This window comes from Polyodon spathula, chromosome 2 (genome assembly GCF_017654505.1).
Source record: "Polyodon spathula isolate WHYD16114869_AA chromosome 2, ASM1765450v1, whole genome shotgun sequence".
In the NCBI taxonomy this organism is placed as follows: Eukaryota; Metazoa; Chordata; class Actinopteri; order Acipenseriformes; family Polyodontidae; genus Polyodon; species Polyodon spathula.
Genome location: NC_054535.1, coordinates 86724126 through 86846021, shown reverse-complemented (window position 1 = coordinate 86846021; position 121896 = coordinate 86724126). Strand labels below are relative to the sequence as shown.

The window sequence follows — 121896 nt, the reverse complement described above, 5'->3', positions numbered from 1 at the left end:
TATATATATATATATATAAAATGTGTGTGTGTGTGTGTACAGTGCCTATAGAAAGTCTACACCCCCTTGAACTTTTCACATTTTCTTATGTCAGTGCCTCAGTTTCATGCATTTAAATGAGGATTTTTTTTTCAACTTCTCTACACACCATACTCAGTACTGTTAAGGGGGAAAAAAAGTTTTTATTGAGAAAAATTATATAAAATACAAAACTGAAAGATCATAATTGAATAAGTTTCCAGCCCCCTGAGTTAATATTTGGTGGAAGCACCTTTGGCAGCGATTACAGCTGTGAGTCTGTTGGGATAGGTCTCTACCAACACTGCACACCTAGATTTGGCAGTAGTTGACCATTCTTATTTACAAAACTGTTCAAGCTCTATCAAGTTCCTTGGGGAGCGTTGATGGACAGCAATCTTCAAGTCATGCTACAAATTTTCGATTGGATTTAGGTCGGGGCTGTGACTGGGCCACTCAAGGACATTTACCTTTTTGTTCCTTTGCCACTCCAGTGTAGCTTTGGCTGTGTGCTTTGGGTCGTTGTCATGCTGAAAGGTGGACTTCCGTCACAGATTCAGCTTTTAATAAACTTGAGTGTTAATAAACTTTATAAAGAGGAGGGATCTTGTGGAGCTATGTTTGCACTACAACACAAAAAAAAAGATTCTTGAAATAGTCTCCTGGTTTTAACTTTATATGTTTGGTAAACTGGTCTGTGGATTGGTTCCCATGAGCTAAACTAATTAGTTTGATCTTCGGATTAGTACTCTGCATTTGGGACTACATTTGTTCATTTCATTGAGGTTTTCTAGACCTGAAGTGGACTAAACCAATGGTACTGTACACTGCAATTGACCCTGTAAGTCTAGGAACTACTAGCCACAGGGTAGCTACTTTTACATTGCATATAATGGGTAAAGCAAGGTACCATGGTGTAGGACTCCGCACAGTAGCAGATAGCACAGAAGGCCAGAGTTTGGCTGACTTGTCTGCAGTTTTTTTTTTCATTGTATTTTCTGATTTTGTTTTTGTTATCACCTGTTTATGCCTGCACTAGACTGGTTCGCTCCACTAAGGTTTGATGTAACTTCTTGCTGGGAAGGGGGGTGCTAGCACTATAAACAATTAAAACCTGTGTTGATTATAAATGACGTCTCTTCCCCATTAAAGGAACGTTGTGCTATAAAATAAATTTGTGCCACAAAATAAATATGCGCTACATCTACGTGTCCATTGAGTTGCTTTCCACACCACCCAAAAGCTATCCCTATTACAGCACAGGTGTTTGTTAAAGACAGGAGGAGCCTAACGCAGAGGGTAGGTTAAACATGCAAATCATTGCTTTAGAGAAACCTTAAATACCTTTTTTATAGCTCCTTGAAACAGAAGTGTAAGCAAAACATATTTAACATTTTATTTCTGCTGAGGGAGAACAATGAAAGAAGGTGTAGTCAATTCAGCCTTTGTCAGCAATGAAGACCTCCAACAAAAGAGAGGCGATGAACAGAAACCCCATGAAAAAGCACATGAGGAGTCGTTTTCTGAAGGACCATGTGGCTGGAGTAGTTTCACTCCAAGCTGTTTACAATGCTGCAACAACGCCAAAGGATTTGTTTTCTTCTTTGGCTTGCTTGCAATTGTTCAAAGTAAGTATCTACCCACCTTATGTATTCCTTCATTTAAAATATAGTTAATGGATCAGCAAGCTGCAGAAAGTATTGTACATATCTTTTACTTTGTTGGGTTCTAGTCTATTTAAAGGCGATGCCAGCTGACTAGGAAGCAATACTTTGTATAGATGCAGTAAAAGACACATAAATGCAAGCTAACTGGCTTTTTATACTATTGTATCAAATAACATTGATTGAGCTGATGATGATAGCAGTGCTGGAACAGGAGATAAGACGGGCCAAAATCCCCAGTTTAATGGAGATATAATTATATGGCATTCAGACAGCATTAAGAATTCTTTTCTTTATTGAAGACCTGTATTTTGCACTTTTTTTGAACAATCATTGATTTCAGACATTTATAAAATACAAATACATGTATCAGAATTTATAAATTGTAAAAGAAACAATAAATTAAAGGACAAATGTTTCGACTACAAATCTTTTTCCATGTTTTCATTTTGAAACGTTGAAACGTTTGTCGTTGCATTTCTTACAGTAATATAAAACCCAACAAGCTACTAAAATGCTCCCTGTGTATAATTGTACATATCAGTCCTGTTAGCAAGTTACAGCCTGTAATAAGATACTGTTTTTCATAACCTTAGTATACAAGTGCCTCTATTTTAATAATAGTTTTTTGCCCAATTAGAAGCTGGCAGGTGAGTTTTAGAGTTTATTTGTTCGCGTTGCATGCTTCTTAGGTAAATAATTATGGATATAAAGCAACAGGGAGGTACAACAGTTTTAACAAATATATGTACAATTGTGGCCAAATGTTTTGCATCCCCTGGACTTTTAAAAAACGACATTAACATAATTTAGATCTTTTATTTAACATTATGTAATCAAAGACAAAATGGTATCGCAGTAGTCTACCGGTATGTAAGTAATTCAGTATGCTTATGTAACATTCTTCTGCATGTTCCTGAGTTAAATTTCATCTTTTGGTTTTCTGTTTCACAGATGCAGTTGTGAATGGCTTTTTTAGTGCCATAATTTCCACAATAGAAAAGTGCTACAAGTTAAGCAGTTTCCAGTCTGGAATTATAGGCTCAAGTTATGACATTGCCTGCTGTGCGTTATCCCTAGTTATACCATTCTGTGGTGAAAGAGGTCACAAACCACGATGGTTGGCTTTCTCAGCTTTTATGCTTGGACTTGGATCATTTATATTTTCTTTGCCTCATTACACCAGTGGCCTGTATGAGCATGGTGCAAAAGGTGATACTTTTATAATTAAAATTTAACAACAAACGTACATTTCATATATTATTACATAAAGGGCCCTTATTTACTAAAGGGCACAAAACTTTATGGTGCGCCATAATTGAAATTAGTGTGCACGTTAACGATTGCTGTATTTACTATTGCAATTTTAATCATTATCGTGTGGAATACTTGGCGTATTATGGCACGCACTAATGCTTCACACTATGGTAATCACAATGAATGTGTGTTTTCTTTTTTTTTTTTTATGGTAATGCATGCTGAAGTATTTAAATGAGAATCCAGCTCAGAGATGATCTGTATTCACATGGTATTTACTAAAGGGCGTTAATTTTAGTACACACATTAAAGTGGTCATTAATTAGTGCATTTGGAAACCAGGCTTTAACCACTATTTAAACCTCTTTCTAGGCTGAAAAGTAGTGGTGTGCAGTTAGATTCCTTTTACTGACTCAATTCTTTTGAGTCATTCAGTTTAGTGAATCAATTCAACAGATTTGTTCGTTTGATTCATTGATTCACTAGTGCAAAAAAAAATACATCTTGCTGAATTGGTTAAATTTGTTTGAACAGAAAAAGTCCACAAATGCTAATTGTCCGTGTAGTCGTGCTTACATATGCAATGGTATACAGTTAAAAGGAGAAAACTTCAGAGTATTTATTTTAAACTATATCATTCAGCTTTAACTGCAGCCTATTCAATAACTTCAAATTTACAAAAAAAAAAAAAAAAAAAAAGGAACAGCTATTGCGTATGCATTTAAGAAGTAATAGTCAAATTCTTACTTTCCTTTTTATACAGACTCATACAGAAAGGATTGCACACATAGCAATAATACATTATTTATTTTGCCAGTTGCAATTAAGTATGTAAATATCTTTTTGTATGTGTCTGTCGCGGGAGCAAGCTAGACTTCTAGGGTTCTGATACCTTGTATTCATATCTTTGTGTGTTTTTGCATATCATTAATTATATTAAAATTAAATGATATTATATTATATTAAATTTCCCACACAGAGGACAGGTTTAAAGTATGTAAAAGTCAGCTTCTACCAGGTTGCTGGCTTCCCCAATGTGATGGGTGCTATTGATTGTACTCGCATAGCACTGTCACCCCGATCCATGGAGCCTTGCACAACCAGACTTTTATTGTGTATGCATTAAAGGAGAAAGGAAAAAGGTGCTTTTTTATTTTTTTTTAACATCAGACAAAGAATACATGTTCAAATTAAAAGGTAAGCAGTGCAGTTTCATTCTATGTGCCTGTCCCCTGCTGTGCAATGTCTGTTGATCGCTCATTTTCGATCAATGTAAGCCACCTCCAACTTTCAGAAGAAGCTACTGACCAAAAGATACGCATGAACTGCTGGGGCTTTTTATATGAAGGTCGTCAAGTGTAGTCTTGGACATTATTGTGCACATTAAATTATTGCTTGCACTGAATATAGTGCATGCTATGGCATGTAAATGAGCCAATAGTGTGCACATAAATGAATGCATTCTCTGTTAGTAAATGGGGAAGTAAATTTAGATTTATCGCTCACGTTAAGCTCACTATTTTACGTGCATACTAACTCTAAATTTAATGCCCTTTAGTAAATGAGGCCCAGAGTATAGTTGAGGAATTATTACATTTCTAGGTTCTACAATGAAAGTAATATTGGATTGCATTATGGATACTGCTTTTCATTGATTACGTTGAAAACGGTTTCTATTTCTATGCCCATGTCACTAGGAATTCAAATATAAAAACAGTTTACACTTACGTTTGCAAGTAGATTACAATACCAATAATATAACCATGGTGGAAGCAAGAGTAAGCAATTAGTTAGAGTGACACTGTGTTTCACTTGCTAGGAAAGGCTTTAATTAACATTTTACATTTGTTTTAATATATTTTAAGAAAACTACGCTCTTCCTGCCACTAACAGAAGTGAAGACAGCTGCAGCACCTCCAGCCTGTCAGCACCCTCTAACCACTTCTATGTTTTTATACTGGGGCAACTGATTACGTGAGTTGGAGCGAACGCGATCTACACTCTGGGAATTGCTCATATAGATGTCAGTGTGCCTTCTGAGAAATCTTCACTGTATACAGGTAATGACCTTCACATGTTTGAATTGAGGGAGAAAGCCTGCTGTATAGACAGCATACTTAAAATAAGACATTTTACGAAATAACTTAAATGAATGCAAGAGTAAAAACAATAACAGTACAGTAACTAGTTTGTACATACCTGTAGAAAACTCATTCAAAGTGTCCTGAAGTTAAACCTTTTTACAGGTCACTGGCTTCAAAGATAAAATGATCTACCTCTATTTTAATAATATAAACTGTTGCAGACATTTATTTCTTTATTTGCACTTTTATAGCACTTTTTATACACTAGTATCCTGGCCTGTGATTGGTTAAAACCTCATCATAAGAGGAAAAACAAACATCCTTACACCACCGGTCAATAGTCTCTCTCTGTCGTGATTGATTCACATCACTGTCAGCCCCGCCGCTTTTCAAGGGAACGCCTTTCTGCCCTACACTTTTCACAAGAGAAAATGGCTGAACACCGATTCTGTGAGTTGACAGAAATACATACTACAAAAATCAAGATGCTCCAAACACTAAAATTGTGATTAAAATGTCACAGTTACTGTTTTCTGACTTTCTGAAATTCAAACCAATTCAACTCGACAATGTAAACAAATATGACTGGCGAGATATAAACTGGATTATGCAGCAGCCAGCAAACCTTATACAGACGGAGATAAACTTTGCTAACTATACAATATGAACTTCAAAAACATTTTCTGTTATTTATGTATGTTATTAATTTATTCACTTATGCTGTATCAGCTATATTTAAACAAAATATATCAGTACAAATGAGAGGTTGGAACGGAGTGAATAAAAGACCTGGCTAATTCAATTATTTATACATGACGTCTGAGACTCACCTTTTAATTTACCGGGAGCTTCTTCCTGATAACGATGGAGTGTCACGTTTGTAGTATCAGAAGGAAGCCCAGTCATTTAAAGGGGATATCCCTCCTCTCCAGTTCATTTATATATATATATATATTGCAAAAGTATTCAGACCCCTGACCAATTCTCTCATATTACCGAATTACAAATGATACATTGAAATTTCGTTCTGTTTGATATTTTATTTTTAAACACTGAAACTCAGAATCAATTATTGTGAGGTGACATTGGTTTTATGTTGGGCAATATTTTTAAGAAAAATAAAAAACTGAAATATCTTGCTTGCATAAGTACTCAACTCCTGTGCTGTGGAAGCTCCCAGTTTGCACCGATGAAAGAAATTGCCCTAACGAGGACACAATTACCTTACCATTGGCCTCCACCTGTGAACCATTACAGTTGCTGTCACATTTTCTGGATAAAAACCCCACTATTGAAGGATCATTGGTAAGGCTGTGAATCTGGAGGAAAATGAAGACCAAAGAGCATTCTACAGAAGTTAGAGATAAAGTAATACAAATGCATAGATTAGGGAAAGGGTACAAAATAATATCAATGTGTTTGGATATCCCAGTGAGCACAGTTGGATCAATAATTAGGAAGTGGAAGCTGCATCACACCACCCAGGCACTGCCAAGAAAAGGCTGTCCCTCAAAACTCAGCACTCAAACAAGAAAGAGGCTTGTGAGAGAATCCACAGAGAGGCCAACAATCACTTTGAAGGAGCTACAGAGTTCAGTGGCTGGGAGTGGAGTAATGGTGCACCAGTCAACCATATCAAGAGCTCTGCATAACACTGGCCTGTATGGGAGGGTGGCAAGAAAGAAGCTGTTACTCAAAAAGTACCATCTGAAAGCACGTCTGGAGTTTGCCAGAAAGCATGAGAGTGACCCAGCTGTGATGTGGGAAAAGGTTTTATGGTCAGCTGAGACCAAGATAGAGCTTTTTGGCCAAAACTCAAAGCGCTAAGTGTGGCGTAAACCTAACACTGCCCATGCCTCAAGACACACCATCCCTACAGTGAAGTATGGTGGTGGCAGCATCATGCTGTGGGGATGCTTCTCATCAGCAGGGACTGGGCATCTTGTTACAATTCAGGGAAGAATGGATGGAGCAAAATATAGGAAAATACTGCAAGAGAATCTGCTTCAGTCTGCTAAAAAAACTGAAGCTTGGGAGGAAATTCACTTTTCAGCAGGACAATGATCCCAAGCACAAGGCCAAAGCAAGATTAGAGTAGCTCAAGAACAAAAAGATGAATGTCCTACAGTGGCCCATTCAAATTCCTGATCTCAATCCCATTGAGAATCTGTGGCACTATTTGAAAATTGTGGTCCATGAGCGCCGTCCAACCAATCTGAACAACCTGGAGCAAATCTGCCAAGAAGAATAGGCCAAAATCACTCCGACACTGTGTGCAAAGCTGGTACATACTTACCCCAAAAGACTTAAAGCTGTTATTGCAGCGAAAGGTGGCTCTACCAAATATTAATGTGTGGGGGTTGAATACTTATGCAAGCAAGATATTTCAGTTCTTTATTTATCTTAAAAATATTTCCCAACATAAAACCAATGTCAGCTTACAATAATTGATTTTGAGTTTGTGTTTAAAAATAAAATATCGAACAGAATGAAATTCCAATGTACCATTTGTAATTCAGTAATATAAGAAAATTGGTCAAGGGTCTGAATACTTTTGCAAGGCACTATATATATATATATATATATATATATATATATATATATATATATATATATATAGTATATATATATATGAGTACACACACACATAGGTAGATAGATAGATATTCTTAGATTTATAGATAGGTTTAGAGAGCCTTAGGATGCAAAGGGCCCTGTGCCCGGTAAGTGTTCCTGCAGCTGCCAGGGGCAGTGTAGGGACTACAAAGTATTGTAGTCAATTGATGCTTAATTGGGTAATTGGCTACCCTTTAAAAAGGACAGGTGCAGTTAGTCAGGGAGAGAGTGAGAAAGAAGGTGTGTGAGAATTGGAGCAGAGAGAGAAAATCCGCAAAAAATAAATCCTGTAAATTTATGTGACCATTTCTGTTGTGTGTGAACAAAGAACTGTTTCTTTTTTTTTTTTTTGTCTCACTTCAACTCTGGCTCAACTCAACTGTTTTTCTTGCAGATAAACAGCTTTGCCATCTCATGGCTAGTTATGTCTTATGAAGTAAAAGTCTAGTTACATCTTCAAAATATGTTTTTTTTTTTTTTTTTTTTTGCTTTTTGTTTGTTTATTTTTATTGCATATTAAAAGAAAAAAGAAAAAAAAAAACCCACAAGGGTTAATTGTACCAAACGAAGTCCAACTTAGGTTGAACTTTTTGAGGGTGTGGGTCCCACACCCAGCAGAGGTCCACTCCACAATATATATACACACACACACACACACACATATATAATATATATATATATATATATATATATATATATATATATATATATATAAAAATGTAGTAAAATATACTGACATACACAAATCCATACATAATAATAATAATAATGCACCAATATGAAAGTTACACTAATACCTGCTAAGACAAGAAAGCAATTTAATAACTGCACCTTTAATGCTATAGTTGAATTATTCTGTTTTTTAACTATACTAATGTTACCATTGTTTTAATTACAATATGTAACACAATTTTTGTTCCTGGGTAGTAAGTGTTATTTCCTAATTGCTTATGCCTCAAAAGTATAGAAAATGGCTATTATTCCCCACAAACTTTGCTTTTGTGACCAGGACAGTGATATTTCAAAATATCACTATTTCTAATGGGAAAACGGACAAATTTGTGTCTTCGTTCACATAAAGTCAGAAAAAAAACACATGTTAATTTGGATTCATATATTTATACTAAAGTAATACAAAAATGACTACAAAAGATTTAGAAGTGAGTAGTTTTTCGAGATTTACGATTTTACTGTAAATTTACAGTATAATCATAAATCTCAAAAAACTAATCACTTCTAAATCTTTTGTAGTCATTTTTGTATTACTTTAGTATAAATACATGTTAATTAGGATTCATATGTTGTTTTTTTCTGACTTTATGTGAACGAAAAGACACATTGTCCCGTTTTCCCATTGGAAATAGTGATATACAATTAAATCTTCAGAGAAATCGCATGGGTGACACTACATTTTTGGCCCCTGAGCCTGAAGACAATATCAATGTATGTTTAATATCAAATATTCTTTCTCACCTAGGTATTGGTAATATGATGGCAATATTGGGTGTTGCATTTGGATACATTGTGAGTGGGCAGCTACTGAATATCTATGTTGATGTGGATCAACTACAAGAGTAAGTCCTAATGTGAATCACTGTAACGTGAGAAAGATTAATAAAATTTGACATGCTACAGAAAAAGGCCTCATGTATGTAATAGCAATTCAGCTGTAGATACATGTTATTTGACCATATAACATGCTAAAACCAGGTTAATGGGTATTAGGTATTTTGTATAACTGATCAAAGTGTTCTTTTACCAGTGTTGCTCTAAGTCCAGAAGATCCTCGCTGGGTTGGCGCATGGTGGATTGGATATCTAATAGGTTTGCCTGCAGCGTGGCTCCTTATTGTGCCTTTCTTGGGTTTCCCAAAACATCTACCAGGTTTGATTTGTAAACTAGCAACTCCGGTGTGCAGAGCATGAAAATTTGTCAGTACAGTGTTTGGTCACTGTGACAGAGAGAGAATGAATGCTAGTCAATAATCTCCCTCTTGACCTGTGAGGGCACTGTGTAACAGGAACAGTCTGCCCCGGACTGGATGATTTGGCAGTTCATTCCAGGGTCAGTTGGAAGCCAACCATCCAAGAAGGGGGCGGAATCACAATACCAGAAGTCATCGCCTTGCGGTAAGCGATGCGTCAATCATGGATTGCACTCACCACTGAAGGGGGCGGGACTGAAGGTATTTCGGGATGTGGCCAAGCAATCTGTTCCTTGTGTTATGGTTACACAAAAACCAAGGAGGAAAACCTTGTGTACTAATCGTGAGCTTTGTTTGTTTTGTCCTGTCTAGTAATTGTTGTATTTGTCATTGTTAGACGGGTAAACATTCTGGAAGATGTCGCTAAGGGGCCAGTTTCCAACCCAGACTACACATCCCTCCCTGGACTTGTGACCGTGTTGTGTTTGTGTGTGTAATTTACATAGTGTCGTATTTTGGGACTGAACCAACCCAGCCAAATAAAGAGCTGTTTTACCGTGAACTGTCTTGTGTGTATTGTTCTTGAGCACCGCATCACCTCTACACCAGCGTGTAGTGCTTGCACAATAGGACAGGGTAGCAATGCAAGGTAATATGCAACTGTGGTGAAAGACTTACTATTGGAGAGGCAAGTTGTAAGACCTCTTTTCAAATGGAATGCAGCTTTTTAGTAACAATTGATAAAATACAAGTGGTGGTGTGGTCCGGTTGTCTAAAGAAAAGAGCTTGTAACCAGGAGGTCCTCGGTTCAAACCCCAGCTCACTGATTGTGTGACCTTGAGTAAATCACTTAACCTCCTTGTGCTTCATCTTTCAGAGATGTTGTTGTAAGTAACTCTACAGCTGATGTATAGTTCTCACACCCTTGTCTCTGTAAGTTGCCTTGGATAAAGGTGTCTGCAAAATAAACTAATAATAAAAGTGGCCTAAATAGGAAAGGGGGTGTGTGACGGGGTGTAACCTCACCCAGGGTTATTTGTTATTGTTTCCAGGTGTTTTGTTGTGAGTTTTAAATATATTTTGATTGTGCTGTTGTTTTGGGCAGGTAGGGAAGAGTTAATTGCCTCCCCTGCCAAATAAATACACGTGTAGAATGTGCCTGAGCTAGATTGAATGATTGACAAGCAATACAGCTCAGACACAGCTGTAAAAGAGGCAGCAACCTCTCAGGGGAAGGAGTGGTGGTGAGAATTCATGTTGGTGAGGGTGAGTGTTTTGTGTGCTGTGGTATAAATATATTAAGAAATTATTATTGGTGTTTAGGGGAGTTGTGAAGCCTTGTGTATGTTGTGTAAGCAGCAGCACAGTCTAAAACCGTGGAGTTTAAAATTATATATTGTCTTTTTGTTAACCTGTTTGTTGTTTTGTTATTTGTATTCTAACAGTGTGCAAAAGCGTGTTTAAACCTGCAGCTTGTGTCTGAGTGCCAGTAACGTCATCCTTTCCACAGGGTGACAGGCTGTTTTGTATGATATTAAATTCAAATATTATTCAAATTGCTTTCTCAGTACTCCAGCAGCAGTAGTGGAATGATAGAATTCACTGTACTCAGACCCTCACTAAGGATCAGAATTGTATCAAGGTGTAATTTGCACCCTTTTTGTTAAAGGAGACTGTTGATAATATAAAACTTGTAACAAACACTTAAAGTAAAATGTTAGTGTGTGGCTTAGAAGTGTGTCAATAGTTTTGTAACATACACTATACCATATATTGTTTGATTTTCCTTTAGACAAAAAGATGTAAAACCTAAGGTGTATTTGTTGTTATATTGCACTGCCTACGTGATTTATATATCTTGTTATCTAACTCCCCCTTTCTTCCTTGACATTTGATCTACCTTCTACCTGCACACAAGCTACAGTATATGTATTGTTTGTGTTTAATGTACAGTAGATTGGGGTTTATGGACACTAAATCTCCCATCCTTAGTTGTTCTGTCTTTCCAGGAAATGGATAACATTTTAGGGAATGACTGCACTGGTGTGATGACCTAATTTATAATATTTTGTTTATATTCAAAGAGATGATTTTCAAGGTATTTAATACACTAAGTTAGGGGTCCATATTATGTTTTTAATAATGCAATTTGTTAGGAGAGTTGACAACTAACAATTTTAAGTAGACAGAAATTTGAGTTGTGTACTAAATAATGAGCAGAGAATTAAACTGGAGCAGCCTTACCCTTTTCCCTATAACATTGTTTTTGAATAATAAGGAACTATAGAGGAGACCTTTCCAAAATTAGCCAGCTTCTTTTTTTATGTCTGATACAGTAATTGTGTTTAAATAGGAACTGCAAAGATCCATGCAGAAAAGGTGTCGCAGGTGCATCATGATGGGAGTGAAGATATCATGAAACAGAAAGATGTAGGCAAAAGTTTTCAGGATCTTCCTTTGTCTTTAAAGGTACAGTAATGGTATTTTGAATGTGGTGCCATTGTGATGATGTTAAAGCAATACAAATCCAATTTTGCACCATAGCTGTATGCGTGGATCCTAAACTATAAAATAACTCCTCCTTTCATTTTCTTCGCAGCTCCTACTGAAGAATCCAGTGTTCATGTGTTTATCCTTAACTGCTTCCTCAGAAGGAATTGCTTCCTTTGGCACATCAGTATTTTTCATCAAATTTATTGAAAATCAATATGGAAAGACAGCAAGCATTTCATCTTTGATTGCAGGTAATCGCTCATAGTATGTACTGTACTCAATACTATAAAATGGCCTATGTCTTTGTAGAAACTTGAAAATCATCACAGTTGTCAGCAGCAAGTTCAGAATTATTGTAGTTTAAGGTAAACCAACTCAAGCCTTGTGGCAAAGTGGTTTGCAGTGCAGAAGTGATGTGGTGATCAGTGAGAGACAATGATATTCCAGGTGCAATGCTGTTTATTAATAATCCCAAAGTCACTTGACAACTGTAAATAATAATGCATGGTAGTACACACTACAGAGTATAACTCAGGGGGTTTAGTCCCGAAATAATAAACACAGTAGACACACACACACACACACACAAAACACAACACAGTCACAAATCCAAAGTGAGTGCTAACCTGCAAGTGGTGAAATGCAATTTATTTTGTGACCAGTAGTGCAGTGGTGTCTAGGTTCGTGCTTTTAAGCGATAGCTCCTGGTACGTATTTAGCCGTCTAATAATAACAAACAAGCACAGAATTAGACATGACAAAAACAAACAAACAACCACTCACGGTACTTTCTCACTGTCTTTTTGGTACGTCCGTAACCATAACAAAGGAACAGGACACTCAGCCAGGTCTCCTTATGTACCGGCAGTCACGCCCCCCTTGGTTAACGAGTGCAATCGCTTTTTCCAATCCAAAATGTATGTACAAAAAATTGAAAATAACTGAATTGAAATGTCTTTAAACTTCCATTAAACGACACGTGCAGTGAAATGGTTTGCATAGCCGTTATACATGCTGCTGTCAGACTTTGCCAGCAGCTCCCAAAGGGCTTGCTGTAAATAAGGCTGAAGTTCGGTTGTTTCTTTGCAGTCCAGATCAAATGTGGAGTATGTGTTTGACAGCAGTTTTAGTCTCATTCTAACTGTCATCTTTAAGAAGTTACATCTGAGTGAACACTATCTACTTTTAACTCACCATCCGACTTCCGCTGTTACTGTTAGAAATGTTTAGCAGCAGTGATGTAAACGCTAAGGGTTGTGTATCATATGCTTTGTATTATGTTTAAAAAAAAATAGTTAAGACTTTAAAACCACGCACAATATATCCAAATGGAATACCCGCATAAATACCCAAAACTAGCTCATAAATTAGGCACCCAACCAAAGCCATTTTTTCATACACAATAAAAAATACAAGCTCAACTGGGAGTGAACCCGTCCAATCTGGCAACCCTATTTAGTGATCAGGCACCGCCTTGCAGTTGAAGGGTTCCGCAGTAGTTCCTACAGAGCGGACGCTCCCCTCCTTGATGTACACAAACACCCGCTCCCGCTCAGCGTTCATCTGTGTAGAAGGGCAGGGGTGGGCAATTCCGGTCCTGGAGGGCCGGTGTCCCTCTTGGTGTTTGTTCCAACTTTACACAAATACTAGAAGTTTTAGTGAGCAAGTTGTACCCCGAGCAGCAGCACCCCAAAGTGTAGCCCTTTATAACTAATACAGAATGCATGGGACACGTTTATTGATGCCCCATGTACCCCCTTACTTATAACACATTTCTAATTTCGTGAACTGAGAAGACATGTTTATTATTATTATTCATTTAGCTGACACATTTATCCAAGGTGACTTAGTATTGATGTATTAAAAAATATTATTATAATACTATTATTAAAATTATTATAATAGTATTACTAGAAGACTGTGTGGTCAAGCGGTTAAAGAAACGGGCTTGTAACCACAGATCCCCGGTTCAAATCCAATGAGCAAGTCACTTAAACTCCTTGTGCTCCGTCTTTCGGGTGAGACGTTGTTGTAAGTGACTCTGCAGCATGAGAGTAATGCACGTATCTTGTAATGCGCTTTGTGATGGTGGTCCACTATGAAAGGCGCTATATAAAGATTATTAGTAGTAATGCTACTGTACCATCCCGAGGTCTGCCCTCTTTAGGTAGCGTGAACCGACACATTTAGTCGTCTTATTTTTGTTCAAATTATTATTAGGTATAATGAATGGTTTTAGTTGATTAATCTTGACTGTGGATGTTGGTCGAGTAAAAAAAAATATAAAAATGGATTAATCTTGTCTACCCACGTGCTATAGCAAAAAGCAGTGCGCAAGAAAGAAATCTAGGAAGATTGCTGGGAGTACTTCAAAAGACGGTGGCAAACAGGTTACAGGAAGATGTACACAACATTTTCCCATAACTCAAATGTTCTTCTGGGTTTTGTGGGAAAATATTTTGTTATTTTTATTTTTATTTTTTTTGCTTCCTGCCGATTGTAAAAGCTCCACGGTTAATGGCATGTTCTCCAGGATGATTGAGGGTAACTGGGGCATTCAAAGACATGCCCCCATGCGTTCTATATTGGTGATAAAGGTGTATATTTTAGGGTGCTGCTGCTCTTGGGGCACGGCCTGTTCATTTAAATCTTTAGTGTTTTTGCAAAGAGGGGGTGATAACCTATCTAGGGATACCTAGATATCTAGTGAGTTAGGGAGGTAACTGGGGCAAAACAAGCTGGTAATATATGGGGTACCGATATGCTGCTGAAACAGATTTTTTTTGTATTAATATTTTTGTTCTTCTTGAAGGAGGAGGTGATTATGTTTTAAATGGCAGCAATATATTACCTGAGCAATATGTGCAAGTGAGTTAAAACACAAAAAAGGGCACGCTACTTTCTCAACTATACCGCGAATAAGGAACCAGAAATAAGTAAGCAGATTCCAAGTGGTTATTTTTATAAACCAGACATTTTTAAAATTGCTTTTTACAATAGACATGCTTAAAATGTAATTCGTCCTGCAAAGCAAAATATTTATTTTCAACGCTCTATCACCCCTGCCTACCAGCGTTCCAGCACTTTTAGATTTAGTGCTACACTGCTGTACTGCTGACATACAGACGGAGGGACAGTCAAACAAACGGGGGCTTCCGAACCACCAGATTCTGATAATCTTAATAACGTGCTAAATAATGTTCTTTTCAAGCAGTTTCATGATGATTAGCACTTCTCTAAATATATTTAAAATGTAACTGTAACATACAGGTCGACGGCTTCCTTTGTTTACCTCCATCATTTGTGTTTCAATAGTCCTTTTGGAAGTTTAATTAAATATAAGCAAAACAGTGTGACGTATGTATCCCTGTCGCCACTATATCCCCCGCGGGGAATAAAAACACCATCACTTACTTAACAGGGAGACAACTTTCTTTATAAGTGTTCTCACTGTTCCAAACTCACAATTTTTATTTCTTTTTCACAAGAAAAGGCAGGAGAAGCTGAAGACTTCACTCTTACAGCGCCATTACCTTATTATTGCTTTTGTATTTCCGAGTGGTCTGTAGAAACGCTGTGATCTCATCCTGCTTGTGCAGCACACCAGGAGGCACACACGGATTTCCATAATATCATAATACACTTCTCCCTGTTGTGTAATCACTTATGTTAGCGCCCGAGTGCCAGTCCTGTCATCCTGATACAGCACAGAGAGCTGGTAGAAGGTCTTTGTGTTCTTGCTAGCCAAATAGCAGTTAAGAGAAATTTGTCATCCACATTTGCATTTTCACCAAAAAAATGCACTGTTGATTAGAAATAAAATGACATAGAAGAAATCCCAGATTTATAAAATTGGTTATTTGGTAACCCATTTAAGTTGAGGTTACTTCCCAAAATGAGACTACATCCTAAAACTCTTTACATTGACTCAAAACAGCCCATGCATTAAAGAAGTATGCATTCTGCAAATGTATTTAGAGGTTTCTTAATGTGTCTGTCAATATTAAAAACACTTATATTTTTGCTTGGATAGGATGTGTGTTAATTCCTGGAGCAGCAATTGGACAAGTACTTGGAGGGCTGGTGGTTTCTAAATTCAAAATGAAATGCAAGCAGACCATTAGGCTGGCTGTAGCCACATCGTCTGCTTCACTGATGTTTTCTGCTTGTTATATCTTCACTAAATGTGACTATCCTGAATTGGCTGGTATTTCAGTTGAGTAAGTAAACAGTTCAAAATACTAAATAAATGTGCATTTAAGTTTTGTAACTTTATTATAGTTATTAAATAAGTTCTGGTTTATAAATACAGAACATAACTTTACAGTAGTACTTAGTTGGATTGTTACTTTTGTTGGCCAGCATATATTTTCATGTTTTTATTTTTTATTTTTTATTTTTTGCATATTAAATTGTACTGTGGGACCATACTCTTCAGATTAGTGATTTGTTACTTGTACTAATAGTAACCAGTACCACATTTTTTTTTTGCATTTTAAATTCTCTTTCAGAAATGGAGCAATAGGAAATCTGACTGCCCCTTGTAATGCCAACTATAACTGTGACCGCTCCCACTACAACTCTGTCTGCGGAGTGAATAATGTTCTTTACTATTCACCCTGTCATGCAGGGTGTAAAGATCATGTTCTGCAGAGTAAAACTGAGGTACATTTAAGGTTATCTTCTGCATACTGCCCCCAAGGTATGCAAGCAAAGTTTGTGTATTAAATAGGTTTCTTTATGAACTTTTTAATTGAAATGTCTTCTGTTTAAACCAAGCAAACAAGTGAGCCTCTGGGCAGTTTCGTTTTTAGACAGCAGCCTTGTTGTGCCCCCTAGTGGTTTTTACTGAGCTACCTGTCTAGTGGATTATTTGGATTATTTTGTAGAACAGAATTCTGTGTCTCTCATTCTATATATTGTGACAAGGTGATAACCCTAACTGAATAGTGTGTGTGTGTGTGTGTGTGTGTTTGACTATAGGGTTGGCAGGGATGGGTTAAGACACTCCCTGACAGAATACACAGGTGGAATGTGGCAATTCCCTAATTAAGTAACTTAGTTCTAATTGGAGAATGGCCACATGTATAAAAAGGAACAGAAAACCATTTGTTTGATGTGTGATGCAAGGGGAGAAGCCAGTGAAGGTGTTGCCCAGCCTGGCCTGTGTAGGTTTTTGTATTGAGTAGGTACCGTATATTCCTTGCTATGTGCTTGTTTAGCCCTTAATTTTGGCCCTCGTGCCCTATTTGTTTTTTTGTAAATGTGTGCAATCAGCACTTTTACTGCAGATTTCCTTTTTAAAAATAAATCCTGCACTGTTGTCAGCATTTCCGCTGTCACCGTTGCCATTACTGGCTACACTCCTGGAGGACCCAGCATTTCCACTGCCAGTGCCCTTCACAGCTGTCAGGATTGAAGCACAGCTGGAGCCACAGGTGTATAGATTAGGTGTTCACAAGTGTTAGTTAGAATTAGTAGAGTTAATGTTGGTGTGGAGGGCCGTGGTGCATGTTTTGTGTTCCGTGCTGTGCTGTCCCGTTCTGTGTTTATGTTTCGTGAATTTTGTAGAAGCTTTTGTTTTGGCCCTTGTGCTGTAGTGTATTTTGTCCTTGCTATTTTTGTTTTATATTTGTTTATTAAAAGTGCATTAACCTTGCAGCTTTCTGTATCTGAGTCTCTGTCCCCGCCAGTACCATTGAAGTATTTAAAAAAACTAAGGGCAATTGTGATATTAATTCATATCAACAAGAAACAATTGGTCTTTTAAAGTGCAGGTACTGTATTAGTAATATTTTTGTACTGAGTAAAATAATGAACAGTAAAAGTCAAAATTAGGAACGACTCCGTGAATACGAATCAATATGCATCTAAATTCCTTTCTGCCTCAGGTTTATTACAACTGTTCCTGCATTGAAGATACCCATAACACTTCTGAATCAAAGGCTTATTCAGGGAAGTGTGCAACAATGTGCGATAGATTGCCTATATTCATGGTGTTAATGCTAATTGCTAGTATTTTTACCTGCATGACATCAACACCTGTCATTACTGCTGTTCTCTGGTATGAAATGGCTATCTTTTTCTAAAACTATTTTGTTTACTCTGAATTTCCAAAATGATTTAAATACACAAACCTAACTGTATATTTGTTGTTGAATGTTTGCTCTCATTTACAAGTCTCATTTTCAAATGTAAAACAAGTGACTAGTTAAAATCATCATCATCACATACATTAATGGTAGGCTTCACAGACCTCTGTTAGCATTACTCCTGGATTACCTAATGTTAAATTTAACAGGTAGAATACTTCCAAATGAATTACATATACCTGTTTTGCATTTAAATGTTGTTCAGAGACAACAGGAGCAGTTCATACAGTACACCCTGGTTCACAGGAAGTCGCCACTAGAAGAATATATGCAGTTCTATTTCCCCAAACTTGCCTTCAAGTATAAAGCTCAGAAACCAGTGAAGAAAGACCTCTTGTTGGACCTCTTTGTAAAATTCTTCAAGTTTTCACTAAGCTGTCTTATAACAGGTCAACTTTATTAGTCATTTGAGGGGTTGCGGGTAGAATATTAATCATAAATGCTTCTGTTGAATAAAATATAGTATAACAAAAAAACTTTTTTTTTTTTTTTTTTTTTTTTTTTTTTAAACAAATATCTAGGAGTGTGGCTGAGAAACAGCGTTCCTTTGCTCTCGGAGTCCAGTGGGCTTTCATAAGGTTGTTGGGTATGTAACATTAGGACAGATTTCCAAAGCGTTTACTCCAGTCTGCAATTTACTGAAGGTTTCTTTTTTTGTTTGTTTGTTTTTGAGGTTATATTAATTTAAAAAAAAATTCTATACCAAGGTAAAAGCTACCAAAATGCCACATCCTATTCTGGGTCACTGAAATCATTGTAAGAGTGACCATTGTCACATTTAAGTCTTGTTGATTTGGTCTCTGACTCAACATTCAAAGATGTTGAAAGATCCTAGAAATAATGAAATATTTACAACAGTGTGATGTGTCTTATTGCTATTGGTCCTGATTAAATCCAGCATTGTGTTTTATTTTTATTTATTTATTTTACTCCATAGGTACTATACCTGGACCTATCTTATTGGGTAGTGCAATAGACCATTCTTGCATCCTGTGGGATATTAGCACACCTGGAAGCAAAAGCACATGTGTGATGTATGACAATCTCAAATTGGCCTCCACTTTTTCATTGTTCAGTGAGTTAACACTAAATTACTATCAGGTCAGGGTGCATGGCATAGTATCTTACAACAGGGCTTGAAACATTCATGAGCTTTGCATCCTTTTCTAGGTTTCAGAACTTCAGGAGTTTAGCAAGCTATAAGGAGGAAACAATTTAACATTAAAAAAAAATGAGTATTGATCATTAAAACACAAACTTAACTGAGGGTAGTTCTGAAACACAGGACTGTGTGCACGCTAGTGTTAGTTTCTTGTTATAGTATGTGTAATATTGTGCTTTAACAATTTACTGTAACAGGATTGAGGGTGTGGGCACCCATACAAAAGTTTGCTATGGTAAACGATGCATTTACTTCCAGTTGTTTAACATATTTATCTGTAATTGGTCATGCTTGCCTAGTATGGACTTATGATTTTACCATGATATACATTACTGAAGAAAACACAACCTATTGGCATCCATAATCAGTAACTTTTAAAACTTTTAAGCAACTTTAAATTGAGAAGTTAATCAAGTCATGTTCCATAGTATTGATTTCTGTTTTTAGTACAATTTTTTATTTAAAAAAATAAATAATAAATAAATAAATAAATAAATAGATATTACACCACATAGGGCTTGTATACGCCGTGGCATATCTACCAGCCTCTGGAATTCTGCAGGGGGGATGTGGCGCCATTCTTCCACGAGAAAGTCAATCAACTCATGCCTGGTTGATGGAGGTGGAAAACTCAGGCAATACAGAATATCCCATAAATGCTCGACTGTGTTCAGATCTGGTGACTGAGAAGGCTATGACATATGGATAACATCAGTTATGCTCATCAAACCATTGGGCGACCATACATGCTGTGTGGATGGGGGCATTGTCATCCTGGAATGCACCCCCCACCCCCTCCCGGAAGGAAAGAAATGCTGCAACATGGGGTGAAGATGATTAGTCAATACCATTAAGTAACGATTAGCATTGACCTTGCCTTCTAAGGTAATGAGTGCACCCAAACCCAAACCCAAACCGTGTCAGTAAAATGTGCCCCACAACATTACAGAACCACCAGAACCCTTCGCTATTGAAACCAAGCATTCAGGGCTGTAGAGTTCTTTAGGTTGGTGCTACACGTTCACTCTTCCATTTGTCAAGAACATGGTGAAGGATGATTCATCTGACCATATCACATTTCTCCATTGCTCGATAGTCCATTGCCTGTGCTCTTTGCACCACTGGACTCGCAAACGTGCACTGCCAGGTGTGATGAGTGGTTTGTGCACTGCAACCCGACTATGGTATCTCGCTCTGGAGTTCATGGCGGACTGTTTTTGATGAATTTGGCTGCTCACTCCCCAGGTTGAAATTTGCAGTCAATTGATTTGCAGTTGCTCAACTGTTTTGCCTTGCACTTCGAATTAATACACGGATATCACGATCCTGGAGTATGCGCTTCCACCCACTATTGCCCTTTGCTGATGATGTCTTTCCCTCGGAGTTCCATGCCGACATCACCTTAGACACCGTTGCTCGTGAAACATCAGCAAGTTGAGCTGTCTTGGTCACTGAAGCTACTGCCAAATGCGCCCCAACAATCACCCCGCTTTCAAATTCACTGAGGTCACCTCTTACAGCCATGCTAACCATAATTATAGGCAGCCAGGCCTGTCCAGCATTTTTATACATGACTCTAAGCATGCTTGGATGTTATTGGATTAATTAATGCATGAGCCACACCTGTATGGCAGCCCTTGCTTTCATTATTCTTGGTGTCCCTCATTTACCCAGGTGTTTCCTTTTTTTTTTTGTCCACTACTTGTATATATATAAAAAAAAACAAACTACCATATTTTCACCGTATTTAAACATAACTGAAAAAAAGAAAGTTGTATCAATTCTATATGCTGCTATCTTTTTTCTGAATTACATTAAACTAAATGCACTATTATCTCATCTCTCTTAATGTTTTTCTCATTTAGATGCAGCCTTCAAACTGATCTCTACTATTTTTACTGCGGTAGCATACTTTCTGTATAAACCGCCACCAGGAAAAGATGAGTCTGATGGGAAATCTTTATCTACAACTTTATCTAATTGATACATTTAGCCATTGCCTGGTTGTTACATGTATTGTACCAGGTTGTTAGTGGTATTTTATTTTAGGTTTTTAAAAAAGTTGTGATGTTTTGATGGTTTTGTATTAATGAATATAATTGTTATTTGGGCTTGCAGATTGTGTTAAATTCACGATGGAAACTTGTGTGTCCACTGCAAGAATATATGTAAACAGTATGGCAGAGCTGAGGCCCTGCACATAAGATAATGTATATATTGTTTGTAGGGTCTATTTTTGTAAATTGAAGTTGAATGTATTTTGAATGTACGTTTGGCAGGGATGGGGTTAAAATCCCACCCCTGCCAAATCCATGTGTAGAATGTGGCTGGGTCCAAATTGATTAATTAATGGTCAATTGGACCCAGCCCCAGAGTCAGTTATTAGTTGTCAAGAGAAAGGATTGGGAGCAGCAGTTTAGGCTCGCTGTTGTTGCACCGAGCTACCCTTTGTGTGGGTGCTGTTTTGATTTATTTTGTAATTTAGTTTAACTGCAGTTTTTATTTCTTTGTTGAATAAAAGTGTGCAAGAAGCACTTTAAACTGCAGTCTCTTGTTTTCTGCATTTGCTATCCCCAGCTACCCTTCCAATGACAGTAATACAGTGTGTATTTGCTGCAGTTATCATTGATACTGAAGTGAATGCAGCTGTGAGCACTGTTTCACACATTGCATAAGATTAAATGTTTTTTGTCCCTGAAAGGCATACCAAAATCTAGGGTGCAAAGCCAGAGGATCCAAGGGATGGTGGCAACCAGTATAGTAGCTTAGAGGCCATGTTCAGCACCCCTTAGGGTTAAAGCTACGGAAATCGGAATATTTTCTGTGAATCAGATCCATGGTATAGCATGTGGATGTACCCCAGGCTTTGAACTTCCTGGACGAAGATAAAACAGATTTTATAGTCAAGACCTAAGAGTGGGAAGCCGGCCGGGAAATTCATCTCTGTCATCTGTATGCAATAAACATGCATTTTCATGCTTTGTTTTCCCGCATGACACATGCCTGCCTTTGTATGAGGGATAAACGAGTATCACACTTCTGAGAGTCGAAAACTCACACAGCTACATAAATGCTGTGCCAGGTGCAACTGGAGATAGGCCTCGATGCTTTTGACAGGGCAACTGTCAGAAATGCAACCTTTCCCTTTAGGGCCCTGTTGGCAGGCCCCACTATGCTGGTGACCAAATTGATGAAAGGCACTGATGTAAGTTCATTCTGTGGTATAACTATATGAAACAAATTCAAATTGATACATGTTGATAAAAATTGTTCCTTATTATTCAGCATGAAAAAAGAAAACTCATGTGATAATTATTTTTTAAACATTTCTAAGATATGCATCAAAAGTTATACTTATCAAAGTAAAGCAATTAATGGTTACAATACAATCAATATATTATGTTTTCAATCATATATTATCATGGTTTAATAAACAGTATCAGTAAAGACAGCTGGCAGTATACATTACTTTGCCATGTCTATATATGCAATGAAAACAATTACGCACTATGACAATGTGTTAATCAGGCACAGTGGGATTAATGCACCAGCCTAAACCCCTGGTGTTCCGGTTTGGAATTCATTTTAGAGCTTCCCAATAGCTCACATCACAATGCCATACACAAGTTGATACAGTTGGCTTGGGCACAGTCTAAAGAGAGGGAATAGGATCGGCTTGGCATGGAGACCAAACTAGCGTTTGTGTTATCAGTGATCTGTATACATTAGTTCAGCACCCAATCGGCAAACACATATTCCGTTTTTATTTAAATTATTTTCGAAGACTTTTGTTGATAGACTTTATAACTGTACAGTAAAGTAGACTGCAGGGCTCTTACACCAGCACGACCAGTTCAAAATAAGAGATTGCCAACCAGTTCTCACCAGTGATGATCATTGCTGAAACTTCCATTTCTGAATTTTTTTTTTCCTGTTAAAATAATATTTTTTACATGTACAGTATACACATTTTAGTAAAAGACCAGAGTTCCAATTGTCAATTCTCTCTTGAACCAGGGTCGTATTGCTCCATTATAAATTATTAACATAGACCCAGTGGATAGGGTTACAAGGTTTATGTTTCCACAACATAGTTTAGAGTATGTATTGCAATATATATGGCCATGTCTTCAATGTTGAATTTCAGTATTTTCTGTAGCCACAAGATGGCGTATCACCTCGATATGAAACATACTATAGGCTACTATAGTTTACCCCTTTTACAACAGACCACTGCCACTTTGTTGGCAGCGTGTTGAGACATATGCACGCCTCACGTTGGTTGCAATTTCAGGAACAGCGGGTGACAGTTTGTTTTTCATCATGGCATTCTGTAGGGATTCTGGAAGTAGACTATATATGTGTCTGTATAGTGAATGAGATTGTAAAGAACTGGACTACGTAAATAAAATTAAAAAAAAAAAAAAAAAAAAACACGAGCAAATACGAAATTATTTGCAACTAGAGAAATACACACTTGGCGAAGTCTCCATCAGAAAAACACAAGGTTGGTACGTCGTTTTTTTTGTTGTTTTTTTTCCTCTTAACTTTACCAACACCATGTCATGCAGTATGTTTTATTACTGAAAATTAAGTTATTTGTAGCATGTGTTATTCAAACTGCGTCTGGATTGAATTTCTCTTAGCCAAAATAATGTAACCAGTACATATTTATTGCCACATCGTATAACAATTTAATCAATTATTGAAAACAACATACCATTTATTTTGCACCCTGCGGTACTCTATTTTAAATCTGCATTCTAGGTTCTGCATATCGTAAACGTATGAAGCGTTTCTAAAGTTTTCTTTTGGCCTCTCTCCATCTTTTGTTTCTACCTTTCAGTCAGGTGCGAGATATACACCCCGAGGTTCGGTTCTGTGGTGATATTACAATGAAAGGCTGGACTCCTTTGCTATAGGAGCAGTGTCAGATATCATCCTCCAGGTTGCAAGGTTTCAGATATGGCTAACAATCCACAAGATACTCAGACAAAGAAGACAAGCAGATCATGCTTTGGGGATATCAGAGCATTTGTTGCAACTCTTTGCTTGATTCTTAGTGCTAACAGCATTGGCAATGCTTACCTGGTAAGTGAAACCATGCTCCTTATTATCGATACAAAGCCACAGTTATACTACAAATACATATCAGGGATATAAGCAGGGGATGCATAGTTTTACATTTTGATTGTATGAACACAAACATATTTTCAAGTGAAATATTGTTCTAGGATTAATGTGGGGGAATTAATACTTTATTTCAGTTTATGATGTTATAAGTTTGGGCCATGGTGTGTGGATAGATATACTGTACATTTACCAGTCTTTTATTGCAATTTAAAATATGTTTGCAATTTAATATAACATTTTACAATTTAATATATACTCATTTATAAATGTAACATGAAGTGTATTTGGTTTGATCACCTTTGTAAGCCATTAATGCTATAGATATATGTTCCAGAAATGTGCCTAAGAACACACAGATCTTTTAAACTGCTGATTGTATCAGATTCAGCAGTTTCAGTATTCGGGTCAGCTCCATGTAGGTGAAGTAATATATTCATAAAAAAAAACGTTCAGTAACCACTCCATGCTTTTCGATCAGCTAGTAACAACACTATAATGTTATTTCATTATCAAACTATGCTGGTCAGGTCACAATTAAGTTAGACATGACTATCAGTCATTAGTGTAGGATAAATAATGTTTATCTCCATTAATTAATTGATTATCTCGTGATAGCATCTGTCACTTCCTTCATATATAAAGAAGAGTCACGAGGGACCATTGTTAAGTTATGTGGTCCTATGTGAACACCATGGAGATCCCTCTGCTAAGTTATTTATTGCTGACTACACTGCTGCATTGTCACACTTCATTTTAATGCATTGCCGTGATTCAGAAAGACTTTGAGCGACTTGCGTCCTTCAGTCTACTTGTGGGCAAACGTATCAGGTAGAGCCTTCATGAGTGTGACAGAAGAATATCTTTGCATTACTGATTTTATTACTTTTATACTATAGGCTATATAAAAAGTGTGCACTCTAGGCAACTGTAAGGGTGTTAATCTGGGCTTTACTTGGGTAATGTCTCCTAGTGTATACATTCTTCCAGTGCTTTTCTTTTTACTTGTTTAATGGGTATATCTATACATTACACAACCCTCTAACAGTGGGAAAGTGCTCTGGCACAGTGTGCGTGTCAGACTTGTTTATGGCAGTATTGGGACAGTATTTTGCTTATATTTGCTAGCACTTAGTGTCATGTCTACTTGTACCCATTACACATTTAAAACAGAAGAACAAATGCAGATGAAGATGCAGAAGAGCCGAGTGTGTCACAGTGTTTGCCAGTAGTTTGCAGTTGACACAGAACTGTCTTCTTTTATTTTGGTGCAAACCCATGAAGACATTGTCATTGTGCAGCCGTGTTCTTTCTTCATCAGAATTCTTGTTCAGTTTTTTTTTATGTCTTTTGACAGATCAGCATGCTAAGTACCCTTGAAAAGAGATTTAGTCTGAGGACGACAGAACTTGGTTTAATTGCGAGTGGATTTGAAATTGGCAACCTTTTGGTGATCCTTTTAGTAAGCTATTTTGGAGGGAAAGGTCACAGACCCAGGCTTATTGGCTGTGGTGGAATTATAATGGCATTGGGTTCACTTCTTTGTGCATTACCTGAATTTGTGAGTCATCAGTACGACTATCAGAAAGTGAAAATATCAGCCTCAAGGGACACTTGTTCTACTGGCAAGCCATCGATGGAGAAAGAAGATGAAATGGAGAGTTGTATGGAAACACAGTCTACAAACATGATGTACGTGCTGCTTGTAATAGCTCAGGTTTTAATAGGAGTTGGAGCAGCATCAGTGCAACCATTGGGTGTCTCCTACATGGATGATCATGTGAAGAAAAAGGATTCTTCTCTTTACTTGGGTAGGTAGTGCTGAAGTTTGCTTCACTTATAACTCATGGGGTGTCAGTCAGTCTTAAAGCAATCCTACACCCAATCCTGGGTTTCAGAACCAAATTTAAGTGTTATTTAAATGATCAGAAGCCAGACATTTGATCAGTCAGACCCCAGCTAAATAAAACATTCCTCTCCTGCATGAAGCAGATGTTTCTTCATGTAAAACTGTAATTGTAGCATGCAGCTTGGCAGACATGTTCTGCCATATCTACCCAGATTCTAATAAAGTCTATTACTTGCACTAAAGTATGTCCTAACCCAGGTTTCATCACAATTTTAAAGATGGTTAACAGTGTGTGTAAAACTCTAAAGTGTGGCATCTGCTCATGCATAAGAACTGTACCCCCACAATAACCCTGTTCTCAGCTGGGTGTAAAAAGTCAAGTAAGTAAATGTTTCAACTATTACTTTCATTAGTGTTTTAAATGTCTTATGTTTCGAACTCTAAATGCTCATTGGTTTAATTGTTTGCTGTGCTAAATATATATTGGTCTACCTCAGCCAATTTGAATTTCAGGGTCTGAACATGAATTGTTAGGGCTGCAGAATTACTGCTGATCTAAAAGAGCAAGGTTTAGTTAGTGGAGCAATGGGACACCGTTCTACACCATGTCACTCAGAGTGCATATATACATGCAAGCGGCACCATTACACTGCCCTGGGGTGACCGTTGTCTTCCCCTTAGGGGTGAGGGAGCACATGTTGTGGCAGTAAATCTACAAAGCTTCTGCCTCTGCACTGTCAAAAACTTACATATCAATGTACTGACTTCATATTTGCTTTTTACAGTAGCCTACGTAGACACTGCATGCAAAATTTGATAGTCGGCACCTCTTTATCCTGAATAAGCGGCTGTCCCAATTAAACAAGTGGCAGTTGAGACAACCTTAGTCACACTTTTGTGTTTCTTAATGAAAAGAAAAATCATGAAATCACATCACATTATGATTAAATGTTAAATGCATAATTTAACATGATTCAGTGTGTTTTTATTCCTAAACAAAATTAATTGCCGTTTTTTTAATTCTACGTGAAATGAAAAATAATGAAATCACATCTTCTCACAAGGCAAGGCACCTGCAATGTTGACACGACAACTTTATTTGCAACATCAGCCTGAGAAACCACAGGAGACTCCAGCTCCTTCAGGAGTTCAACATGGTTTACACAGTTTACACAAGTCACAGTGTAATCACGTACTCGCTACACTGTGCTAGGCGACCTGTCTTGCTCAGAAAATCGATCTCTGTTCATCATTTGAAACTACTGTATCCCAATTAAACAAAGTGACGTCCCAAATAAACAACATAAATAGCACTGGGAAGAACCACCTCCCAGCATTGTATCCCACTTAAGCAGACATCTAGACCTCTAACATAACATGTTTTCTCTGTTTAACATTGTATTTATATTTGGTACACAGCTGTAGTCTCTCAATCATGTTCCCTTTTAGGTGTTGTCCACTAAAAATGATCTGTTGTTTTAATCTCTATTGGGGAAGGTTTGTTTTTGTTCACAAAGAAACACATTTCTAATTTTTTTTCTTTTTTAATAGAAAAATGCTGCTAGTGATTAATTGTGACTTACTGTTAGCAATGTTCTTCCACATGGCTGGTTAATAACACTATAAAACATATTTTAAATTATTCAGCAGCGTAAAAATAAATAAAACATTTCTGTTGTAGCGTACTGAATGTTTATTACCAATGAAAATAGTAGGTGCTGTCTCAGTAGGGAATACTACATGATTTAAGTCATCACATATTTAGTAATTTATGCCTTTGTCGACTAGTAATGAAAAACTGGGACACTCCACTTCTTTACATATTATTGGTTACATTACAACACAGTAACCAAGTGAACATATATTACATTGATGCTATTAAAGGGTTAGTCACTTTCAGATGTCAACATTGTACAGAAGGATACCTTGAGATTACTAATTAAATAATATGTTGAGAATTTTTTTTTTGACTTAATCACAATATTTTAGCAGTGTTGAACTACTACTGTCAGCATTTCATCTTTTTACCATAAACCTTGCAATGTCTGTTTTTGAATTAGTATTTAAAAAGATAATTAACTTCTTATCGTTTGCCATGGTAAAAGCATTACAAAGGGTAGTAAAGCTTCCTGAAAGCATGGCAAAGTACAGATCAGTATGATCAAGTGCTGCGAAGTATGAGCATGAGAAAATTGTGATGTTAACCTGCAAACTTCTTTATAAAAGCTTTATATTTTTGTATTTTTATATTTTTCAGTACAAGTTATAAAGGCATCAGGCATCTTTTTTGTGGGTAAAGCTTGCATTTTAACATGTGCATACATGGATGTTAATCACGGGTCTTTTTTTTTTTTTTTCATGGTTCTGATAGCATTCATATCGTGGCAGGGATAAACACAGACATGGCTCCATCCTGAAGTGCATTTAGGGTTGTGGAATGAGTTTCTGTTATGTTTTGATATCTTTAGCTGTTATGCCATAGATAAAATACAAGTTAATGACAACTTCATTTCTGCTACATTCAAGTTCCCCAGAAGCTTCACACAATACACAGTAGGATGTGTGCACAGAACTTTACATTGTACATAAGCAAAAACATTACTATACATATTCTACATGTGCACCATACATGTTAAAAAAAAAAAAAATCACCACTAGAGAACCAATCAAATTTGTAATGCAATACAATCACAATAATTACTGCCATACATCAACCCGTCATAGCTTATAAAATCAGTAGCATGATGACCATGACCTACATCCACTCTATGCACACATGTAAAATAAAGGTCTGACATACGGTACAGACAGATATCTGGTGAACCTCTTGTCAAATACATTCCTGGTTAATTCTGCAATACTTGACAATACAGTTGGCGTGCCTTTACAGCAGTGCACATGTTAAAATATGAGTTTGACTTTCTGACAGACAAACTGTTGCCTTCATCTTCATAGTCTCAGTAACATCTGCTAAAGAAGGTCTTTATCAGGTTTTCATCATAATTGGATCAAGCGGTTCTCCAGCTTTCTGTCTGTACTGGAGTTTGCAAGCTGTAAAAAAAAAAAAAATAAATAAAAAAGCTTACTGAAGCATAATATTTCAATTATTTTACTTGTCAAATGTCTTATGGACTTTTGCTGGCCTTATACCTGCTACCTTCAGCAGAGGGTGGAAGCTAATCCCAAAGTAAAAAAATGCTAGCGACAAAATTGTTTATGGCTATAAGGAATGCTGTAGCTCTTGTGCTAAGACAGCGCAAATAATGAGAACTGCATTTTGCAAGGGAAGATTATCTGATCAGATTAAACAAAATAGGACTAAATATCCATTTTTTACATAGGCCTGGCACTTACTTGCCCCATTGACATTGGTTCTAGGAGAAGGATATGTTTCTCACAAGTGGTCATAGCAATTTACTATTTTGACAACTGTAATTTTGCAATTCTTACTACAGAATACAGCAGATATAGGTCTTTGTTTTTTATGTTACTGATATGATTGGTATAATTTTGTAATTCGAGCTATGACGGGTTGGTGTATGGCACTGACAAACCTGTTTATATCATCATTAATTGGTACATGTAAATGCAGTAGATGGTAAACAAATTGATTACACTGCTGTCAAAAGCAGTGCATTTGTATAGGTATCATGAGTGGGACAGGACGCATTGTAAGGAGCAGGCCGTTAACAAAGGCTATGAGCCTCCCAGCTAAAGGATGGTATTCAAAGTTAATTAGGCTTGAAAGAGTTCGGCTGTGAGCTGTTGGTGTTTTCATGCTTAAAACCTATGGATAAGTCTTATCACAGTTAACATTGTAACAGATGGCACATAAGCAATATGGGAAGAAAGAGACAGGTGGTATTGGAGATGGAAGAGAAATGCCACCGGGTGGAGAGAGATAAATGCATACCATTAAGGTTGCCTAAAGCTGTTTTTGATAAATGGCTGTAATCTCTATAGAGTATTGACATATCTTCAGTAAACTTTAATGCGATAAACCATTGTTTTCTTCTATTAACATTAGTAGAAGAAAATGCTTTATAATTCATTTAAAAATAAGTAATTCTAACCCTTTTTCATGGTTGCTATGAGAATGCTCATTCTTGCAAGAAGAGTATGCATTTACTCTGAGATATTTCAGTGGATAGCTAAGCGCACAGAACTCTGGCTATTGCAATATCTTCAATGAAATTGTAATCATTTAAAAACCAATTTCTTTCTGTGATCCTACCTGCAATGGGTATTACAGCAAATGTATTCTTATTAAATGTTTTTGTTCTTTTAATACATATAGAAGGTTAAATTATTATATATATATATATATATATATATATATATATATATATATATATATATATATATATACAGTGCCTTGTAAAAGTATTCAGACCTCTGACCAATTCTCTCATATTACTGAATTACAAATGGTACATTGGAATTTCGTTTTGTTCGATATTTTATTTTAAAACACTTAAACTCAAAATCAATTATTGTAAGGTGACATTGGTTTTATGTTGGGAAATATTTTTAAGATAAATAAAGAACTGAAATATCTTGCTTGCATAAGTATTCAACCCCCACACATTAATATTTGGTAGAGCCACCTTTCTCTGCAATAACAGCTTTAAGTCTTTTTGGATAAGTATGTACCAGCTTTGCACACAGTGTCGGAGTGATTTTGGCCCATTCTTCTTGGCAGATTTGCTCCAGGTTGTTCAGGTTGGTTGGACGATGCTTGTGGACCGCAATTTTCAAATAGTGCCACAGATTCTCAATAGGATTGAGATCAGGACTTTGACTGGGCCACTGACATAAATTCTTAAAATAACATTTTAGAAACAATTAAGTTAGTTTGCAATCTTTAAAACAAAAAACAGTGTTTCTGTGCCCTTCTAACTAAAACAGTGACACACTTTTTCACATTAATTTAATGCAAAGCATATGAAATGAGTTGATGCTTTGTAGCGCTCCCTTTGGGGATTGACGGGTTCAAGGATACGTCTCATTTATTAAGCTCCGTTATTATAAAATGTAAAATAAAGAGCAAGGTATAGAGCACAGTGGTTAAAAGGGCTTTCATTACCATAGGAATAAACACATACATAGCTGATTTAGTGCGCCAAAGTAAAACCAGGCCAGGATCAATTGAAAATAGTTTGCAAACGAGGAGCATATTAGCATGCAAAAAAAAAAAAAAAAAAGGAGCAGAGCAAAATATCTGAAAGTGGGCTTGTGAATGTGATTTGTATATCAGTTAAATACTTATTTATGGATCACAGAATAAAGAGTTTCAGTTTTTGCATAAGAAAAAGCCAAAAAATGCTGCCTGCCCCATTATGAGTTCCAGACAGTGATTCAAAAATGTGTTACATGCTTCTTAGAGCACTGATTCAAACCACCCTAGTTGCAGAGATTCATAGTTTAAGACTAGGCCTCACAATAAATAGAAATCATTTGTTTTTTTTGGTTTTTTTGAAGATAAAGGAAGAACTCTTTGCAGGCTGTAACTCTATCTCTAGCACAGGCGAGACACAACCAGCCGACGGTGTCTGTCGCACTTGGGGTGCAGCCGAAGGCACTGAGCCACAGTTGGACCAGGCACTTCTGCATCATCAGGGAATCCAGCTGGAGACTCAAGTAGACCATATTAATTGGCTCTGGCATCATTGAGGGTGAGACCCAGCCTCAAAAAGATGATTCATCACAATAGCTGTGTGGGCCACTGCTCCTTCCTGCAACTGGGCAAATCAACCAGTCGCCAGGCAATTCATCGCCCTGATCACTTGCAGCCGCAAGGGAACTAGGATGGCATCCATGCATTTCGAAAACATGTGGGGGACTAAGAGGCCGCATCATAGCACAGAAAACTCAGGACGCTCCCCTATAAGGTGGAGTGTAGAAACTTCCTGTGCACTGGACCCATAGGAACGTGGAATCCTCGTTCCTTTGGTCCAGTGTGATAAACCATTCAACCGGCCAGACAGCCTGGCGAGTAGAGCGGACGCCAGCATCTTGTTCTCTACCTGCCGAGGCGCCTTGCGTTCCCGGTGGGAGCGCTGCAGCAATTCCTCAACCGCTGGTCCAAAGTAATGGTCAGGGGAGGTAGGGGCTGCTTTAGAAGCAAGGAGCCACTTTCCCATGAGACCGCGACATAATCGCATCATGGTCGTCCTCAGCAAGCTGAAATCTGGTTCTGTAACATCCGGGTCCGATTAGGTGGGCTAAAATAAGCCTGCTGATTCAACTCAACAGCGGGACACTGGAGAGCTGGGTCTCAGTGGAGGAATTACGCTGCTATTACATTTTCTTTTTAAACTGCAAGGCAGTAAAGAAAAACACATATCCACAGACAACAGCAAGTTTTGAGGGTAAATTAGTAGTCACCACAGCAGCTTGTGCGACTGTTTTACTTTTGTAAACAGCGCTCCGAATAGACGGGCTGAGGCAGATTCAACTCAACAGCAGGACACAGCAGAGCTGGTTTCCCGTGGAAGAATTGCGCTTATTATTTAATTATTTCTAACTGCAAGGCAGTAAAGAAACTGGGAGTTTTTGTAGCGACACAGCTTGCAGTGGCATTCATTTTACATGAACTGTTGACACTCTTAATTTTTTTGTCAGTGATTGTCCAAAGCCTCAATTAAAGTTAATCATACATTTTAATAAAGCCATTTTAAAATGATAAAAAAGACAAATCCAGCCAAGACTCATTTACTTCGGCTCTTTAAACAAATCTATCTCAGCATCTGCAAGTCTACGTATCGATGTACACAAGCATATCATAGTATCCATGTTCATATTCCCTTGATTTCATCCAGTGTCCAAAGGATCATCTCTCAGGCATTACATAAAACGTGTTTTTCCTTTCAAGTTATTAGGACCTCTTCAATTAACATTGTACACGTGCCTGGCCAAAAGAATGGAGAATGTCCTTGTCACAAGGCTGGCTGAGTGGTGAGGTCAGAACCAGGAAATGAAACCAAAACAGACAGTACTGGTGATGTGGTGAATTGAATGTGCTGCTGCACGGTTTATTAGCAAACAGACAGAAAATAAAAGGTTTGAAACATAAAACACAAAAACAAAATGGCGCAGTGGCCAAACAAATAGACAGACAGAGTGGACGAACACTAAACATGTGTCGTGCGAGCCTTCTCACGCGAGTAGCATTTGTTATTATATTATATTATATTATATTTTAAATTACCTCGCCTCTCTCTCACCCGTTCTCCACTCAACGAACACACAACCCGAGTGAGTGCTTTGTCCATCTATATATACGATTGTGCTGGGATTCAATTAATTAATTATTCACTTGAATCCTAGCACGTGAACTAATCTGTGCTCACATATCAATACATTTTTAATTTGCACGTAAAGTGATTTGTGCCACCCTCGTGTCCAAATAAAATTATACATTTTTAAAACACTTGTGCTCAGAACCCTCATTATATCCCTCGCACCAACTATAGTACCCCAACATTAACACAAACATGCAACATACAACACACAAATACACACAGGGGTTGGGTACATTGCCACAGACCTTAATAGCCCCCAGGTCATACTGTAGGTCCTGGTGCGCTGTTCATGTGACCACATAAATGTATATTAGGGCATATTTTATTTGTGCTTACATTCTCAAATTTGTTGGCAGTCAGTAGTCCTCAGCTTAGATCAGCGTAGAAGTTTCCTCCAAAACTATTTTAGACTGAAAGCATACACTGCTCTGTGCATTTATTAAAACATACACAGACTATGTGATAGGCCTGTCTGTACTGTACAGTGTGGAAACATAGTTTGTGGGGTTTTTTTTTTTTTTTCGCCTTGTAAAGATGATCCTATCTTCCTCAGACATGCTTTCTGCCAAAAGCTTTTTCCCATGAGAGAGTATATTTGGTTTTCTGTTCTGGCGCAAAGGTTTTGAAGTTTCTCTGATTTGTTTGTAATCCAAGGGCTCTCCCAAATGAGTTTATATATGTGCTTTTCCCTATAGTGATCCAACCTTGATGTCAGCCTTTCATGCAGATCATACACTGTACAGACCTTTCATCAAGTTATGTGCTTTACCAGTCTAACTCATATTATAACAGAAATTACATGTTTTACCTGACATTTCTGTGTTTATGCTTGTTTTCCTTTAGTAATTTAATATTTGTTGTCTGCAAGTCAACAACAATCTAGAATGTAGAATCCTTCATCTCTGTAGGCCTGACTCGAAATCCTTCTCACATCACAAGTGAAATTTGTTTGGTCTGTTCTGTGGACAGAAGCACCATGTAATTTGGAGAATTTTGCATTAAGAATTAGAGGGGCATGGCAACTGAACTGCTGTACCCTCTAACAGGGCAGGGTTTAGCATTGTCACAGACCAAACTTGACCTGGTCTTTGGATAAAAAGAAGATATGTTTTTCCAATTCTAACAGTTAGCACCTTGCATGAGAACTAAACTTTGATTAATACAGCATAAAAGAGGGCTTTTGCTTGCAGTGTCTGGAACAAGTGCACGGTTATTATGGTTTCAATGTGTGAAAGAGGGTCAATTTCCATTAAATGAATGTTCTTGATCTCATAGATGAGCAATATACTTTGCAAGGTACAAACTGCTATATATTCAACACTAAACTGAAGCATCTCTGCTTTAAATTGAATAGTAGTCACCCGTGCAGTATGATTTCATGGAGCAAAATAGGATACTGGATTTGTATTAAACCTAAAGATGTGCACAGACAGACAGATTCAATGTCATTTCCTTTGTCCTTGAGGAGAATCAGGTGTCTAATGCAGCCCCTTTATAGTGGTGCCAGTTCATATGTCACATTCACAATTTTTATCACAACATTCTTTACCAAGTACCAAAATGTGTAAATACGTGGAAGAACCTGTCTGTCCATCTGTACACACAGTATAGTATATGGTTGATGGTCAGGCCATGGTGGCTAAGGTTTACGTGTTGTATAAAATTCCATGTTCCTGCATTTTCAAGTTTGCCCATGCCAGTTGTTTTTTAAAGCTGGTGCTGCCACAGTGTCACACCCTCATATGTCAGAAACCACGACATACTACCACCTCTGGTCTAATGTAGCTGCCATATTGAGATCATGTAACTATTTAAGTTTTCTGCAGGTCTATAGGAAATGTGTGCATTTGTTTTATGCTTTAAAAGGACAGATTTGGTCCTTGCAGTTTATTAGTAACGGTTTGTTTAGTAAGGCAACAATCATGTTGTCATTACACTGAAGCAGCTCAGCGGGGCTCATTCCACAACATGACAACATTGTAAATATTCATAAACCTGTTTCTTTTTAGCAGGGTATGACATGCTTTTCATGACAAGTCCTTGAACTGATTTAAATACAGCATTCCAGTATACTTTACACATTTCACACATACTGTATCAGTGAAATACTACTTTGCTTCACAACACAACACAATAATAATTCAAAAAGATAATGGTTGTCGCTTATTATCTTACAGCACTTTGTCAAATGACAGAATAGCAGACACATCAAAGGCAAAAGCATAGAATAGGAGGCTTTGGCTGAAAGAATGCTTGGGTGATCAGTGCAGTGTATCAAATATAATTTTGAAGGTTACTATGTGCCTCCAGAACAGATTCAGTCAATTGCATTTTTAAAACTGTTGATTAAGACAGCTGTGTATCCAAGGTCAGAAACTCTGCAGCAGCAGAAGCTGTAGAGCCGTTTGTTAATGATCTGCATGCACTGGTAACAAAAAGCAATTTAACAAGAGACCACATTCATAATTGTGACGAAACTGGCCTTTTTTTTTTAAATGTCTTCGGAGGCGAACACTGAGTGCTGGAACTGAAAAATCAGCACCAGGATTCAAAGTTGCTAAAGATCTTGTAGCTCTACTGCTATGCACCAATGCATCAGGTTCACACAAACTTCCTTTAATGATTGTGGGAAAGTCAGCCAAGCCTCGGTCTTTAAAAATATAAACATCACAGCACTTCCCGTGATCTACGGCTCAAGTAAAAATGCATAGATGGAGGGGGGCTTATTTAAAGACTGGTTTCACAATAATTTTGTGCCAGACATGAAGCGCAAGCTGCGTGAATTAAACCTACCAGAGAGAGTTATCCTGTTGCTAGATAATGCGCCAGCTCACCCTTCGGAAGATACGCTATCAGCTGAAGAGATAAAGTGCATGCTTCTTCCCAAGAACACCACCTCTTTGATCCAGCAAATGCACCAGGGTGTAATCGAAGCTACAAAACAGCATTACAGATGAAAAATGCTTGAGTCATCTCTCGGGATAAAAGAAGTAGCCTTTGTTATTCTGGATAGAGCCCTCTCATCTATAGGATATAATATATTATATATATATATAATATATATATATTATAGATATATAGTAGTCATATATATATATACATACACCAACACACACATACACACAATATATATATATTTTAATTTTTATGTTTAAAATACAAATTGCATGTACACAGGTTTAAATGATGAATAAATAATTTATTTCAGTATATATATGTGTGTGTGTGTGTGTGTGTGTGTGTGTGTGTGTGTGTGTATATATATATATATATATATATATATATATATATATATATATATATATATATATATATATATATATATAATTTGCATTATGTGTGTTCTTAATCCTAATGTATTGCTGTTTCTGCACTATTGGGATATTTGGCATGTGCAGCATATTTTACATTACTTTTGGGGCAGCCTGTTTGCAAACCTGTTTTTGAAGTTTAAGTTTAGCAAACTCAGTGGCGGCTCATGCATATGGGCACAAAGGACGACGCCTCACCAGTTTAAATTAATAAGTAATAATAATGATCTAAATTAAACGGTAGCTACTATTATCAACATTACGATAATTGTTACCTGCATTACAACGCATTATTTCTCACCCCTGCCACACACAGTAATGGGGTGGGAGGAACAGATCAGAAGCCTGCGTTTCCAATTGGTTCTGGGGTGCTGAAGCCTTTTGCCCGTGGAGCACATGCGCAGTAGTGATTTCTAAGCTCTTCGTGTGTGGAAGCAATGTGAGTTCTCAATGAGCTCTGGGGCGCTGAACCCAGCGCACGTGACAGTTATGAAAGTGTATAGCTGTCATGACTACAGTATGATATTCTAAACAATCAAGCCACTTTTAAAATAGGTGAAACATGTTTTAATGTCATAACTACAGTATGCTACTGCAGAAAAGAAAGTAAAATAAAATAAATCGCAAAGATTCGTCATCTACTGTCTGATTAAACCAGGTACCCTACATTTGTTTTGCTTCGACACTAAAAGTAATACTTAAGCATAGGGCGATATGGTTATTCATGCTGTATTTATATCAAATGCTAGTTATTTGCATGGCCTACTACTTCTGTAGGCCTATTTCTTTGAATATACAGAAATCAGTAGCCTAGTATATGGTTGTTTATGTCCAGGCTTTCGTTTCAGTAATGTAATGCACAGTAGCAATTACGGGAGGATAACTGAAGAACAGTTAAATACAGTCCATCGAGTGTAAGTAGTATGCATTGTTTTTATGTTATATGTGTATTTGGGAGAGGTGAAATACGGGGGTTATGGTTGTGGGATAAAATAAGAGTTAGTTCCCCGACGCCCCACCCCTCTCAAAGTTCACCAGACGCCACTGAAACTGGTTTACAGCTAATTTCGTAATTGCTATTATATAAAGCTCAAAAGGGATACTCTAGGCACTTATTGCCTTGTTGCCATGGTGATATTTGAGCCATGTATATTTTGTTAAACTTGTTAAGTAGACTACCATATTGAAAACCCTTCAATGCTGTTGAAGCTGCACTGCTAATTTCTGACCTTAATATAATCTCACTTTTTTGGGATTATTAGCATGTCTGTTCCTGTTTCACATGTACTAGCCTCCAATGAAAAATAAATCATATTATGCTCTTAATTAATTGGTATCTTAGTTCAGTTATGAGAAAGAATAACTGTAAAAAGCTTCACAATATTGAATGATCGTGCTACATATTTAGAAAATGCAGTGTTCTGAAATTTTTATATCTGGCAATTGCAAGCAGTGTACATTAATAGGTTGTTACTAAACCAGGCTACTCATATCAGGCCTGGCCATTAATTGTTCTGATTGGAACTCACATACCCATATACTCATGGCTCCCACATATAATGTGCTTTATCCCCACCATTTGAAATAAGAAATACAGTGCATGCAGCATCGTAACCAGAGCTAATAGTCTGTCGCCGTCACACTCAGGTTTGAAGCTATAGCTGGCAGTATGACTGCTTGGTATTTATTTATTACTGTAGATCAACTAGTAATTCTGTAAACACTACTGTAGATCAACTGGTAATTCTGTAAACGCTGCATACTGTACTGCAGATCAACTAGTAATTTTGTAAAGACTATACTGTAGATCAACTAGTAATTCTGTAAACACTGTATACTTAGGGTTCTGCATTTCTGGTTTATTCTGAATTTTACCAAAAAATTACAGGATTTTTTTTTTTTTTAATTGAACGTCTTTTTTTTTACTGATTTATACCCGATTTTGTCTACTATTCAGTATTTGCCCTGTACTATTTTCTAGGAAATACAGTACAGTACACAATATTTTGATTAAAATGCTGTTTTATCTGGACTCCGACATTGTAATAAACAGCCTTACATTGCATCCTAACATACAGCAGGCACGTTTAGACCTCAGAGGATCAAATTGCACTCAAATGTCGCACATTGGTTCTCTCTTCACAAACACATCATCACCTGATTCTGTTGGCCATTCAAAGTCTGATTATTGTGGCAAGTGCTGGGCGTAGTAACAACTACAAAAACTAAACTGAAATACACAAAAATATAATATTTTTATTGGATGACGAATAGTGAGAAAACATAACCCAGTTCATGAATATTCAAAAGAAAACAAATGTTTCAAAGTATACAAAAAGCAAAAATAGCAGAAGTGGGTCATATGAGGCAGAGGACGAGTAGCGTTGCAAATACGGCTGCATTGAGGTACATGTTTGCGCTGACAGAATAAAAGAACATACTGAAAAATAAGTGACACATTGAACTAAAACAAGAAAGTGAACTGAAAGACGAGCAATTAATGTACGCGGCTTTTACACAAGCTTTAATAAAAGAGCGCAGAATGACTGTGTTAATGAGTTTGTCCGATTTCTGTGCTGTGCTGGACAGCCACTGTTTATTGCAGAGGTGTGTATTGGTGACTTAATTACATATTAATCTACGTTTGAACCGCAAACAGAAACTACTACCGCAAAGCATTCCCTAAAAAATCGCAAATAGCATTGCGCCTGTTTAGTACATTTCACCCTAGACTTCCGACTCGTTTGTGACTATTGTGACAGACCCAACACTTTTCAGTACACCTACCTCTAAAATGTTAAACCATCAGCCTGCTCTTGCTATGTGAATAGATTATTTGAGGACTGGGTGGGTCCAAAATAATTACCTCTCACATATTACCCCCACCACCAAAGAGTAAACTAGTTTTAATGTCATTTCAGTGTTACCTCTAGCAATTATTACTAAGGCATTCAAAACAACCAGAAATGAGTGCAGGAAAAAGAAGCATTGATTGTATTCCTGTTCAACTCTGTAGTTTAAAAAAAATGCAAGTTGTTTTAAGTTAATGTCATGTTGTTTAAAATGAATACCTGTCAAGGAGTTGGAGGGCATGACTTCAATTAGCGTGCAGAATTACAATGATTTTTACAAAGGTTTTTCAGATGCATGGCTCTGGGGAGAAAGGTTATTTGGCTATAAGCCAATATATTTAGGCAAATATTTTAATCAGTACGTGCAGTCCTTCACATTCTTACCTTTGGAATTATGAGGACCCTGCACTGGTTACAAGAAACAATGGCTATAAGTAGCTTTATTCATTGAGGACAGCAGCTGGACATGTTAATTTACAGGGTAACTTACTCAGACTATAATATTGAAAGCAAAAGAGTACCTTTGCAGTGCAGTTAGTTTACAGCAATGTCTGCCAGGTGTCTGAAGTGTAGTACAGATATGTCATTGTATTGTATCTTTAAGTGAAATAAATAACCATTAACCATTTTTCCAGTTGCCAATATACAGTAAAGTATCAATAAAATACAGGTAGCAAATACAGAAGTCTGAATATGATTTTTTAAACCGCAAATAGTTTATTTTAAAATAAATTCACACTGTAAACCATTTAAAGAAATAGCAAAAATATTTTTCTAGCGTAAGGTGTAGGCTACAGTACATAAAATCACAGACCACAATGTAGGATGATACATTTACAAATAAATTGAACCACTTTCTTTTTTAGCTTGTATACAAGGACCAAAATCTACATTTTCTATCAAAATCTACATTCATTTTTACACATTTACTAAAAGCCAATTAGTAAGCTTCATACCAATCCTATAACTGGCCACAGGCATAAAGATGAATTCCCAGCTGTTGTGAAAATATTAGCTAGTTATTGTATTCCATATATTTAATTTATGTATCTATTACAATTAATTGTAGCAGCAAATTTGAATAGAACTTAATCTTTCTCACTTTAATAGCATTTAGTAGTTTTTTTACATTAATTATCAGTCATCAATTCATTATCTAAAGCATGATTCAAGATTGGAGAAAATTAGTACTGTACTTTAGTCCAAAATGGTCTTATTCCTGTTCCTTTCCAACGTTCAAATTAGAGGGATTCTGCAAATATGGTCCCTGACTGCTCCAATAAGACAGTTAGTGATTCACAGAGATGTATCGAGCACCATTTGTGCCAAAACTATCCAGCCGTTAGTTTGTCATTTTGTTTGTCAATTTGTTTGTCAATTCATGAATTGGTCAATTTGTCCAGCAATTCGTCTATAAATTTGTCAATTTAAAAATATTGCTCTAAAGAAGCGTATTGATTAAATCATTTAACAGTCCGGTAACACCAGTTACTTTAGAAGTACATAACATTACAACATAAAATATTAGGAAGTCTCAATTGAAAATCAACAGAGTCGAGTATCTTGTTAAATAGAATTATATTTTGAAACAGCGTTTCAAATTATGACTGGGTCTTTTTTATACTGAATACTCCTGGGCTTTGAGCCTAGATGTTCCCTAAAGCTATTCTGAAATTGGATTTAACAAGATAATGCTACTTTCTGAAAAAAATGTATGTACCCACACTAAACTTATTAGCTGTTGAACTTACAGTATGACACTGCTAATGCCAGCAGCTTTTGATGTCAGTCTCCTCAAATGACCAGTGTGTGTACTGTTTTATATAATACTTTACACACGATTTAATACAATTTAAAGATTAAATATAATATTTGCATGCATCCAATGCAAATTCTGTTTGCGCAGGCTAAAGCAGACCAGAGGCAGCTTCTCACATGGATTGAAATTTTATAAAAGTGTGCGTAGTGCCGATGAAATCTGCTTTAGGCATACCACTATTTTAAGAATGTTTGCATATTGATAGACTGTTCAAGATAAACATCAAACATCATCATTACATATGGAGATATATTTTTTAATCATACTCTGATGGGAGTTGAATCTGGGCATATTCTCTTTGATCAGTGTTTTTTGTGAATTGATTGCGTTGGCGCACATAGCCAGTTAGTGGGATGAAGGGGCCTCTGATTAATTGTGTATTGCCTTCAAGTGTGTACAGTAACTTGTGAAACAGGCTGATTAAAAGTTGTTCCACTGTTCAAAGCAAAGCTGAGCTTTTCAACTGCCTATGCCATTATTAAATAACATTTTTTAAAAAAGCTTTAAATGAGTGGTATCTGTACATTCCTAATGCATAGTTGAAAATTGGGAGCCATTTGTTTGATTTCTAGTTTTGTGATCGTTAAAGTTATGGTTTGGTTTAGTTTAGTTTATTCACTTTGTGCCCACAAGGCCAGCACAGTTATATCCCAATAGTGCAGCACTAATACAAAGAGAGAAAAGTAGGCTATACTCAGTAATAAGCAATACAACAATTACTATACATGCAGTGTAATATCAATAAAAATGCACATACCTGTACACTCATACACATACTCATAAATATATTAAAAGAAGGTATAGATATTAATATTTTAATAATAGTGTCATTACAACTAAAACAAGTTCACCTTTGACACAGATGCTGACCAGCAGTTTTAAACCTGGAGAGGCTTGACAATGACACAGTGGAATCTGAAAGGGCATTCCATGACCGCAAGGCTGTGCCAAAGAAAGAATAACGACACAATTGAAGATGATAAGGACTGATGGTCAGAGCAGCTCTGTGGAGACACTCAGCGTAGGTCTTTTACTAGCACAGACTGACATAGAGGTAGAACACAGTGAATGCAAAACCTTATAGAAGTGATCAAAAATAAAATAGGACCTTCTGCCACTTAATGGTTTAAGAGAAGAGCGACTAAGGTTATCATAAGTAGAATCCCAGTTCCAGTCATACAATACAATCCTACAAGCAATTTTTTGGACAGACTCAAGCTTCTAAGTATTGTATTTTTTAAATGGGTCCCAGACAAAACAGTTGTACTGCAAAATAGGTTTTACCAAACTCTTGTAAAGAGGAAAGACAACATCTGGAGGGGCCTCTCTAAAGGAATGAAAAATAAACCGCAAACTTCTTCTCACTTCTTCTACCACAAAATTAATCAGCATGGTGTATCCAGAGCAAGTTATCAGATACTCAAACTCCCAGGAGCTTATAATGAGTGACTTTCTTAATTTTAACCCCCCCCCCCCCCCAGGTGGGGAGATAATCGTACATTTGGTTTTGGAAATGTTAGATTTCAAATAATTAATTCCAAACCAATCATAAACAAAATTGATATCATGTTGAAAAGCTAATGAAGCTGTTTCTGGATTTATAATTATTTTATATAATGTACACTGGTACATTCTGAAAAAATGTATAGTTTCCAAATCATTAACATACCAATTGAACAACAAAGGGCCCAAAAAAGACCCATAGGGAACACCAGATATCACTGGTAGCTTAGAAGAAAGTTGTCCCTGGAGAGCAACACTTTGCCAATGCCCCACAAGGGAAGAAGAAAAACAGCCTATAATGCCTTCACAAAACCTGTATTTAGAAAGTTTTGGTAAAAGGGTGTTATGTGGAAGTGAGTGAAAGGCTCTGGAGAGCTTAGAAAATACAGCAGCTGTACCGCAACTGGAATCTTAATTTTTTGTAGCACAGACCAAGACATGTTAAAAGAACACCCCGTGTTTCTGAATCACTTTGTTAAAATCTGGTTAAAAGAAAAGTCATTTTCACAAAAACTACACGATCCTCTCCAGAACCTTAGAGACACTAGGTAAAGGGGAACTGGCCTATAATTAGAAAGCAATCCTGAATCGCCTCCTTTGTGGATTGGAGTGACCCATGAGTGTCCATTGTGGAGGAGCCACACCCTGACTTAGGGACAGTTTGAACAGCAAAGAAATAGTTGCAGGATCTAAGCGTTTTAAAAAGCAATTTACAGGATAATGTAAAACTGCATCTGCTGATTCATGTTAAAAGCAGTTTTTTGATGATGGTAAAAGCTAATTGCTTTTAATGTCTAATCTATGAGCAGTATTTATACAAAACTCAACTACAAGCTCTGATGGCTTTGATTATACAAAGGAGAAGAATCTGATGTATTAAATAAAAAAAAATACATATGTGTGTCTTACTGTAGCTACTCGTACATTTGTACTTCATTGATGGCAAATTAAAGTATCTTGAGATTGCCTGAACGAAGACTAATTTAATCTGTCTGTGTACGATACATCAGATCTAAGTTATATTCTTCAGGAAAAGAACGGGGAAGATAGAAGAATTGAAAAGGCATATATATTGTGTTTGCAACTTTGTTAAAAAAGGAACATCAATATAAGTTTGCTCATGCTTACTAAAATGAGTTGTTCATTATTAATTCATTATTTATACTTAGGGGTCCTCCAAAGTTAACATCAAATACAGGAAGCTTACACAGCATGCTCTTTCTCAACCCCACCCACCTCCACCCAAAGCTGACATCCAAAGCAAGCCCTAGATTTTCTAAATGTAAACACTGACCACAGTGAGTGAAAATAGTCCATTTTGGTTTACTGGATCCTATATGGTACACAAACACATAGACACCAGTTAACACATGTTAGGAACTTGATAGGCCCAAGAAAAGTTTCAACCATGTACACTGAGAAAAATAACCAGAGCATGTTGACACTCCATTGCCTTCTGTACTTTCTGCTACCCTAGTCTGTAAATTTATTAGAATACCTCAAGATTTGTAATTTAAATAATAATAATAATAATATCTTTATATAGTGCCGTAGTGGACCACAAAGCACTTCACAGAGGTAGGAACTGTGCATTATATGCAGAGTCACTTACAATAGGACATTGATTTAACATCTCATCTGCAGGACGGAGCACAAGGAGGTTAAGTGACTTGCTCAGGGTCACACAGTGAGGCAGTGGCGGAGGTGGGATTTGAACCAGTGACCTTCTGGTTACAGGCCATCATTCAGCAGTCATTTGCTTCTTTATTTATCTGATCTTTAATTCCTACAGCAATACAGGTATAAATGACGGGACGTTCTCCTGGTTCCCCCAAGAAACTTCCTCATTTCAGCTGACACACTGAGGTATATTAGCCCATTTAGATTTTTAGGCACATTGCTGATCCTTTACATAAATAACATGCAATTTATTATTTTCTTTAAGTGACTTTATACAGTCCCTTAAAGAAATACATTTTCAGAATAATTTATTTATTTTGTTTTTTATTCTGTTGTTTGCATTTTGTATAATTCTCTGTTCATGTTTCTGCTTAGATCATTATTTACCAGGCTCATTAATGTATTTCCTTTCATCAACGCTGGGTGCTGCTTCTGAAAAAAAAAGAAAAGAAAAAACCTCCTAAAAGCTTAATTTCTGGGGTGTGATTTTGTAATTAGTAAGCTTGGTAAATAATCATCTAAGCAGAAACAATAAAATAGGATTTTCGAAAACTCATGCAATAGGATGCCAACTTACGGATTAAGCATCATAGTGAGGGGATATAAGGGCATGACTGTTGTTGCCGCACTTCAAATCCCAAGACAATTTATAAACCTCATATTGCATCTTCTTAGGTGAAATGGGACTTTGACATTGATCTTTACCTCCTATATAATAATGTAATTCTGTGCTGTGCCTTCATGCACTTATCTAATTGCTTATACTGTTGTATATACCCAGGTTATTTTGTAATCAATTTGTCACACTAGTATCAGTCTCTGTGTGGAATGTCATTTTCGTATTGAATACTAATCTCACACTGATTATATAATGTATCAAACACTACACAGCTTTCTCATTAAGAGACATGATAAAGCAAATCCTCTACACAAAATGCTGATTATCTTATTTTACAAATCACTGTTTGGAGAGTTTACAAGATTAATACCAAACAGACTGCACTAAAATCTAACCCCCATAACTATTGACATTGTATGCATAGACGTAACTGCCATAATCAAGATTCACAGTCAAATCCATTGTTCTTTTGATATGTCAAAATATAATGTCATGTAATGACAGACCGACATGCACCACTTTATATCTCAAGATTCCTACAATGAAACGATATACAATACAATTACTTCCAAGAATATACTAACCGAATTTCATGACATTTAGATGAAGTCTAAGTGCAAAATCAGTTAAAAGATGGTCCTGTGACCCGCCCATGTACAAACATTCCACTGGTGTGGTGTGGTAGGGGGGCTCTAGTCGAGTTTGGATGAAATGGCATAGGTAACATTCAAATGCAACAGCTAGAAAAATTGTGTTAAAAAGCAGAAATTTTAAAGTTACATTAAAACCGACTAAAATAAGAAAGCTGTTTTATAAAAGTATGTTTTCAGTCTTGACTTAAAAACTGTAACAGTCCCAGCTTCCCTGATGAAAGAAGGGAGGGCATTGCATAATTTAGGGACTCTGCATGAAAAAGCCCCTCCTCCTGTGTTAATTTTGTTGACCTGAGGAATAACCAGTAACCAGTAGGGGTCAGTAAATAAATAGGTGCTAATCCATTTAGGGCTTTATAGGTTAACTGCAAAATCTTAAGATATATTCTATACTGCACAGGGAGCCAGTGTAAGGAGGTAAAACCGGGCTAATATGTTCACTTATCCTGGTTGTAATCAGGATGTAATCCCACATGTTTTAGTTGGTTCTGAGAGCCCACTAGCATACCTCTGTTTTATCTGAATTTAGCATTAAAGAATTCCTTGACATCCAAAACTTGATGTCTACAAGACAAGCAGCAAGTAACTCCCCAGCAGAAGTATATCCTGGCTTTAGGGTCACATATAAGTGAATATCACCTGCATAGCAATGGAAGTTCACTCTGTGTGTGCGAATAGTATCACCTAACGGTAGCATATATAATGAAAATAACAAAGGACCTAGAATAGAGCCCTGTGGAACACTGCAAACACCTTCAGACCTTCAGATTGTACTGATTTCAGTTAAGTGAAATGCTGCATAAATGAGCTTCAGCCTGTATTTAGCATGTATCCTGTTGTTTGCAAATCAGCATTGAAGTCTTCTTGGTAGGTAGGATGCTGCTGGTACTGTGGTATTGTATGGCTACTTTGTATATCCCTGCAATATGCTGTTCAAATCCTGTCTTTTTTATGTTATGTTTTTTTTATAAATGTAATTTTAATACAGGCAAAGTATGTTTTCTAATATAAACTAACATTTATTTATGAAGACAAAGAGAATCAGTGGGTTCATTATCCAGATGGAAGGTTTTGTAAATCAATCAATCATTCCTTTTTTAACCATGAATATAAAATGGGAAGTAAAAACAAACTGATAATAACAGAAACTATTTACCTACGATAGTGTAATGAGTGTAAAAATGTATTGTGATACATAGATCATATACATAAACAATTAAGTTAGGATTTAATAAAACCTAAGGGCTCTATGGTTTTATTGAACACATTAATCTTCTGTCAAAAAAAAAAAAAAAAAAGTTTTATATTTTATTCCCCAATATATTATTCATAAGAAAATAAATGGTTTTCAGATTTTGTTTATTTGCTAAACCAGAAGGCTCCAAAAACAACTGTGTACATATTTAATTAAAAAAAAAAAAATTTATACTGACCTAATAAGTACAATTCAAAATGTTTATTATTTTTGTAACCCAGAGCAATGCCACGTGTGTTGCTTGTATAAACTTGTACAGTAAACTTGTGCTTAACTTGCAGACATTGTGTTGTTGCTGCAGTTATCATTGACACTGATGTAAACACAGCTGCTTGTGTTTGTGGATGGTCTTCGTGCAGTGCCATGTTATAATAAATCTCTGGAAGGCACGAAGTCCAGGCATTTTTAAATCAAAACCAGGACAATCCATGGAAAAAACCCACTAGTCTTGCACCAGAAACTCAAGTTATAGCTGTGTCTTGTCCGAGGGATGTTTTTGCGACCAGTTGAGAAATATTAAACTTTGGTTACCAGTCGCTCTAGACCTTCAGGCAGTTGCAGTAAGAACCAGTACTGTAAAAACTGTAATAAGCATTTCAAGAAACAGCATATATATATATATATATATATATATATATATATATATATATATATATATATATATATATATATATATATGTGTGTGATTATGTAATACACATGTAGCCAAAATACCATACTGTAGTTTCTGTTTCATTATGGGCCGTAAACTGCAGTTGTCTTAAATCAAATTTGTGTTTTTGCATCTTTTTCAGCTTTTAAGAGATCGAAACCCTGGAAATAATGAATGAAGAAAGCCCAAAATAACTTTTTTTTTTTTTTTTTTTGTTTAAATGTGTCATTTTGATGGTATCAAATAATCCTGACACGCAATCGAGATCAAACAAAGTAGCTTATCAGTTAGTTATTTCCTGTTATTCAATTAGAACTGTGAAAAAAGCATGCCTTTGTCTGTGTTGTGTATTTAGGGAAAGCATTTCCAGAGAGACTCACAAATTAATAAATAAATAACAACAAATATTCAGATATCAACTTTAAAGTAAACCTCATTCCCCATATTGCATATTTTCACAGCAGCTACCATTTTAACTTGAGAGATACTTTAAAAGGCATGTTCTGTTTGGATTTCAAGTTATTTTGTAGTTCTTAGTTGCCCATTTGAAAGTAATGATCGTACATCTATTTATCTGAATTATCTTTTGAGCTGAAAAATGTATTTAAATTCAGAGAGAAGATAGGGGCAGATACAGTTACAGTGTGCTTTTCGACCATCATAGATTAACAACTTTTAAATAATAATAGAAGCTAATGTTTTCATTATTAATGCTACTGTATGCATGTTGTGCATTATGATTTGAGGGTGCGTAGTGGATCTAAATGGTGGCAGATCAGCGCCACTGCTTAAATAAGGGGTTTTAATCGATTAATGATTAATCGATTAATCACACCTATAGTATGGGCTTTGATGGATAAGTGATTTTTTAATCTTGTCTACTTGAGTATCAAAAAACAGTGCGCAGAAAAGAGCATCTGAAAAAATGTCAGGTAAAGTGCTACACCGTTATAATGCGGTTGTCGGGGTTCATAATTAGGAGACCGCATTATTTGTGTTTCGCCTTATGACGCATATTGGCATTGTTGTTCCCAAAATGATTTACAATGGCCAAATTAATATTGTAGCGTACCGTGGAAAATGAAGGGAGGAGACGCAAACAATTTGCAGGTATTCGAATCCACGGTTTTTGGGATAATTATTCCTGGCTCTTGTCAGCCTGAGCCACACCAAACACAAGTCTGGCACATTTCACGCAGCAGCTTGTCTCCTCAGCTGTCAGCTGTCAGTTCTGTCTGCGTTGATGTGGGCTTGCATGTCTCCGGAGGCCTACCCGGACCTCTGTCAATCCCGGCTGAGGCAAGTTTACCGCTTCACAGCTTCCATAGACCAGTCGTGTAACAGTGTAAATCCTGGGTCGTTGCAATATATACAGTTTAATATAAACTACTATTCCACCAGTTTAAAGTTTACACTACTCTTATTTAAAGTGTATATTGTTTTGTAATAAATGTTGTAAACTGTAAATAAATAACACAGAATCCGAGGACGTTTATACACACTTGTATTGTTTCGTACCTGTTTTGTAACATTAACGGACAGTTTGTTTTTATTTATAGAAAGAAAAATACAGAGCAAGCACAGGAGCTTTATAAATATTATATGTCCCAGTTTCAAGTTAAATGGGTTTAAATACGGTAATAAAACCCAACGTTTGTGAGTCAAATTGCATTATGGGGGAAATGGGAGCCACCACCTTACCATGTTATAACTGATTCTAATGGGTCGTGTTATAACGGGGTAGCACTGTACTTCTAAAGACCTTGGCGAAAGAGCAACTCAAAGGTATACACAACATTTCACAATATCTTAGAATGAAGAAAAAAGACTGCAACTTGTAACATTTGCTCATCGGTGCTTTTCTTTCGTGGCAGTATCATATTAGACTTGTTATTCAACGTATGTCTTTCAAATGGTATCAGACAATTAACAGCTATTGTACTTTTAAATAAAATAAATAAATAAAATAGCAGTCAATAAATTGCATTTATCTTCAGCTAACCTAAATAAAATAGCACTCAGTAACTTACCTTTGTTAGTCAGAAACTTGAAAACTTATAGTATACCAAAAACAGATCTGTAAAATACAATATTCTAGGTTGTAGTGCAATGTTATTGATGTATTTTTTAATCTGAAGGAAGTGCAAACAGGCAGTACAGCTCAAAAGAAAATGTCAGATTATGTCACTAAAAGTGATTCATTGTAGTTGTCTTTCAATTCAATTTCATATCACTAGCAAACGGGCATGAATGATCGATTTTAATAGAACATATCAAGATTAAAACAACTAGTTTAAATCATTAAAATAGGGCCAGTCCCCCTGAGTATTATCAGAGACTTGGCACAGAATTTTGCACCTCCATTCTCCCCTCTGTCTCCCCATGGACGGACAAAGCTGTGCCACAAGATTCGAACAAAGTCATGTCATTGCTACAGCTTATGTAAACATGCTTTTAAAGACATACTCTAAATGCACAACAAATACTCATATGTGTTAATAGTCTTGTTGGTTTTTCTCGTCATTGGTACAGAAAATGGCCATTAATAATGATGCAGTATTAAGTCAAGCCGATTGAATAGGACTGTATTTTGTGGTAGTTATCATTTTTATACTTAGTTTTTTTGGCCAGTCATTTCTATTCTGTAAAAAAATGTATTTAAAAAATGTCATTCAAAAATGTCATTCTTTTTAAAAAAAATTGAAACAAATTTATCTGCTTGTCCTTTTCTTTAATGGAAAGCCATGCAGTACAGTAAAAGTGATAGCTGAAGCTGAGGAATAGAGAGGAAATTAAGGAAAAGACTTGTTATCGTAAATGCTTGACCAAACAAACGAAAAATATTGAAATAAAAACGTGTCACCTTTATAAGGCTTTGAAAAACCTACGGCTCCAAACAACTAAGCTGAAGTTGTGGTCTGTTGCTTTTATTTGAAAGTGAAAGAATGCACAGTGTGTGCACAGCAGAGATTGCAGGGCAACGTGCTGCTCCAGAGTTAATTGCACTAGTTATCAGTTTGACACAGCTGTGTGCCTAATGAATCTTTGCATGCTTTTTTAGTTCTTGCTGGGAACATTTTGATCATATCAGTTCTAACAGCTTGTTATGGTTTGAATGGAAGTCTACTCATTGCATTTTAACCCGTGGGACTAGAATTTGCAATCCATTGCATGACGATTGCAGCTGATAAAATACCCTATTTGGATTAAGATTGCACTGTAAATCTCTAAGTCACACATTTTCGTACAGCTGAAGGAATTGTACGTCCTGAGTGCCACTCTACACAGAGGTATAGTGTAAGGCTACATATAAATGTAGTCTGGTTCTAAGGTATGATAGGAAACAGGACAGAAGAAAGTCCAGTAATAAAATGTCTGAGTAAATACTTGGACAAATGTTTTATTGATATTGTCATTTTGGAATAGAAAGAAAAATTTTGATTTCCATAAACTTGTATGCTTGAAAAGATGCGGTACCCATTCAATTCGAAGATAACCGCCAATGATACTTTTAGGATATGTCCGCTTGTCAGGTATTCGCTGAGTATTTCATATCAAAGCTGCTGATAGGCCCCTCCTTGGAATGACGTCCTCAGTCCCGCCTCCTGAGGAAATAAAGTCACTGCACCGAGCTGTCTCTTTTGCCTTTCACCGACAGGTAGGTGAGTATAACTCTAACCTTTTTCCAGTTGTGACTGACTCTTTCAGAGCTTCTTCTACGAGTTTTTCTGGAGTTCCCTTGCAATTAATAGCTGGAAGTAGCCTCGCCACTTCCCCGGAATCGGAAACTTGGCAACTGAAAGCTGAGCAAATGCTACGCAACTGTGTTTCGTTTAAAAAAAAAGTTCTTAACAGCCTACATCGCACTGTGATTGTTGTCTGTTTCTAACCCTGCAGCTTGCTGCGTGTGTTTCTTCTGTTTCCTCTGCTTTACAGCTGTGTAAACACTATTAGAAGGGAGATTGTGATTCCAGCGAGGCACAGCTGTACTGTGATCCGCTGTCGACTTGAGGCCCTTGGGCTCCAAACAACCAGTTTGCCTGTCGAGTGTCTCTTTATTACTGCCTTGCAGTTTTAAAAATAAAATGAATCCGACAACCACGCGCTTCCTTCATTAGGCCTTAGCCTTATTGGTGAGCAGACCGCGAGCATTACCACTTACCCATAAAGTGGTGTGTTTGTGTGTTAAAAAAAAAAAAAACAAAGGGTGTGACTGTACTATCCCTCTGCAAGCTATGTGCTGCACAGGTTGTGTGCGCCATGCTGCCCAGACGCCATCTTGGGTGCTCCACTCTACTGCAAGCTTTGTGCTGCACCGGTCGTGTGACTGCACTACAACTGTCTGAAGGCTCCACACCTTTGCAAGCTACACGTTGCCCCAGGTGGTTGCGTGACAGACAAAGACACACAGCTCAGTATCTTGGTGCTTTGCCTTCAATACTTGGTGTTCGGTGCTTTGGCGCCCCAGTGTCTAGGCCTCGACGCCCGCGGTACCCACGGGTCCTCGGTGCCTCAGTCCACAAAAGCATTGATGCCCTCGGTGTTCTCGCGAATGAGAATGACAGAAACAAACTCTTTCCTCCTAAAAAGTAGATATAACCAGTTATCTGGGATCATTTTAGTTTTAAAAAAAGACAATGGTCAGGTTATTGAAGAGGGAGGGCCCATTTGTAAGTTATGTCGAGCTGTTCTTTCAAAGAGCAGCAACACGATGAATATGTTCACACATTTAGATCACCACCAAACACTTTATAAAGAAGCAACATCATTAAGTAATACATTGTTTAATAAAAACAGTCTTAAGTAAAACCAATTGCATGTATAATAATCCTAATGCGTTGAAGTATTCCCGTTTTATAATTACAAACCAAAATGATATATTTTTTAGCTACATAGCTTAAGGAGGACACACATTTTAACACTGTTTAAAATACACAAGGATATGGTGAGTGGTGTGTAATCAAACAGAAACGTCAATATATTTGGCTACTCCCTAAACGCTCAGTGCACACTATATCCTTATAGCTGTTTTCTAGTTATTTATTTTAAACTAAATATTTGCGTTTTCAAACATTAATTAACATTAATTAACAGTTAACATTTTGGGTTCTTACTCATAGTATATAGTGCTATCGTTATCCTAAAATCTGTTGTCCTAATGTTCTAAACGAGAAACGTTTTAAAAAGCTGTAAGGACAGGCTTACCACAGCTGGTCTGTATTCACATTTTTTCTATGTATTTATTTTCATACTTTCAATTACTGGTGCTGGTGTAAGCTTAGGGTAGACTGACATAAACAACTCCATTTAGAAATGTGTTTAACCCAATAAGAGTAGCTATTTGTGAATAAGACATTTTTAACATTCTTAAAATCAGACAATCATGAGAAACACCCAAACTAATCGGGTAAAAAACAAAACAAAACCCTTTTTAAAACAAAAAAAATAAAATAAGGACCAGTCTTGGTTAAAATGCGACTTTAGCTTATCTGCAGTAATTGATAGCTGCGTTTCGTAGATGTTTAAAAACGGTTCTGAGAGTTTGTGATTTAAAATGGTGTTATGTAAATATCTCTTGTATTATAATTAAGCACCATATATTTTTCAATTTGGTTTATAATGTTGTAAAACACATTTTAGCTTAATAAAGTTAACATTTTAAATCTGTAAGAATTCTTTTTTTTTTTAGTTCTTTGTAAAATATTGTGCTGTATCACAGTTATCGTGAAGATACCCCACAGAATAATCGCCGGAGAGAATTTTCATGTCGTGACATCCCTACTCATGAGGATGGCCTTGCTGCTTGGGCAGTCCACTTCAGTTTACCTCACTATCTCTGTAAGCTTGAAGAATTTCAATTGGAATCGCTACAGTATTATTAGATTCTCCCGTGATTCTCTCTTTGTTATGGTAAATTCAGATGCTTGATTTGTAGAACGTGTTGAGAATTCAGATTTTGGACTTTTGATTTTAACCACAGATATTGAGGGAAACTGTTGTGAGAAAAAATTGCTGTTCAAAAATAGTTCATTGATATAACCACCACCCCCCCCCCCCCAACCAAAAAAAAAAGACAAAAATCATGTTAGTTTATGGAGATTTCCATCCAGTTTTGGAGGACAGAGGGGGCCACAATATCTCAATGTGTTACTTTAATTACTTTCCAGAACACAAGCCTATTAGCATTACTTCCAGGTGGTTACAGGGTGTACAGTAGCTATTTATAATTTAAAGCAATTTCTCTCCATGCTCATTATTAAACATGGGCAAAATGTGTCCTCTGAGATTAGTAAAAGGCAATTTAAAAAAAATAATTTCAGGTTGAGGTTAAAATGTTCTGTAGAGGGCAAGTCATAATCAGCATCTTTAGAGGAAAAGCAAGTTCATACAAATCTTCCATTTATCATATCGGCAGGTCTGTCAAAAGATCTCTCTCTCTGCACTTTTTGATTGTAGTAAAGGAACGAAATGTTTTGAATAATACAAACAATTTAGATAGTGTACTTATAACAAATTATTATTATTATTATTATTATTATTATTATTATTATTATTATTATTATTATTATTATTATTATTTATTAATTTGCAGTACTCGTATTTGTAACGATGTTAATTTGTTAAGTGCAGTTATCTACAGTAAATGTTGTGGGTTTTTTTTTTTTTTTTTTTTTTTTTTTTTTTTCCCCCTCTGGTATTCCTGTGGCTGCTAGCCTACTTTAACTAAAAAATAAAGGACTTGTGCATGATACAATTGTCTATATGTACAAGGTGAGATAATATTGGTGAAGAAAGAGAATAGAGTTCTTTTGAAAACAAAGGTAATTATTATTAGAGTAATAAACAGCAAATGTACTTATTTTACTGAAGGTGAAATCCTTCACATAACAAATGGACCAGAAACCGCTATGTTGTGTCAAACACTCTAAACGAATAACCATTTTTCTTGTAGACTGCTAGATAACTATATATTTAAGATGAGTCCCCGCAATATGGGTACGACACTGTGTTACTTGTTTGTAATACCACTCTGCCTCTTCCGCCTTTGTGGTTTGGGGAGGTGAAAACTCCTTATCCCTTCAGTGGTCGTTATGATGTTACCAAGCACTTATTGTAATTTAGATGATATGCGCGCGCATTCAGACCTAAGCTGGTTCAGGGCACAACCGCAGTGTAAACGCTACGCGGAAAATGATAAGAACCTCCGCGAATAAGTTTGACCTGAGTCGGCTTAGGTCCGAGGTGGCAGTGTAAACGCAGCAAAAATGTACATGTATTACTTTGTTAGGCTGGAATGATTTTTTCAATATGCACTGTTCAATGTGGCTTATTTATTTTTTTTGCCAGGAAACCATTAATTATGAGTAACAACTTTATCAGCAGTGGTGTACTGAGAGAACCATGAAGAGATAACATCCCCCAAGTTTTTTAAGTTCTTATTTTGGATGTTGTTTAATTGATGGTTGTGATCTCTAAAATGTCTTTTCTGTTCATTTGCAGGGATAATACTCACCACCACACTGTTTGGTCCTCTCTTAGGTTTCCTTATGGGTGCTCTATTTACAAAGGTTTATGTTGATGCAATTTTTATCGACACAGGTTTGTATTGTGCATAGGTTTGTATTGTGTATATTCGGCTGTTGATATTTAAGATTTTAAATATGGTTTAACAATATTCAGCTATAAGCCTTTTTATATCTGACTGGGCTGTCTATCTACTTAACACTTGACACTTGACACTAAAGCCAAATGTTACCCACTTGCACAGACCCTTCTGCCAGTGGCATGAACTTGACTAGTCATTAGGTGAGGCTTAGTTAAATGTTTACGGATACTGCCTTCATAAATCTGGTAGTCTCCTTCCCCACATGTCCCCAATATTGTTGCTGCTGAATCATTAAGGAATCCAAAGGAAAAAATTTCTGGGGTCAATCTACTACTAGGAGCCAGATTGGCACTGATATTCTAATGTCCTGGAGAGGATGGTAACAGTTTAGTAGAGCTATGTATCTTTCTTAAATATAATGATGTATTTAAATAATAAATCATGATTTGACAGCAGAGTAAAGATTTTTTTGATCATCAAAGCAGACACCCCATCCTTTGTCTTTGTCGTGCAGAGAAGCTGAACATCAGCACAGAAGACCCCCGATGGATGGGTGCCTGGTGGGCTGGCTTCCTTGTCTGTGCTGCTCTGCTGTTTTTCTCTTCTTTGTTCATGTTTGGCTTCCCTCGAGTCATGCCTTTAAAGAACTGTACAGAGAGCAAACTTTCCAAACTCCTGTTGCCAAGCAAAGCCATCAAAGAGCAAGGCAAACCTGTCACTGAGAACAACAGGCAGAAAGAGACAAGAAAGAGCCAAACCTGCTGCCACCATTTTGTAGGTAAAAGCAATTGCTTGAACCTTCAAACAAGAGGTGCACAATTGTAATTGTTTACTGTATTCAAAACTATATATTTCTTTGATTATTTTGTGTTTTTCTTCAGAGTGCGCAATAAAAAAAGAATATTATGTAGGGTATAAAGTATTCCTTTAAAAGTATGAAATGCTTCAAGTTGCACTTCAGCACTTCTCAACCCAAAGCACAGCATTATTTTCAGTCAGGCAGAATAAAGAGAATTCGTAAGTATGTGCTGTAAAACATAAGGGCTGTCTGTTAATACTGTAGTTATTCTTAAGTAATCCTGACATTCCAGCAGAGTTCACTAACTTCACTAAACCGAATCCTACCAGAAAATAAGAGCATATTATTTGTTTGTACAGCCTTATTTAATATTTTTAATTTTGGAAAAATCTCATGGAATTAGTTATTTGGATCCTAGTTTGTTTCAAGTGTTCCTGTCATAGCCGCTTGTAATCAGTGGAAACCTAAAACAGTAAAATTCACTTCCATGTCAATAATTGTGAAAATGCATAATCTCTAAATTACAATATGTGCTGAATCTGACCATGATCAGATGTCTGTGTAAAACATTCCAATACCTTTATCTCAAAATCCTGTGACTACTACATCGAGTCTGTGTTGTAATAACGTTCCAATCACTCTCATACGGAGGTTTTAACACTTTTTTTATGTAATGATTTTTCCATATCATTCAATTGAGCTTTTTATAAATGCAGTCCTTCCATGTGAAATCACATTAAGAATATCTATTGATCGTGTTTGAATCCCAGGATGACCTTGAGCCATTTTATCAGTGATAAAAAGTACTCAGCTACTGTCAATCAAAAGGAAGAATTTGTTTCTTTGTGCCACAGTGCCACCTGCTGGTGTGAACAGGACATGATTCTACTTTAGTGCAACAGAGTGTGTTCCCTACTTCATCTAGAGCTGCAGAGAGTGTTCCCCACTTCACCTAGAGCTGCAGTACTGTTTTCATGACCTAAAAGCAGACTCTTTACCTTCAGAGTTTGGTGCACAGCCAAAAAACATTTTAAAAATGTATTCAGTTTCATGAAAAACAGCCAGTTATTCTGCATATAAACGTCTATAGCAGCCAGGTGTCAATTCGGTAAACATGTAGGGCATATAGTATACTAGAGTTTCACAGTCAACCCTGACATGTCCAGTGGTCGAATGTATGCATTCAGCATCATCCACGCGCATGTGTAGTCTGTGTAGTATACATTCAGGTGTAAAACGCAGAACTCACTTTATTAGCTTTGTCCACAGTCAGTACTGATACAGCTGTGTTTGTCATTCTGTCATAGGATAGGGATGTATTTGCAGTTGGGGGATACAAAATAATGTGGTCTTCTGTAATCATGTCTCTTAAAATTCCAATAGAATTTACCTTCTGCCTATTTACAGACAACTATCAAACAACTGCTTGAGATACTACACTGTTAATTGTGTGATATTTGTTAAATGTTATCCAAGAATAACTTAAATAACTTTAAGAATATTTTAACGAACAGGAATATTAAGTACATAGAGAGTGTCTCATTGACATTAACCAAGCTCTCTAGTGTCACTGTTGCTTCAGTAATCTGGGCACACCAAGAAACATGGTATGTATGCGGCTAAGATATGGTTTAGTCTGGGGAAATGGGAAGATTCAGTTGGATGATCGACAGTTTCCAAAAATAGAACTGCCAGTTAAAAACTTGTAGCTTGAGCTTTGATATGCAGTGCCATTTGTCACAAGAAAAATAAAAGTTGCCAGGGTGACCTACTTTCATTGTAACATTACGTTATTTTTAGTAAGGAAATCACATAGTGAGGATAACTTTGCTTTAACATTGATGGTTTTTTTCACCTCACAAATATATTCTTAAATACTAAATAATACAGCTGCACTGGCCTCTACATAACTAATCCTGTTCCACTCACCAGCGGTAGAATTGTATTTCATGTCATGCTAAAACCTTTTCTTTAATGCCCATAATTTATGTGGAAAGCGTCATGCTGTTTATGTGACATCCCAATGGGAGTCTTTGTAGTTGTGTTTATAGAACATATATGGGAGTACTTCAAACAAAACCTAAACAGTGGCAGTGGAACAATTTTTAAAGTGAAGAAAAAAAAAAAGTTATAGGACTATTACACATTTAAAAATAACAACAATAATAAGAAAAACCACTTATTTTCTGTTTCCAGCAATGCTGAATGTAACCAAGCAACTATTCCAGAATCCTGTGTTCACCTGCGTTGTATTGGCTGCCTGTATGGGACTTGCTGCAATTGGTGGTATGTCTGCTTTTTTGGGAAAGTACCTGGAATCACAGTTTGGATTAAATACATCTTCTGCTAATCAGCTAATAGGTATGATAATCCCTGCATGTGATGCATTGCATATATATATATATATATATATATATATATATATATATATATATATATATATATATTTTTTTTTTTTTTTTTTTATTTTTTTTTTTACAAACTGCCATTTTCAATGTAACCCCTAATACTGAGACTTATAGCTAGGTATACTATGACATATGCAAAGTGTCTGATGGGATTTAGGCTTTGTGGGCTTCAGTTCACTTTGCTTTAACCACAAGACCACACCACCTGCTTAATGAATATGTCTTTTTATTTTTACTTGCATTGCTAAAAACAGGGGCATCTTGTAGTGTGTGTCCTTAAGGAATAGTGAAATATCTGTTTCTAAACTGGTACAGTGTCATTTATCATTTGATGTCAACTCATTTTGTTTATTAAACATGATACATATCCATGGATAGGCAGTGCTCCCTAAACATATTTTGGGTGGAGGTGGTAATAAAGAAATGTTGCCATTTTAAAAATTAAATCAATGCAGCAGTCAATGACATATGTATGCCCCCCAGAATACAGTATCTAAAGACTTGTTTGAGGGAGATATCCTGTGTTTAATTATAGCCACATTACAGATGCTATATGTTTTGTCTGGTTGTTGTTAAAGCTAGAAGTCGTATGCTGCTGATTTGTTTGATACCGATCTGCCGACATCCTAACAGATTTAATAATCTCGAAAACTCAGCTATTAATGTATTTGTTTATTTAAAATGGGCTTTACTCAATAATGCACTCTGTCTAGCAATGTCAGCGTTGATGATCCAGTGGTGTTGATTGATGTGTTTCACTTTCAAGGAGTGGCAGCTATTCCCTGTGTGTGCCTTGGAATGCTTCTAGGCGGCTACTTGGTGAAAACGTGTAACCTGAGTTCTGTGGGGATTGTCACACTGGGAATGAGTGCCAATGTGCTGTGCTCAGCTGCCTTTGTGTTCTTGCTGTTCCTGGGCTGTGAAACGGGACCTGTTGCAGGGGTAACTGCTGACTACATCAATGGGTAAATACCACATTTTGTTTACAGGGCGTAGGAATTCATTTTCGTGATACAAGTTTTGCTGGGTTTTGTAAAATGTATCCAGTTGTGCCCGGCTCAGCAAAATAATGAAGTATTTAAGAAAGCTGTGACAATTGAGTAGCGTGACAGTGAGACTGTTGAATTACTACTGGAAAATGTTTTGGTTGTGACTTCACTTTGAAACAAGCACTGAATGGTGTTTTTTTTTAAATTAAAAATCATACTGTACAGTATGTTATGTATGAGAAAAGATGTTATGCACATGTATGTCAGAAATTAACATCTAGATTTAGACAAAGGCAATAAAACAGAATATAGGTCTAACTTTTGAAAAAAAAAATCATTGTATTTGTTTTTTCAGTACTGAATGGAACTTTCCAAGGAATCTCTCAGCATGGTGCAATGAAGGCTGCGGATGCTCTTTTGAAACACTCATCCCTATTTGTGGTGCTGATGGAATCACTTATTTATCTCCCTGTTTTGCAGGATGTACTGATAATGTAAGGAGGATTGTTATTTGTAATATGTTTTCGCATGACAACTAATTGTCGGCTGCTGCATATTGTTTACACACCCATACAAACTTTCTGTATCTGTACTTTGTTAATGCACAGAGTGAATTGGTTTGTTATTTTTAATGTTGCTACCTACATAAGAATATTTGCATTATTTGCTGTCTTTGTTTCCCTGTGCTAGTAGATTAAGCCGTCTGTGCTGGGCAATCCAGTTATGCAGAATAAATTAAAGTCATTTTAACAGTGAATGGTCAGAAAAATCAGCTATTGCCTAAAGGACATGAAATTCTCCCAATATGTTGCCTTGACAAGTGATGTGCACTCTTATCTGAGTGTAACCCTAAAATAATTATTCCACAGTCTTGTGGGACCCGCGAAACAATTGACCCACAACTGAAAGGCTAATGCTGATGTAGCTTTAAATTAAGACTTATAAGAAACTCAAAGTCAAGGCAAAATTTCTGAAAGGAATAGAACTATTTAAACAGTATAAACATTTCTGAAACAAATAGAACAATTTAAACAGTATAAAAACATGAAGGACAATAATAACAGAACAGTATATGAACTGCTTCTATGTGTAGCTATGTTCTTTCTTGGTAGTGTTCTACCATTACGTCTATGCCTTTGTGTGAGAGAGAAGGAATGATTCTTGGTGTTAGATCTCCTTCCCACCTGTGAGGGCACTGAGTAAAGGGAACAGAGAACCCTGGACTGGATGGCCCGAGAGTTCATTCCCAAGGTTAGGTGGAAGTCTGCCATCTAGAAAGGGGAATGAACTACGGTACACTAAATCATTGACCCAGAAGGTTAACGGTGTGGCATCCTGGATTGGAGGAGCGGGTGCACTAGTTAACCAAGGAGTCATGGTTGATGGTATATAAAGGGGATGTAGTAAGGTAATCTGTTTCTTTGTGAATGGTTAAAACTGGATATAGCTGAAAGGAGAACTGTGCTGGGATATCGCGAGTGTTTGTTTGTTTTGCTGTTTAAGCATCTACTGTTTGTTATTGTTTGGACGGCTAACATGATCCGGAGCTGTCGCAAAAGGACAGCATTAAACCTGGACAACGTCACTGCACTTTGTATCACCCGAATTGTATTTTCACTACGAACACTAAAAGCACACAGTGGACTGGTGTTTGTGTTTCATGTGGGTGTATAGGGAAACGGGACTGTGTACTATTCAAGACTGTGTATTATTGCAGGACCAACCCGCGGATTACAAACAAAACAGTACACGCTGCTGTATTGCTTTTTCATCATCGTGTTTTATTGTTTACTGCTGTTTTGTCATTCGTGCAATTTAATTTAAAAACAATAAACCACCATTGCACCTGGATTATCATTGTCTGTCTGATTATAGATCACCTATACCGGCACACGGCTAACCACTTTGCCATGCTTTGCCATTTCACTTGCTTTAAAACCAGGACCTATATTTTTATGTAATCAAAAGGGAGCTCAGGATAAGTATTAAAAGTGACACTACACATTGCTTGCTGCTTTTATTCTGTATCTGTTCCCATGGTATTTGGTGCCGTAGCAGCTCAGCAGCATTTCACATCCATGACCTTATTCTGTTCGCTGCATCTGTCTCTTTTCCAGCAGGATCTGTAAGATAAAGTGGCAAATATTGGTCTCCATGGCAATTTGTGTTTCATTTTGAATCAAGCATCAATTGTCTCCCATATTCACAAAGCATTTAGCACATTATTATTATTATTATTATTATTATTATTATTATTATTATTATTATTATTATGTATTTAAGGAAACATTACATCTAGAGCTGGTGAGAAACAAATAAGGTTTATAAGCAGATCCAATGTCAGCCTCCTTAGTAATTTATTTAAACATTTGTAGCGGCAATGTTGTATACTTAACACATCAGTAAATGCTTTGTGATTATGGTTCTGGGTATTTCGTTAACCCTACCTTAGGACTGGAATGTTCAACCACCTTTTGGTGGGTCTGCTTACATTATTGGGTAATAATCTCCTTTCAGAACCTTACGTCTTGTGCCTGCATAAACACTGGGCTTGCAGTGAGTAAAGCAGCAATTCCAGGACAGTGTCCCAGCTCTGGCTGTCAAGGCACCTTTCATGTGTTTTTTGCTGTATTCTGCGCTGGATGTTTCATTGGATCCATGGGACACACCCCAACGGTAGTTATTCTCATTAGGTAAGATTTTAACGGTTCAATGCAGCTGATATGGAGTTGAAACAAATGGCTCAAAAATGGAAAGTGTTACTAACAGGCTACAAAAGACAAACATATTCTTTTTAAAGGGCCATGACTTAATTGAGCTTTATAGCTTACCATACCAGTTACCAGCCTTAGGTATGGAAATAACAGAAATGTTGTTCTCATTGAAAAGCATAACTTTTGGCGTTGCAGAATGTCTGGGGTGTTGAGTGTTTGCCGAACACACTGCCTCACATTATAGCCTCTCAGAAGACTGCTGACAAAAAATGTAACTTAGACATTATTACATAGTACATCTGTGACCCATGCTGTTTGTATTTAGCATATCTCCATGGTGAATGCCAAAATTTATATTGTACATGTCAACAAGTAAAAAAAAAAAAAAAAAGAAAAGCAAACAAACCCATTATTCTGTCCATCTGTTCATAATAATGGCTCCTGTAATCAGAAAGAAGAACCTTGCGGTAAACTAGGGTAGTTGTAACAAGGGTAAAGGGTTTTTGAACATGGGATCCATCTGGTTATATAATCTAAGAATGGAAGAAATCATTTTGACCACTTTTCGGCACTGTTACAGTGGCCCAATCACAGAGGTATTTTAATAATAATAATAATAATAATAATAATAATAATAATAACGTGCACTTGCATTATTTCCCTTTCCTATGATGCATGTTCGTATGAGCTATGATGTATCTGTGTATAATATATATATATATATATATATATATATATATATATATATATATATTTTTTTTTTTTGTTTTAATTGTTTTAATTGAAAGCTTGTAGAATGTTAACCCACATTTTAAATATTTTTTCCAATACACTGATGTGTTTGTTGTGCGTCCAAATATGCTTGGACATTTTCAACAGCAACATTGTTTTATTGAATACTTCTGTAAATTAGAATGAAGTGGCAGCGCTGAATAGGAATAATAAAAAAAAATGTTTGTTAAAACAAATATGAGCTAAGATTGGGAAGAGTAGTACTTATACTGTGTTATCCCTGAAATGACTGTACCTACTGTGCCAAAGTGGCTAAGTGACTAGTAGGCAATGACACATGTGAAACAGAGCATAATTAAAGCAGCTCTTTAATGTTTCTATTATTTGTACTTTCAGGGCTGTTAATCCACTGTTTAAGTCATATGCACTTGGGATCCAGTTTTTATTGCTTAGGGTACTTGGTAAGTTATTATAATCAGCATTTTATCACATTTAGAGCTTTCTTTTCAGTTTGCAAAGTTTGAACAACATATAAAAATGGATAATTAAATGCAGATCAAATATATTTTGGCAATTTTTCTTTTATAAAAAATCTCTTCAGATTGATTAATCACATGTTTGTTGTGTGCCCACAGTTTTTATCCCGATGCCTCTTGTCTTTGGTGCGGCGATTGACTCAACCTGTCTCGTCTGGTCTGAATCCTGTGGGAAGCGCACAACGTGCTCTGTGTACAACAACGACACTTACAGATATCTCTACTTCAGCGTCTCCGTGGGACTGAAGACTGCTGCCTTCATCCTGATGGCAATGACTTGGCACTGCATTAAAAGCAATCCCAAGAAACATCTACAGGGAGACGAAGATAGCACCGAAAAATTGACACCCACAGAACTTTTTGCATCTGCTCTGACTTTAGATACAGCGGGGACCACCAAATCTTCCACTGCAAGGATTACATTTATTTATCACTTAGGGGACAATGAAATGTGTGAGAACATTGAGTCTGTCCTCTGAATTGGTGCATCACTTGATGATTATTACACTTAAACAAACAAGAAAAAACATCAGATGTCAACAAATCTTAACCCTTTATTTGTATTGGGACCACATGGTAACAGCCCATTATTGTAACCGTATAAAATGATCTTAACCCATGCTTTGTGCTGTATGTTAAAGATTTGCTTGATTCAGTAACGATTGCTGGTGTCTGGTGTCTGGGGTTAGGGTTAGAGTTTTGAAAGAAATGCATTTGTATTTTCAAACATACTATCTGGTACTACACTTGGTTAAAAAAAAAAAAAAAAGTCTTTAGTTGGTTAAAGACAGGAACAAAGGCACTGAAGGAGGGGACAATCTCACTTTCCAAGGAAGTGCAAGACTTGCAAAAAGTGTTTTGTTTAACCTAGTTTAGTACCAAAATGTGTTTTAACACAAAAGTAGGAGAGCTGTAATATGTGTTTCTTTCAAAACTGTGTATTTCTAACTTATATAACAAATATACACCAGAATGATACCCAGAATCCATCAGGCACACACATGCACACATTCTGTTTTTTTCTCTAATAAGGTAATGGTTGTAAAATACAGTATGTTACTTGCAGTTTTATTTATCAGTAATGAATGTCATATGTACCTAAACTACATGCCAAGCATAACATAGTAGAAATAATACCCTATGGGTTTGATTACATTATATGTATGTATAGTATATACTAATTTCTAAAACAACACACACACACACACACATTTATGAGGCTGTAGAACTGTTTACTAACATTTCCCTGTTAGTAAATAATACCCTTAAAGTTCACTGGCACCTTGCATCTCATATTGTTGGACAACACTCATTGAAGCCTCTCAACAGCCAAAAACCTACATTAGTTTTACATATTTAATACACACTAAAGTTATTTATAATAGATGTTTACTACAGGAAAGTGCACACATGCACATTCTGAATGGATGAATACACAGCATCGATCTGGTTAGAGTTAATAGACTATGAAATAGCAATGCATTAAATGGCATGGATGAATAACAATATATTACAGCTTGTTGCTTTAATGAATACAACTAAAGTATCAGTTTTATTTTAGCAGCTGCTAAATCCATGTTTACAAGTATATGAATTTTGGTAATGTTAAATTATTTTTATGGTGAATGTCAGAACACTTGCAAAACATTGTTTACATTTTTAATTTGGTGTTGCATTTGTGCTAAGAATTGTGTGAATAATCTTGAGTTATCAAAACACCCAGCAGGCGGCAGTGCAGGATGGTTTGTTCATAATGCCATGGAACTGCATGTTCCTTTGTTCCCCAGCCACAGCAGACACTTTTCTTGTTTATAGGTAAAAAAGGATAATACAGATTTTCGCCATACATTTTTGGATAGGTGAATGATTATATACGTGTGTGTGTGTGTGTGTGTGTGTGTGAGAGAGAGAGAGAGAGAGAAAGAGAAATACAACCTATTAAAGCCTGCATTGGGAAATTAGAAATGGAATACAAATTCATCAGAATCAAATACACATTTGCTAGTTTAATTCCTTTGGAGAAATTAACAAATGAACAATCATCACTCAGAAGAGGTCCCCCAATAGCTTTGTTCTGTTTTGTTTCAGAATTAGTCTGCTTGTTTAGGATGTGTGATGTGTAGCAATCTATAATGTACATAACAGATCCACACCTGTCAACGTCCCCAGAGCCATTAATTGCATTTTGGTCAAAACTGAGGAAGGAAGAACAGAATAACATTACATCATGTATAAGAATAAAGGTAATACTAATATACTGGTAATGAATGTGTATGCAAAAACTTTGCGGGTGCGGGGCTATGAAAAGAAATGGGGCTTTTGACAGAGGCAACTATGCGTATGGCTGCTATACATATTAGAAGAATTCTATTTTCTGTCGGTGTGTCACATGACTCGAAACTACATCACTATTCTCCTGGAAGGATAGGGGGTATTTTATTAATACAGCTACAGCAGCTGGAACAATAACATGCTGCTGTGTCACACTGTGATACCAATGTCCACATGGCGTGTAAATGTTGTTTAGTATTTATCACTCAAGGCATGTGGTAATAATACATTTTAATAAAGACTTAAGTCAGTCAAACAAACATTCTGTAACCAGTACTTATTTTAATAACCCAATGCCAGATGGTTGTGGATTTTTTGGCATCCCAGGAGTAGGCAGTAGTCCTGTTGGTCCCATCAATAAGCTATCTATAAATATGTTTCCAATTTTAATTACCAAAGACAGCAGATAAATATTTATTTTGTGGGGTTTTTGGTTTTTTTTTTTTTTTTTTTTAAATTATTTCAGATATGTTTAAGTTAGATGAAAACTGTTTGCAAAAGTCGATTAGATTTTTTGGTATTTAAAATCAGAAATTAAGTTTGCCCACCCTACTTTAATGGATAATTACAGAAAACCAGGACTGAGTCTCAGCTGAGTCTTAACTTTTACATTTAAATGATGTATAAATGTAATAACCTTGATAAATTGTTTTTAATTGATTACTAAGCGGATGAGTTTTCTAAATGTATTCACTGTTAAATACAAAGTAAAATGATGTGTTAATGTAAATGTTTAATTTCCTTAATGATACAATATTATTGTGTGTTATATTGAAATTAAGATACATGATCACTCTCTTGCACACAGATGGTAGCAGTACAGTCAGTTATTAGGCAAATTCCTGCTACAGTTTTTTTCATTTTATGTGTTTCATTAGTTTTGCATAAATGCTCTTGAAGGGATTCAGACATACCTTAATTGACAGTTGTGGTGCATTACTTTGTTCATAAAAGGCCCTTTACACACAATGAAATACCTGAAGATTAACCTGGTTCTCTCAGCCCTCCATTGACTCACAGTCCATCGTAAAATCAAGATAATATTTACTATTGAATTTGTCTGTAACCGCTTATCAGTTTTGGTATTTGGTCTCTACCATAGAGCTGTATTGATTATCACAATTATGAACCCCATATGATTAGTGATAATGCTCAACTAATCATTGGCAACTATAATTTTAAATACAAGATAAAATCAAACCACCACACATGATTGATTACTTGTGGCAGCAGTGGCATAGTTCAACAAAACTAAAGGTCAATACAGAGCAAATTTAACCTGTAAGATTCACACTGAAAAACTATGCAGCAATATATGAACGAGTACAGCCATGTCACCCATGGTGCCTATGGGGAATAGACCATTTGCAAGAAAATAAGATTTGCATGGGAAAAATGGCAGCTGCTCACAGAGCTCCCTGAGGAAATCAAATTATGTAGCTGGAACAACTGGGTTATTAAGTGTACCCAAATGCCATAAATATTTAATTCTCTGGCCATTAATCTATTCCATGTAACATCACAAAACACGGTACTTAAGTCATGTGCTTTAAGAATTCAAAGAAAATCATAATGTCACAAAGGTTCTCTTATTGGCTTACTACAAAAACTTTGCGATGAGACTGTAGGAATGTTTCCCACATGAATAAAACACCCTAATTTAAATAACATGGTATTTGTTCAGTGCAATATTGTTTAGTATCAAAAGCAGTTAGCCATTTCATCGTTGATTGCAAAACCAGTCCCGAAACAATTCTACCAGTAGCTTGTATGGGGTAGTACTGAATAGTCGATTAGTCGATGTGGCAAAGTGGTAAATACGTGCAAATGAGTGCAGTGCAGGGTGGATAAATGACACAGGTGCAAGGGTGTTCATTAAATGATTGTAATGTCCAGTGCCTTATAGCAAACCTGCAAATAATAATTGGAAGTGGTACAGCGGCGTGTATCACTTCTGATTTATAATCCCATGAGTTTGACCTGTAACCCAAAGTTCGATTCCTTCACCCACACAAAACACAAAACACAGACACAATTTCGATAGTGCATGATTTTAGTGCTAGTGGTGCAAAAGACAGTTCCTGTAGTGGGAAGGTGAGTGGTGATGTCCGGGTTTTACGCTGGCCTGCAGCTGCAGCTCCAGATTGTGCTCAGTATTCTTAGTGAGAAAACAACACACAAGACAAACAGTGTTATTACACAGACAACTCAGAACACTCATGGTTTTGATACACAATACATGCTCCTTCTTGGTTATTTAGTTTAACCATATGCAAAGGAACAGATCACTGAAGCTATGTGCCCCTGTTTATACCCTCGCCCATGACCCCTAGGTTAACAAGGGCATCTGCTCCTCCAATCCTCTGATGCCACACCATCTACTGTCCGGGTCAGTGAGCTTGGGTGCCGTAGTTCCGTCCCTTTCCTAAATGGCCTAATTCCACCAACCCTATGGAATAAATTGTCTTGCCATTTGTTTAAGGTTACTCTGTTCCTTCTTTCTAGTGCCCTCACCGGTCGGAAAGGAGATCTAACACCAAGCGTCATTCGATCTCTGTCACAGTCGAATACAAAAGTGACCATCAATTAGTCAACTAGAAGTCATCGTGTGACATGACATGTGACTGGGTTGACAAGGATGGCGAGATGCAAGAGGAAGGCAGCGTCGTTTACAAAGCAAACAACTGGCCTGTAGCAGCAATGAACTAGCAATGTCAGTCTTTTAATGGATTGCAACTGCAGTTCCAGCTATCTGAACCCGCACGCCTCTCAGTTTCTTTCAATTCAAACAGCTGAATACAATTAAAATATAAACAACATTTTAGAGCATTAATAAATAGAGCAATAATAATAATAATACACAGCAGAGTGTTACAAATAGAGCACCAGACACTATCAAAGATTTACTCATATTTATTTAAAAGTAGTGACTAGTTGATCATATTTTTCCTTTAATGTTCGACTCCGTCAAAATTAGTAGTCGTTGTTTAGAAGGCTGTGGCAGAGCAAAGCTCTGCTCTTTAGAAATTGGCAGGGATGGGGTTAACTTCCCCTACCTGCCTGGGTTTATTATGTTCAGGTGGCTGGGGTTGATTAGTTGATTAGGTTGATTAACGATCAATCAGTGCCCAGCCACCTGATATAAAAGGAGGCCTCTGCTTCTCATTTGGAGAGGGGGAGCTGAGGAAGCAGGTTGGTGTTTGTTTTGTGGTTTTTGAATTTTCTAAATCCAGTGAAGGCATTGCCCAGCCTGGAAACTTTATTTTTGTGAGTTTTGTTTTTGCTTTATTTGTGTTTGAGTATCTGTTATTTTGCCCTTGTGCACTTTATTTTTGTTTATTTATAATAAAATAGTTATTTTTTTGAACTGCAGTCTGTCTCTGGGCCTCTATCCACTCGCCAGCCTGCCACATTTGGTGTCAGAAGTGGGATAGCGCCACCTAGAGGCTCAGAGCAGTATTTTTGTTTTGTTTTGTGGAATTTTTGGGAATTTTTTTTTTTTTTGAAAAAAAAAAAAAAAAAATGGGAAAGAAGAGCAGACAGCGACAAAAGCAGGAAAAGCAGCAGCAGCTGAAGAAATGTAAGCTGCTGCAGCCACCGCTGGAGGACCCGGCCAGCCTCTTCCCCTGGTGTTCCTGGTGTGGGAAGGAGGACCATCGTTGGCGGTCCTGCCCAGACGTGCCACCGGCAAACTGGTGTGGCCGGTGTGAGGAGGACGGCCACAACTGGGCAGGATGCCCCTACAACCAGGCCCAGGAAGAGGTGCCGTGTTCACCCCGGGCATCAGGGGCCACCCCACTACCTCCAGCACCACCACCTTCACCACCGTCCCAGGAGATCTGGGACTGGTTGATGCACCCTGAGGCAGACCTCGTCCACGATCTCCCCATAGTTATCAACACGCTGTGGCGTCGAGATGGGGAGAGGTGGGAACAGTGGGAGGAACAACACCACCCGGCCTCCTTCCCAGAGGTTGCCCTCATGGTGGTTAATTACCTGGCGGTAGACATGGGAGATCCACCGGTCACTCCAATAAAGAGAGGTGAGCCACCTTCCCGAGAGCCAGAGAGGGGTGAGGAGCTGCCGTCGCCCCCAGAGCCAGAGAGGGAGGAGGATCTGCTGTCGCTCCCAGAGCCAGAGAGGGAGGAGGATCTGCCGTCGCTCCCAGAGCCAGAGAGGAGTGAGGAGCTGCCGTCGCTCCCAGAGCCAGAGAGGGAGTGAGGAGCTGCCGTCGCTCCCAGAGCCAGAGAGGGAGGAGGATCTGCTGTCGCTCCCAGAGCCAGAGAGGGAGGAGGATCTGCTGTCGCTCCCAGAGCCAGAGAGGGAGTGAGGAGCTGCCGTCGCTCCCAGAGCCAGAGAGGGAGGAGGATCTGCTGTCGCTCCCAGAGCCAGAGAGGGAGGAGGAGCTGCCGTCGCTCCCAGAGCCAGAGAGGGAGGAGGATCTGCTGTCGCTCCCAGAGCCAGAGAGGGAGGAGGATCTGCTGTCGCTCCCAGAGCCAGAGAGGGGTGAGGAGCTGCCGTCGCTCCCAGAGCCAGAGAGGGAGGGAGGATCTGCCGTCGCTCCCAGAGCCAGAGAGGGAGGAGGAGCTGCCGTCGCTCCCAGAGCCAGAGAGGGAGGAGGAGCTGCCGTCGCTCCCAGAGCCAGAGAGGGGCGAGGAGCCGCCGTCGCTCCCAGAGCCAGAGAGGGGCGAGGAGCCGCCGTCGCTCCCAGAGCCAGAGAGGGGCGAGGAGCCGCCGTCGCTCCCAGAGCCAGAGAGGGGCGAGGAGCCGCCGTCGCTCCCAGAGCCAGAGAGGGGCGAGGAGCCGCCGTCGCTCCCAGAGCCAGAGAGGGGCGAGGAGCCGCCGTCGCTCCCAGAGCCAGAGAGGGGCGAGGAGCCGCCGTCGCTCCCAGAGCCAGAGAGGGGCGAGGAGCCGCCGTCGCTCCCAGAGCCAGAGAGGGGCGAGGAGCCGCCGTCGCTCCCAGAGCCAGAGAGGGGCGAGGAGCCGCCGTCGCCCCCAGAGCCAGAGAGGGGTGAGGAGCCGCCGCCGCCTCCGCCACCAGAGGGAGCCGGGCCGCCGCCGCCGCCTCCGCCACCAGAGGGAGCCGGGCCGCCGCCGCCGCCTCCGCCACCAGAGGGAGCCGGGCCGCCGCCGCCGCCTCCGCCACCAGAGGGAGCCGGGCCGCCGCCCGGCCTCCGCCACCCGAGGCCGCCGCCGCCGCCTCCGCCACCAGAGGGAGCCGGGCCGCCGCCGCCGCCTCCGCCACCAGAGGGAGCCGGGCCGCCGCCCGCCGCCTCCGCCACCAGAGGGAGCCGGGCCGCCGCCGCCGCCTCCGCCACCAGAGGGAGCCGGGCCGCCGCCGCCGCCTCCGCCACCAGAGGGAGCCGGGCCGCCGCCGCCGCCTCCGCCACCAGAGGGAGCCGGGCCGCCGCCGCCGCCTCCGCCACCAGAGGGAGCCGGGCCGCCGCCGCCGCCTCCGCCACCAGAGGGAGCCGGGCCGCCGCCGCCGCCTCCGCCACCAGAGGGAGCCGGGCCGCCGCCGCCGCCTCCGCCACCAGAGGGAGCCGGGCCGCCGTCGCCGTGCTACCTTGGAGATTCGGGGCCCCCTCAACCAAAGAAGGCTTGGGGGCTCCGACATCAACCCCGCCCACCACCACCCACCATAACAGCCCACCCAAGGGACATAATTGGACTCTTGGGGGGGGGGGGGGGGGGGAGTGGGGAAGGGGGGAGTTGGCCGATTGCGGCCGGTGTACGTTGTACATGGGGGGAGGTGTGTGGCAGAGCAAAGCTCTGCTCTTTAGAAATTGGCAGGGATGGGGTTAACTTCCCCTACCTGCCTGGGTTTATTATGTTCAGGTGGCTGGGGTTGATTAGTTGATTAGGTTGATTAACGATCAATCAGTGCCCAGCCACCTGATATAAAAGGAGGCCTCTGCTTCTCATTTGGAGAGGGGGAGCTGAGGAAGCAGGTTGGTGTTTGTTTTGTGGTTTTTGAATTTTCTAAATCCAGTGAAGGCATTGCCCAGCCTGGAAACTTTATTTTTGTGAGTTTTGTTTTTGCTTTATTTGTGTTTGAGTATCTGTTATTTTGCCCTTGTGCACTTTATTTTTGTTTATTTATAATAAAATAGTTATTTTTTTGAACTGCAGTCTGTCTCTGGGCCTCTATCCACTCGCCAGCCTGCCACAAAGGCAGAGCATTTTTTTCTTTCTTTGGGCGGATTTAGATGTTTGTCCACGAGTGTTTGAAAGTTGTCAAAACTATTCCAATCACAGCTGCAGATCATAACATGTTTAAAGTAGGATGTATCTACAGTACTTCTGCTGTTAAGCTACAATAATTTATCCAGCTTGGCAGGCATGTTTTATTATCTTATAAGCTGTCTTACCAAATGACACGAACTACGATAGTTTGAGGGTCTGGAGACATTATTGAGCAGACATTACGGACAGCATTAAGAAATCTTTCACAGACAGCTAACTGCCAACATGTTATATTACTTGAGCCAAAATTACCTGTTAGGTTTGATAACAGAATACTTAAAGGTGATGTGCACATCTACCATTGTTTTGTATGCATTTTTAGAATGGTTAGTTTGCCTTATGCACTGACGTCTTTTTTAATCTGAAAATAAATCACATGACAACAGAAATAAAATCAGTTGAAGTGTCTTCTCTATTAAAATATATCATCTCTGTTCACTACGGCATTTTAATGTGAGGAAAAGCCATCTCTAAGAATAAGATGTTGTAATGCCTGGGTTCCCCTGTCTCTTAACCTGTTGTTACAAACGATAAACAGGTGGAAGACATGCAGCCTGAATGTTAATACTACAAACTGAAGTTAGAGAAACCCCTAAACACCCACTAATAAACCATGAATATGCTGATATGATTAATCACTTGAAAATGAATTACAAAATACATAAATAAAGCTGTGTAATACAAAAACAAATCCATCCAACACATTTTATTAACTTAGTTATGCACAGTTAAAACTTGGAAGGTATAGAGGCCCATTAAGAAGGTCCCAGGTCATGGATATTTAGCTGGGTGCCAAAGAAAAAAGGTACAGAAAGTTGCATATATTGTAACAATGCCCCTAATGGTTGGGATATTGTATCAGTAAATGTAAAGGTAAAGGAATAAACCTAGCAAAAAGAAAAACTTTAGAAGCATTTGATGTTTTTTAAAAAAAAATAATCTTATGTTTTATATTATATATATATATATATATATATATATATATATATATATATATATATATATATATATATATATCTTCTTCGCATTTTTCCCACTTATGTGGGGTCTGCTTGTTTGCACAGATTTCTCCACTTCGTACGGTCTGCGGCGTCTCGCCAGGTAACTTTTGCGAGGCACATGTCGCCTTTCAGCTGATCCAGCCAGCGCGTAAATGGTCATTCACGGGGCCGGCGGTCTTCCATATTCGAGGGCGGTCTTTGCCATTGATGTGTCATTGCTGCGGAGCACGTGTCCATACCATCGTAGGCGCGATTCCCTTATTTTCTCAGTGATTGGGGCGACTTTGAGTGTTTTTCGCACCTCTTCATTCTCGACATGGTCTAGTCCTGTCAAGCCGAGGGTCCATCATAGCATCTTCATTTCCATTGTATGGAGTGCCTGTTCATGTTTCTTTGTTGTTGGCCAGCATTCAGTTCCGTATAGAGCCACTGGTCTGACCACTGAGCGGTAGACTTTGGATTTTAGCCGCAAAGGGATCTTCTTGTTGCACAGTACTCCAGTGACCTGCCGCCATTTCATCCATGCAGCGTTGACACATGAGCCTAGGTACTTGAACTGGGTCACTTTGTTAAGTTGGACCCCACCAGCTGCGATTGTGCCATCAGTTTGATCACCACATTCCAGATACTCCGTCTTCTTGATGTTCAGTTTCATCCCGAATCGTTCAAGGCGCGTCTTCCACTCCTGTACTTGCTGTTCGAGGCCATGTCGTGTTTCACTTGCTATCATAACATCGTCGGCATACAATAGCGTCCACGGGTGTCTCGTTTGGATATCTTTGGTCACTGTATCCATGCAAAGTATGAAGAGCAGAGGAAACAAGGCTGAGCCTTGGTGGACGCCAACATTGATCGGGAATGTGTCTGAGGTTCCAGCTGCTCAACGTACTGAGCTAGTGGCCTTTTGGTACAGGAGCTTTGTCAAGCTGACATAGGCTTTGGGGACGTGGTGCTGTTGCAGCACCAGCCAGATGAGATCATGTGGTACCCTGTCAAATGCCTTTTCCAGGTCGAGAAATGCCATGTGGATCGTTTTCCTCTTCTCGTGGTGCCTTTCCATCAGTAGGCGAGTTGCGTGTATGGCATCTATTGTTCCGCAGTTTTTCACAAAGCCGCATTAGTTTGGCGAGATATCGATGATGGTTCTTAGCCATGCATCCAGCACACGCCCGAAAATCTTCATTGTATGGCACAGCAGCCGGATCAGCCTGTAATTGGAGCAGTCCTTAATGTCGTCTTTGCCTTTCCAAATTGGCACAGTGATGCTGGTTTGCCACGTTTCCGGGGGTGCCTTTTCCTCGATGATCTTGTTGAAGAGGTCTGCGAGCCATGCTGCTCCTTGTGCTCCAAGGAGCTTCCATACTTCGGCTGGGATGTCGTCCGGGCCAGTTGCTTTGCCACTTTTCATCTTGTTGATGGCAGTGGTTACTTCTACGATTGTGATGGTGACTACTGGGCCGGAAATGGTATTGCCTACTGGTAGTGGAGAATGCAGGAATTCCTCGTTGCATATTTTCTTGAAGTAGTCCTTCCAGCGCCGGAGGATGTCTTTTGGCTTCTGAAGCATCTGCCCATTTTCATCTTTAATGTTGACGTGTCCTAGGTCTTGTGTGGCGCGGTCGCGTGCGCGGGCGATTTTGTAGATCTTGTTTGCTCCACCAGGCGTATCCAGTTGGTCATAGAGGTCCTGGTAGTGCGCCACCTTTGCAATCGACACGGTTCGCTTTGCAGTGGATTTCAATGTGCGGTATCGTACAAGATCGTCTGGGCATTTTGTCTTCTGTCAGGTCTTGTAGGCATCCTCTTTTGCCTTGGTTGCCTGCTGCACATCGTCGTTCCACCACCAGGTCTGTTTGTCAATAAAGCGCCGGTTTGGTTTTGTGGTTCCCGGGGTGGTTGCGGCGCATGTCTTGATGCGTTCAGCCAGGTCGTTCCAACCTTCACCGACTGTTGATCTTGGGTTGGGCATCAATGGTCCTAGTGCTGCCTTCACGACAGCTCGATGGTCTGGTAATTTCCACCATTTGATGCGTTCAATCTTGGTGGTTGGTCGCGCCGGGGTTTGGACTAGGTGGGCTTTGGCGTCCAACACCAGTAGTCGATGTTGTGGGGCGATGCTGTCGTACAGGATCACTTTGGTGTCGGTGACCATTTTGAGGTCTCGTCGTCTCACCATCCAATAGTCAATCTGAGATGTTTGACCACCGCTGTAGAAGGTGATGAGGTGTGATTCTCGCTTCTTGAAGAAGGTGTTGGTGATGGCCAGATCCCAGGCTTCCGCGTGCTCTAGGATCCGGGTGCCGCCTTCATTACGGTTGCCGTGTCCTTGTCCTCCATGGTTATGATCAGAATTATCCTTTGCTCGGCCAACATGCCCATTGAGGTCTCCACCAATGAAAAGAATTTCGCTGTCATCGATGGCTTGGACATGTGTATCGAGGTAGTGCCAAAATTTTTCTTTCTCCTCGTCTGGGCAGCCAGCCTGCGGTGCATAGCATGACACAACACACAGTGTGCTGGTTCCCATGCTGATTTTGGTGGACATGAGGCGGTCGGTGATTCGGGCTACTTCGGTGGTGCTGTCGCGGATCCACTGGCTTACGACCACACCGACACCATTTTGTGCTGTCTTCTTGCCGTGGTAGATCAAGCCAAGTACAAGGTTGTCCTGGAAGAAAACTTGCTTCCTTCTGCTCTGACAATGTTCCCCAACTCTGAGGACTGGTTTTTTCCAGCAGGACAATGCTCCATGCCACACAGCCAGGTCAATCAAGGTGTGGATGGAGGACCACCAGATCAAGACACTGTCATGGCCAGCCCAATCTCCAGACCTGAACCCCATTGAAAACCTCTGGAATGTGATCAAGAGGAAGATGGTTGGACACAAGCCATCAAACAAAGCCGAGCTGCTTGAATTTTTGCGCCAGGAGTGGCATAAAGTCACCCAACATCAATGTGAAAGACTGGTGGAGAGCATGCCAAGACGCATGAAAGCTGTGCTTGAAAAAGTTTATAGAATAAAACAAACATGTTCATTTTACCCAAACACATACCTATAAATAGGAAAACCAGAGAAACTGATAATTTTGCAGTGGTCTCTTAATTTTTTCCAGAGCTGTATATATATTATATATATATATATATATATATATATATATATATATATATATATATATATATATATCTATACATGATGTATAGCTATGGTCAAAAGTTGAGAAATAATTAAACAAAAAATGTGTGTAACATCATGTAGTCAGATAAACTACATAATGATATTGCAAAGGTCTACCAGAAGCCATATTAGTACAGCATTTAGATTTTGAAATCAGATTTTTCAAGCACAGACAGCAAAAAATTGAAACAAAAAGTAGGGGTCTGCATAGCTGTTTGACAAAATGCAAACTAAAGAGCAAGACGAAGAATCAGGGAGTGATTGGGTTTAAACAGGAAAACTGACAGATATTCTGGCGGGACATAAGGGAGGAGCCCTGGCTCCTGCCCCCTGAATCATACTAAAGATTACAAAAACAAAGAGTAAATAATAAAGTACACTTTAAACAAAGATGAATCTATTGTGTCGATTTTGCAGTTTCCTGGTGATAGGACTATCTATTTGGTCAAAGAAAAGCAATGTTTTACCACTGGCTTTGGGTTGTTTTAAAATCTGGTGTTTTATCATTCTGCACACAGCTAGGAGAGTTAATTAATCACGATTTAAAGTCTTTAAAATATATTAACAAAAAATACAGAAAATAAAAGGAGAAAGTAACTATTTACTTCTAGTGGACAAGATCCACAGACTGTTTTATTTACTTATTTTTTTGTTATTCAGTGAACTTCATTATGTAACGTACTAAACCATAAGTTTTATAATCAACCATTTCCAACCATCTAAAATCTTACATTGAACAGCAATTTTGGTCTTCTTTTTTAAATCTGTTTTTCTGCTGATGTGGGCAAATGCACTCACATCAGCACATGTAATTTATCAAGGTACTAATAACAATGACATTGGATTTCCTCACAATAAAAAGATAAACTGCAAAAACTGAAATACTGATTTCAGAATGGAGAATCTGCAATGTGAATGAACCGAATTGCAATTGAACAGATGAATTAATACCTGTGGCAGAGAACAGCTCTGCTCTTTAGAAATTGGCAGGGATGGGGTTAAATTCCCCTACCTGCCTGGGTTCATTGTGTTCAGGTGGCTGGGGTTGATTAGATGATTAGTTTAATTAACGATCAATCAGCGCACAGCCACCTGACATAAAAGGAGGCCTCTGCTTCTCATTTAGGAAGAGGGAGCTGAGGAAGCAGGTTGGTGTTTTGGTGTTTGTGATTTTTGAATGTTTTGAATGTTTTGAATCCAGTGAAGGCATTGCCCAGCCTGGAAACCTTTATTTTTGTGAGTGTATTTTTGCTTTATTTGTGTTTAAATTGCTTTGTTTTGGCCCTTGTGCCCTTTCATTTTTGTGTTTATAATAAAATAGTTATTTTTTTGAACTCCAGACTGTCTCTGGGCCTCTATCCACTCACCAGCCTGCCACATTTGGTGTCAGAAGTGGGATAGCGCCACCTAGAGGCTCAGAGCAGTATTTTTTTTTGTTTTGTGGAATTTTTTTTTTTTTTTTAAAACATGGGAAAGAAGAGCAGACAGCGGCAAAGGCAGGACAAGCAGCAGCTGAAGAGATGTAAGCTGCTGCAGCCACCGCTGGAGGACCTGGCCAGCCTCTTCCCATGGTGTTCCTGGTGCGGGAAGGAGGACCGTCGTTGGCGGTCCTGCCCAGATGTGCCACCGGCAAACTGGTGTGGCCGGTGTGAGGAGGACGGCCACAACTGGGCAGGATGCCCCTACAACCAGGTCCAGGAAGAGGTGCAGTGTTCACCCTGGGCATCAGGGGCCACCCCATTACTTCCAGCACCACTACCTTCACCACCGTCCCAGGAGATCTGGGACTGGTTGATGCACCCTGAGGCAGACCTCGTCCACGATCTCCCCATAGTTATAAACACGCTGTGGCGTTGAGATGGGGAGAGGTGGGAACAGTGGGAGGAACAACACCACCCGGCCTCCTTCCCAGAGGTTGCCCTTATGGTGGTTAATTACCTGGCGGTAGACATGGGAGATGCCCCAGTCACTCCAATAAAGAGGGGTGAGCCATCGCTCCCAGAGCCAGAGAGGGAGGAGGAGCCGCTGTCGTCCCCAGAGCCAGAGAGGGAGGAGGAGCCGCCGTCGCCCCGAGAGCCAGAGAGGGAGGAGGAGCCGCCGTCGCCCCGAGAGCCAGAGAGGGAGGAGGAGCTCCCAGAGCCAGAGAGGGAGGAGGAGCCGCCGTCGTCCCGAGAGCCAGAGAGGGAGGAGGAGCCGCCGTTGTCCCGAGAGCCAGAGAGGGAGGAGCTATGGCCCAAGGATGCCTGCCTTGCACCGCTCAGGGATGACGCATCCGCATCGGCTGGGGTCGCCTGCTGCTCCGCATCGGCTGGGGCTGCTGGTGTCTCCTTTTTGTTTTTTAGGCCTCCCAAGGGTCCGCTGTCGCCATCGCCGCCTCCGACACGAGAGGGAGCCGGGCTGCCGTTGTCGCTGTGCTACCTTGGAGATTCGGAGCCCCCTCAACCAAAGAAGTCTTGGGGGCTCCGACATCAACCCCGCCCACCACCACCCACCATAACAGCCCACCCAAGGGACATAATTGGACTCCTGGGGGGGGGGGGGGGGGGGGGGGGGGGGGGGGAGTTGGCCGATTGCGGCCGGTGTAGGTTGTACAAGGGGGGAGTTATGTGGCAGAGCACAGCTCTGCTCTTTAGAAATTGGCAGGGATGGGGTTAAATTCCCCTACCTGCCTGGGTTCATTGTGTTCAGGTGGCTGGGGTTGATTAGATGATTAGTTTAATTAACGATCAATCAGTGCCCAGCCACCTGACATAAAAGAAGGCCTCTGCTTCTCATTTAGGAAGAGGGAGCTGAGGAAGCAGGTTAGTGTTTTGGTGTTTGATTTTTGAATGTTCTGAATCCAGTGAAGGCATTGCCCAGCCTGGAAACCTTTATTTTTGTGAGTGTATTTTTGCTTTATTTGTGTTTAAATTGCTTTGTTTTGGCCCTTATGCCCTTTCATTTTTGTGTTTATAATAAGTTATTTTTTTGAACTCTAGACTGTCTCTGGACCTCTATCCACTCACCAGCCTGCCACAATGCCGATGATGAATTTGGCCAGAGACCTTGTCCCTGGGTGCGTGACAGCTACCCACAGTGCTGGCCGGCTAGCGTACACATGAACAATGTCATGTAGGCTAGTGCTGCAGATGCATGGACCACCTCCCTCTAAAAGACAACGCCTCCAATCCATGACTGGACAATGAATATGATGAATGGTTATGTACAACCTGCAGTGGATCACTGCCGACCAACCCCCGAAAGACAGAAAAGAGTGAATGACTGGATAAAATGAAACTGATGAATGGTTAATGAAACAACCTGAAAAGTAACTGCTGAGACACAGGCCCGCCCCCCCATAGCATGACTGCACTGAGGGAGAGCCCAGCCTCTCCAGCCTGCCATGCACCCTGCATAAACTAAATACGAACTGCTCAGCACTCATGAAAAACTTCCTACTAACTGGTAGGAGGAAACCTTTGGGAATCCATGGCTCTGGGTAGCCCTTCCTCCAGGCTGTAAAGACATCTGTCTCCCTGTTCGGCCCCGCCGCATGATGGAGAGGTCAAACAAAAGAAACGACATGAATGAAAGCCCCATGGAACCATTTGTTGATTAGTGGACGGATTCCCCATTGCCACAAATACAACCAAGTTTCCAGTTAAATTAGTTCAGCTAAAATCCATTGACTACAATTTTCGCCCATCATGTCTACACTTCAGCATTATAATTATACGTCGAATATTCCAGATACATTTAAGAACAGATTAATTATCATAGCATGTCTAAATTCCTAACTCAGACCTGAAAATACTTTCTGAGCTCTGTAAGTGTAGTGATTTCAGTTAACGTAGACAGGCGCATCACACAGAGCGAGGCAATCCACACACAGGCGGAGGACTTCTCGAACTGAAGCATATCGCTGATACCACTGTACAAGATAGTCGGCACCTTTACAAGAAGTGTATATTGGGCTTATGTCTTTGTATGTGATTACATCACCTACAAGCCTTGCTGCTGTCTTCCCCCATGCATGCTACACAAATGAAAATTCACTCCCATTGCAATTTGCTTTCTATTAAATTTAGAAAAAAATTGCTAGATACATGGATATTGTAATCGCTAAAGCAATGTATTTTTTGTGTACTTTGAATTATTCACTTTGTTTTTTCATGAATTACTAGTGGATTCTCTCTACCACAGACTTTCATTGAGATTTCACATCCTGTTATTTTTTGATAACAGGACTCAGTACAACTGTATCCTTCACCAGTACAAAAACCTAAACTTCATCTCAGATTTTATTCACTCAGAAGACAGTAACTCAGAAGACATAACAATGCAAATTAGGTTGACCAAGTGATGTGACATACATCTACAGAAATGGAATTGAAAAGCGTCATGTTAGTGGATGCATTCCAAGCAAGGGCAGTCATGTTGGTAGGCTGATCCAATGGCAAAACAAAGGAAAAATGGTCCCTGAGTGGCTCATCTGGTTAAAGCATGGCTTTATGATGTGCATGGTGAGTCCTGGTTGTGCAAAGCTGCCAGTCTTAGCTGGGGATTCTGGCGAGAGCATCATATTGACTCTGGCCGTCCCATAGATCTACACAAATGCTTGTCAAATTGACGGTTTTTATAATATTGAAGCCCTAATAATCATAAAAAACAACACATTAATAAAAAAAAGAAAAGTGAAATGTTCTGTTTCATTTCTTGCTAACACAATATATGCATGTTTTTAAGTCTTTTTTTTCTATTAGTACCATAACGTTACTGTAACATACAAAATTAATGAATAATAAATAACCTGTACAGTTTGGAACGACCAGGCTTGGTCGTATTATTACCTGTCGTATTCCCCTGACACCAGGGGGCCTCATTTGTTTTTTCACACTCACCTCTCAATTTTTTTTTCAGGGGTGGAGGGACTTGGGAATCAAGCTGCTATAACCTGTCAATTTTTTTAGCTTGATCATATGTTATAGCCCGCTATCAGTATTTATTTTATTTGCAATTTTCAGTTCTTGTCACGCTCTTTAAGGAAAACGTTATATGGTTGTTAATTTAATCATTAATGTTTAAGTATCTGAACTAGCTCTGCTAGTATAATCGTTACTTTTTTTTTTTTGCTGTTTCTGCAGATGCCATTTCTGATTTTCCTGTCGGGTTTCTCTCCTATTTAGTTTGCTACAGTTGTCCTTGTTTTTGCAATGGTGGAACACAATCTTTGGGTCTGTTACCAGAGAAACACATAAGACTAGTTATACAATGACCTTGTTTTTGATGGAGCTCAAGAATGAACAAGATATCAAGGAAGACAGACTACTGAAAAGAGAGTAGTATACTATAAAAACCAATTCCTCAAAAAAATCCTTTAAACCTAGCAAGGAACTATGAAACCAACAACAGCTACACAAAAATAGATTTGTGTAGCTATGTGTTTGCTTGTGGGTTTGGGGTTAGGAGTCATTGTGAAAATGTTGCTCCGGATCTTGATCTTCCTGTAACTAAGCATTTTGGACCTTCACATAAACTAGCCCTGGACCAAATGTATTGTTTAGAATAATTATTTAAAAGTGCTACTTTAAACAATGCTTTGGAATCTTCCATGAAATCATTTAAAATATTTAATTAAGATTAGATTAAACTAATGGGGGATCTGTTTGGAAATTGTTTAGTTCGGGAAAGCATTTTTGTTTACAGGACAGAATTGTGATGTTATACCTGGATTCATATGTTATGTATTCTAATATTCATATTAAATATGCATTTTACCCATCTCACACTCCACTTGTAACTTTGTGTTCACTGAACTATAATATTGAAATACTAGTACTAATAATATGTATTATGTTGCTTTGCTTACACATTATTTGTTCAAACTAATATTATAAAACATACCTTCTGGGATAACGTACCATGGAATTTAGTTACAAATCTAATTACACCTTAAATTTAAAGGGCACGTCTAACCTTCAGTCAGAACACATAACAAAATGTTATCATTATGGAATGGTAGCATTACTGTATAATTAACTCACAGAACATGTAATAGATATGTCTTCAGAATAAATCAAAGCCATGAAAAAATGTTTGCTGGAAGCCAAAACATATCATTTTGCATGTTATACATCAGATGACCTGGAATATAATTTGGATCTCAATTATGAGAAATGATTACCTGTCTATTGGGCCTTATTTAACAATCTAAACAGTGACAAATGTAAATACTGCCACTGTTTCAATTATGACACGGCCTGTAAAAGGGGTGTGGGTTATCCAGTGCAAGAGTTGCAGTGCTGTGGTTGCAAAAGCCATCAGACACCCAGGTTTTATTTATTTACAGCACTCAAAAACACACTACTGCTGTTGCATGGAGCTGCAATACCACGCGCCACCACTCAGCTAGCTGGGAACTGATAGTGTAACGAGCTTACAAACGAAGGAGTGTAGAAGCACGTAGTACTTTGAAAATTGTAGGTTATTTTACTTTTAGGGTTAAACAGCTCACACAAGTTAGCCAGCAGTCCGCTTATATAGCCCCATGCCCTGCAATGTTGCAACATTCATGCAGATTAGGCAATTGTCCCATTTGGATCTAGTCCAATAGAAAGGCCCGGGCCAATCAGGGTGCTTCTGCAGACAGCAGCAAACAAATCCCGGCGCCAGCCTCCGTTACAATATCGCTCAAAGGGCGATGCTTTTTCAGTGGGCTTTACAATTCAGAGTGTACCAAAATACACTGTTCAAACAAAACAAAAAAAATAAAAGGTGAGCGTATTTGGTGTGCATTACTTCCGCTCTACAATGAGGCCTCGCCCCTGGAATGCTGCTCTCTCTAACACGCACTCAATTACAGCGGGGCTCTTCCAAACGATGCATCGATGGGAAAAAGCAGGCACCCTCCCAGCCTTACTTGTTTAATTGTGGAGTGAGTATCAAATGTAATATGAGACACTGCTCTGTTTTCAGGCAGCTTAAGAAGTATAATTAATGCTTTAATGTGTAGGGCTATACTGTACATTCCAGGATTCACTTATTGGAAAAGAAATACAAATCAATTTACAAGAGAAGTGTATCAGTTTTTTTTTTTAAATGTCTCATTTTCTATTAAAACAGGTAACACATTTGAAATGGGAAATGTAACACACTTCTCCAGACTCCAGAACATTTCACCTCCTGAAACCAAATATGCTAACCAATCTCATCTAATGTGAGCCAGTGGTGTGAATCACTTATGAAATCACTTGACGGTACAGAAATGTGATTATCTGACTGCAGAGAACACCGGTCAACCAAGTGAAAGTAAACCTATGCTGCATTCTGGATAACACACTGTAATACCAAGCTATTTAATGCAGTCCCTGTCATTTCAAATAATTGTGAAATACAGTATTATCTCTGAAAAGAACCATATAAAAGGGACATTCAGTAATTTCTCAGTGTCAATTGCAATATTTTACAGAATGTTTAGTACCACGCTAAAAATGTTGTTATTTTATTTTCCTTCTGTATATGTCTTAGTTTTGCTATTCTCTCATTTCAGAGGGTTTTCTTTTTGTTTGTTTGTTTTTGTGTCACAGGTTTCATCCACTCAAATAAGACACATGTTTCAAACTTAAACTACTTCAGACAGTTATCAAATGACTTCCTGTGGTATGATCTTCTCCGGGAGACAATGTAGTGTTGCAAAAAAAAAAAAAAAAAAACAGCACTGGTCTTTTTGAGAGTATTAGTTTTGTTTTGAGATGAGTGCCTGGCAATTGTTCTGAGATAGCTTATGATTAATTGTACTGTATGTTAACATTAAATGATTAGTCAGGGTTGAAAATGATGCAAGGTTTCTAATTGAATAGATAGTAAGAGGGTACAGTAGCATTCTTTAGAAGGTGCTGTGACCCTAGTACAGTGGCCACCAAAGCTTTGCCACTGGCAGACAAAATAAAATCATTGCTTAAATCTGCTACTCCATGCTCTCAATTTCTGTGTCATTTGACAAATCTGTATTGCAGCTCAGCCACTGGAGTGAAACTGAGCAACAGCACCGGAGATGATTTCATATCAAGAAGGGCAGAAACTTCTATATCGGGATCTGCAGATTCCAAATTAAAGAATAAAACAAAAGCAAAGAATTGAAAGATCCATTCAACAAAGTTGTATTTGTCTTTACAAAAATATTGTTCTCTGTATGTATATCAATATATCTGATACCAAGACAGCTAAATGATGAAACAAAGTATCATTATGTTTACTTGTTGAAGGATAGGCTTTGTGTTGCATTTAATATTACAGGGTATTCAATTCCCCATACAACTATAATACTTTAGTTCCTGGCTACCCTGATTTGTGCTTGGTGCACTGGTACGTGTGTGTGGGGAATATTGGGTGGAAGGGAGAGATTTAAAATCCTTCCTGTAAAAACACATGGGAATGATTAATTAAGGCTCTAGACTCAGGTAGATAAATAGGGTGATCACGAGAGTTAGGGTTAGAGTTAGGGTTAAGGTTAGATTTAGAGTTGATGTTGGTGAGAGGTGTGTGGTTTCGTGCTGTCTTGTCCTGTCTGTGTATTTACGTCTGTGAGTGTTTGTATATCCCTTTTGTTTTGGCTCTTGTGCAGTTTATTTTGTTATTGTGTTTTGTTTTGTTTAATATTTAGTGTTTTCCTATATTTATAGCCAGTTAACACAGAATTCTTTTTGTTCTTAAAATTAAAATGAAAAAAAAAACAACATTACATTTTTTAAAAGAATCTGAAATGATCAACTTCAACCAACACAGCTTGTTATTGTTGACAATTACTGGACTTTATTTTTAGCATGTATATGCATTACTGTAGATATGATGAATATTGATTGAGTATGTTGAGAACACTTGTTGCTTAATTGCTATTTTAGGTGTGGATGAGTCAATTTATTTTCACATACGCTGTTTATTTTACACGCTCTGTTTAAAATATATTTTTTTCAGAGTAAAACTGGTTTTAAAGGGATTGAATCGCTAAAGGACACTCAGTACTGTATCTACAGCCAAGCCCTACCCCTTGTTCGTTATATTTTTCACATACATCTTTACAGACGTGCAAACTGATAAATCCTCTCCTGATCAATAATTTTATCACCAAACTCCTCAATAATGCGATCCAAGTCATTATTTTATTACTATAGCATCTCAAAAAACTCTGCAAATGTCCACGATATTCTTTTTGAGTGCTGGATGCAGAAGCAGCTGTCTCCTTTGTTTATGTCCATGTTATCTCTGTAGTGGATGCGGCTATGAGATACGCCCTTCTTTTCAGTTTCATTCGGCTAACGAAAGGTTTTCTCAGCTTTTTCCGGAGAAAAAATGACTAGAGAGATACCTGTGCTTTACGTGTTTTTGATTATGTCAGACAGTGTCCGACATTGGACTGGAAAGGGAAAATTGTAATGTCAGACCTGGTCGGACATAGGACCGTAAAGGGCTAAGAGCCCTGTGGCAAAGTGCCCGCCCCTGTGTGTATTTTGTGTTGTATGTTGTGTGTTAATGTTGGTGTATAGTCATTGGTACATGGGATATAAACGGGTCTGTGTAACACGAGTGTTTAAAATGTATATTTGTATTTAGACACGAGGATTGCACAGCACTTCACGTGCAAGTAAAATGTAATAATATGTGAGCACGGGGAATTGCACTTTATTAATTCACATGCAGTTGTACCGCAACTCCAATTGAATGATTGATTAGCAATCGAGTCTCGGTACAGCTGCATAAAAGCAACATGTTTTCACTCATTCGGGGTTGTGTGTTCTGTGAGTGGAGAACGGGATTGGAGATGGAGGTAATAATAATTGTAATAATAATAATAATAGTAATAGTTCAAATAGAAGCTCACCGTGTTTGTTTAGTGTTAGTCCGTTTTGTTTAATCTCTTTGTTTTGGCTACCAGTGCCGTGTCCTGTGTTTTGTTTGTCTTGCAAGCTTTTACTTTCTGTTTGTCTGTGCACTATTAAATGCTGAACGAGACCATTCACTCAGCTCCACCAAACTACACCTCTCATTGTTTATTTCCTGGTTCTTGTTTCTGGTCTGAGGTCCCCCCACTCCAGCCATCTTTGTGTCAAGCCCCTACACACCAGACATGATGCAACAAGCAGAAAAGTGCAGTGATGCCACAAAATTAATAGCACCTATACTTTTGATAAGAATCTTTCACATGACAGGTGACGCAGGGACGACAACAGGGCGACACAATGGAGTGATGGACAGAATTGACAACTAGGGAATTAAGCAAACAGAGAACAGCTTCAATGCATGTTGTCCACCAGGGTGAAGCAGTAACCAAAATGACGGTGGTCAAATTAATACTTGCCGTAGAAAAATATCCAGAGCTTTATAACAAAGATCATCACAATTCTAAAGATATACAGATGAAAGATAATATATGGGACTCCATCTAAATGTACTGGATAAGCTTGGTATGTCTGATTTATTGCCATGTGATGAAATACCGTCAAGACACTCAAAATTTCCACATCATGTTGATAAATATGTACCAGTCTTGATCATAGTTTTGCCAATAGCAATTTTAATAGTTTTATAGATCTGACAGTTTTCAAATCTGTCACATAGTGTCTGTGTCGCTTCAGGTGTGTATAGTCATGTCTCTGTGAAAGACCTACTGAAATCACCTACGGAAAATCACATCGCATCCTGTGTGTAGCGGCCTTAGGTGGAAAAAAACGTCTTCCTCGCTACAACTCGACAGTGTCTCAGGGGTTTATCCTGGGAGTCAGTACATTTCCTCTTACGCTTAACAGCCTTAAAGTTAATGCTTAAATGGAAGGGGGAAACAATAGATGTTTCTTAGAAACGTCTGAACTAAAGTCAACATCAAAGAAAATGTATTTATAAATATTTGACATTGCTGAAAGATCAATTAACTGCACTATGCCAAAATCCAAAAGTATTGTTTTGTTTTTACCCTGGGGTCTATGTGGAGTGACATTTATATTCTTTTGTATTTTCTATACAAAATTCTTTGAGAGAAGCCATCAATAATGGCTTTGATTCTGTATGATAGAAGAAAGATGAAGAGTAAAAGACTCCATCTATCAAACAAGACATAATAATTAGAGCAACTGTCTTATTAGGTTGCTTCAATTAATCCATGTCCTGGAGCCTATTCTTTTCTCTGTCTTGTTCTTTAGGGCAGCAAGTATTAAGATTCATGTTTCCCTCACAAACTGATCTTCTGTGATAACAAAGGGTGACAGGTGTTATTATCAGTTCAAATCATATTGCTCAGGACAATTTAAAGTTCTAGCTCATATTACAACTCTGTGAAGCATAGCTTAATACAAGTTAAGTCTGGCTATTAAAGGCTAAATTATGCACATAAATCAGTTCTCTAATCTGCTAAATAGTTATTAAATGCTAATGTGTGTTTATTAATAATACTCAGTACCGTTATGGCGTTTTAATCTGACATGAAGGTAATGTAGATTAATATTACACATGAGGCAACTGAGAGGAACAGTAGTTCCTCACGCCAAGTTATCAACGAGAACTGCCAGAGACTCTCTATACAGCACAAACAGTTTATATGTTTTCAGGGTATTGGTGCAGCAAAAGTAAACCAGCCAAAAGCACTATTTCACTTTTAATTTGTAGTTCCCAGCACTCTTAGGTGGAATTTAGAAAAAAAGTAAATACCTGTGTGACAGAAATCAAATGATTCTTGGTGTTAGATCTCACCCTGGCCTGTGAGGGCACTGTGTAAAGTAAACAGAGTACTTTGGACTAGTTGGCCCAACAGCTTATTGAAGTCAGCCATTTAAAAAGGGGGCGGAGCTATGATACACTTAACCATTGACCCGGAAGGTTAACTGCATGGCATCTGCGGATTGGAGGAGAGGATGTGCTACTCAACAAAGGGGTTATAGTTGACGGTATAAATAGGGGACGTAGTGATGTGATCTGTTCCTTGTAGTGATTATGCTATTTGAGTGAAAGGACCTGAGTGAGAAACTATCCGTGAGTGTTTTTGTTTGTTTTGTCAGTCTGTCTAAAATTTACTCTTCGTCTTGTTTGTTAGACTAGATGGCTAACACGATACGGAGCTGTCGCACGTGGCCAGTACAAAACCCAGACAACAGAGAACTAACTGTACATTCACGAATAATTGTACTTTCACCATCCGCACTGCAGCACTCGCTGATAGAGGTGACTGCGTTTGTGTTTGGTGTTTGGACATGGTTATTATTTACGGGACTGTAGCCCTCCATATCCCTGTGCAATACATATCGCTGTGTATTGCCAGTTCTCCTATTTGTTTTCTGTTTGGTCATCAGACCCCTGGATTTAAAATAAACAAACTTATTTTCACCAGTACTTTGTTGTCTGCCTCTTCATTGTTGGATTACCACACTGCACCTGCAAGTACCACTTACAACTTGGCCATACCTTGTTATGCAGTAAGAGAAATGTCGCCAAAGAAAGATAAAAATGTCCTTTTTCTCCCGTTTTTTTGCAGATTATTGTAGACCCAAGGCACTTTTGTCCATGATGACAATTAAACAATTAATCGATATTTTAAAATGGACTAGTCACACACATTGCTCGGAAAAAAAAAAAAAAAAAAAAAAAAAAAACTAAAAATTTAAAAAAATTAAAAAAAAACTTTTTTGAAGACCCCAGGGAATTTTATCCACGCATATGTATATTACAGGACATCCGCGTTTAATGACAATTAACTTGTTTTGTCAACATGGTATTATACTATGGAACGCATATATTGTGACATCTATATCATTCAGTCCAGCACTGAACTTGAATGAGTTCAATACGCAGAACAGGAATAAAGGCACTTGAGGTTGTGGTTTATCGAGATGAGTATTGAGTGTTGGTACTGGCACATAATAAGCCTTGTAGAACACAATGATGCAATAAAATATGAGCAGATACTGTGTGACTTAGCTCAAGGGACTCTTGAGTGAGAATAATAGGTGCATCTACTGGCTTTTGCCAGGGTGCTCAATGCCAGAAGGAATGAAGACTGCAGAGCTGCAGCCAAAATAAAAACAATAGCACCAAGCTTCCGTAGAGATCGGAGCTGTCTGAAGCAGTTCATAATGCCAGATAAGTATTGCAAGCTATTTCAAGTGATCCAGGAAGACAGGGAACAGCAGAACAAGGTCCAATACTGTACATCTCACAGGTATAATAACTTGTATGGACATGATACTGGCTCTTTAAATAATGACATTTCTTAGAACTGTGCACGCTCTTTCTCTCCAGTAAAATAGCATTACGAAATCAAAATTATATCCTCGCCAGTTTTGTTTTATATGTGTTAGTTTGTGTATCAGTTTACTAAGTGTTGCTGGAGAACCTCTGCTTAGGAAATAAATAAATAAATAAATAAATAAATCTATTCAGACAGCAAACTGGATTCACAAATTCAGATAAGCTTGAAGATGAAACCACTGCAGTGGAAAAGGGTTACTCAGATTAAGGAACTAAACAGAATATTTTATGTAATGTTGCTTAGTAATCTGAATTTCAGTTTGATTGGGAATGAATCACCTAATACTGAAAAGGGAGGTCTACAGAATGTGTAACTTCATTAACCACATGAGTACCTACATGATATTTACAGTAGCAGAATTAAAGTTGTACTTTACTTGTAGTTATATTGTTGTTACAAATTTGTTACAGCATTGGTAGTTCATAAATTCCTAGACTTAGAGGTAGATTCAAACTAAAGCTAAGGCAGATGTACTGTACGCTATGAGAATTGTGCAGCCTTCTCGTTTACGGTTTCTATAACACAGTATCAAATCAAACAATACAATGCAGGATGTTTCACCTGTTAGGAGGGAAATTAAGTTACAATTTATTTTATGTATTGTGACAGGGTAGCGTCACGGCCCAGGCAGGCTCCCGGCAGAAATTACAGTGGCTTGCGAAAGTATTGACCCCCCTTGGCATTTTTCCTATTTTGTTGCCTTACAACCTGGAATTAAAATTGATTTTTATTTGGAGTTCATGTAATGGACATACACAAAATAGTCCAAATTGGTGAAGTGAAATGAAAAAAATAACTTGTTTCAAAAAATTCTAAAAAATAAATAACAGAAAAGTGATGCGTGCATATGTATTCACCCCCTTTGCTATTAAGCCTCTAAATAAGATCTGGTGCAACCAATTACCTTCAGAAGTTACATAAATAAAGTTCACCTGTGTACAATCTAAGTGTCACATGATCTGTCACATGATCTCAGTATATATACACCTGTTCTGAAAGGCCCTAGAGTCTGCAACACCACTAAGCAAGGGGCACCACCAAACAAGCGGCACCATGAAGGAACTCTCCAAACAGGTCAGGGACAAAGTTGTGGAGAAGTACAGATCAAGGTTGGATTATAAAAAAATATTTGAAACTTTGAACATCCCACGGAGCACCATTAAAGCCATTATTAAAAAATGGAAAGAATATGGCACCACAACAAACCTGGCAAGAGAGGGCCGCCCACCAAAACTCACGGACCAGGCAAGGAGGGCATTAAGCAGAGAGGCAACAAAGAGACTAAAGATAACCCTGAAGGAGCCACAAAGCTCCACAGCGGAGATCGGAGTATCTGTCCATATGACCACTTTAAGCTGTACACTCCACAGAGCTGGGCTTTACGGAAGTGGCCAGAAAAAAGCCATTGCTTAAAGAAAAAAATAAGCAAACAGGTTTGGTGTTCGCCAAAAGGCATGTGGGAGACTCCCCAAACATATGGAAGAAGGTACTCTGGTCAGATGAGACTAAAATTGAGCTTTTTGGCCATCAAGGAAAACGCTATGTCTGGCACAAACCCAACACTTCTCATCACCCCAAGAACACCGTCCCTACAGTGAAGCATGATGGTGGCAGCATCATGCTGTGGGGATGTTTTTCATCGGCAGGGACTGGGAAACTGGTCAGAATTGAAGGAATGATGGATGGCGCTAAATACAGGGAAATTCCATGAGAAGGAAACCTGTTTCAGTCTTCCAGAGATTTGAGACTGGGGCGGATGTTCACCTTCCAGCAGGACAATGACATACTAAGCATACTGCTAAAGCAACACTCGAGTGGTTTAAGGGGAAACATTTAAATGTCTTGGAAAGGCCTAGTCAAAGCCCAGACCTCAATCCAATTGAGAATCTGTGGTATGACTTAAAGATTGCTGTACACCAGCGGAACCCATCCAACTTGAAGGAGCTGGAGCAGTTTTGCCTTGAAGAATGGGCAAAAATCCCAGTGGCTAGATGTGCCAAGCTTATAGATACATACCCCAAGAGACTTGCAGCTGTAATTGCTGCAAAAGGTGGCTCTACAAAGTATTGACTTTGGGGGGGGTTTGAATAATTATGCACGCTCAAGTTTTCTGTTTTTCTGTCTTATTTCTTGTTTGTTTCACAATAAGAAAATATTTTGCATCTTCAAAGTGATAGGCATGTTGTGTAAATCAAATGATACAAACCCCCAAAAAATCCATTTTAATTCCAGGTTGTAAGGCAACAAAATAGGAAAAACGCCAGGGGTGGGGTCAATACTTTCGCAAGCCACTGTAGACCCAGAGACAGAAAGTTGCAGTTTTAAAGCGCTGTTACCTAATTGGACACATCTGTGATTACTGGCAGGGATAGATTTAACCCCATCCCTGCCAACCCCCACACACTATTTACAGCAGCAGGGCTTCTGCACTGCCACATGTACAACTACTGAAATTAAAGGAGCTGGATAATAAAAGGTACTCTCCAATAGATACTAATAGGTACTCATGACATAACAAATGTAGGTAGATCTTTTGACTACTGTGTTTAGGAGGAGGGGGGTGGGGTGGACTACTACAGGTTGTAATGATTTTTCCTTCATTCGTTCTATAATATGATAGGCTACATTATGTTGGTGTTGCTGACCCTAGAATGTGCAAAGGTATAAAATGCATTTAAGGCCATCAGAAAAAGCAACATGAAGCATAGTTTATGTTGAATGTTTGTTTTCTTCTATTATCTTATGTTTTGTATGCACTTCACTCAAACAATGGCTGAAGATTAGAATATAGCCTACAGCTGGAACATATTGAAAATAAATAAATATATACATTGTCTTACTTTTTTTAAAATAAATGTTATTAATGCAAAACTTTAAACTGTAAAATAAGTTACACACAGTCATTCAACAACAGAGTGTTTGTAAAACTTATAGGGCAGTAAACATCACATTGCTCTTTGTTCTAATGAATTTGGCATTGGGAAATATATGTTTTACTTGTTTGGGTTAATACAAATATAAATAGAAGCAGGCTCATTTCTCAGTCCTCTAAAATGAGATCTTGATAATCCCTTGAGTCCACTCTGCAGTTAATTGTCTTATGGAATATTTATTATGGCATTATTTGCTCAGCTAGTCATCTTATCATCTAATTCCGCTGGCGTTTCTGTCACCGCAAACAAGTAAAATAAGTAAAAGACAATAAGTCCATTAACTTGCTCAAAGATTAATTAAGCTTGCCATTTAAATACCCAGCCATTCACTTAATGCACTGCCAGTAACTGCTAAAACTGAGGAAGAAAGAAAGGACGAAATAAATGTGCTAATTACACTCTTTGTAACTATTTGTTCAAGTATTTGCATTGCATTCATAATGTTGATCAATCTATTTTTTGGCTTTTGTTCCAAGCACACTTTTGAATTTCTCTAGTTGGTACATGTTATTTAAATGTATGTATCCATCATAGGAATTCTTGTTGGCGGACACAGTGCTTGGCAGCTCTCTCATAATCAGTGGCTGCTCATGCATGCTTTTGATCAGTAGTCAGAAATATACTGTGAATGAGGAAGAGAATATGCTTATTACCTGTTTCTTCCCACTCACCACAGGCCATAACTAACCTCAAGGAGCTGCCAAGTCTGATCAGCATCAATAAAAATAAACCCAGTGTGGACTCAGGTCTCTCTGGCATAGCTGATATTTAATTTCTTGATTAAGCTGTTTATACAGTACTTGGCAACAAAGTTGCAATTTGTGGTAAATGTTGTTTTAAAGGACACATCTGCACCTTCTAAATTATCATTCGTGGGGGCTGTAGGATTGCTATTGTGTTGAGAGGGAGGCTTGACTATTTGGAAAGGCTTCATGTCCCCTGCCACCAGTAGTATGGAACCTTTGGAATCTGTCCAGAATCGATTCATGAACAGAACCTGTTTTATAAATGATCAAACATGACGTTACCAGCTTGTTACTATAGCAACAGCAAAGAACATTCAGCAGCAGGGTCAACTTGCATATCTCTCAAAAAAGCTTGTTTCGCCGGTGACATATATTTCTACTTGAAAACAAGTTGCCTCTGAAGTCGCAACTCTAGTCTTATTTCAAGACTAACAAATAAAACAAATTCTAAATATCAGCTTCATGCTGTAGCCCGTGTAAAGTCTCCATCCTTTAACTAAGTAAATTAGTTATACAGGCAAATGATTTTTAAAGAAATAAAATCATTTTAGCAGCATAAATCAAGCACTACAATGATTTTTTGTACTTGTGTTTTCTTCACAGCTATAAAGAATCAAATGGTTGCCATTGGTTACAGTACTGAGAACTGTCCTCAGTAACCATTCGCTGATTTTCAAATGACGCACATGTTTTTAATGTTCATCTAGTTACTGAACATAACAGTTTCCCCATGCCTTTCCTCTCGTTATAGCCTGTATTCACCATAGCTTTCCATGATTCACCATGTTTATTACTATGCTTTACTATACCTCTCTGGGCTTTACAATGTTTACCTATGCTTTACCATGTTTTCCCTATGCTTTATTACACTTTGATGTGTTTTAATCATACCTTTTAAGGGTAATGGGACAAATATTTACAAAATTCTAAAAAAAATAACGCATTAGAGCTTGTAACCTTTAAAATATAATTATTTATTACTAATGGGCTTCTTATTTTTGTACTTTGATTCACTTCATTTATTTCAGCTTTCCTTGTGATTAATGCAGTTAATGATTTATGTTCTCTCGCAAAACGCCTCAGTGTTAAAGGCTTAGGTGCTTGATTGCATTTAATGCTTCCATGGTATTTATTAATTAATCATCAATAAAATGTGTGCAAAAGAAGAGGACACAATTACAGAACTGTAGCCACGCTACACATGTGTGAACAAAATGACGTGTTGGTATATAACAAGTTTAGCAAGATAGCTATACATTTTCTCTTACAGAATAACTGAATAAATGAATTTAGGCAGCAATAAAACTAATACACTCTGAGAAAAGAGGGTTTCCCTAGCGTTCTGTATACACTGAACAAACGTTTCCTTCCCCATTCCTCTGGAATCCTTTTTGTGTTTAGAGTCTACATAAAACCATTCTCATATACAACATAAAAGAGCGGTTTACATTAGATAATGAAAGAACCATTTGATCCAAATAACCCTAACCCAATATAAAGACACTAAGCTTTAATGCAGGAGACTTGTATACCACTTATATACAACCTTCCATGTTCAGTATGGTTCTGTATGGAACCTAAACAAAGCAACAAGGGTTCCACTAAAAGAAACCATATGGGTCTATATAAACCTCCAGTGGTATTACGATTCTCAAGCCCATCTGTTTTTACTTGTCTGACAAGAATGAAACTGATTCGGGCTCTATTCATTTTCAGTTTTGTTTCTGGCTGCATTGTAAGGTGCGGTAAAATATATTTTAGGTTACACCTGTTCCTGTATAAGGCTTTCCTATCTTGTTCAAAAAATTTTGCTTAACTTGTTGTCATGCACTGCCTTGTTCTGGGTCTAATCCAGGTTTAGAATCTATCCACGCTTGAAATCTTAAACAGTCCTGCACAAAATTAGCAGACAAGGTCATCTTACATAGACCTTGGTAGAACCTGCTCCTCTCAGGAAACGGAACTATTCCTAATACTGCGTCTCCCATTCTTTAATTAAATTTCAGCTAAGGGTACAACAGTGAAACTCTGTAAGTAAATAATGTACTATGATTATTTCAATTACCGGTAATTATAATAACTCTATAGATGGATTTGAGATACTGTTGGTGAGAATGTATTTGATGAACATCTCATATTCTATGAGTTCCATTAAAACTGTACCATTTCACTGCCACAGACCATACACTTAAAGAGAATGGCCTGGATTCCCAACTTGAGTTGTGATAGAAATGCTGCATCATTTAAGATATATATACAAGCAGAGGGGCACCATCCTTCTGGAAGATGACTTGATTTTGTTGTAGTGACTGCATCTCTGGAATAACCAGCTCATTCAGAGGTCCTCATATTGTTCTGCTGTCATAGTTACCATTCTGCTGTTTAATATGTTACTGATCAATTAAGGATCACTGTGCAAGTTGAAGGTGATTCCATGTAAAGAAATAGCAAACAATTAATGTAGCAATACTGCTAACGCTCATACAAAAAAATGAATTGTTCGGTTAAAAATAGCATTAATTTGCAGGGTCATAACTGGTCTTGTCTTTCATTAGGTGCCCTTGTCTTCAGCTGAAGACACATAGTCATTGTTACATCTAGCCCAGGGGTGTCAAACTCCAGTCCTCAAGGACTGAAGGGTCTTCTGGTTTTCATTCCAACTTAAGCTCTCAATTAACATAATTGATCTAATTATTTGTTGAATTTGACATTTTTAATACGTTTCAAGGTCTTTTACAGTTGATGGTTTTAAAAATGCACTTGACTCAAGGTAGACGACCTATGAAACATTTTGAGGCCTGAAGAGACATGTTAAATGTGTCCAATTAAGTAAGTGAGAGCGTGGGTGGTACGAAAGCAAGAAAACACTGTGCCCCCTGATCAAATGAAGTATAATTACACCCCTGATCTAGCCAGTGATGAACGCTGCTCATACATTAAACAAAGAATACTGTCATGGGGTAGTGTGTGACATGAGAATAGAATGCACACCGGCTATATAAACTCACGGGGCGAAGCCCAAGGGGTTTATCCAAGCATCCCACCCCAGGGGGGGGGACATTTAATTCTCATTTATCACACTACCCCATGCAGTATTTTTTATAATCTCTGGTGAGCATTTTTTTTCCCGGCAGAGAAGCGAGTGAGAGAAGACAGTAACTATGTGAGGTACAGTTGGAATGTTTTTCAGTTTGATAGCTCTCGCTGTGGTCGCGCTCTGTTGCTGGTGTTAATGAGTGCGCGTTTCCTGTATCAACTGGCCATGTATTACGGGAAACATTAACTGGATGAACCCATTGAAAAAACTGTTCACCAGCTATTATAACTTAATAATCGAATGCAGGTGTCTGTTATGTTAATGTGTACCATTAGTCAATGGGATTATTGTAAAGAGGGTTTTTTTTTTTTTTTATCAGTAATATGTTTTTTGAGACCAATTGGGCTACTTATAGGGATCAGATAAATAGATAAAAGTAGATGACCAAAAGTTTTCTTTGCTTTTCTTAATGATTTGAATCTCAGATGGTGTTAACAGCTGTAGCTTGCTCAGAAATACTTGCAGTGTATCATTTTAGGCTGCATAGTCTTTTTAGGGAAAGATTGATGTTGCTTGAGAAATGATGAGCTGCTCAAGGGGTTCCTGGAATCATAATTTAAACAGACAGTTTTTATGGTAGTGAAGCAAAAGGGTATTTCACTTAATCAAGTTTGTGTCTGAAGGACGGAAGCAGGACTTTAGGGAGTGGTAGGGGAATTATGTTACAGTAAGCACAGTACACCCTTGACAGTGTGAAAAATAGGAAAGACTGCCAAAAATAATAATAAATAAAAAGAAAACATAAACCTAACTGACTGGAGAAAACATACAAGTAATGTGAAATATATTATTATATGCTGTGTATGATTTTATGTGACTAATCATTTGTTTAGTGAGATAAAACAATGTTCATTATTATTTTTAAATACTGCTAAGGCACCGAGAAAATGCAAGTCTGAGATCTCAGCATCGCTGATTTAGTTTATATTATAATTACACACTGCAATGATTATTTTTATTCTGTTATTGTTTTTTGTTGTGATACCTGTTTATTAAAACAGAGAGTGGGTGAAAGCCAGACCAAGACAAAACTGCTTGGAAGGGGCCATTGAAAACTACACCATGTGATTACTCTACCTATATAGCCTACATACTCATTTTTACAAATTCAAATGCTCCCAGACCAAGACAAAAGTTTTTAATATACACACCAGAGTAATCATGTGGTATAGTTTTCAAGGTGTTTCACATTGTTTTAGTGCCTTGTCCGAGCAGTTTTGTCTAGGTCCAGCTTTCAAGCCCTCCCGTTAAAACATAGGTGCTGCTTTGAAATGTTTTTAGTTGAAGAGATTATTAATAACTATACAATTGTATTTGGAAGTCAAGGAACAAAAACACGGTCAATCAAGGAGACAGCATTTGGAGACCAATATTGCAGAAAATAAATGCTGTTGGTAGAGCAAAAAGAACTGTGAATAAACTAAAAAGATTGACTGATTTAAAGCGAATAAATTATGAAAAATTTGCATTGGCAACAAAAATCATTTTCTGTGGTGGACTACTTAATGCTTTCCCAAAGCTTTAAGAAATCCTGTTATTGACACAAATTGAAACACATACCTTTGAGGGTTAAGTCATTTGCTGAAGAAGGATACTAACACCAACAAAAAAAAACTGTGAATCCAAAAAACGTTGTCAGTCGAGCCCATAGTATTAGTTTGTCTTTTAGTACTTTTATAATTATAATTGGTGTTTCTTCCTTTAAAATGGTGCTAATGATGGTTTGGGTTAAATAACGCTGACACATGTTCTTCTAGCAAATGATTTATCATATTGCATCAAAACAGTACAAAAAAGCTTGAAAGTCAGAACTGTGGCATGCAGATCAACCCTTACCGATGTGTACCAATGTGAGTCACATTAACGCAGATGCTTCACATAATATTGGCTCCTCGGTTCCGCAATGGGATTCTGTTACTTGCTTTCTGAAGAACCTGATGAACATGACTGCTGCTAGAAAAGACTTCCTTTGAAAATGTTTTTGTTGTTACTAAAGCCCCTTTCACGCTAGCACGCCTACCCGGGTCCCGACCCGGGTTCTGGATACCTGAGTCACAATCCCATATAGTGTGAAACCACATACCTGGGTCATACCCGGGCTAACCCGATACAGTACCAAACAGCTACGCCTGCGTGAAGGTTTCACTTCCTCAAGGAACATTTCTGTTTATTTTGTTCAGCCATATTTTTGTTGATTGAGACACAGCAAATGCCAGATTACAGCAGGGATGAATAGAGGTCGGCACAGGTACCTGAAAACCCAGGTACCCACTGGGTATTAAATGATCCGAACCGGGTCTCATTTTACTATCCAGATATCGATTATTATTTTGAGAATTTAAAGAAAATGTAGTAAACATGACAATGCAGTTGTAATCACGGGTTTCTGGCTGACGTAACAAAGATAACGTTACAACATGCTCTACATTAAGTCTTTTCTTAACTGACAGGATATCAGTGTTTTACAGAAAACAATAACACCTCAATAATAAACAAAATCGGAAAGAAAACAACATAACATCCTGTTGGTTTATGTCAGTGATAACTCTATGATCTATTAATAATAATAACCGTGTGACTTCCAAAACGGAATGCTTTATGTACAGTTATTGCGCAGATAAAGTTTCTTACCAAAAAGATCAAATAAGTTGCCTTTATTTAAAAATAAATAAACAAATAAATAAATAAATAAAGTATTCTGAGCGGTGTATCCTAGAAAACAGACTGAAAACCGTAAACATTTTTTATTTTAATGAAGTAGATTCACAAAGAAAAAGCATGTGCACTCTAAAATGTGTAAGGTGCAAAGTTAAATCAATATGAGAAAAACATTACATCACACACTTAAGAAACGTTGGCATATTTTGTTTTGGGTTGAAAAAAAATGCATTTGTGGAGCACATTAAATAAGTGTGCTAGTGCTTCCTCCTTTGAATGACATGTTTCCATGGCAGAGTTTGCAAATTCCGTTTTCTCCTGCTCGGTAAAGAAATTCCACACAATGCTTTGCTTGGATGCCATGTTAACAATAACAACAACAGCGGAATATGGACAATAGATGTCACAAAAAATCTGGCAGCATGAAGCATATTTAACATTAATAACTGTATTCAGACTGAGATGTTTATTGTTATTATTTCTGTTGTGTCAGTGCCTCAGAGTTTCATGCATTTAAATGAGGATTTTTTCCCACTTATCTACACATCATACTCCACATTGTTAAGGGGAAAAAAGTTTTATTGAGAAAAACATTATAGATTAAAAATACAAAACTGAAAGATCATAACTGGATAAGTCTCCACCCCCCGCCCCATTAGTTAATACTTGGTGGAAGCACCTTTGGCAGCAATTACAGCTGTGAGTCTGTTGGGATAGGTCTCTACCAACTTTGAGCACCTAGATATGGCAATATTTGACAATTCTTCTTTACAAAACTGTTCAAACTGGGAAATCAAGTACATTTACCTTTTTGTTCCTTGGTCATTCCAATGTAGCTTTGGCTGTGTGCTTTGGGTCATTGTCATGCTGAAAGGTGAACTTCCGTCCCAGATTCAGCTTTCTTGCAGAGGGCAGCAGGTTTTCCTCAAGGACTTTTCGGTACTTTGCTCCATTCATTTTCCCTTCTTTCCTAACAAGTGCCCCAGTCCCTGCCGATGAGAAACATCGCCATAACATGATGTTGCCACCACCATGCTTCACCATATGGATGGTGTTCTTTGGGTGATGCGCTGTGTTGGGTTTGCACCAAACATAACGCCTTGCATTTAGGCCAAAAAGTTCCATTTTAGTTTTGTCAGACCACAAAACTTTCTGTCACATGGCTACAGAATCTCCTGAGTGTTTTTTTCCATACTTCAAATGGGATTCAAGGTGGGCTTTCTTGAGTAAAATACAGGCCAGATTTGTGGAGTGCTTGGAATATTGTTGTCACATGCACACTTTGACCAGTCTTGGCCATAAATATCAGTAGCTCTTGCAAAGTTACCATTGGCCTCTTGGTAGCCTCTCTGGTCAGCCTCCTTCTTGCTCGGTCATCCAGTTTGGAGGGACGGCCTGATCTAGACAGGGTCTTGGTGGTGCCATGCACCTTCCACATCTTAATAATCATCTTGACAATGCTCCAAGGGATATTCAAGGCCTTTGATATTTTTTTATACCCATCCCCTGATCTGTGTCTTTCAACAATTTTGTCCCGGAGTTCTTTTGAAAGCTCCTTGGTGCTCATTGTTGAGTCTTTGCTTTGAAATGCACTACCCAGCAGAGGGAAACTACAGGAACTGATCAATTTATCCTGAAATCATGTGAATCACTACAATTTAACACAGGTGGAGGCCACTTAATTTGGTGTGTGATTTTGAAGGTGATTTGTTACACCTGAACTAATTTAGGATTGCTATTACAAGTGGGGTGGACACTTATCCAACCAAGCTATTTCAGTTTTATTTTAAATTAATTTTCTACAAATTTTTAGAATATTTTTTTCTTCATTTGGAAGTTGTGGGGTACGATGTGTAGATAAATTAAAAAAAAAAAAAAGGTGAACATTTTGAAAGGGGGTGTAGACTTTCTATAGGCACTGTGTATATATATATATATATATATATGTGTGTGTGTGTGTGAGTGCGTGCGTGTGTGTGTGTGTGTGTGTGTGTGTGATATTTTTAAAATCAATACCCGATTCCGGATTTTCTGCCCATGCTGACCCCTAGAAGAAACATTTGCTCTAATCAAAATGTGGGCTGACAGATCAATCCAGAGAAGTTTGGATGGAAGCATCTGTAACAAACTGCTTCTGGGGCATTAATACACGCATTGTGTACTTGCGTCTGTCACCTAGGTCAACCCTGCTTTATCATAAGCAGTGTGAAATCGTGTAGCCGACCTGGATGACACCGAGCCCTGACCTGGGTAGGTTCCGACCAGGGTAGAGCATGGCAGTGTGAAAGGGGCTTAATACTGTACCTAATTAGAATTACAGTCACTTCAAAATTGCAACTTGGTAATTAACTTTCAGTAAGAAAAAATTCAGTAGGAGTACTTGACTAGATTTTTGATTGTTTATCGTTTTTTGCCGACAGCAGACATTTCAATCATGAACATGTTTTAAACCCTGTTTGTAAATTTCCCCTACTTATATATATATATATATATATATATATATATATATATATATATATATATATATATATATATATGGTAGAAAAGTATGATCCTTATATTTTTCATATATAGAAATTGGCCCCTTTTTTATATATTTAAAATAGATAGGCTATATTTCAAATATATTTTACTCTGTAATCCATATATGTATTTTATATGTTGAATATATATGGTGCATCATATATTTTGATTAGTCTGTAATCCATATAAAATATTTTTTTAGATGTGACATAAGTATTGAAAGAGGTGATGCTAGCTGCTGTATGCATTATTTATAACTTGTTTGAACCGAATCTCTTCATCAATTGAGAATCAATGCTTAAAAAGCATTTGCATAAAATAAAGATAAAGGACTAGACAGATATTCCTGATATCAGGATGTATGTATGTATCAAAGACATGAACCTTTGCCGTGACTTGCACAATGCTTGGATGTTTCAGTTAGTTCTTTAACTTCCTTGTTCTCTTTCCCTGACAGAACCGATCAATCACATTACAAGGTTCTGTGACATCCATTTTTAACCCTTATCCCGTGTTGTCACTACGGGACTGTAGGAAAGCCCTGCTGTTTGAATTTGTTGTTTGTTTGTTTTTAGAACGGTGGCTCCCCCTCAGCCCCTGTGTTATTTTGTATTTGTGTATTATGATTTATTTATTGTATTTATGTATTTAAATATGATGGCGTAGCCGTGCGTTTTGTTATTGTTTGGTTTTTATTTTGAAACGTGTTCTGGCAGAGGCAAGGTTAGTCGTCCTCTGCCAGGAATGATTAAAAACCTTGTGCAGAAGGTGGCCATGGTTGTGATTAATCACACTAATCTCTACCAATGCAACACTAATAACTGACATGTAATGAGGTAGCTCATTAGTGCCTCTCTGCTCTATTTTTAAATGGGTTCTGAAAGTTTGGTGGCAAGAGCCTTTGGTTAATACTCCTTTAAGCTGCAAAACAGACCAAGAACATTAGAGTTTTTACTTTAGTTAAAGCTTTTTTTCATGCAAAACTGACAGACAGCCCTGTGGGATCTATTATGCTCTCAGTTAGCTATTTTCATGTCAGCTGCCTGTTGCTTGACTAGTCACACTCTACTAGGCTGTCAAGAATGGCGGGCTGTCAGGACTTTGGCACACAAAGACTGAATATGTTAGTTTTTTGTGTTATCTTTATAGGATGGAAGACAGCAACTGGGCTTGCTTGGGAAGGCATTCACTGTTACATTAAAGCCTACTTTCAGGAAGAGACGCAGCAGGTTTGCAAATTGAACAGCCCTTGCAAATTGAACAGAGCTTTTGACAAAGTAGAGGAAGATGCATCTACTGTCATAATGACTGGGTCATTATAGATGTTTATAACCCCATTTGTTTAGTAATTGGAATATATATTTAGAACAGTGTTGGGTTAGCGTGAGTGCTGTTAGGGGTTACAGTTAAGTGGTCACTTATTTACCTCAGATGTTGGTCCCTTCCTCACTTCCTTTTTTTTTTCCAGAATCTCAGTGTTCCCAAAGTTCTGGAGGAAGCTAAATACATTTTGATAATCCCATTATAAAAAATGTAATTTTCTATGCTGTTCACAGTCTCTCACCTTAGAAAGCATCTGGAGAGGACTTAGATAAGATTTCCATTACATGAGAGTAGATGTTGAACTTCATGCTGATTTGAACTTGGCTCTCGCCAAGATAAGCTCCAAATAAGACGTAGCTTTGCAGTAAACTAATGTGATCCATCTGCATCTCCATCCATTTGCATTGTTTTCCATCTGATGATGTAGATATCCTTCTGTCTGGTGTTGATTGCTGAAGTGTAATGCTGGCTCCAGGGATCAGCTCATTTTGCCTCCCCAGCACATCAGCACACACAGCAGCTGTGATGCTGGCTCCAGAAATCAATCCACTGCGGTCTCCCCAGCGCATCAGCATGACAACCGTCTGGATTGAGCTAAGTAGGGTAAATCTCTGGGGTCTTCAAGTGGGCACCTTCCATCCTGTGTTTCGTTGACTAGCCCATGACACCTCAAGAGGGCTCAATAGTGATTCTGGCGTCCCCCCTACATCCCCCACTTAGCTCAGCCCAGCTTACTTACCTGTACATCAGCGTTGCTTTCTTTCTATTGTGCTTGAGATCCCCATCCAGAATCTTTCCGTCTGAACCACAGGCAGTTGCTGCTCAGTTTGTAAAGATTGTAAAGTATCCAGACTACAGGTTTTTTTTAAGCTCAAAGCTGTCTGTTGAATGTATCCTTTATGCATACATGACCTTGGTACTCGCCATCTTGTAACTATGCCTCCTCTGCCTCAAGTTCTTTGCCCTCTGCTGAGTCTCTTTCGAGTGCAAAATTATAACAATCTTTATATAACGCCTTTCATAGTGGACCACTAATGAAAGTGATAAGACAAGATACAAGACTAGGCTGTGTGAACTATGCATCATCTGCAGAGTCACTTACAACAACGTCTCACCCCAAAGATGGCGCACAAGTGACTTGCTCAGGGTCGCACAATGAGTCAGTAGCTCAGCTGGGATTTGAACCTTTGGGATACAAGCTCTTTTCTTTAACCACTGGACCACATAGCCTCCTATAGACACCTGCAGACTCTGCAAAAGATAACTAATGGGCCATCAATATTCAAATGGTGACAGCTAAACTGGTTATCTGGAGTGAGATCAGCAGACATTGCACATCAAAAGATAATTTACAATTCTATTGAAAAACATTTAAAATAAAGGATAGCAGTGCCCTCTGGTAGAAGATAGAAGTTGTGTTGAACTAGTAAAATAATATTGGAACAAGCATGCAGAGGTTTAAATCTTGTATTCTTATAACCTCTTATATTTGGGCAGCTATCATCCAATAAGTCTCTTAAAAAAACAATGACATTTATGTTTTCAAAATCTAGAGCTCCGGTTGGAAAAGGTTGTTCCATCTCTTGTGTACCTGGTCCAGGTGGTGAGATGATGCACATCAAATAATATGAGGAGACTTACCATGTAATCTCATTAAGTATTGCAAAAGCTCTGCAAGGTATAAAATCAACTGGTTGAAGTCTGAGGCAATACCCTTGAATTGCCGTACTTACCCTAGGGACTTGGTTGACATTCCAATCTCATGGAAACCTGGAGACATGAAATATCAAGGGATCATTATAAAACCCCCCATAACTTCAATTTTTAAGATTAATGGCCAAAAAATATTACAATCTGTATGTGCTGATCCTAAAAGGTGGGCTAGGTTGTCTGTGTCATTATGGGGTAGAGTGGAAGTTCTCAAGATGAATGTTCTTGCCCGCTCTTCCACCCCCTCCTGATTTCCACATCACTGGTTTAGAGAGATTCAAAGAATACTTTTGGAGCAAATATGTTGTCTTTTGATGAGATTAAAGAAAACTAAAATAAAATACTGACTAGTCCTGACTTGTACTTGAAGCCTAAATAAATTGTTATTAAAAGTGGTACAGACAGGCCTCTCCCAGACACTAAGAAAGATTGGAATTTTATTTAAAAAAAAAAAAAAAAAAAGATGGCAAATGGGAAATGTGGAAAGATTCATGTTTTTTTTTTCCCAATCTGTCAGAAATATTTTCCAAATGTGTAATAAAAATGTGTAAGAGTCATTCATTTTAAAATCCTACATAGTACATATGACACCATCAAGCATTCTCAAAATGGGTAAAGCACAGCCTGACTTATGTTGGCATGGGTCTGGTGTGAGGTGCATATTGGTACCTCTTATGTGGGACTGCCCTCCAACCTATCACTACTTGTCTTGTGTAGTTGGTGTGTTGTCTGAAATGTTGGGGTTTGAGATCCCACTTTCTCTGTTGGGATTGAGACCGGGGGGGCAGCTTGATATCTGCCAAATACTATCATGCTGCCTCTTGTTTTATGGCAGCTAGGAGAACCATCCTTCTTGATTGGAAACAATACAAATCTGATTGTTACTCCTTGATATGTGGCTGTATCTGATTGCCTTTATTTATTAAATACTCTGCCTTCATTATTTTGACAGGGAACTGAGGGGATCTGGTGTAAAGATCACACAAATTTTGACTCTCATAAATTCTTCCCCCGACAAATCCCTGGAGGGAACAAATGGGTGCATGAACTTTTAAGCGTGCAGAGGGTGGAGGTGCAGTGGGTTGTAGATATTGATATTATCCCACAAAATCAACTGAAGCTCTACACTGAAGTTTTTTTATTTCTTTGTTTTATTACTTAACTAATTTCATTCTGTATTTTCCACTGTATATCCATGATGTATTGTTATTGCTTTACTTTTTTGTTGTCCTTGTAAGAAAAGAAAAAACTAACAAAATATGAATCTAAAAAAACAAACAAACAAATAACTGGGAGTTGCAACAAATCTCACGGTTACACTTTGTAATGCTGTTACCACAGAATGTTAAGGCTGCTTGATTCACTAGCAGAGATAACACAGTAAATATCTATAACAAGCCGTATAAATTCGGAAGAGAGATTCAGTTACTGAAATAAATAAGAGCAGAGAAAATGTTTCTATTTTATTTACTGGTTGAATGCTGCATTGCTTTTATTTTAGTTGTATATACCAACTTCCAGAGTCCCACAGTCTCTGTAACTTTCTCAGATTACATTTTTTTTTTTTTTTTTTTTGTGATTAGATTTTCAAGTTTTTATGGCCACGTTTTTGAAAGTGGTATAAAATTCCAACTGCCAGTGGACCAGTTATTGTTCAAAAAAGAGAGTAAGCAGTTGGCATTTCAATAAGGTACATGTAATTCACATTCATTATTTTATCAACTTAATTCACATCTTAACTGAAAAAAAGATCTGTGCTTTTCTGCTGGGTATTTGAAATTGTTTTATAGATTTTACATCATAGATCAAGTTCTGTGGACAATCTGATTAATCACTGATATTTCAATATCTTTCATTTGGATAGCTCTTCAGGTTTGTTGTTCATCGTTGGAATACTTGTCACAAATTATCCACAAAGATCAGACTGCTTTTAAGGGACTAGAGAAAGCTTTCTTCTGAATATACTCTTCCTATAAATTATGCAGGTTGAACCGCTTTCTTTTTTCCATTACAAAATAATGTGATATTTGCTTTCCCTGCAGGGTAGCACAATGACTGATGTATTTATGACTCTACAGTCCAGGCCTGCAATTACTAAATATTATTTAATGTTGAGACTGGCTTTTATTGAAGTTTTACACTCTAATATAGCATACTAAAACTTTTCATAAATCATAATGTCTTTCAATCAGTAAAAATAAATTAAACCCTCAGTGTAGAAGGAAATTTAATAAACCAATAAACCAAGTCTTCATATGCAATACAACAGTTTATTTGGAGAATATAGTTTAATTATATCACCACACTCTGATTTTGATTTCATAATATATATGCAGAAACTCTAAATAAATACCAATGGATACTCTGAAACATATAAATTATATTTACAGTATGTACTGCACTGTAGCAGATGATTGTTATTGTATGATTTAAAATGTATTGTTTGGGAAGAGCTAATTGTTAGTATTGGTTTGAATGTATTTTGTTTTGGATTTAAAAATACAATGTTTTGTTGTTATGATTTATTATGTATATGAATAGAACAGCAAAGGGCCGCATTGTTGTTTGGCAGCGTGGATGGGGAAGCCCCATCATGCAAAAACCTTGTGCAGATGGTGGCCATCTCCCGGTTTAATTTATTGATTAATTGTTGCTAATCGGGAGATGGTTACCTGTATAAAATCCTGCAGCATTCTGCGCTCTGGGTGGGTGTTCGGAGGAGGAACCTATATGAGAGAGAGAGAGTGAATAAAATAAAACAAAACAAAACCAAACTGAGAGTAGGATCAGTGAAGGCTACTGCCCAGCCTGACTTGTACATTATAGTAGTATTTTGTGTTCGAGATTTGTTTTTGTTTGAATATTTATTTTGCTCTGTGAGCAGTGTTTTTCTGTTTGAACCTTTTATTTTTGTGTTTAAATTAACTTAATTTGGACATACTTTGTCATCTGAATCTGGGGGTTTATGAAGACATCTCAAGCATCTTTGGATGTGCATACAGTGGATTGAGGTCATGTGTTCATATTTTTGATAGGTCTCATTTTGAATATCACTGACATGCTTGTTTAGATAATGAGGGACATATGGTTTGCAGGTGAAATAGGCAGTGCGTATAAGAGGTATGTGGAGGCTAAGCTTCCCTAAAATAAATTTCCCAAACCCTCACAAGAAATTGTTCTGACCAACACAAAAAATATTTGTGAGAGAAGAAGATCCTTCTTCTTTTCCCCACAAGCACGCAAAGCAGGTCTAACAAACATATTTCTCGTTTTTCTACTGAGCAACCGCCAGACCGTTAGGGCAGCTGGGATATCAAAATCATATATATAGGATTTAGGTGCATTTCAATGTCATTGGAGGAGACAATGCTTGGCTGGTTTAACGTCCATTCTTCTTGTCAATCTGAGCCCCCCATAACACTGCAGGAGGCAGCCGACGAAAACTTTGACTCCTTTTCACTCATTCCCTTGCCTGGAACATCCTCTTTACAATTTCTACATTTATTCGAATTGCTGTTATCTATACAAACAGCTTGATCCAAATCTGTTTTTACAGAACGTGTGGCAAAATATTTTCATAGCATACTGTCTGTTTTAAAGCACAACGGTTTGTGGGAATTTGATACTGCATGTGACGCTACAATCAGAACATACTTCCTTCAACTGTTTGAACAAATGCCACCTTTCAGAACACTGTTTGTGGTGCCAGATTATGAATGTTTCTGAAGTTTTTTCTTTAGATTTTTCCAGTCCTTCACTCCATTTTCAGTGAAAGCGGGGTCTTTTGAACTTCTGAAAAAGTGTCAGCAAGGAAAGCAGAAAACCACATCTGCCTGCTTACTGTACTCAAAATATGAAATCATATTTTAATATTCTGATGAAAATGAATGGTTTTGCTTACCAAAGACAGTGTTCAGATACACAGGTAAACAAGGCTATGATGGTCCTGTTGCAGTATCACCAAGGCCTAAAATACAGGATTTAGTTGCATTTCAATGTCATTCAAAAGGACAATGCTTGGCTGGTTTAACGTTCATTTTTCCCACCAATCTGAGTCCCTGTCACAAAGACGGCCGGAGTGGGTGGCGTCAGACCAGAAACAGAAAAATAAACAGCAAGAGGTGGAGTTTGGTGGAGCTGAGCGGATGCTTTCGCTCAGCATTTAATAAATAAACAAACAGACAGAAAATAAACGGTTGTAACAATACAAAAAACAGGACACGGCACATTCACCAAAATAAACAGACAAACAAAACGGACTAAACAAAACCCGGTGAGCAGATATTTTACAATTATTATTATTCTTATTATTCTCTTTACCTCCGTCTCCAATCCCGTTCTCCACTCACCAAACACCCAACCCCGAGTGAATAAAACGTGCATCTATATATACTGTTGTGCTGGAATTCAATTACTAATTAATTATTCACTCGAATCCCAGCATGTGAATTAATTATGGAAACCTTATGCTCACATATTAACTACTTTAAATGCACGTGAAGTGATGTACAATCCCGTGCCTAAATACAATTATACATTTCTAAACACACGTGAAACACAGACCCATTTATATCCTGTGTACCAATGACTATACACCAACATTTAACACAGCACACGCAACATATAACAGATAATATACACAGGGGCGGGCACTTTGTCACATATACCCCCCCCCCCCGTGCAAAGCACACATAGCCTCAATGGCCACCTCCCCCATTAAAAGCCCAAAAGTCCAGCACAAAGTCCTGGGCCAGGACAGGAGGCTTCAAGGGGCCCACAGGTCGTAAGGCTGTCAGCAATAATGCTGACAGTGGGGTGGCATACTCCTGCCAGGGTAGTCCTGGCAGCGGAAAGGCTGCTTGGGGGGTGGTCTCCTGACCTTCTTCTGAGCCGACAGCTCCCCTTGGTGGGGCTCCAACCACAGTACTTCCGGCAGCAAAGAAGCTGCAGTGGGAGCAGGTCTCCTGACCTCCCCCCCAATCTCCGGCAGCGAAACTGCTGCAGTGGGAGCAGGTCTCCTGACCTCCCCCAAGATCTCCGGCAGTGAAACTGCTGCTGGGGTTGTTGGTCTCCAGACCTCCTCCCCCTTCTTCGTGGCCGGCAGCTCCCCTTGGTGGGGTTCCGGCCACAGTACTTCCTGCTGCGATGCGGAGCAACAGGCAGCCCCAGGCGACGCGGAGTGGTTGGCAACCCCAGGCGAAGCAGTCGCAGCGACCCCAGGCGATGCTGAGTGGCGGGCAACCCCAGGCGATGCTGAGCAGCGGGCAACCCCAGGCGATGCGCAGGCATCCTTGGGCGAAGCGAGGCAGGCATTCTTGGGCGAAGCGAGGCAGGAAGTCAGGACAAGCTGGGGTGCAGGTGTTGGCCCTCGTCTCGGCCACTTCGGCCAGGCGGTTCTTCCCAGTGCTTCCCTCAGCAGCCTATACAAGGGCTGCTGAGGACCGCCAGCATCTAGTCCTGGTCCTTCTGGTGCAGGGAGAGGCAGCTCCTGCTTCTCTCCCTCCTGATGGTGATGGAGGCAGAGGCAGCTCCAGCTCCTCTTCTCGTGATGGTGGGGGAAGTGTTACCAGCAGGCATGCCTCCCCTGCAGGTGGGGGAAGTGATACTAGCAGGCATTCACCCTCTGCTGGTGGGGGAAGTGATACCAGCAGGCATTCACCCTCTGCTGGTGGACAGGGACCCAGCAGGCATTCACCCTCTGCTGGTGGACTGGGACCCAGCAGGCATTCACCCTCTGCTGGTGGAGGTGGCAGAAGCAGCTCCTGCTGCTCTGCTCCTGGCGGTGGAGGTGGCGGAGGCATGCCAGCTCCTGCTGCTCTGCTCCTGGCGGTGGAGGTGGCGTAGGCAGCTCCTGCTGCTCTGCTCCTGCAGATGGAGGTGGCAGAAGCAGAGGCAGCTCCTGCTGCTCTGCTCCTGACAATGGAGGTGGCAGAGGCATGTAGTCTCCTGTCAGTGGAGGTGGGAGCGGCGTGCAGTCTCCTGCTGGTGGAGGTGGGAGCGGCATGTAGTCTACCCTTATTACAGGGGACTGGTGCGGCTCTCCCTCACTTGCAGGGGACTGGTGCGGCTCTCCCTCACTTGCAGGGGATGACAGCGGTTGGGCCTCTCGCTCAGGCACTGGAGACGGCAGCATCAGTTCATCTCCCTCTGGTGCTGGAGACGGCTCCTCTCCCTCTGGCTCTGGAGGCAAAACCAGCAGGCATTCTTCCTCTGCTGGTGGAGACTTGGGTGGTGGATGCTCTGCCTTCCTCTTCTCCTTTCCCCTTCTCTGCCTCCTCCTCCCCTTCCTCTCCTGGGCCAGTTCCTCCCCTCTCTCTTGGTATGGGCAGAGGAAGGGACAGTTGGCGAACAGATGGTCCTGGTTGCAGAGGAGGCACCCCGGCGATGGCTTGTTACATCGGGGTGGATGTCTGGCCCTTAGGCGGCACTCCTCCTCCCTGTCCTTCACCTCTTTATTCTCCTTCCATCCCATTTTATTTATTTATATATATTTTTTGTAATCCAATTTTTTATTTATTTTTTTATTTTTTCCAAAAAATGCGGTTCCTGCTCTGGTCTGACGCTTGGAGGCGCTGTTATCCCGGTTCTGACACCATGTGTCACAAAGACGGTCGGAGTGGGTGGCGTCAGACCAGAAACAGAAAAATAAACAGAGAGAGAGGTGGAGTTTGGTGGAGCTGAGCGAATGCTTTCGCTCAGCATTTAATAAATAAACAAACAGACAGAAAATAAAAGGTTGTAACAATACAAAAACAGGACACGGCACATTCGCCAAAATAAACAAACAAACAAAAATAACTAAACAAAAAACGGTGAACAAACAATTTTTATTATTATTCTTATTATTCTCTTTACCCCAACCCCGACTGAATAAAACGTGCATCTATATATACTGTTGTGCTGGAATTCAATTACTAATTACAATCCCGTGCCTAAATACAATTATACATTTCTAAACACACGTGAAACACAGACCCGTTTATATCCCGTGTACCAATGACTATACACCAACATTTAACACAGCACACGCAACATATAACAAATAATATATACAAGTGCGGGCACTTTGTCACAGTCCCATATAGATATTCAAAAGTTTACGGTAAGAGTGCAATTTTTTTTTTTTTTTTTTTTTTTTGCAAATATACCTTATGAAATATGTTGAATACCTCATGATTATAAGATAGTAAGTGTGTGTTTAGACGCTTAACAGTCAGTATTAATAATTGATTTAAATTGGTGTGAAGTGATGGAAATGGTGTTTGAAATTGGTGTAGGTACTGTAGGACTGCAGAACAGGTTAACAGATTTAAAGGTTTTAAAAAAACAGCGCAGCTTGTTATCCATACTGTTTTTCTAATTTGCTTAAATAGGCATAACATGTTTTAACGTACAAGCTAGTGCTATGTTAAACATTTATTTGGCCACCTTATGTTGGAAAGAAAAAGTCAAATATATGTAGCACCCGAGTGGTTTCAACGTCTGTTTTGTGCTATAAATTATACAAGTTTTCAAAAAGATACAGAAGAATTCATTCGGTTTACAGCTTTGTAAATGTCATTCCGACTATTTTTCAAACTCAACACAGTGAATGAAAATTAGTGTTCAGACTCGCTATAATAATATAATATATATATATATATATATATATATATATAATATATATATATAGTTATATTATATAAATCATATATTATGTGAACTTAATAGTTATGGTTTGTTGTATTTATTGCTCATCCTTAGTATACATCTGGCTTTAACAGGAGTTGTAATAGCACCCTAAAAAGCCTTTTAAAATAAAAATCTCACCTCTAATGTGCTAGTTCACCTAAAGTATGGAACATGTGCATTTCTGTTCAGTTTTAAAAAAATCAAAAGTTGCTTAGACCTCCCTCTGAAAAAAAATGGGAACCAATGATGCATGACTCATCCTTCCTGAAATGCCTGCCTTCTTTTCTGAAAGCGTACCATACTGCAAGTGTGATTCATCTTGCGCTATTACGTTTGTTTTTCTCACATAGCTTTTGTTTGGCTTGGAGAAGAAAGAGGTCATAATATATCTACTAGATGCTCAATAACATATTATCCGAACACAGCAGGAGGCAGATTAGTCAATATTTTTGATAAACACTTAAATACACAATAAATTAAAGGATTTTTTTTTTTAAATACTGTATCCTTGTTAACATTTTAAACACATGGAGTGGTTTCATTGTCAGCTACATCAATTACCCCATAACTTTGAAAATCAGCAGTGCAGGTTTAATATAAACCAAGCAGATATTGATTACAGCCCAGTCCAAATCAATTCTCATTATTTAAGCACCTAGGCATTTTTGTGGAATAATTTAATTATGTCTCTAGAAAAGGTTCATACAAGAGGGACAGTTGTAACGGAATGGAAACGTCAAAAAGACTAATCTTCCATGTCTTGTCAAAGATAATTAAGTTGTTTTGTTGATGATAGTTAAACATGTAACCGCATTTGTATTGATAATGTTCCATCTTTTTACTAAAATACCCATGCCTTCCCTTTCTTACACTGTTACTGCAGCTTTTGCATTTGAAAATGTGTTTCTGCAATACCAGTAAATGGCTTTTCAAATTTAAATTAATAAATGCCTGTTCAAAAACAATATTAGTAAATGTTTATATTAGGTTATACTAAAGAAAAACTTGAACACTTTATATTAAGGTAATGCTTATTGATGTTTAATAAATGTCTTATAAATATATAATATATGCTTACTAGCTATGTTATAGAGTGTTAATAAAACATTACAGATCATTTATAACCATGTAATAGCCATAGATGGAATTATATTTTTATAAAGACTGCAGTTTTTAGCCACCTATTGTAATTTGGAATGGTTAAACGTAATTCCATATATGGTTACTGCATTGTTATAATCCATCTATAAGGCTTTTTTAAACACTCTATAACAGTTATTATGCATCTATTATATATTTATAAAACAATAATAAGCAGCCCTAAAGTGTTAACAGAAAAGCTCCATTGTAACGCTCATCATCAGATCTTTTGTAAATAAGACATTCATTGTTTTTTAACAGGTTACTGTTAGTTGCTATTAAATTTATTTTTGTTGTGTTAATTTCAATGTGATGCAACACTGGATGTAAAGTGCAAGTAACCAGTCCAAAAATCAGAAAGTTATTAAAATGCTGTAATATGTTCCTTGTTCTGATACAGAGCTGAATAGTTTGTGTTCAGATATATACTCAAGGCTGGGGAATTCTGATTGATGGCTTTTGTAAATATTAAAATCCAGCGGTATATTGCAAGCAGAACATTTTTCTTCTGAGTCTAGAGACTGTGGTATTAAACTGCTGTATTCTCTTTAAATCTTTAAAACTTTAAAACACTATCCGCTTGGAACCTCAAAAAAACAAAAAAACAAAAACAAAACAAAAATCAGTAACACCAACATATTGGATGATGGAAATGGTACTTCTACTGGGTTCTTATGCTTAAATATCACACCTGTGGAGTAGAAAAGAGTGCTGCACAAGGTGTAAAGATGGAGTTGCAAATTTAATTTAGAGGCATTGGATGACAAGCAGTTGCCAGGATACAGCCTAGTACAGATAACCAAGCAATAACGGTAACACTGTAGTTTAGGGATCCGTTATACGTGGTTATAAACAATAACAAAAACAAAACAATGGCAAAAGTGTATTGCAAAAACAAAGCAACTCCATACAATTGGTGAGACAGACATATAAAGACAGACAGACAGGCATAGAAAGGCAAACAGACCTGAACCCAGACAGACTATACTCTTATATTAAAATGGTCTCTACTGTATAATAAGTAAGGTGTGGGATCTTGGCCAAATTCATCATTATTTTTGATGATTGAGTTTTGTCTAAATTAAGGTCTTGGAAATGGAAATGTTATATTTCAGTTTAATGTTTGTCGATCCAAGCAATACCCAACACACTCTACAGATCAACGGATTGTCATATTGAAACACTCCATGGACTTTAAGGATGTAATGCACCTGAGGTGCATTCAACTAGGCGAACTTTCACAACGAACTGTGTTAGCTTTGAACACAGCTAGTCGAACGGTTTACTGAACATTCCACGGATATTTCAAGTATGCAACACATCCTAAAACCCGAAAGCAAAATGGCCAATTAGCTATTTGAATTCATTTTTTTCTTTTTTCTTTCTACGTAAACAGACCCTTATCATCATCATCATCATCATCATCATCATCATCATAATTACATACACATTTTATCAATTTTATCAAAAAATACCAATAGTTTATAAATAAGTCACATTTATAATATTAAACATACCTGAAGTAACTCTTTCGGCTTCTTTTTCTTTTTGTCATATTTGTCCAATTCACATCATGGGACAATATAATCTCACTCGCCAATCCTAGCCTACTCTGCTTATATACAGTATAGAAAGAGGACGTAGGTGGGGCTGGCAGAAACGAAAGCTCATATTGTGATGTGATTTGAATAAAATGAGAAAGGCTGTCAGCATAGAGGAAAAGGATAATAACTCAGAATATTAAATCACCCAAAACACTTTAGTTTCATCCCTACTATGTTAGAAACAAGCACTTAATTAGTTATAAAGATGTATATACCTCAAACCAAATGACAATGCCAGCCCTGTATTTCCTATGTCAAACAAAACATTTGTGTATCCCTTAATCCATAATCAGTTCATTCCTGGTAGTAAATGACCTTTTTGTCCCATGAAACTAAATGATAAAGCACTAAATAAGGTAGTCCATGTCAGCTGTTACTGTATATTTCAAATGCCATTAAAACATTGTTGTTGAAATCTAAATGAATTTAAACTAAAGGTAAGTATTTGAAGTTCAGATAACGTTGGATAGTTACTGTAAGGCTATATTAACTTGGAGCAGAAAGGCTCACTCGAGGGTGCGCTTCTCACTTACTGTAACTTTAACATTGAAATTCTTACCTGAAACATAGTCAGAGAAAAGCTATAGTTGATGGGATCAGTGATGAAGATTTTGTCAAAGTGGCCAAAGTTTTAATAAGGTCCGTAAAATCTTGGAAATGGATGTAAAAACACATCTGATTGGGCACTTCCTTTATTTTCTTTCAAAAATGCAGTATGTCATGCATTGAAAATTTAAATCTGCGAGTATATGTAAATTTGGTTGTTTAACATGCACCATTTACGTTTGGCTATGTCAGCCAATAAAATTTGTAGCTGAGCGAGCAAGCATATAAATGAGTGGAGTGGAAGTTTGTGGAGAGAAATGGAGTGAAAAATGGTGACAGCGGCTGCGACCAAAGTGGCAAATATCACTGCTAAGCAAAGATGTGGAAAATATCCAAAAGGGACCATTCAACAAAGTGGTGGCATGATGTTTTGTACAGCATGTAATGTTCCTTTAGATTACAAATGAAAAGCAAGATGTGGGAAACATACTGAAAGTGCTTTACATAAATGGAAGCTACAAGCCGTTGACTCTGCAGTAGGAAAGAAACATAAAATACAAAAAAGTGAGGTGTTTTCTGTAAAGACAGAAGAACAAATGAATCGAACAGAAGTTTATCGACTTAGAGGTTTTCTTTACAGCACGTTGTTTCATAATCGTGGAAAACTGTTTTTTTCTCAAAAGCAATAGTCTTTAAATTATTTGTTTTGGAGTACTATTTAAAAGCTATTGTGTTTTTTGATGTAGCTAAAACTACAATAATTAATTTTTGCTTTATTTCCCAGCACCTTGTCTGAAATGTACTAAAAATGGCCGTACCAAAACAGTAACCTTATTGATGAACACATTCCTGTGAGATTTCAACAGCCTACTACCACTGAAGAAAGAAAAATAAGTCTTACGTGTATAAAAACTCGGTCTACTTTGCCTTTTACACTGTTCCTTATACACTGTGAAAAAATATGTGCCCTGAGGTCACATGAAAGATGGAAAATAAGAAAATAAGCAGATATCTTATGGAGGTACAACCACAGAAAGTAATCTACCATAATAACTACTTTAGCTCCCTTATCTCCTGGACCCAAAGGAAATCCTGATCCTATAGGGGTTATTACAGTTAGGCCTTAGACTCTGGTTCAGGTTGGATCGAGGTACAGCACTGACAGATGTAGTATAACGTAGAATAGAATGCTTTGCTTTCTGGATCTTCAGGAGCAACACTAAAGGTGTGGGGAAGTGTGGGAGAAAGTTGTTTTGTGAAAAATGGGCTTGGTCTTTTGTAGGATTAGTATAGAGGGCTGAACCTCACTTAAAAACATAGCAAGCCTTAATGTGTTATTCATTTGGAATAATACAGTAATGCATTTACAAAGATACAACCTCTATTACGCTTATAAGAGCCATTTATACAAATAAATACTCAATGTTTTGCAATTAAATTCTACAAACTCCTCTATTAAGCATATTGGTAAAGCATTTTGTATATTGGTTAATGAACATTTATGTAACAGCAAATCAATCTTTGTCATCCTCTTTATTGCTGAAAATCTGTCAGACAATGTAATCGTCTGTTCTGTCGGGTTGGTTAGAGATGTACATTTTTTGAAGGAGTGCACCAGGCTGTTTTTATGCTTTAATAATCCACTCACACAAGAGGGGCAGATATGCCTGTATGTCATGTATGTTTTAAGATCAAGCATTAACCTTTTTTTTTACTTTTCTCAGGCAGTCATTCACATTACTGTTTCTGTGTTCGGGCACTCACATCTTTTGTTACTGATTTTAATGCACGCATCACTATACTCTAATTTAAGACACAGGTCATTTTTGAGAAGAATTGGGTTTATACGGTGTGTTTTAAATTAAAAGGAATATGGTAATAGATGAAAAGGGTGAGATATAGCTCTGCTAACCAACCCCAAAATGCCTACCCTCAGATGGATTGGTTACATAGGTGACTCCCTGTGACAAAAATACAATTAATCTTGGTTGTTAATCTCCTTCCCAACCTGTGAGGGTGCTAAGCAGCGAGGACAGAGTTCTTTGGACGGGCTGGCCTGACAGTTCTTTCCCCAGGTCGGGAAGTTGGTCAATCTGGAAGAAGGTGAGACTTCATTGCAAGAACGTATTGACCCGGAAGGGAAACAATGTAGCAGCTGCAGATTGTCAAGGCAGGTGCATTCATTTACAGAGGGGTCATGTGTGACACAATATAAGGGGGACGGAGAATCGTCCTTCGCTTTGGTAACGAAATATAACCCTGAAGGACCCGTGCAGTAAATTGTGAAATATTGTGAGTGTTTGTTTGTCTTGTCTATAATTGTTATTTGTGTTTTAATAGACGGCTAACACGTTCCGGAGCTGTTGCTAAGGGCCAGCATAAAACCCGGAACAGCACTACACTATTGTCACACATTAAACTGTATCACCCACCACGAGCACTACAGCAGGCACCCAGGACTGGTGACCATGTTTGTATATTGTGGGAGAGATAACTGTGTTTATTGTTTGGGACTGCAACCCGTTGTTATTAACCCTGTGCATTACACATTGCTGTGTATTGCCGGGGATTATTGTTTTGGTCACCAGACCGAGATTATAAAAATAAAGACACCCTTATACAATCTGCATCACCTTTACACCTGTTCATAATCATCCACTTTGCCACACTCCCCCACCCTAATAAGTGATCATTCCCAATACTAAGGAATTTTGCCTACTAATATGCATATTACAGTATGGCAGTCAACCAATCATTGAAGGTCAACCCTTGGTCAAAATGTCTTTTGTTATCTTTTTGCATCAGTGTTTAGACATATACCAAACACTAATAAGGTAAGATTGTGAGAAAATTATATTGCTGTGATTATTCCATTCTATACTCTTTTATATACGACACATTTATCAATATATATATATATATATATATATATATATATATATATATATATATATATATATATATATATATATATATATATATATATATATATATATATATATATATATATATATATATATATATATATATATATATTATATATATATATATATACAGTGCCTTGCAAAAGTATTCAGACCCCTGACCAATTACTGAATTACAAACGATACATTGAAATTTCATTTTGTTCGATATTTAATTTTAAAACACTTAAACTCAGAATCAAGTATTGTAAGGTGACATTGGTTTTATGTTGGGAAATATTTTTAAGAAAAATAAAAAACTGAAATATCTTGCTTGCATAAGTATTCAGCCCCCACACATTAATATTTGGTAGAGCCACCTTTCGCTGCAATAACAGCTTTAAGACTTTTGGGGTAAGTATGTACCAGCTTTGCACACAGTGTCAGAGTGATTTTGGCCCATTCTTCTTGGCAGATTTGCTCCAGGTTGTTCAGGTTGGTTGGACGATGCTTGTGGACCGCAATTTTCAAATAGTGCCACAGATTCTCAATGCTTTGGCCTTGTGCTTAGGATCATTGTCCTGCTGAAAGGTGAATTTCCTCCCGAGCTTCAGTTTTTTAGCAGACTGAAACAGATTCTCTTGCAGTATTTTCCTGTATTTTGCTCCATCCATTCTTCCTTCAACTGCAACAAGATGCCCAGTCCCTGCTGATGAGAAGCATCCCCACAGCATGATGCTGCCACCACCATACTTCACTGTCGGGATGGTGTGTCTTGAAGCACACATAGCTCTTTGTGTTTTGGCCAAAAAGCTCTATCTTGGTCTCATCTGACGAAAAAACCTTTTCCCACATCGCAGCTGGGTCACTCTCATGCTTTCTGGCAAACACCATACGCGCTTTCAGATGGTACTTTTTGAGTAACGGCTTCTTTCTTGCCACCCTCCCATGCAGGCCAATGTTATGCAGAGCTCTTGATATAGTTGACTGGTGCGCCATTACTCCACTCCCAGCCACTGAACTCTGTAGCTCCTTCAAAGTGATTGTTGGCCTCTCTGTGGATTCTCTCACAAGTCTCCTTCTTGTTTGAGCGTTTTGAGGGACGGCCTTTTCTTGGCAGTGCCTGGGTGGTGTGATGCAGCTTCCACTTCCTGATTATTGATCCAACTGTGCTCACTGGGATATCCAAACACTTGGATATTATTTTGTACCCTTTCCCTAATCTATGCATTTATATTACTTTATCTCTAGCTTCTGTAGAATGCTCTTTGGTCTTCTTTTTCCATCAGATTCACAACCTTACCAATGATCCTTCAACAGTGGGGTTTTTATCCAGAAAATGTGACAGCAACTTTAATGGTTCAAGGTGGAGGCCAATGGTAAGGTAATTGTGTCCTCGTTAGGTCAGTTTCTTTCATCGGTGCAAACTGGGAGCTTCCACAGCACAGGGGTTGAATACTTATGCAAGCAAGATATTTCAGTTTTTTATTTTTCTTAAAAATATTTCCCAACATAAAACCAATGTCACCTTACAATAATTGATTCTGAGTTTCAGTGTTTAAAAATAAAATATCAAACAGAACGAAATTTCAATGTACCATTTGTAATTCGGTAATATGAGAGAATTGATCAGGGGTCTGAATACTTTTGCAAGGCACTATGTGTGTGTATATATATATAATATATATATATATATATATCTATATATATATATATATATATATATATATATTATATACAATTTTTCCAAATAACTTATAGAAAAAATGTTCTACCGAAAAGATTGGTTCCTTTTGTAATTGTCTCTTTTTCACAAAAGGTGAGGGACAACGGCACTTGCTGCAGTCAGAAACAGTGCTGACTAGAGTATGAGAGTGCACCTCAATGGTGATATCAGCCCTCCCTACCACTTATTCCTGGGCCTCTCTCAACTTTGAGATTTCTCAATAAAAATAAAAAAATTCAGTTGTAAAACTACAACACAGTAATCAACAGTGAAATAGGCTTTATTCTATATTGCTTATTTAAGATCACTTCCAATAACAGGATGCTCATTCTAGTTTATTTCCCTGTGGTTGACACAGCATTGCATTGAGTTGCATAAAGGAAAATCAAGAGAAGGGTCTTTGTTAATATGATCCGATAAGCTTCTCCATGCCTAGTAGTTTTAGGGATTGAATGTAAAACAGTTACTTGAGATGGCAACTGTCTTCATGCAACATGGAATCTTATTGGATTCTAATCCCAATGAATAAACCATCACTTGAAAGCATATCAAGAGAGATTTAACACTTTGGAACGGCAGGACTGTTTATTTTGAGATGGGTTTAATAAAGGTTTCCCTGTGGTCCTACCCCCAAGTCAAAAAGTTTTTTTTTTTTTTACTGGAACAGGTGGTTAAATAAATATCTTAAATTAGAGTCTAAATTCTCTAAGAGTATGTCTGTTTCATCAATCCTAAAAAACATGCATGTTATTGATTACCAGTTTGTTTAATATTAATTATGTAGCTATCGCTTGATTAGTTTAAATAATTAGTAAGAAATTATGTAGTCTCTACACTTGTAAGTAGATAAGAATTTCTAAGAAATACAGAATACCATTACTGCAGGACATGTTTGTTACATTATAGAACAGCAAAAAAACAGTTACTGCTTCTCTTACTTAATGTTTCAGACCATGTTACCTACACCAAAAGTTCCAGCCATTTAGCTAAACAATGAGTGAAGAACCAAAAGATTCTCAGCCAAATAAAAGAGAAGGGTAGCCATAATAAAGTCAATAAAATAAAACTTGGTTAGCACTCTATTTGAAAATGTTAAATCTATGTTTGCTTTTCTTTGCTTCAGTGGTTTCAGTACCTGGATTAAAACACACTCAATAATAATTTTTTTTTTTTTTATCCTGAACAAATTGATCCTGAAAAGTCCAGGCTACATGGTTGCCTGCAGGTTTAAATACTAATGTTTCCCAAGAGATAAGTTGGGAGGTAAATTGGCCTAGGGCTAACAAAAATATAAAAAATGACCTTGGAGAGCCTGGTTTGAAACACCCTCTTAGCCACTGAGTTTCTATGTGGTGTTGACCTTCTGCAAATGTACCACCCAGCTACAAAGAAGAAGGAAGTAGAAACTATCATGGCTATGTAGAATCGTTTAAAAAAAGCCTTATGTACAATATATTGATATTAATAAAGTTTAATCTTAAACTGCAGGAACGCAATTGTGTGTCAAAACTG

At 38.2% G+C, this 121896-nt stretch overlaps 2 protein-coding genes across 2 annotated transcripts; both read left to right on the top strand.

Moving 5' to 3' along the window:
- Positions 1-1435: 1435 nt before the first annotated feature.
- LOC121327065 (solute carrier organic anion transporter family member 4C1-like) lies at positions 1436-21651 on the top strand. Its single transcript, XM_041270863.1, is given in 14 exon segments — positions 1436-1646; positions 2637-2894; positions 4805-4999; positions 9117-9213; positions 9402-9549; positions 9961-9964; positions 11917-12032; positions 12163-12307; positions 16090-16276; positions 16568-16721; positions 17948-18120; positions 18730-18794; positions 19146-19283; positions 21236-21651. Coding segments are annotated over 14 exon segments (2010 nt in total). The 3' UTR covers positions 21355-21651.
- A 2012-nt stretch (positions 21652-23663) lies between these two features.
- Positions 23664-64683, top strand: LOC121327056 (solute carrier organic anion transporter family member 3A1-like). The gene is made up of 10 exons (XM_041270853.1): positions 23664-23877; positions 24217-24461; positions 25858-26311; positions 55498-55596; positions 56118-56381; positions 58599-58763; positions 59577-59775; positions 60155-60334; positions 63642-63706; positions 63881-64683. The coding sequence occupies exons 2-10, from the start codon at positions 24336-24338 to the stop codon at positions 64258-64260; spliced, it is 1932 nt and encodes a 643-aa protein (XP_041126787.1). The 5' UTR covers positions 23664-23877; positions 24217-24335; the 3' UTR covers positions 64261-64683.
- Positions 64684-121896: the final 57213 nt, after the last annotated feature.

What these genes read in the sequence shown, in the direction of transcription:
- LOC121327056 (XM_041270853.1), top strand. Translation starts at nt 24,336, where the DNA reads ATGGCTAACAATCCACAAGATACTCAGACAAAGAAGACAAGCAGATCA. An exon ending in GCATTGGCAATGCTTACCTG is followed by an intron (nt 24,462 to 25,857) that starts GTAAGTGAAACC and finishes GTCTTTTGACAG; the next exon opens with ATCAGCATGCTAAGTACCCT. An exon ending in TTCTGCTAATCAGCTAATAG is followed by an intron (nt 58,764 to 59,576) that starts GTATGATAATCC and finishes TTCACTTTCAAG; the next exon opens with GAGTGGCAGCTATTCCCTGT.